This window comes from Crotalus tigris, unplaced genomic scaffold, assembly GCF_016545835.1.
Source record: "Crotalus tigris isolate CLP2741 ecotype Arizona unplaced genomic scaffold, ASM1654583v1 scf7180000018221.231157, whole genome shotgun sequence".
Classification (NCBI taxonomy): domain Eukaryota; kingdom Metazoa; phylum Chordata; class Lepidosauria; order Squamata; family Viperidae; genus Crotalus; species Crotalus tigris.
Window position 1 is genome coordinate 40,179 of NW_024096889.1, and position 133,960 is coordinate 174,138.

General features: G+C 39.5%; 4 protein-coding genes across 6 annotated transcripts; 3 read left to right on the top strand and 1 right to left on the bottom strand.

Moving 5' to 3' along the window:
• Positions 1-1,463: 1,463 nt before the first annotated feature.
• C1QTNF3 (C1q and TNF related 3) lies at positions 1,464-38,553 on the top strand. 3 transcript variants are annotated; one of them, XM_039349039.1, is made up of 7 exons: positions 1,464-1,551; positions 26,660-27,003; positions 29,442-29,550; positions 33,095-33,249; positions 34,698-34,827; positions 36,520-36,619; positions 37,409-38,553. In XM_039349039.1, exons 1-7 carry the CDS (start codon positions 1,539-1,541, stop codon positions 37,566-37,568), a joined length of 1,011 nt encoding a protein of 336 aa, XP_039204973.1. In that variant the 5' UTR covers positions 1,464-1,538; the 3' UTR covers positions 37,569-38,553. The 3 variants fall into 3 exon arrangements, with proteins under 3 accessions (XP_039204973.1, XP_039204974.1, XP_039204976.1); XM_039349040.1 differs by having other exon boundaries at positions 26,660-26,787; positions 37,409-37,568; XM_039349042.1 differs by lacking the exon at positions 1,464-1,551 and having other exon boundaries at positions 26,592-26,787; positions 37,409-37,568.
• A 5,940-nt stretch (positions 38,554-44,493) lies between these two features.
• Positions 44,494-64,734, top strand: AMACR (alpha-methylacyl-CoA racemase). Its single transcript, XM_039349045.1, has 5 exons — positions 44,494-44,814; positions 48,184-48,327; positions 49,448-49,608; positions 51,558-51,744; positions 64,172-64,734. Exons 1-5 carry the CDS (start codon positions 44,565-44,567, stop codon positions 64,579-64,581), a joined length of 1,152 nt encoding a protein of 383 aa, XP_039204979.1. The 5' UTR covers positions 44,494-44,564; the 3' UTR covers positions 64,582-64,734.
• Positions 64,735-69,120: 4,386 nt separating this feature from the next.
• On the top strand, positions 69,121-98,355 carry SLC45A2 (solute carrier family 45 member 2). Its single transcript, XM_039349043.1, has 7 exons — positions 69,121-69,596; positions 79,635-79,811; positions 84,151-84,464; positions 89,755-89,898; positions 93,335-93,458; positions 95,166-95,371; positions 97,859-98,355. Exons 1-7 carry the CDS (start codon positions 69,200-69,202, stop codon positions 98,087-98,089), a joined length of 1,593 nt encoding a protein of 530 aa, XP_039204977.1. The 5' UTR covers positions 69,121-69,199; the 3' UTR covers positions 98,090-98,355.
• Positions 98,356-104,469: 6,114 nt separating this feature from the next.
• RXFP3 (relaxin family peptide receptor 3) lies at positions 104,470-108,255 on the bottom strand. Its single transcript, XM_039349044.1, has one exon. It carries the CDS (start codon positions 107,720-107,722, stop codon positions 106,385-106,387), a length of 1,338 nt encoding a protein of 445 aa, XP_039204978.1. The 5' UTR covers positions 107,723-108,255; the 3' UTR covers positions 104,470-106,384.
• Positions 108,256-133,960: the final 25,705 nt, after the last annotated feature.

The window sequence follows — 133,960 nt, forward strand, 5'->3', positions numbered from 1 at the left end:
TAATACTTCACGTGATCTTGATTCTATCCCTCTGTTAATGCAGTCTAGCACCGTGTTGGCTTTTTTGGCAGCTGCAGCACACTTTTGGCTCATATTTAGGTGATTGTCTACTAGGACTCCGAGGTCCCTCTCACAGTTACTACTATTGAGCAAGGTGCCACCTATGCTATATATCAAGCCATGATTGAGTGATTGGTTATGGTCCTCACATCCATGTGAACTCTTAATAACCATATAGGTAGATATTTTTCCATGACAACCTGACTTGTTTTTTCAGATCTTCTAACAGTGCTTTCTTCTAATGATGCTCTCGCTCTAGATAGAACTTAGTCTGTCCATCTTGTTGCTGATTATCCTTTTCTTCTCTTCTCTTTCCTTTCATTTTTCCCAGCATTAAAGCCTTTTGGGAGAATGTGTGTCCAAAATATGATCATTTGAATCTGGACATTTGTGCCTCAAGTGAAAACTCTGGGTTAATTTGTTCAATGATCCATTTGTTTGTTTTCTTGGCTGGGCATGGTATTCTCAGGAATCTTCTTCAACACCAAGTTCAAAAGTGTCAATGCTTTTCCTATCTTGCTTCTTCAAAGTCAAACTTTGGAAATTGGACTTTGCATGAAGAGTTTCAACGTGCATGAAGAGTTTTCAAACTAATAAGGTTTTGTGAGAAAAAATTCATTTGGATGCAGTCAGGGACATGAACTGAATTTTTTTCTAACATGCAAAGAGACACATATACATTTCCAGAGCCTGAAAATGTTTGAAACCCTCTGCTCTACACTGTTCTAAACAATTCTGGATGAATCTGGAAAGTATTGGAAATATTTGGCTTGAAAAGAGTAGTACTGTAGACATAAACAATCAAGTTCAAAGGGGAGCCAGTTGGCAGCTTACCTTATAAATGGCAACATGGCTCAAGTGGCAAGAAACCTGCAAGGAACCATTTCCGATCATTATAAGAGACTCCACCTTAATGAGTTCACAGTAAATGAAGGTTAGATATTCCTCTTGCAGTTTCCTTGTATTTACCCTTTCCCATGACTAGTGTTAAAAATAACTGAAATCTGTGTAGGTTTTGCTTGCTTGATCTTGCCCTGTTGAGTGTGGCTTGACAATCTCTTACACAGCATGCTATGGCTTGTCAAGTAGAATTCTCTCTTTCCCAACATCCTTTAAGGAAGAATACATTCTCTTAACTGACATTTGGCATTCATTTCCTCTGGCCACCTTGAAGTAAAGGGAGATGGTTGTCCTAAACAAGGTCACACCTTCAGCGATTGCTTAGAATGCGTGTTTGGTCAAGTTAGCCTTACGCCCTAGAAAATTCTCTGGAATGTCACCAACTTTCTTAAGGCAACAATCACGTCCTGGACAGCCCTATCAGATTGAATCTGTCCCAAATGAAACAAAAAGGAAAACTAATTCCTGCCTGGAAAGAGGAGAAAAGATTTCAACTGCTCATAGTCTGATCTAGTTGTGCTTAGACAAATCTTTGCCCATACTGGACATCGTGAACTACTGATGACTCTACACACTGGATGAACTTTAAAGGTTTGAGAGCTAAATTACCATCTCTTGCCTGATACTGCCTGTTTACCCATCACATGACTAAATCGTTTATTTTTGTTTTAGTTTATTGAACAAGCCATAAATTATTGGGTTTAAGGCTGGGTTTAGCTTCATGGCTGGGGGATGAGTTACCTGATAGATTGACTTCTTCCAGCTGTTTCTACTCATCCAATCTGATTCAGCAAGATGGACATGATTGGTGTTCTCCTCTTCTGCATGTAAGCTTCCTATTTAATATTCTTATGAAAAGATTTTTAAAAAGCCATGAGAACAATAAACTTGGTGGGCACCAATGGAATATCTAATGACACTGTGCCCACTATCATCTCAGTCTCTGATAGCTTCTGCACTGAAAGAGATTTAGCAACAACTAGAAGTATCTCCTTTTTTTTTCCTTAAAACACTGAGCACAGCTTCTCATGTAGGTGAAAGAAGCACTTAAATTGTAGGGTTCATGCCCAATCCAAGTCTTACTCAGAATTAATCACAAGATGCAGCTTAGAATCTATCCAAGCACAATCACTCTGAAATAAGAGCAAACATGTCAAAATTCAAGTCTTGTACACTAGCCAATGCTGACAACTCTCGTTAGTTACTTTATTTGGTCTCACCTTGGCGCCAATGCTTTATGTGGAATGACATTTATCAAACCCTGAGAAAGCAACCATATACGGCTGGTCATTGGCTGCCTTTGCTCTTGAGATCACAAGTTGGACGAGCTGGATCTGGAAACAGCTACAGAAGGAAGTTATTTTTTGTATTAGAGGTAGTCCTCAATTTGTGACCACAATTGGGATCAGAATTTCCATTTCTAATCAAGGTGATTGTTAAGTAAGTCGGGCCTAGTTTACATCCTTTTTTGCCCTGGTTGTTAAGCAAATCACTGCAATTGTTAAGTGAATTATATGGTCATTAAGCAAATCCAGCTTCCCTCATTGACTTTGCCTGTTGGAGGTCAGCTGGGAAGATTGCAAATTGCGATCACATAACCTCGGGACATGCAACGAATATAAATACATGCTGGTTGTCAATCACCCAAATTTGGATCATATGACCATGGGGATGCTCTGACAGTAGTTAAGTGTGAGGGCAGATCATAAGTCTTTTTTTTTCAACATTATTGTAATTTTGAACAGTCACTAAACAAATGGTTGTTAAGTCAAGGACTACCTTTATTTGAACTTGAGTTTGAGTTTCATAACATTTGTGAATCTGCCTGCTCTGCTTGTATATTATTGGTTCAATGCAGCCTCTATTTAAACATCCCCAAAGAAGGCAGTTCCTGCACATCAGGAGGCAGTTCATTCCATGACAGCATTGGATACCTCTCACTGTTAGAACTTGTTAGGACCAACCAATATCTCCTTCCTAGTCGTTTAAATCTAATGTTTCTTGTCCTTTCTTCTGGAACAGATTTGAAAATTCTTTGACTAATTAATCAGTGGAACAATTTGCCTCCAGTAGTTGTGGTGCTCCAACACTGGAGGTTTTTAAGAAGAGATTGGACAACCATTTGTCTGAAATGGTAAGGGTTTCCTGCTTGAGCAGGAGGTTGGACTGGAAGACCTCCAAGGTTCCTTCCAGTTCTGTTATTCTGCCCTGTCTTCTACAAGATTGTCCTTCAGAATCCAAAAAGTCATCACACCTCCCCATAGCCTTCTCTTCCCCAGGCTAAATCTTCCCATCGCCTCTAGTCTTTTCACCTATATTTTTCTTTAGCATCTTGCTTTTCTGGACGGGCTCCAATGTGTCAACATCCCTCCCACTGGACTCTTAAGTAGAGTCTAACAAATGCAGAATAAAGAGGAATGATAATACTTGTGACTCTATACTTTTGTTGATGCAACCTAGAATTGTATCTGGTTTTGTTGCAGATCGTTGGCTTGTGTTCAGTATGTGAATATAATTTTTGCATGATTATTGCTTAGTTTAATTCTCCCCCTCCTATATTTGTGGCTTTGATTTGCCCAAACAAATATCGAGTAGAAATTCAAGTTGCAAGCTTCTCAGGATCTTTCTGAATCAACCACCCTTGCATTCTGCTGTAATATACCAATAGAATTTGATGAGTCTATTTTCTAACTGTCCTTGGAATCATTTATATATATTTTGAAGAGGATGGGACCTAGGCAAAAGCACTTCTTTCAAAACGTTCCTTCACCTTCACGTGGAAACATTGACGTATACAGGTGGTCCTTGATTTACAGCCAAACACTTAATGACCATTGAAAGTTACGAGCGATTTCCACAGAGCTACTTGGGATCCATTTTGGAGTTCCAATGGCCGCACATGTACCTGCAGTCATGTCATTGCATATTGTGTGCTTGGCAACCGGCTCAAATTTATAGCCATTTGCAGCATCCTGCAGATCACAATCTGCAACAATTTTTTTTTGCCAGTTTTTGTTCTTTACTTCTGATTTCTGGCAAAAAAAAATATTTCAAACTGTTTACTACTCAGGACATGAAAAATACAGAAAAAAAATCAGTGTCACTTTTATAGATAGAAAGGGTGCAGTGCAATCAACGACACAATTATTTCAATTAGATTTTGTGGAATAATTGAGTTTTGTTTTTTGTTTTGCTTTTTTAATTATTAAATAAATATAAGAAAAACAATTACCAAACATAATTACAGATGTTTATATATCAATAAATTGAGGCCATGATTCATTACCATCATCATTAGTTGATCTATGTTAATCGGTTCTACAAACAGTGGCTTCAAGTATTGGTTTTACTAGTACTTGAGCGGTTATCACAGTGAAGAGGGGGTCAACATATCCTCCAAAGCACCTGAGGGTGGGTCAAGAAGCAATGAGTGAAACCTCATTAAAGAGAGAAGCAACCTAGAACTAAGGAGAAATTTCCTGACAGCAAGAACAATTAATCAGTGGAACAGCTTGACTCCTGGAACTGTGGATGCTCCATTGCTGGAGGCCTTCATGAAAAGATTGGATATCCATTTTTCCAGGATACAATAAGATCTCCTGCCTTGGGCATGGGATTGGACTAGAAGACCTCTGAAGCCCCTTCCAGACTTATGATTATATTAACTTCTGTAAATGCTCACAAACTTCTTAAAATTTTGTCCCAGAATATTTCATGTGACGGAAGGAGGTATATGTCAAATAAAAAATGACATTAAGAATTTAATTTGAATGAAGCAAAATGGAAATGAACTGAAATCAAATGTTTCTCTTGGTATTTGCCCATTAGTTTTGGGAGTGAACTCCATGGTAGACCATCACAAAGCCCCCAAAGTGCCTTCAACCTATAAACTTTGTATACTTCTTAACTATAATTAAGAAGCATATACAGTTTTCCTTTAAATTATAGTTAAGGAGTATATTAAGTTATAGTTAAGGAGTATATGAAGAAGTGTGAATGAGATAGCACTATACATTGAACAAAATGTGGTTTGACTTGGAATAGACTGCTTTCCATGAAGAAGAAATGACTGGATGATTTCCCATGAAAAACTGCTCAGATTTCAGAGAAATGTGCATCACCTATTCCTTAGGATAGATGTTACACATCCCTAAAATGATGGAGGGGGGGGGAGGAAGATCGTCTCCTTCCCCTTTCTTCCTCTCTCCCATTGTCTTAGATCAACATTAGTCCCCAACTCTGTGCCAGTATATAGACACTGAATCATCCCTTGGAAATTCCCCAAATGCACTAGAACAGGGGTGTCAAACTCAATTTCACTGAGGGCCGTATCAGGATTGTGGTTGCCCTCGGTGGGGCCGGGTCGGTGTGGCCAGGGTGAGTGCGGCCTACTGGGTGGGCGTGGATGGAGTGGGTGTGACCTACTGGGAGGGCATGGCCAGCTCTACATCATTCGTGTCAAGGGTGCCTGTGGGGGCCTGGGCAGGAGTGGGACAGATCTGAGGGTCTCTGGCAGAAGGGGGTGGGACCAGGGCAAGTGCCAAGGCATGGTCCATTTCTTCATTCCTCACAAAGGATGACACCTCCCCAGCATGCACCCAGGGGGCAGGGTTGACACAGCAGGGACCGGTCCCTTGCTGTTTCTAGATGGCCTTGTGGAGTTAAGATTGAATGCGTTTCAGCATAGATGGCCACCACAAAATTGTACATTGGCTCCCGGCCAGTCTGGGCCAGGGCCAAGGCAGCGGGGGCCATTCCCTCACTGTTTCCAGGATGGCGTCGCAGGCCACATGAAACCATTTTGCAGGCCGCATCCAGCCCCCGGCCTTGTGTTTGACATGTCTGCACTAGAAAAACCATAATACAAGCTACACTGAATCCATAGAAGTAGGAGAATCTGAAGCAACCACCTTTGGAGTCCAGTGTTTTTCAACTTAAATAAACTTTAAGCAACCCAACTGGGCAATTCTGGGAGTTGAAGTACACACATCTGAAAGTTGCTACGTCTGAAAACCAGTGGGTCATAATCTTAGATCTGGACTGAGAAAAGGACACAGTTAAGACAGTTTCAAGAAGATTCTTCTTCTGTTGTTTTGGAAACAGAGCCTGCATTATTTATGCATGCTTTGCATTACTAATTTGGGGTTTTTCTTGGGATCTCAGGAGACAGCAGTTCCTGGTTGACCTAGTCGAGATTCAAGGGCTAAGCCAGTCTGGTCCTGGTTAGTCTTGGATGGCAGATCACAGCCATAAGTTAGACTCAGAAATGCAACAGTTGTAAGTGTGAAAAATGGTCATAAGTCACTTTTTTCAGTGTCGTTGTAACTTTGAACAGTCACTAAACTGTTGTAAGCTGAGGACTACCTGTACTTTGATATTAAAGAGGGCTCCTCACTTCACAGCAAGCATTCAGGAATCTGTGTCTTAAAAAAACAACAACCACGCTTTACCGGTCACCATAGCTGGGTTCAGCCAATATCAAGCAACCCCCTTTATGGCTTAAATTTAATATGTAAAACTTATCGATCAAGTAACAAGATAGATTTGGATGCGTTTACTCCAGGCTTAAATGAGCAGAGAAGCTGTTTAAGCGCTTGCATGTGAACCAGCTCTCTGCAGGTTGTGATATAGCACAGTCTCCTGGGTTTCTTTTCTCCCGAAAGGTTTTCGATGACTTCTCTCCTAAATGGAGGCCTCCTTTCCACTTTGAGCGACCTTCGATTCGTGACAACATGCTGGTTCCATTAACAGAAAACAAATGGAGTCGAGAAGAAGGACTTGACAAAACTACCTTCCGTGAACTTGGGGCACTTGGGGCTATGAATTACATTCCATTCCCTTTTAGCTAAATACCTCATGATATACAATGTTCTCTCTACGGAGATATAGCTGCTTCAAAGTCCAGATTCCATCTGGAAGCGATCCAAGCTCTTGTTGGCTGGGAAAGAGTAATTTCTGGAGGTGAAATATGTCTGAGGCCTTCCCCCAAGCTCACTTGGCAAAGGAAACTAATTTGAAAACAGATTCCTACATGTAACTGCTCATTGAAAAACTGGGCTGTTTTGCTTTGTTTTTATTACGCTGAAGCCCCCCATGAGCCAGACAAGTTATGCAAACCGCCTGCTTGTAGAAGAGCTTTTTAATTAAGAGTTCCACTAATTATGCCTTTATTACTATAGATCTTTCCTTCCAATATGGCTCTGTGATTCAGTACCTGGGAAAAGTCCTGGATTGAATCATTATGCACACCCGTCTCCTGGTTTCCTTTTTAAAGGATAACTTGATTAGCTTTATTTAGAAGTTTATTGATTTCAGGAGCTGCAGATTTTTTATTTCTTACATAATGCCAGGATATTGGCTTTTGTTTATGTAATGTTTAATACATCCATCTCTGCTATGCAACCTGAAGATCAAAGCAACATTCGTTGGTGTAACTGGAATTTTGGACTGTGTTATTAGCAAATCAAGATGTAGAGGGATTTGTTTTCTTCCCTGGAAATAGTCCAAATAACTGAGGAATAGTACCCACTTACCAAAGGACACACATTTGTCTCTAGTTGTGCATTATGTGCTAGACACTGCAAAAAAAGCCTCTCATTGCCAATAAAAGAGAATATTTATAGCTCAGGCATGAACTGCTAAAACTGATGATGTTACGTAGTTTGGTAATGAAATGTCTACAAGAAAACAATCAAGCTCAGAGAGCATCAAAGATTCCACAGACTTCTCATTAAGGTTATTTTGTAAATATGTTAGTGGAATACAGATAAACTAACTGCTGTAGTTTATTTAGTAAACTCTGGTTAAGCAAACCACAATTTGGTGCAATATGTAAGCCCTGGATCTTATTGCAGCATGCATAACACCAGACCTGCTACTTATGAACCATAGGTTGCTAAACAAGCTACAGTTGTTGGGTTTGTCCAGAAACCATGTCATGCTGAAGATGACCATCCAATCAACCACACTGTGGCTTATTGCTTTATGCAAACCAAATTATTATCTTATCATCAAAGTCACTAAAGTGGCATGACAGTGGGATGGCGACATATAAATCATAACAACAACAACAACAACAACAATAATAGTAATGTTCACCTACTTTGACAAATGGTTCCTGATCTGCTCCTTCATCTCTCTGCCTTGATGAATGACATACTTGTGCGCAGGTCAATTTTTTGCCTGGCAACTTTGGATGCATTTTTGCCATTTCAAAGTTTTTCTTAATCTTGTTTGCACTGTTCTTGCATACTGTTTAAACTGAATTATCTCCATAGTGATAGCCCAAACCATCTGGAGCCCCTTTTCTTATTTTCATAGATTATTTTAGAATTTGAAGAGGCAGTCTATATAAGACTGGGCAAAGGTACCTTAAATAGACTTCAATATTGGATTATTCTTCCCGCTTCTTTTCTCCTTGTCCCTCTTACTGAAGGAAAAATTGTAAAAGAAGAGAGAAAAAGAATCAAGCCCAAGAATAAAAAGATAACTGGAATTTGCATGTCTCTGGTTAGGAAACAGTTTGACACCACTTCAACTCTCTCTTTTCCCACGTAACCCTTTTCCATGGTGTTTTCAAAATTAAGTAGGATTCTCATCCATGACTTAAAAGCCTAAGCAGAGGTCCAATTCCAGCTGTGGCATGAGATGAGCCTCTGTCCTGGGCACTAAATGATTCTGCATCCAGCTGTTGCCATAGATAGAGGTGTGGGTGCTTTATTGGAAAGCAGAAAAATAACTAGCACATCAGCTCAGAAATCTTTTGCTTCAGTATACAGATAGTTCCCAATTTATAATCATAACTGAACTTGCAATTAGAATTTAAATGCTTAATTTAATGACCTTTTTTGTGGTGGTCATTAAGTGAAACACCATGATCATTAAGCGAATGCCATGGTTGTTAAACAAATCCAGTGTCCACAATGGGTGGGATTGATTTTTTTTTTTTGCCAGAAACCAGAATTAAGTGCTGGTGCTGCCAAAAAAGGTGTAAAGTTGTAAATCACAGTCACTGTGAGATGTTAGTGGTAAATGTGTGTGTGTGTGTGTGTGTGTGTGTGTGTGTGTGTGTGTGAAACACCCAAAATGTGATTGTGTGGCTGTGCGAGGGAGGGAGACCGGCTGTCAAACGTTTGAATCCAGGTCATAAATAGCCCTGGGGAGGTCCATCATAACTTCCAACAGCTAAGTGACCAGTCATAAATCAGGGATTACTTATAACCTCTGCTCCAGTGAAAAGGAATCCGTGCACTGCAGCTCTCAGTTCCTCTTCCTATCATGATGGAATGCTTAATTCAATAAATATAGGAAACTTGAGCCAGTTTGGTGTAGTAGTGGTTAAGGTTAAAATGCAGGATACCATGAATTCCAGTCCCATCTTAGGCACAAAGCCTGATGGGTGACTTGGAGCCTGTCACACTTTCTCAGCCCTAAGAAGCAGGCAATGGCAAACATCTTCTGAAATCTTGGCAAGAAAAATTACAGGGACCAGTCCAGCAGTCACCAGTACTCTGCACTCAGTCAAATGCACAAACCAACAAACCTATTAGGCACCTTAATGGGGATTAGAGTGAAAAAAGTAAAAATGACAGACAACCATGCAATAGAAGCCCTACCCTTTTTATATGCATTGCCCATATGATACATTTAAAAATGAGTTGGGGCTTCCATTGTATGAGGCTGCCATATTGATTTTTTTTTTTTTGGGTGGGGGACACACACCTTTTGCAAATGCTACTGGGATGATAGAAACTTAACACTATAGTGAATACAGAAGTAATGTGTAATTTAAAAAAAAATTGAGGAAGTGGAAGGGTTATGTCCAAGAATACGTGCAAAGTGATATATGATTAGGGTGGTGACTGATTGGGCAACAGCCCTGTGGGCTCCATTATTAATACCACTTTACAATGCCTTGATAAGACCACACTTGGAATACTACATCCAGTTTTGGTCACAACGATGTAAAAAAGATGTTGAGACTCGAAGAGCAACAAAGATGATTAGGGGACTGGAAGCTTAAACATATAAGGAATGGTTGCTGGAATTGAGTATGTCTAGTTTAATGAAGAGAAGGACGAGGGGGCACATGATAGCAGTGTTCCAATATCTCAGGGGCTGCCACAAAGGAGAGGGAGTCAAGCTATTCTCCAAGGCACCTGAAGGCAGGACAAGAAGCAATGGATGGAAACTGGTCAAGGAGAGAAGCAATTTAGAACTAAGGAGAAACTTCCTGACAGTGAGAACAATTAATCAGTGGAACAACCTGCCTCCAGAAGCAGTGAATGCTCCAACACTGGAAGTCTTTAAGAAGAGACTGGACAGCCATTTGTCTGAAATGGTGTAGGGTTCCTGCCTGAGCAGGGGGTTGGACTCGATGACCTCCAAGGTCCCTTCCAATTATTATTATTATTATTATTATTATTATTGATCATCGCACAGTCAGCCAGATGTTCAGACTGGATTTGGCATTTTGTCTACCTATCGAGTCCTTACCCAGGACCTGGGATAGGCAGATGTGGATGTTTGATGGTATTACAGATATCGTCGCAGGATGGAAGCAGTTCCTAATAAGGCCGCCTTTTGCAATTGACTAATAGCGAATTTGTCAATGCCAATGGTGTTCAAGTGGTGCTCCAGTTGTTTTGGGATTGCACCCAAGGAGCCTATGACTATTGGTACTACCCTTGCTTGCTTTTGCCACAGTCTTTCTATTTCTATTTGTAGGTCTTTGTATTTTGTTATCTTCTCCAGTTCTTTCTCTTCTATTCTGCTATCTCCAGGCACTGCCACGTCCACTATCCAGACTTTTTTGTCTTTCTTATCGACAATTGTTAAGTCTGGGGTGTTATGTTGCAGGTGCTTGTCTGTTTGAATTCTGAAGTCCCAGAGCAGTTTAATTTTATCATTTTCTATGACTTTCTCTATTTTATGATCCCACCAGTTTTTGCTTACAGGCAAATGATATTTTTTGCAGATCTTCCAATGCACCATTGTTGCTACTTTGTCATGCCGCTGCTTGTAATCAGTCTGTGCAATCTTCTTGCAACAGCTTACCAAGTGGTCCACTGTTTCTTCAGCTTCTTTGCATAGGCGGCACTTACTGTCTGTTGCTGTCTTCTCAATTTTGACTTTGTTTGCATTTGTCCTTAAGGCTTGGTCTTGTGCAGCCAGAATTAGTCCCTCGGTCTCTTTCTTCAATTTTCCTGCTCTTAGCCATTGCCAGGTTTTATTATTATCTGCTTTCCCAGCTATTTTTTTCATGTATTGGCCATGTAGTGCTTTGTCTTCCCATGCCTCTATTCTGTTCTTCATTTGGTCTTTCTTGTAGGCCAGTTTGGTCTCTCCAGTAGTCAGTAAGCCTTCCTGATATACTAATTTCAGTGCATTTTCATCATTGTTCTTCAGATATTCTTCCAAAGCCATTTTTTCTTCTTCAACCATCTGATGTACTTGTAGCATTCCACGCCCACCTATTTGCCTTGGTAGATAAAGTCTATCAATGTCACTGCGTGGATGAAGGGCATGATTCATTGTCATTATTTTTCTGGTCTGCCTATCCATTGCTTTTAGTTCTGCTTGAGTCCAGTCCACTATTCCAGCTGTGTACCTAATGACTGGGATTGCCCAGGTGTTGATTGCCTTTATGGTATTTCCTCCATTGAGTTTGGATTTTAAGATCTTCTTCACTCTCTTGATGTATTCACCTCTAATCTTTTTCTTGACTTCAGTGTGCTTGATGTTGTCAGCTTGAAGGATACCCAAGTATTTGTAGTACTCTTCCTCATCCAGACTCTTAATGTTATTTTCGTGGGGCATCTTGATTCCTTCAGTTTTCACTATTTTTCCTTGTTTGATAGTAAGTGTGGCACATTTGTCCAAGCCAAACTCCATTACAATATCTTGGCTATATATATGGACAGTGTTGAGCAGCGATTCTATTACTATTATTATTATTATTATTATTATTATTATTATTATTATTATTATTGATCATCGCACAGTCAGCCAGATGTTCAGACTGGATTTGGCATTTTGTCTACCTATCGAGTCCTTACCCAGGACCTCGGATAGGCAATGTGGATGTTTGATGGTATTACAGGTATCGTTGCAGGATGGAAGCAGTTCCTAATAAGGCTGCCTTTTGCAATTGACTAATAGCGAATTTGTCAATGCCAATGGTGTTCAAGTGGTGCTCCAGTTGTTTTGGGATTGCACCCAAGGAGCCTATGACTATTGGTACTACCCTTGCTTGCTTTTGCCACAGTCTTTCTATTTCTATTTGTAGGTCTTTGTATTTTGTTATCTTCTCCAGTTCTTTCTCTTCTATTCTGCTATCTCCAGGCACTGCCACGTCCACTATCCAGACTTTTTTGTCTTTCTTATCGACAATTGTTAAGTCTGGGGTGTTATGTTGCAGGTGCTTGTCTGTTTGAATTCTGAAGTCCCAGAGCAGTTTAATTTTATCATTTTTATGACTTTCTCTATTTTATGACCCACTAGTTTTTGCTTATAGGCAAATGATATTTTTTGCAGATCTTCCAATGCACCATTGTTGCTACTTTGTCATGCCGCTGCTTGTAATCAGTCTGTGCAATCTTCTTGCAACAGCTTACCAAGTGGTCCACTGTTGTTGTTGTTATTATTACTATTATTATTATTATGGATCATCGCACAGTCAGCCAGATGTTCAGACTGGATTTGGCATTTTGTCTACCTATCGAGTCCTTACAGAGGACCTGGGATAGGCAGATGTGGATGTTTGATGGTATTACAGATATCGTCGCAGGATGGAAGCAGTTCCTAATAAGGCCGCCTTTTGCAATTGACTAATAGCGAATTTGTCAATGCCAATGGTGTTCAAGTGGTGCTCCAGTTGTTTTGGGATTGCACCCAAGGAGCCTATGACTATTGGTACTACCCTTGCTTGCTTTTGCCACAGTCTTTCTATTTCTATTTGTAGGTCTTTGTATTTTGTTATCTTCTCCAGTTCTTTCTCGTCTATTCTGCTGTCTCCAGGCACTGCCACGTCCACTATCCAGACTTTTTTGTCTTTCTTATCGACAATTGTTAAGTCTGGGGTGTTATGTTGCAGGTGCTTGTCTGTTTGAATTCTGAAGTCCCAGAGCAGTTTAATTTTATCATTTTTATGACTTTCTCTATTTTATGATCCCACCAGTTTTTGCTTACAAGCAAATGATATTTTTTGCAGATCTTCCAATGCACCATTGTTGCTATTTTGTCATGCCGCTGCTTGTAGTCAGTCTGTGCAATCTTCTTGCAGCAGCTTACCAGGTGGTCCACTGTTTCTTCAGCTTCTTTGCATTATTATTATTATTATTATTATTATTATTATTATTATTATTATTATTATTATTAGCCTGAAAGGAGAAGTCCTGAGTGGCTGGTGGTTCTATGTAACCTCCTACCCCACTGTTTCTCAACTTTGGCAACTGGAAGCTGTGTGGATTTCAACTCCCACAATTCCCAAACCACCATGGTGCCTGGGAAATTCTGGGAGTGGAAGTCCAACAGCTTCAAGCTGCCAAAGTTGAGCCACAGAGTCCCAGATTAAACATCATGTGAACGTATCTGCTGTGACTTGAGAGAAATCCCAAAATAGCTAGAACAGTTGAAACACGAATCAAAATGGACCAAGAGGGAATCTGATTGTCCTGAACTTCCTTAAAACCTCCACCTTTACCCTTCATCTTGTTTCTTGGCTTCTAAGACTCATTGCAAGACACTTATTAATTGCTTAATTACAAGCGGCTCCAGCCAGATGTGACTCTGACTGGCACCTAATCCAGTAATCAGGTTAAAGCAGTTAAGTCTAACAAAGCAAAAGAAACTGAAACAAAACCCATACCACCCAAAATAATCATTAATCAAGTGTTCTAATTACCAACATTCCCTGGCACCTTCAGGAGACATTTAAGAACTCGTGCCAAACAGAAGAGCCAGAAATGCCAAGAAGGCTCCCCTGGTGACATTTTGGAATTTAGCCACGTGGATTGGTTGGTGGTTGGAAAGGAGCTCAGGATAGCAAACCTTGATGTGGCGGTGATGGACAGGCTGATAAAGCTGGATTGATTAGAGTTGTTGCCACAGAAGCCTACTGTCCACAGGGCAGGGGCTCAAGGGTGGAAAGAGTGATGAAAACAGCATCAGCCAGTTTAGCGTAGTGGTTAAGGTGCTGGCCTAGAAACCGAGAGGCTCGGAGTTCTAGTCCTGCCTTAGGCATGCAAGCCGACTGGGTGACTTGGGAGCTTGTAACTCTCTCTCAGCCCAAACCACTTCACGGGTTGTGGAGAAAAGAGGAGGAGGAGGAAGGAGTATTAGGTAGCTTTAGCACTTTGAGTTATTTATAAGAATAATAAAGGCAGGATAAAAATCTAATAAATAAAGAAATAAGCCCCACCTCTTTTCTACATGCAACTTGATGGGCTGTTCACAACCTAAAGGGAACAAGGTAGTAGTGGCATGTGCGTTTGTTGTTTGTCGACAACAGTTTGGCATTTAACACAATCATTCCCCAGCATCTAGTGGACAAACTGGACCTTTTAGGCTTAAACACTCCTTCGTGCAACTGGATTCTTCATTTTCTTACCAACAGGCCCCAATATGTGTGAGTTGGAACAAATACCTCTAATACCATTTTCTTGAGCACAGGTTCTCCTCAGGGCTGCGTCTTAAGTCCGCTGCTGTTCACCCTGTTGACCCATGACTGTTGTGCTAGGTTTGCCACCAAACATATTGTGAAGTTTGCAGATGATACAACAGTAGTGGTCTTTATTCAGGATGACAAGGTGGAAGCTTACTGCAAGGAGGTTGAGGGATTGGTGAACTGGTGTAAGGAAAAGAGCCTAGTTTTAAATATCGGAAAGACCAAAGAGATCATTGTCGATTTCAGAAAAGGCAGTTACAGCCACACTTCTCTGTGCATTAATGATTCACCTGTGGAGATGGTTACCAGCATCAAATTCCTGGGTGTGCAGCTAACAAATAGCCTGGCTTGGTTGCTCAACAGCAAGAAACTGGTGAAGCGGGCACAGCAGCGCCTGCATTTCCTGCATCGCATGAGAAAAGCACATCTTCCTTCCCCTGTCCTGACCACTTTCTACAGGGGGACGATCGAGAGCATCCTGTAATACAGCATCACAGTCTGGTTTGGAAGCATCACTGCTTCAGACACGAAGGCGGTGCAGAGAGTGGTGAGAATGGCTGAAAAGATCATTGGCAGTTCCCTCCCTCCCATCCAGGACATAGCACAGAAGTGCTGCTTGAGCAGGGTCTGTAAGATTATCTGGGACACTACACATCCTCTCCATGACCTGTTTTCCTTGTTACCTTCTAGGAGGAGGCTTCGTGGTATCTGTAGCAGAACATCCAGATTCAGCCATAGTTTCATTCCATATAGCATTAACCTTGTGAACTCTCAAGCTTCCTCTTTCCGTTATATATTCAAGATGGACAGTATTTAATATTTATTTGCTATGTATATGTAGGGGTGTGGGTCTATACATATGTTGTACATAGTATGTCTAGGTGTGTGTCATGTATGTGTTTCACTTTGAGAGCGGGCAACTAAATTTCATTTTTGATGTGTGCCATTGTGCCCACAGTAAGAAAATGACAATAAAGGTGATCTTATCTTATCTTATCTTATCTTATCTTATCTTATCTTATCTTATCATCTTATCTAGGCAATGTAATAGTACAGGAGGTGATTGTTTTCCTGATGTATATACACAACAGTCAGGCCAAGGTATCAAGAATGTGAGGTTACTTAAAACTAGTTTCCTTTATTGTTCTTCACCCATAGCCAGAATCTTGCCTGACTAAAGGAATTATTTGCATAACTACAGATGTACTCTAGGAATAGCTAGTGAGGAGCTGTCTTAATCCTCTTTCTGCTGAACAGGCTTTCCAATCTCTGCTGGCTCTTTGCCCTCTGGAAATCAGCCCCTCCCTTCTGGGAATCCAGACTATATTCCCACCACAACCTATTTCATTTGCTTAAGCCTCTGAGCCGTTGTCATTAAAGACACAAACACATTCATAACAAACATAATCTATCCATAATGGGAGCTATAAAAATGTATTTCTCAGTACTCCAGTCTGGATAATCCTCTGCTAATGGCCAGCCCTGGTGTCGCAGTGGTTAGAATGCAGTACTGTAGGCTAACACAGCCCACAGCAGGAGTTCGTTCCTCACCAGCTCAAGGTTGACGTAGCCTTCCATCCTTCTAAGGTCTGTAAAATGAGGACCCAGATTGTTGGGGGTAATATACTGACTCTGTAACCTGCTTAGAGAGGGCTGTAAAGCACTTTGAAGCAATGTATAAATCTAAGAGCTATTGCTATTACTATTAGCAGCAACTCACCACCAAAAAGCAAGATACCCACAGGGTCTTCTTTAATCAGATTTATTGAAAGACAGACAAATCTTGGAGACAATGTATACAGTATACTTGGCTCATGTTCCTTCTTTTCCTCACAACTAGTGATAAAACACAATGCCCAAAGAGATTTTTGCTTGCCAAAGGGACACTACGAAAAATCAGTGAGAGTGCCAAATCTCTGTGGTGATTACAGCATTGCTACATAAATTCACAGGGGTAATTGTCAACCATTGATCAACAGGATTAATCCTAACCCATTTGGCGGGGGCGGGGGGGGGGAATTACAAGACAGCTGAAATAAGCACAGGTGGGCCAAAAAGGAATAAAAACTATTTATTTTAATGCCTTATTTATCTTTAAATGTGTTAGGATGGAGTTAACTGAGGCACCAGGAAGATGATTAACAATTCTTTCTAATGAATGAACAATGTATAGTTTTCTGCAGTTGTAATGTTTTGTAAACCACCATTCTCCTTCAAAGCCCCATCCCGTTGCCCATGGCTCACAGGGGTTGTACACAGTAGTGGGGTTCAGCTGGTTCACACCAGCTCAGCAGAACCAGTAGCTAATTTTTTGTTACCCAGGCCCAGAATGGACTTCCAGAAGTGGCATCCACACAGAGAACCGGTTGTTCACATATTTGAATCCCACCACTGGTTGTACAGCCAGTCCCGCCAATATCAAAGGCAAAGATTTGTGGCTAAGCCTCATTCTCAGCCCTCTGGCATTTCCCTTTTGTGTACGCAAGCTGCTTCAGCTCTCCCAAACTGTCTTGTTGATTGTGGCTGGGCAGGAGACTAGAAACTATATTTCCTTTCCACTCCCTTCCTGCTGCATGCCAGATGCCAGAAATTATACGTGCAGGCAGTTCACTGCAATTTACTTGGATACAAGAATCAGAATATTCAAATAATTTCTCGGAGACAATTAGGAAACAAAACCTACTAAGACAGAGGCTCATGCATGTATAACAAATACAGGAAAGCTGCGTACGTTACACTAAACACATAGAGAGCTAAGCATATTATGTGAGATACTGAAAAAGAAAGCCAACAATGGATGCGTACCCATTGCCCTATTCTTCTTTGTTTTATTTTATTTATTTTGTTTTCTCAACGTGCCTCAGCAAGATGTTTGGCTATAAAAATATTGCAAGGGAAAAAAAGACTACTTACTTGCCCAAATAATGCTAATATTGCTATGATAAATTGGATGTGGTTGCCCTCTAGTGGTCTGTTGGATTTCTCAAACCAGCGGAAAAATATTCTTTGTCATATGTATGAGGAATGCAAAAATGTATATAATTAGGGCTGTGTATAGATGGAAAATGATTCAGAAGAATTGCTTTGGTCTTTCCAAGAGACACCGCCTTTTTTGTTCTTCATTAAAACAGCACAATCTTTAAGATTCCCTTTTGAAAGTCACTGGGAGTGAGGTAGTATCATAATAGGATACTGATATTGCTATTGTTAAAGGGTCCAAAGTGTTACTTTTGAACAATTTTCAGACTTGGCTTAGTCCTCCTGTATATTGTATACAGTAGTCCTCGCTGAATGACTATTTGGTTAGCAACCATTTGAAGATGTGATGGTGCTGAACAAGTGGTAACAAGCAGTTCTCAAAGTTCCAGCTGTCACCATATTCCCAAGATCATGTGATCACATTTCAGGTATATGGCAACCAGTTCACACTTAGTTGTAGCATCCCAAAGTACCTTGCTCAATAGTAGTAACTGTGAGAGGGAACTTCGAGTCCTAGTGGACAATCATTTAAATATGAGCCAGCAGTGTGGTGCAGCTGCCAAGAAAGCCAACACAATGCTAGGCTGCATTAACAAAGGGATAGAATCAAGATCACATGAAGTATTAATACCACTTTATAATGCCTTGGTAAGGCCACACTTGGAATACTGCATCCAGTTTTGGTCACCACTATGTAAAAAGATGTTGAGACTCTAGAAAGAGTACAGAGAAGAGCAACAAAGATGATTAGGGGACTGGAGGCTAAAGCATATAAGGAACGGCTGCTGGAATTGGGTATGTCTAGCCTAATGAAGAGAAGGACGAGGGGGGACATGATAGCAGTGTTCCAATATCGCAGGGGCTGCCACAAAGAAGAGGGAGTCAAGCTATTTTCCAAAGCGCCTGAAGGCAGGACAAGAAGCAACGGGTGGAAACTAATCAAGGAGAGAAGGAACCTAGAACTAAGGAGAAACTTCCTGACAGTTAGAACAATTAACCAATGGAGCAACCTGCCTCCAGAAGCAGTGAATGCTCTAACACTGGAAGTTTTTAAGAAGAGACTGCACAGCCATTTGTCCGAAATGGTATAGGGTTTCCTGCCTGTGCAGGGGGTTGGACTAGATGACCTCTAAGGTCCCTTCCAACATTATTATTATTATTATTTATTAAAGTCATATGATCGCTATTTGAGAGCTTTTCTGTCTGTTTCCCACACACAACGTCAATGCCTCAACCATACTATGGTTTTCTATTTTAATTTGGAGGTTACTTTGTGGAAAGAAAAAGGGCTGCCATGAGGAGCAAATAAATTATGAACCACTATCATTCCTTCACACACTAATATTAATTGCATCCAACTATATTGGCTAAAGAGGGGATCCAGTCACTTTTGTTTTCTAGTGTTTTTTTCCCTATTGTTTCCCTTGAAGATTCAGTACAGAGTTAATGATGTTTTTGGATTTGTTGAATGGAAAAGAATAGAATGGAACAGAGCTGGAAGGGACCTTGGAGGTCTTCTAGTCCAGCCCCCGGCTCAAGCAGGAGAACCTATACCATTTCAGACAAGTTTTACTGAGGCATTGAAACATAGACTTTGATTTTTTCCTGGGCTGACGTTAGAGGTGGATCTTAGTTAACAGAGGAACTGGAGTAGGAGGGAAGTAATGGCTGGCAACCATGAAGGACCTAGATAGGTCTGGCAATGTCAGCCCTTTTAGGTAGCCCAGGCAGAAAACCACAAGAAGTGAAACATCTTCAAGGAAAAACAAAGAAAGAAAGTCCAGTTGCCTTTGGAAAAATCACCTTTGAGACACACATCTGGATAACTCTCAGACTGACAAAAGTTGGGTATCCCTGCCCCAGATAGGCAATGGGCGTTTTTTTCAGGGGCTACTAGATTTACCCGCCATTCCTCAACACTGGGAAGGGTTGATGGAACTGAGTCCTTCCAGTTGGATATATCAGCTAAGGAGAGCTGCAGACAGTGATTTGTTGTGGAGATATGTAAGAGAAAAGGAATACACACAACCAAATATTTTTTTCAGCCTTTTGAAAAGAATTCTGTTTTAAATCAATTCATTTCCTCAGCAAAATGCAACTAAATCATTCTGGAAGCAGATGGCAACCAGGAAAGCTGACACTACCGGGACATTTCCCAGATGCTGTCTTGTTCAGATGTGTGTCAAGTGGCGTTCATAAAAAAGGGATGTCTAATTCCATGAATTGTTTCATGGTGGTGATGCTGCAGGCCAAACAGTTTCTCAGCTCCTGCACTTGAGAAGACACCTTTATCCCCTTTGACAAATTCTGACATGTTTTCTGGCTGCATTCTTGTTTTGCCTTACTCAATTGAAGTAAGATACAAAAAGGCCATTGTGTTAAAAATACAATGAATCCATGGGAAAAAGTTGGCAGCCCTAGGAAAATCATGAGCTCCTTTCTGCCAACATTTTATTCAGCTTTTTTTTTTTTTTGCAAGAGGGCTGATTTGTTAGGGGCTGCTATAATATTCTCAGGCTGGATCTTGAAAGCTAAACATCTCACGTACTTCAGGTTGAGCGTATGAGGCAGCTTTTCCCAAACCAGAGGGGGCCCCCCCTCTATATAACTGAAAATGCAACTCCTGGCTTCCCACTCAGACCAAACTAATTTAGAATACTAAGAACAAATTGCAGAGCTAACATGTCTGGGCAGCGGAGTGCCCAGCTTGGGAAGGCTGGCATATGACAAAGTGGAGAAGTAAATTTATTTTCTGGTGTGTGTTTATATGATGACCAAATAGGACACCTATCCATTCTCTTAATAGTCATGGCATAAACATTTCACAAATGGTCTGAAATTGAGTACAGCTCACTTACTAACAGGCAGATGTTCAGTAGCAACCGTTATTGGCTGAGCTGTATTGACTCAGTTATTCCAAGTGTGTAGCTGCTAAGCCTCATTTCGGGGGGGGGGGGTAGATGAAACTATCCTTATACTAGGATCTGGCTTTTTATAAACTAGTTCTTTGTTTGTTCCTGGGAGACAAATGACACAACTCAATAACACTAAGCTATTTAAAAAATTGAAGTTATCTATTTGCCCATAATCTTACAAATTAACTTTAATAACATATATAAGCCAGCAGTGTGCAGCAGCAGCCACAAAAGCTAATACAATCATGGATTGTATAAACAGGCATGGAATCAAGATCATGTGATTATTAATACTGCTTTATAAAATCCTAGTAAGACCACACCTTGAATACTGCAACCAATTTTGGTCACATAATACAAAAAAGATATTGAGACTTTGGAAAAAAATTCAGAGAAGAGCAACTAAGATGATCAAAGGCTAAAATGTATGAAGAATGGCTGCAGGAATTGGGTTTGGCTAGTCTAAAGAAAAGAAGAAATAGGGGAGATATGACAGCAGTATTCCAGTATTTGAGAGGTTGCCACAAAGAAGAGGGGGTCAAATTATTCTCCAAAGCACCAGAGGGCAGGACAAGAAACAATGATTGTAAACTGATCAAAGAGAGAAGCAACTTGGAATTAGGGAGAACGTTCCTAACAGTGAGGATAATTAACCAGTGGAACAGCTTGCCTCCAGAAATCCTGGGTGTTCCATCACTGGAAATTTTTAAGAAGAGACTAGGATATTGTGAGAATTTAAAATGGGCAACTTAACTCAGCAGATTGTAATAGCAATAGCATTTAGACTTTACTGCTCCATAGTCCTTTATAGCATTCTCTAAGTACAGAGTCAGAGTCAGCATATTGCCCACAGCAATCTTGCTTCTCATTTTACCAACCTCAGAAGCGTGAAAGGCTGAGTCGATCAGGATCGAACTCTTGGCAGTGGGCAGCCTGAAGTATTTTATTCTAACCATTGTGCCACCATGGCTCAGTAATATTGAGTCACAACAGTTTTACTAAGGGAAAACTAAACACAAGCATTACTTTAGGCCTAATTAGGCAATTAGGATCATGTAACTTTCCTCTGTAAATCAAAACACCTGTTTATTCAACAAAATGACCAGCAAATGGATCTGAAGCCAAATAATGAAATAACTATGCAAATAAAACACTTCATTTAGTCATCTTATGTTCCCTTTCCTGTGCCATGGGAAAGAAGACTTGGTTCCAGTAGTTTTTAAAACGTGGTTGTTAGTTCTTATTCAAATATTATAGAACCAAAATGGTTAAATAATTGGAATGATGTTAGTCAAAGAAAGAACCCAGGGGGATTTGCAATTGACAGATATAATTAGAAGGCAAACAAGATCAAAGTTATGCTATAAAACTGTGTTTAGTTCAATTTTTGCTCAAGCAATAAAACCATGAAACCACACCTTCTTTGATTTTTTCCCCTTGTCCTTTCCAATGTATGTCTGAATGGGCATTACTCATCTGGAAACTTTTTGCACTTAATGTCACAGGAAATTGGACAAAATCTCTACCACCAGCTGAAAACATCAGGACTGTCCTAGGATTTGCTGAATCAAACTGTAATGTGCCAAGCAGATTTTTTTTTAAATTGTATCTTTCAAATCCCAGTGTTAACCCGTTTGTCTACTAGAAAAATGTTGCTCCTAACAAGAAAACAAAAATATAGAAACCGGATAGCAATAGTTCCATATGGGTAGATCTAGTGCATTCACAACTGGTTTGCAAAGATCCATATGTCCATTAGATGGCACTAAAGATAGGATCTTGCAAGGTTTAAATAGATCTCGACTTAAGACCATGACTGAGCCCAAGATTTCTATTGCTAAGCCAGACAGTTGTTAAGTGAGTTTTGTCCCATTTTACGACCTTTCATGCCATAGTTGTTAAATGATCCACTGCAGTTGTTAAGTTAGTGACATGGTTGTTAAATGAATCTGGCTTTCCCATAGACTTTGCTTGTCAGAAAGTCGCAAAAGGTGATCAAGTGAACCTGGGACATTGCAACCGTCATAAAGATGAACTAGTTGCCATATTTATGTGACCACAGGGATGCTGCAATAGTTGTAAGTGTGAAAAATGGTCATAAGTCACTTTTTTCAGTGCTGTTGTAACTTTGAATGGTCACTAAATGAACTGTTGTAAGTTGAGGACTACCTGTATCGTAGCTGATCTAGGCAGTCCTCATAAGTTTGAGGACTACTTGTAAGTAACTTTTTTTAGTGCTGTAAGTCAAGGACTATCTGTATTTTCGCAAATGGCAAGCCATATGCTTGAACGGCTGGAAGCTGACTATTATTCCCTTTCCTTTTTATGTAATTTTAGGAATTGGAAGTAAGAGGTTTGTTGCTTCTGGATATATATGTGTATCTGCTATGCTTGAAAGTTGATAGCTTCCTCCTCCATGAAACTGTCTACATTTCCACATCTCATAATTCATTGAAATTCTGATGTAATATGGTGTATTGAATTAATTCACTTATCTGTGATCACAGAATCAACAATTGTTGTTGTTGTTAGTTGCGAAGTCGTGTCTGACCCATCGTGACCCCATGGACAACGTTCCTTCAGGTCTTCCTATCCTCTACCATCTTCTGGAGTCCATTTAAGCTCACGGCTTTGCTTCAGTGACTCTATCCAGCCACCTCATTCTCTGTCGTCCCCTTCTTCTCTTGCCCTCAATCTTTTCCAGCGTTATTAGGCCCTTCGCCAATGAGTCCTTCCTTCTCATTAGGTGGCCAAAGTATTTAAGTTTTAACTTCAGGATCTGGCCTTCTAAAGAGCAGTCGGGGTTGATCTCCTCTAGGACTGTCCGGTTTGAACACCTAGCAGTCCAAGGGACTCACAGGAGTCTTCTCCAGCACCATAGTTCAAGATCACAGAATAGATTGAACTATATACTTCACTGGTTGGGTGGGTTTAATACTTTGATCCAGAAACCAGCCCAAAAAAATCTAAGTTTCTTCTTTGTGTCTGCTGTTTTTAAGAGATCGGGGTCAAATTAGTAGCCATCAGCACATTCCTGTGGTAGTAAATTCTGTAATTTAACTATATCCCTGAATGAAAAACATATCCTGTCATAAACCCTAATTTTTTTCCCTACTCTTCAGTTTCATAACATGATCTCTTAGTTCTAGCATTAGTAAAGGGAAAAAAGTGTCTTTTCCTCCTCTTTTCTCATACTGAATCTTCCTGTTCAAACTATCTCTTGTTACCTTTTTTCTAAACATTGGCAGACTTCACACAATATAGTAAACCTGCTTCTTTTAAATTTATTTATTTAATGTTAATTTTGTATGCTGCCTGACTCCAATGACTCTTGGGGATTAATGTGTAAGAATAATGTAAAGAAAAAGATACAACGAGGAACAAACTAAGGAAGAAAAGATAAAGAATAATTTGTTGGCTAAGCCCCATAATCCATGGTTCATAATGCCTGATATGACAAATCTCACTAAACCAAAACTGATCAAAGCAGATTATGGCTTAATATGATGAATGAAACCAGCCACTGGATTCCCCCCCCCCATATTAGTTACTTCAGCATTTATTTTATTATTCTTATTTTACTGTATAGGATTGCCTGGTATCCGATATATCTTCTTCTTTAAAACCATTAATTGGTATAAAGGTATTGTTTTTCTTTCAGTCTTTTTCTGAGATGATTTTTCACCTGGTCAGTATTTTCGTAGAATTGCAGAGTTGGAAGCAGATTTTTGGGGGGATGAGGAGGTGCATGGGAAGGTCTGAATTTCTGCAAACTATACGTAGATGTTGGTACTTGGGCTACATGATAGGAAGTCAGCAATCATGTGAATAGCTTCTCAAAAGTTAATTGCAATCCTGGAGGATATTTTCTGAACCAGGGCCCAAGAGGGTATTGAGAGTGATATGATTTTTCCTTTATATTTTTGTTTCCCCTCTTCTCTTTCTGACACCTATTGTATTTGGAATCAGCAATATTATTATTGTTCTTATTATATAGTTGGGTTACCCACTTGGAGCAGCATATTAAGATACCTTTTATTAATAATTAATAAATTATTGAGGTGGCGTAGCAGTTAGAGTGCAGTACTGCAGGCCACTTTAGCTGACTGTGTTCAGCAGGTCAGCGGTTCAAATCTCACCGGCTCAAGGTTGACTCAGCCTTCCATCCTTCCGGGGTAGGTAAAATGAGGACCCAGATTGTTGGGGGCAATGGAAATATACATTGCTTACTGGTGTACATCGCTTAGAGAGTGCTTGCACTTAAAGCGGTATATAAATCTCATAAATAAATAAATAAAATAAATAAATCTAGCTTGGGATTTTCTATGCTGATTAACAGAAGCTCTTAGGTTCCAAACTGAGGTCTACCGAGAATTGTGGTATGTTTTATTACAATCCCTTCCAACTTCTCTCTCAACTTCTGTATCTTGGGTTTTCTGTCTCAATTTGGTGAAGGAGACATATCCTGTAAGATTTGCAAGAGCTTATTTTTCAGACAGGTGTTTCTACAGTTGATTAATATTTATGTCCTTTTATTCATGGATAGAAGGTTTATTCTGAAAATGACTGTCAACAGGGTGCCATGTTCAGAACAGAGTTTCAAAATATTTTCTGTTAAGCAAGCTGTTGAATTCCTTAACAGAAAGAGGATGATCAAGGAAGCAAGACCATATGGGCTTTCTTTAATGAGTTACGTTCAGAGGGTTTTCAAAAATCTTGAAAATGAGATAAAAGTCTTCCAGCCCTCCTTTATCGCAGATGTCATTAAGGCAGGATCTCTCTGAAGCTTTTAAATCTTTTTCCCAAGCTGTTTATATGACAGGCTAAGAATTAATTTCTCCCGATATGTCTGGAGTAACTTCTCCCATCTGCTAATCCTTTGTGTCTGGACATCTTCTCCTCCCTTCTGAACCTCAGAGCAATCTCTCACACAACCCATTAGATGTGCTGACTAGGAGGACTCATCATCTGATAGAATTGGAGGGCATCCACTAGGAGAAGTCTATTCTTAAAAGATCTGTGGCTGCATGTTTCTCTTTTGCTCTATTTTATGCATGCATGTATGCATATAAATATAAATGTGGGCCTTTGATAGATTTGGAACAGAAGGTAGTGATTTTCTTGGTTGTTGAGCTTCAAGACAGATGATGTCCTAAAATAGAAGGGTGTAGATGATCGGTAGAACAGAAGCCTGTAGATGTTCAGTGAAATTGCTCTGTTATGATAAATTTCTTAAAGTGGAAATATTTAGAATGTCGTCTCTTGTATTTTTAGTGTCACAGATGTTCATTTGTGGGTAAAAGTTACAAATCAGAAGACCAGGATAATTTTATAGGGCAATATTATTTAAAAGATTCAACCACGATTCTTAAGATCATGGTGAGTTATCTTTATGTGGCAGGGACATTGAATTTGGTTTGGCAATTGCCTTTAGGAAAACATTAGAAATTAGAAGGACGTACGTGAAACCAAGATGGTTGGTTGGGAAAATTAAGTTTTATACTGAGAACTGGGGTTCAGTAAATGCCTAAATCTAACTGTTTTTAGATAGTTTTCTCAATATTTTCTGGTCATTTAAATACAGTAAGAAATCCAGTTGATAAATAAAATTCTCTCCCTCATCCACTCCTTTGTTTCTTAAGCGGCAAATCAAATACACTTGGTTTGCTTGTAGCTAGCAAATAAATGCAGCACTGTTTCTAAACTCCAGATTTTTTTTAATAGTCTGAGTGGCTTACCTCTCTATATCTAATCAAGAAGCCTAAAACAGTTGCTATATGGGCTTCATTTTATCATGCTAAAACAAACAAAAAAAGCCTCCCCCATTTAAACAGAAGGATTAACATTTGTCAGTGCTCCCCAACAGGAACCACAGCTGTCCATTAAATGTGGTGGACATTTCCAGCATGCAAATCAATTTTTCTGGTACTGGGGGATGTGGTGAATAATGACTGGGTTGTTTCAGAAAGCATGACTGATTTGGGATGAAGATTCCTGCCCCTCTGACATTTTCACAGGGTAATTTATTACACGCAGCATATAAAGTGATGGTCATCAAGTCTTGCTGGCAGACTCAGTAGAAGGAACGTTCTCCAAGACTCCATCACACCAACAGCGGAGTTTTTTTTTTTTTTTTTAGCAGAAGACCCTCATTCTAAGGAGCAAGCAATGTTGAGTCATATGCTACTAAAGGACATCCTCAACTGGAGTCTCCTGCTTTTGCTTCTGTTTCTTCATTTTTGCCTGGGCGAAGAAGAAATCATGGAGGTGAGCAGAAGAGATAATAATCCAGTGGCCAAAGTTTTGGAGAGCCACCACCAGACTGGTCATAAAGGTTCCAGCAGCAGGGAAAACTTGAGACAGCGGAGCCAACTGTATAAGTGGACGGTTGAGGCAGTTGATGGTACTAGTCCTTCTACTGACCAAAATGCCTTGAAACCAGAAGTAGATGATGTAGCACAGACTACTTCAGACAGAGTCCAGGTACTCTGAATTAATATTCTAAGATGCTGTTCAGAAAGTATGTGAGCTTTTTATTATATGTCAACATTAGTACTACCTTTCTCAAGAGCAATGGGTTCCTAATGATAGGGTGACCATGCTACGCATGGACGTCTTTCAGGATAGGGCTTTTCTTTTCTATGAACTTAATTGTCCATACAGATGTTTTCCCCCCACTTTATGACATCAACTATCTTTAATCTACCAATAATTCAAAATTATGCATGTTTATTTAGATGTAAGTCCCAGTGTATGGATTTACATCTTAATGGGGCAATCCAATCAATGTTAAGCATTTCAGATCATAGTAAAAATTATGGGACTTGGTTAACTTTCTATAGATTATGCCATAGTGATACATTAGAAAGGTTATGAGAAAAATACCTTGCATTGGAGCAATTTTGTTCAAGATGCACAGGATGCATCAAACAGGCTGTCAGACATGAAGGAAGGACTGCATACTTCAGTGGTATAAGGAAAAACTCTCAGTATTTTTCAATGCATCTTTATGTAAATTGGTGTAAGGTTGTAATTTGCACATTTACTGGAGACAGTTCTTAATTGAAAGTAGAATTTATGTAGAGGATATTGTTCATAAGAATGGCAAAGGAGAACACTTATTTTTAGAGAATATGCTTTATAATTTAAGTGCTTAAATATACTGCCCTATACTCCTTTCTCAGCTCAATTAATGTTAGACACCAGAATTGCTGTGCTTATTGTTGTTGTTATTATATTTTTAAAATCACTTAATTAAAAACAGCTTTACTGTATGGAATTTACTTCAAATAGAAGTAAGTAGTTCAGGCTGTTCTTTAGATGAACAAAACTATTTTATAGAAGAATTTTCAGATAGCAGGTATTAGAGATGGGTCAATGAGTGTAATCATTGCATATACATTAATTGAGATATGAATAAAGAGACAAGCAAAGTGCTTTTTTTGTATTGATTTTGAATTGTATCCATGTTTAAACTAATGCTTTTCTTGGCAGAAAAGGGGTTTCCAATTGAAATGTCATTGCATTTGTGGTGATCAATGTTCAGTTCCTACTGTAGTGCTTGAAGCTCAGTTATTAATAGTGTAGTTAAGCAGTGGCAAACTCCAACTTTAGATGTACATTGGGGCCACTGTTTTGACTTTGTGGACCATACCCTGTAGATCAGTGGTTCTCAACCTTTCTACTGCTGCGACCCCATAATACAGTTCCCCATGTTGTGGTGACCCCCAACCACTTATACATCACCGGGTGCCAGGGGCGTGGCCAAAGAAAAGGGGGAAAAAATGGCAGACAGCCTTATTTGGCAACCCCTGTGAAATGGTCGTTCGACCCCAAATGGGGTCCCGACCCACAGGTTGAGAACCACTGTTGTAGATACTCTGTGAGGTGGCCTAACTGTGAAAGCAATCATGCCAGGCCTGATCTTTAACTAGGGCTACCATATCTGGGCTGCAAAAAGACCAATGACCACATGTACTCTCTTTGCTGCCATTTAGAGATTGTCTATATTTTTGCAGCCCAAACATGGTAGCTCTATATTGTTGATGGTTGGAGAATGGATTTTGCTTGGAAATTTAGTCAACTGTCCCCTGGAATTTCCTCCTAAGAAGGAATAAGTTACAGTCAATTGCATGTGCGTACTGTTCTCTGAAGCATTCTGCTCTTGGCTGGAGCTGTTTATTACTAAGTGCCTTTATTAAAATGGGACCACTGATTTAATATGTTATTTGTTTGATCCAATCTTTGCCATGCCTCATTTTTCAGGTGCAATGCACAGGCATTTCTCTCTATAAGTGATTAAGAGACATGTGATTTGCTATTGATGGCCCTGAAAGAAAGGCTTTTATTTATCACCAGATAACAAGCTTACAGAAGAATGAGGCTCTACAGAGGTGGAATGGTCTCTTTATGCGGCAATGAAGGAATGGGGTCTGTTGCTGCAGATAATCTGTTACAGGTAGTCCTTGACTTACAACCATTTGGTTTAGTAACCATTCAAAGTTACAAAAGTGCTGAAAAAAAAATGACTTACATACATTTCCTTGAACTTACAACCATCATAGCATCCCTGTAGACACATGATCAAAATTTGGCAACCAGCAGGGATTTATGATGATTGCAAAGTCCCAGGATCACGTGATCACCATTTACAACCTTCCCAGCTGACTTCTGACAAGCAAAGTCAATGAGGGAACTAGGATTCACTTAATGATCACATGCTTCGCTTAACAACTGCAGTGATTTGCTTAATGTTCATGGCAAAAAAAGGTTGCAAAATCAAGCATGAGTCTCTTAACAACCACCTGGCTTAGCAATGAAAATTCTGGTCCCAACTGTAGTTGTAAGTCGAGGACTACCTATATTGATATATGTCATAATTGTGATATCCTATAAATTGTTTTTGAACGATGTGTTTACAGACAATACAGAGTGGACCTCAAAGCCCACCAGAATGTGGTTGCCGGGGAGATTTTGGATTTCGAGGTTATCAAGGCCCACCTGGACTTCCAGGACCTGCTGGAATCCCAGGTAAATAATTAGAAAACAATTGTACAATGATGAACACTTAAAGGGGTTGCTTGGTTTCTGTGGCAGTTTGCATAGCAGAAAAGATGTATTGAGCTTCTTGCTGCATCAAGTCTCAGTGTTCTTGCGCTATTACTCTAAATGGTGCACCACCTGGAACATCTGGAATACTGTAGTGGCATTCCTTACCCTGCTCCTTTCCTACTGTATTCTCTTGGCTTATTCCTTCAGTCTCTTAAATCAAATTCATAGTAGCAGAATTCTAGATTCAGAAGCAGCCATTTAGGCCAGTGCTTCTCAACCTCAACAACTTAAAGATGTGTAGACTTCAACCCCCAGAATTCCCCTGCCAGCATGCTGGCTGGAGAATTCTGGGTGTTGAAGTCCACACATTTTAAAGTTGTTGAGGTTGAGAAGCACTGAAACACTGATTTAGACCATTGATTTTTCCCATAAATGGCTGTTCAGATTCTGCCCAAAGACATAAAGTAAATGATAGACCTTCACCTCGGTTTGGAATCTGCTAGCTAGGCAGTCTCCCTGTGTACCTTGCCACTAGCTGAGCTTCCTGGTCCTGTCAACATTTGGCCTTTTAAAAATTAAATTTTAAAACATTGTGAAACTGATGTGCTTCAGTGCAAAATACCAAATAATGGTTGACTCTGTCATTTTGCCCACCAGTACCCGAAAGGACATGGGAGATAAAGTGGTGGCAACAACCATGCTGGTAAAATACTGCCTTGTAATTGCTTAAATTGTCCATGTCAGTAAACAGTGAATTCCCCATCATTTTGCAACTTTCCCATCATTTTGTAAACTCCCCATCATTTTGGAGGAGAGCCCACAGTTTGTTCTCAGAACCCCAAAGGGCCTACCATCCACCTAAAAGTTTAGGGATCCATGTTGTAATGTAACACCAATAACATGGTGGGAAAGGGATCAGAATGTTCTCCTAAGCAATATTTTAATGCTAATATAGGTAGTTATGACAGCTTTGCCTTTGCAATACCCTGTTTGTGTAAGAACCAGGTGCACACTCAAAGTTGCAAAGAAGTCTTTGGATTGTGCCAGTTTTTTCTCCTACTCTTTTTTTTTAATTTGATTAATCACAGCAGCAGCAGTTTTCATTCTTGCCATGCAGATTTTTTTTTAGTTCATTGTAGCCCTTTTAATAATTCTTTTATTACTGAGCTGAATAAAATGTTTTTATAACCAGCTTTGGAGGGCAACAGGTTCAAATAACATGACTATTTTGATATGTAACCAGAGTGAAGACAATTGATTACGGTATATAGCTAAACTGCAAGCCTTAACCAAAATGCAATATTAGATTTCATTGATATCAACAGCAATGCCCAAAAATTCTATGAATTTCTTGTTTCATATCACGTATCTATAAACGACTGAAGACATGAGAAAAAAAATGTAATGTAATAAAATGATGTAGTGTATTAAGTTAAAAACATGAAAATGTTCTTCAGAAGATACTGATATAATTCATCAAGTAATTAATTAGGTACTTTAATGAGAGGCAAATGAAGAAAACAATTCTATTACTATGGTTCAACTTTAATTATGTTGCAACATACTTACACATATGTAAGTTACAACAGCACTGAAAAAAGTTATTTATGATTGCTCCTCATACTTATGACTGTCGCAGCATTCCCACAGTCACATTATCAAAATTTGGGCACTAGATAATCAGCAAGCATTTTTAATAGTTGGAGTATCCCAGATTTGCCTGATTGCCATTTGTGACCTTCAGGTATGAAAAATGGGAACCACAATTAAATTCCAGTTATGATGATTTTTTGCTCATGCCTGTACACAAGAATTGGTCAACTAACGGTCAGCACTAAATTGGTGCTAGAGAAGAGCCAGCGGAATTCAAGAGGAGCTGGACTTAGATTGTTTAGATGTTAGATGATTCTAGGCTGATTACTTGTTTGACTCTGCCCTAAGGCTCTGCCTGCTCCTCTCCTATCTCTTCTCAGCTGGCTTACAATAGGCAAAGTCAATGGGGGAACTGAATTCACTTAATGACCATGTGATTCACTTAAAACTGCAGTGATTCATTTGACAATCATGGTAAAAAAGGGCATGGGGCGCAATTCACTTAACTATTGCCTTGCTTAGCAATGAAATTCTGATCCCAGTTGTGCTTGTAAGTCGAGGACTGCCTATACCGTGTGCATAAGTGTGAGCATTTTTTTGTAGACTATGTTCTAATTGGGTAATGAGAAGACAGTAGCTCGTGCTTCTGAATGGTGCTGTAGAGGTTTAGCAATTCCACACTCAGAGATTTTGTAACAATCCCAAAGAGTGAGGAAAGGAGCATGGACCGTAACCCTTGCTCTGGATCAAATCTCGGAATGCTTCTACCTCTGGAGAACAATTTTCATTTCTTTCCCTTCTATCCCGCAGCTCGTGCCTGCCTGGTCAAGGAGGATGAGGCTGGTGTTACCATGATGCCTTGTCAATATTTTCCTGGCACCAGAACCCTCCAAAGGGCTGAGTTCCTTAACTGCCAACTGCCTATTTTTGACTTGATTTGAATGCTTTTATACCTTCTGTGTTGATGCCCTGGGAAATCATCAGTTAGTTAGCACTTGATTGTAACCTGTTACCATAGTCTTCAACTTATGACCAGAATTGAGCCCAAAATTTCTGTTGCTAAAGAGGACAGTTGTTAAGTGAGTTTTGCCCCATTTTATGGCTTTTCTTGTCACAGTTGCTAAGTGAATCAGTGCAGTTGTTAAGTTAGCAACATGGTTGTTAAGTGAATCTGGCTTTCCCGTTGATTTTGCTTGTCAGAAGGAAGCAAAAGATGATCACATGACTCTGGTACACTGCAACCGTCATAAATGGGAGTCAGTTGCCAAATCTCTGAATTTCAATCACAGGACAATGAGAATGCTGCAATGGTCATAAGTGTGAAAAACAGTTATAAGTCACTTTTTTCAGGGTCATTGTAACTTCAAACGGTCACTAAATGAATGGTTGTAAGTTGAGGACTATCTATATAAGATTTTGTCCTGAAAATGTACAAAAAAAAAAAAAAAAATCCTAGGACAGAAATGAAGGAAATTCACCTATTGTCCAAGAAAGCCACTGTTATTATTGGTTCATCAGTACAGTTTTCCTTCTCAACATACCCTTATTTTTTTTAGGCCAGTGCTTTTCAACATTAGTGATATTAAACTGTGTGAACCTTGACTCCCAGAATTCCCCAGCCACCATGTTTAAATATTCAGTTCCTATCAAGTTTCTTCTTATCTACCCCTGCCCTTTTTTCTACTATTTTAGAAAGGCTATCTGGTCCTCAGTACTTACGAGTGCTCTAGATATATTGAACCATAATTTCCATCATCCCCGGGCATTGGTGGTTAGGGAAGATGGCTGCTGTAGTACTAGAATATATATCTAGAGGATACCAGAATGAGAAAAAATAAATCTAATTTAGTCCAAAGGATGAAAACAAACTTGCATGAAGCCTTGTAAAGCTTGTATTTCACTGAACAATCTATTGATTGACTGCCCAAAGGAAACCATGGGAACAATGGAAATAATGGATTACCTGGCACAGAAGGATCGAAAGGTGACAAAGGAGACAAGGGGGACTTGGGACTCAGAGGTGAGCGAGGCCATCAAGGACATAAAGGAGAAAAAGGTTATCCTGGCATCCCGCCAGAGCTGCAGGTAATTTTCCTTTAATTTTCATGACAGCATGATTTTTCCAAAAGTGACTGCCCATTGCATAAATTTATGGATGGGTTTGTTTGTTTACCTGACTATGATCCCGAATATTTGTGGGTGGGCTGTGTCAATACTTTGAAGCAGTCCAAACAAGAAGCGCCAACTAAGAGTACACAGGTAGTCCTCAATTTACAAGGGCAGTTGTAACACGACATTAATGGTGAGGTTACAATATTAAAGGAATGTTGCAAGTCTGAAAGTACATCTCTCCTGCCTCACCTTTACAACCCGGCAATCACGTGACTGGGATTCAGATGCTTGGCAACTGACTTGCACTTATGATGGTTGCAGTGTCTCGCAGTCACGTGATCACTATTTGCAACCTTCCCTGCCAGCTTCCCACCAGCAAAAGCTGGCAGGGAAGATGAGAAATCGCTCCCATAAATTGCTCCCACTGTTTTTTCTCCTGAGGACCCCGCGATAGATGATGAGATTGAGGGATCTCATGCAACAGAGCACCTACCTGCTTACGGCACCCTCACCTGCACTCTGTAGTGCCGATAGGCTCTTGCATGGCACTGCAACAGTCCTTCCCACATCTGGCCAACCTTATGCCATGCTACACTCCTCTGCCCAGCGGCACTCCATAACACTCATCATAAAGGGTAACACTGAATTACCCAGCCAGTGGGTAATAGTCAAGGACTATTTGTACATTCTGGACACCCCTGCTATCACTATTGGTGCACAGTTTACATTTTTGTTTGTTTGTTAAAGCCAAAGTAAAACTGTCAAGACTTCTTTATTCTCTCCATGCTGGAGCCGATCTGACAAATCCCCTAAAATGTAATGCTTCTTGTGGCTGAGATGGCACGAAGGGATCTCCACAGACTCAGCTGCTATGTTAAAGTGTACAGTAATCTTAAACGGAGTTGTTTGTGTTTTAGACATCCATCTAGATGTTTTTCTTTCTGCGTATGAGTGTTTCTCTGTTCGTACATAAATCAATGGCAGTGTTGTTAGTCAGGTTGTGCACTGGCCCAGATCCTAGTGATACATTTAGAAAATTAAAGTTTCTCTCTCTTTCTCTCTCCCCTCTCCTCCCTCATCAGCTAAACTGGGAAAGAAGTTGATACAGAATTGACTGCTTTCAACCATTTATTTATTTATTTATTTATTTATGAGACTTATATACTGCTTTAAGTGCAAGCACTCTCTAAGCGATGTACACCAGTAAGCAATGTATATATATATATTACATTGCCCCCAACAATCTGGGTCCTCATTTTACCTACCTCAGAAGGATGGAAGGCTGAGTCAACCTTGAGCCGGTGAGATTTGAACCACTGACCTGCTGAACACAGTCAGCTAAAGTGGCCTGCAGTACTGCACTCTAATGTCTTCCAATCTGCCTTTCTCCTGTTCTTTAAATGCTAACTCTATTTGCATAGGTTGCATTTATGGCTTCAATGGCAACCCACTTTAGTAATCAGAACAGCGGAATAATCTTCAGTAGCGTGGAAACCAACATTGGCAATTTCTTTGATGTAATGACTGGACGATTTGGCGCTCCAGTGAATGGTGAGTACAGTGCATTCTGTATGAATTTTGTGCAAAAGAAACAATAATTTCCCTTGAACATTCTTTATTTAATCAAGCAGAACTTTTCCCCGTTGAAGCTTCCAACTGATGTTTTTTACTTTGGATCGAACACAAAGGCAAACATTGTGATTTTTTCTAAACATATCTTCTTGATAGATTGAAATATGACGTCCATGGCTTATTATTATTTTTGCAGAATCTAAATATAACATTTTGTGATTGCTTGTTCAGAAAGGGTGAATTCTGACAGATTCTATAAAAAATAACAAGAACTTCTGTTTGGACCCTTTTTAAAAAAAATAGGAAGTTTTTTTCCCTTTATTGCTCTTGCGTAGGCAATTTGCATGAATGTAACTTACAACTAAGAAATGTCCTTGTGTTAATTGCCTATAAAATTTCAACAGGAAATAATGGAAGGTACAGTACAGGGAATAAAAAAGCCAATATATGATTTTTGCAAACTTATTTATATCTGTCCCTTATATACTGCTGTACTCTGTATGGATTCCCAGCAATTTACAATAAAGCAGTAAAACAATATTGAATTAGGACAATACCATGGTAATACAGTAGAGTAGAATAATACAGATGGCATGCATTCATAATTTCTTGAGTACATTTTATGGATTTCTTAGAATTAACTCAGATTTGCTGTACATACTCAGTAATCTGATTCTCCAGATTAGGTTATTGATCAGGTTCTTTGCATGTTGACAAAGTCTCATTGGGATGCGGGCAAAATATCTTTTAGAAAAACCTGATCAATACAAGAACCCAACTACTAAATATATAAAGTTTTTTATTAGCTTCTAATAAGTAATAACATTTCTTAGGCTCGAGACAATATCAAAACAGAAACTGTAAAAAGTCCAAAAATTAGATTTTGGAAACCCAGAAAATAACATTATTCTCCCTAAAACTTTTTAAAGGCAACGTAGTTAAGCAACTATCGCTTTTACCACACTGTAATAAATTAAACAGTGTGCATTTATTAATCATTGCTTTTTCTATATGCCCACATTCACTGGTAAAGATAATACTAGACTGGAAATGAGATCTGTCAGTCACAAAAATATATCCATCTTTTTATACCTCTCTTTCTCCACTTCTTCAATTTATGGAAAATTTGTGGAGCTTAAAAAATGTACCAAATTGGCATTAAAAAAGAAATGAAAACCTTTAAGGTTCCAAAATAGTTTCTAAGCTTCAGGACCAGGTTACCTCATATTGGATTGTTTCAGAGATGAAACAAAATATTTTGCAAGTGTGGATATTCATCTTAGACAAGAAGATGAATGAATTCTTAACAATTGTGGCTAAATGTGTGTACTCTTAAGTGGGAAGGGATTCTTATTGTATTTGGTAAGTATTAGTTCTGAATATATGTACAGGTAGTCCACGACTTACATAGTTCATTTAGTGACTGTTTGAAATTACAATGGCACTGAAAAAGTAATTTATGACCGTTTTTCACACTTATGACTCTCGCAGCATCCCCATGGTCATGTGATAAAAATTCAGATGCTTGGCAACTGACTCATATTTATGATGGTTGCACTGTCCCAAGGTCACATTATGAGGTTGTTGAAGCAGCTGTGAAGGAACATTTATCTTGTATCTGTGCCATTCAATTATTCAATTGTACAACATATTTTCTCTCTTTCCTTCTAGGGGTTTATTTCTTCATCTTTAATATGATGAAGCATGAAGATGTCGAAGACGTCTCTGTGTACTTGATGCATAATGGCAACACAGTATTCAGTTTATACAGGTGTGTACGGTGCATTTGAGGCTTACAAATATGTGAAATAAATTTGGAAGAGGAACTAAAATTCAGGGTAGAGCACGTGAGCTGCCTTCTAAGGTTCTCAGCTTCAGTCCCTAAAACAGGGGTCCCCAACCCCCAAGCCGTAGCCCATTACTGGGCTGTGTCTTGTTTGAAACTGGGCCACAGTGCATGCAAAGCTCCACTTATGCGAGCGGAGGGTGCTCGTGCATGATGCTCCATTTGCACAAGTATCATGCGCAAGCACAAGCACCCTCTGCTCACATGTGAACCTTAATTTGCCTGAGTGTAAGGTGTGCGCACCCACTACTCACACCAGTGGAGCTATGCACACGCATGTGCGCCTGCCACTCACACGCTCCCCTATCCCTGGCTGGGGCACCAAGGTGGAAAGGTTGGGGATCGCTGCCCTAAAACCTCCAATTTTAAAAAGAAATGGGTTATGGGTAAGGGGACAAACCACTAGAGTAGGGGTGACAAACTGCCAGCCCATGGGCCGGATGCATTTGTAGCTGTTTGCAGCATCCTATGGTCATGTGACCATGATTTATATATTTTTTCCCCCAGTATATGTTTACTTCCAGTTTCTGGCACAAAATGCCCATTATAGACAATGGGTCCATTTAATGGTTGCAGACTTCCTTTTTTAACATTATCGTAACAGCAAACAGTCGCTAAATAAGGCAGTTACTAAATGAGGACCACCTCTAGGATTGCAACAATGCTTAAAATGTGAAGAACAAACCAGTTTACCTTTTGCATCTCTGTTCTTAGCTACGAATCCAAGGGAAAATCTGACTCGTCAAGCAATAGCGCAGTGCTTAAACTTGCCAAAGGAGACGAAGTGTGGTTGCGGATGGGCAACGGGGCACTGCATGGAGATCATCAACGCTTTTCCACTTTTGCTGGGTTCCTTCTTTTCGAAACCAAATAGGTTTACTCACTGGAAATGAAGTACAATATTGCTATTCGGTTTCCCTGCTCTTTGGATTAGCATGGGAACATAGTAAAATCCCAGGGTCTGTCTTGACACCAATATGCTGTGAACTATGAAACATGGTAAGAAGAGGTTAGGCCTGAATTTATATATGCCCTTTTATGACATTTTGCCTCCCACTGCACATTCTTACCTTCTTGCTAATGGATACTGAATAGTTACCAAATGCCTAGTCCTAGTAATTTAATAGAGTGATGATTATAGCCTCTTCTTTTTCCATTTTCAACCAGCAATTTTTATATGATCTTGTGCTCTAATGGATATTGCATGTACAAACATTCAGATGGGATATCATTGTATCAACAAGTCATATGTGTTTGGAAGCTTCTGTATTTTTAAATGCAAAAATATAAATTCAGGTAGTCTTTGACTTACAACCATTCTTTTAGCGGCCGTTTGAAGTTACAACGGCAATGAAAAAAATGACATATAACCAGTCCTTGCACTTACAAGCGTGGCATCACCCTCACAATTACATGATCAAAATTTGGGCACTAGGCAACCGTATATATTTATGACAATTTGAGTGTCCTGGGGTCACATAACCACCATTTGCAACCTTCCCAGTCAGCTTCTGACAAGCAAAGTCAATGAGTAGAAGCTGGATTTGCTTAACAACCACATGATTTAACAACCATTGCAAAACAAGTAATAAATTTGGGCACGACTCATTTAACAACCACCTTGCTCAGCAACAGAAATTCTGATCCCAATTATGGTTGTAAGTTGAGGATTACCTGTACATACCCGTCTCCATTCTGCAATCATATTATAACACGGGGATATACTTACACTATATATGCATAAATATATCAAAAAACAGGGAAATAACATTTAGAAGGAGACCAGCTGCATTTTTTCAGACAGCTTTATGAAAAAAAGCAAACGCTTTCCAGATGAATCCAGTGAATCTTGACTATTGTTAGCAAGTAACTCTTAAAATACCACATAAACAACTGTGAGATTTTTCCTCTTGGTTTAAATAATTGATTGAATCCTGCATTTAATGTTTTGAATGGGTTTAACATAGGTAAAATTGAATTGGTTGGCTTCAAACAGATAAGTGCAACAATCTCAAAATGTGCATTTTTGTATGTTTGTGTGTCTATATTCTGTGGTCAATGAAGTGTATCCTGCTTATTTCTGTCACTTTGACTGAAGATTTGCTATAGATCTTCTAATTTCCACTTCTTCTCAGTCTTTGAAAAATAAATATATCAGTTTTAGGTCTGATTTTTATTTTCATCCTTTGTGAAAGCATTTTAAGAACAAGCTGATTAGATTCTGGTAAATTATTCATTGGCAGAGCAACAAAGGATAGTCTTTTTGAAGCTGGTAGGCTATATACAGTATTACTGCGAGACTTAAGTCTTTTAAATAATGTTTTTAAGTATACATTAGCACATTGAATATTTTAGACTTAGTAGGAATTGCAATCTGTAGTAGATGTTCTTTAAAAAATGTAGCCTTCTTTAGAATGCATCAAAGAAGAATGTAACCTTTTTAAAATATATTAGCAAGATGATGGCATGCTTTCAAAACATAGTTTCACTCTCTTATTCGTTTACTAATAATAGTATTCTGATCCCTGTTCTTAGTATGGATGTCTTCTGAATTTGTTTTTATGTGTTTCAAGTATTTGTTTATTTTTGTACAGAACACTTACTAAATAAAGATCATTTTGAATAAGTATTTTGTGCACTTATGATTGTAATTCCAGGCACAATCATAATGGTCTGATCCCATATTAGGTAGCCTCATATCAAAGACAATTAGTAACTTGGCTTTCAAACAAATTATACTTAGGGTGCTTAGAACATATAATTATACGTTCAAACCCCTATTCCAAATGCAGGTAGCCCTCGACTTACAATCAAAATTGAGTCCAAAATTTCTGTTGCTAATCGAGACAGTTGTTAAGTGGGTTTTGCCCCATTTTACCTTTCGTGCCACAGTTGTTAAGTGAATCCCTGCAGTTGTTAAGTTAGTAACATGGTTGTTAAGTGAATCTGGCTTCTCCTTGACTTTACTTGTCAGAAGGTCACAAAAGGTGACCACATGACCTTGGGACACTGCAACCCTCATAAATGAGTCAGTTGCCAAGCTGTCTGAATTTTGATCACCTAAGTATAGGGAAGCTGCAACGGTTGTGTGAAATAAGTCACTTTTTTCCAATACTGTGTAACTTCAAACGGTCACTAAACAAACTGTTGTAAGTTGAAGACTGCCCGTACATAGAATCTGTCATCCTTCACTTCCTGAACAATGGGTGGGATGAAATTTCTTCTAGGGCTAATAGACGAGGCTCAGCCATTCTCACCTAAATGCAATATTCTTCCCAAGCAGCTATGTACCGTTTCCCTTCTCCTCCTGCAATGCAGTTTTCTCAGGAAAACTACATCTGCCTATAGTTCACTTCCTGTAAGGTAAAAGATAAAGGAGATCCTGTGGATTTTAGTCAGCTAGTCATTGCCAACTATAGGGAGTGGTGCTCATCTCTGTTTCAAGGCCATTGAGCCAGTGTTGTTTGAAGACATTTCCCATTATGTGGCCCGCATGATATCATATAGCGCTGCCACTTTCCATCAAAGTGGTACCTCTTTATCTACTTGCATCTGCATGCTTTTTAACTGCTAGGTTAGCAGAAGCCGGGGTGAGGATGGGCTGCCAGCTTTCCAGCCAACAAGCCCAGCGTCTTAACCACTGAACCACTGCACCACCTTATCACCTCCTATAGCCAAAATATTTTGGTAGTGCTGCAGAATCAGGACCTTTCACTCAGGTCTCTGCGATCTTTGAGAAGAGGATTCAGCTTTAATCAAGAAACAAAATGAAACTGACTGAGCTAACTCTGAACTGCAACCTTCAAGGACTAAAAAGACAACCTAAACAGAAACAGAGAGAACAGAATTTATCTAAGAGGATGTGGGAAGTCAGCCACCCCAAAGAAGGAAATATTAAAAGAGCAGAATATTATATTTCCTCAAAGGAACTTAAAGAGTGAGAAAAGCATGCCCAGTTTTTCTTAATAGACCAAAGTCTCCCTCTCCCAAGCAGAAACCAGCTCTGTAGAAATGCAGATGTAAATAATCCATTCAGGAAGGTTGAAGCTAGAAGATTAAGAAGACACCTAAAATCTATATACCCCACCCAAACTCTAAGACGACATAATAGAATTCACCCACAGATGCCAAAGTGGCACACTCAGACTTAGGTCAAAATGTATGACACAGGAAATACAAAGCCTTAAACAGGAACAAGAAACAAACTCAAGAGTCCCAGAAGGTATAAAACCCACTCCCTATATGTGCTTCCTCTCTTTTCTTCCAGAGCCATATTTCTGTCTGGCTCTCCTCTTCAATAAATTGCAACCTTCTTTCTAAAGCAGTCGCCATGTTGTTTATTCCCACCTTGGAGTGGACCCTGATGAAGACTATGGAAAGATTCACCCAGAATCCTCTGAAAGGGCAATAATAAAATCAAATCATTCAATCTCTTTATGAAGTATAACAGTAGTCCACAACCTGTGGGCCGTGGCTACTTGGCCACCGGGCTGCATGAAGGGATGGCCAGTGCATGCCCCCCACACTCACACTAGCAGTGAGCATCTCGCTGGCACTAGTGCCACCCTGCCCCTGAGCGGGGCAGTACATGAAACCACGCCCCCTCTGGTCTGCAGAAAAAAACACTCTCCACGGAACCGGTCCCTGGTGCTCAAAAAGTTGGTGTGTAGGCAATGCATGATGCGGTTCACGCATTGCCCACACACCAAAAGAACCGGATAGTGAGCAATACAGCTGTGAAGAAATTTCTAAAAATGAAGCATTCAATTCTCCAGCCTCAATGTTTGATTGCTATTAGCAAAAGTACATATCTTTTCGGTGAAATGCCAGTACTTCCAGATAAAGTGGAAAACTGATTCTCTGGACCATCAGAATAAAAGATCTGTCTCATTTATATTATAAAATTTGAGAAAGAAAAAATGCCTTATATTTTGTGCCAGCTCCGTTTTACTTAAAATCAAGACAAGAAATAATTATTTAGCATATGCATATCATACATGAACTAACAATATATATTAATATTTCATCTAGATTAATAGAATCAAATAAAATATAAATGTTAAAAGATCTATGTTCAAATACCGGTGTCTAGGCCACAGCAACCCATGGCTCCGGAGCTGCATGCGGCTCTTTGAGCCTTCCCCTGCAGCTCCCAGCCTCCTCTGCCATTTGCAGAGAGAGACAGAGACAGAGAGAGGAACTTGCACTTCCCTACTTCTCTGTCTGTCTCTGTTTCTCTCTCTGTGTGTTTGTGTTTGTGTGTGTGTGTGTGTGTGTATAAAAGAGAGTAGACTCACGGTGTTCTCTGAAGAGCTGAAAAGCTTTTGGGGCGGGGCTCCTCCCTTTGCTGCATCTCTGCAGGAAGCAGGAAGGGCAGGAGAGAGCTAGCTAGCCCAGCCATGCTGACTCAGGAATTCTGGGAGTTGAAGTCCATGAGTCGTAAAAGAGCAGAGGTTGCCCATCCTGAGCTTGTTGGAGAACAGCTTGAAGCCAGCTTGCCAGGTGAGCAGAAGATTGGAGAGAGGGAGGAGGGAGAGAAAAAGAGAAAGAGAGAGAGAGGGAGGGAGGGAGGGAGGGAGGGAGAGACACAGAGAGAGACCCTTTTGATATCTAAAATGAAGGTAACACTGCATATATCCTTTTTTACCTTTATGAGTAAAAAACATGCTCCTAGATTGGAGCGAAATGCAGAACAGACTGATTTGCAGCTCCCAGTGTTTTGTTTTCGGTGGGAAACGGGTCCAAGTGGCTCTTTGAGTGTTTTGGGTTGCCTACCCGTGGTCTAGGCCATCTAACCATTGGATCAAAATATACATGACAACGAAAATAAAGCTGCTTTCTGCCACCTAGAGGGCACATATAAAGGCACATAAATATTCATATAGCTACACCACACTTTATAAAAACAAATTTTGCATGGGTTAAATCATGTTACTGGCAAGTACTATATTTTACAGCAAGTAATGCTGGTCCAAAATATTTATCTACCTGAGGACACACAGCAAATATAAGCTGCAAATCCAGGCTACCCAACTTATTTTTTACATCTAGAATCTCCTTCTGAAAATAAAAATACCATAATTATAAATAAGATGGTGAATATATTCTAGGGACATGAGGAATTGGCTTGACTGAATGAAAGGGCCAGTTTTATAAAGTGGCTGGCATTGATTGAAGCCAGTGTTTCTTAAATTGTTTTTCCTCTCAGGACCCCTTCACACTTTTAAAAATTAGGAGAACTCCAAAAGAGCTTTTCTCCATGTAGGATATTTTTTATCAATACAGGTAATCCTCAACTTACAACAGTTCATTTAGTGAACATTCAAAGTTATAACCGCACTGAAAAAAGTGAGTTATGACTGTTTTTCACACTTATGGCTGTTACAGCATTTCCATGGTCATATGATCAAAATTCAGACACTTGGCAAATGATTCGTATTTATAATGGTGAGTGTCCCGGGATCACGTGATCACCTTTTGAGAGCTTTTCACAAAATCAGTGGAGAAGCCAGATTCACTTAACAACCGTGTCACTAATTTAACAACTGCACTGATTCACTTAACAACTGTGGCAGGAAAGGTTGTAAAATGGGGCAAAATTCACTTAACAAATTATCACTTAGCAACAAAAAATTGGGACGCTATCATGGTCGTACGTTGAGGATTACTGTATTTACTGTATTAAAAACTGCAATTGACACATTTGACATGATTGTTTGATGAGATTTTAATATTGTATTGTTTTTCAATATAGGCTAAGCTGATAATTTTGATTTTGCAGATCCCTGAAAAGAGTCTTGAGGGACCATGCATTGAAAAACACTCATTAAAGCATGGTGGTTAATTACAACACCTATTTTCAAGATGAAAGAATGAAACCGTGGCATGGAGTAGATGTATTTCTTTATCAAAATGTCATTCCAAGCATGAGATGCCTTCCGAGTACCAACTTTCTGTTTTAATATATAAGATCTTTGGACAAACTAACACAAGCTATTCAGTTTGTCCCCTTTTGAAACAAAAATGTTATGGTAAATATGATGAAACTTGCTGAAATGTCCGAATCAACAATCTTGATGAGAGAAAAGACTTTATCTACATTTCATGGTGACTGGAAACCCCTTATAGACATTTTGAACGAAAGAGAAAACAATGAAATTATGTTATATAGTTTGATGATTAGAAAAAAATAAGATTGTATGAAAATGTAAGTTATGCTATAACTATAAAATAAGAGGCTAATTTATACTTATAATGGCTGAAATAAAATCAGAAGCTATTTCTTTATATTTTCCTTTTTTCTGCACTTTTGGCTTTGTTTTTTCTCTTCTTTTTCTTTATTCTAAATATTTTTCTTTTATTTAAATCCCTCTTTTTTTTACATCCCACTTTTATTTCTTTATGGGTGACACCAGGTAGAGAACATACATACTGCTCCTTCCTCTTCCTACTTAAAATATTTAAACTGTAAAATTTAAATATGATTTAAAATTAAAAAAAAATAAAAATACATAAATTCTAAATTTTAGTTTCTGCATTAAAAATCTTTTTTAAAAGTTTTTAATAAAGTTATTACAACTTTATTAAAAAAACTTTGTCAGAAGAAAAAAAGTGCTCAAATTAAATAGTTCAAGGGAAAACAAATTTCAATGAGTTGCAACGTCAGGAGGACTTGCAGAGGAAGAAAGGTCGGGGCCAAATGCGCAAAGATGCGGGCTCCAGAGCTGTGCATCTGCCCGGATCTCTGGAAGCCGAGCGCTCGCCAGGAGGCGGAGCCCGGCCAGGAGGCGGCAGCAGCGCTAGCCCTCGGTTTCCTCCCAGCCGGCCCGGCCTTATCTCCGCCCGGCGCCGCTTCTACGCTCAGTCCGCGATGGCGCTGCAGGGCGTGCGGGTGCTGGAGATGGCCGGTTTGGCGCCGGCGCCTCTCTGCGGCCTGATTCTGGCTGACTTCGGGGCGCGGGTGGTGCGGGTGGACCGCTCGCCCAGCACGCTCCTCAGCCCGGACACTGTAGGCCGCGGCAAGCGCTCCATCGCGCTGAACCTGAAGCAACCCCAGGGCGCCGCCACGCTGCGCAGGATGGCCCAGCGATCGGACGTCCTGGTAGATCCCTTCCGACCAGGTGCTTCTTCGGCAGGCGGGAGAGTCGGGGAAGTAATAATAATTGTTCTAACTGTCTAGTTTAACAAAGAGAAGGACGAGAGGGGACATGATAGCAGTATTCCAAGTGTGGCCTTACCAAGGCATTGTAAAGTGGTATTAATACTTCACGTGATCTTGATTCTGTTCCTCTGTTAATGCAGCCTAGCACTGTGTTGGCTTTTTTGGCAGCTGCAACACACTGCTGGCTCATATTTAAATGATTGTCCACTAGGACTCCGAGATCCCTCTTATAGTTACTACTATTGAGCAAGGTACCCCCTATACTATACCTGTACATTTGATTTTTCTTGCCTAAATGTAGAACCTTGCTTTTTTCACTATTGAATTTCATTTTGCTAGATAGTGCCCAGTGTTCAAGTCTGTTTATATCCTGCCTTTATTATTTTTACAAATCCAGGTAGCTGGATTTACTCCTCCACCAGCAAAATCAGCCAGAAGGTTGATAGGAGCATGAGGATTTTCATTTTTTCTGCCAAGATTAGACAGCACACCTATATACAAGAAATATTCCTCTTTAAAAAGTTACCAGGCAGTTTAGTATCTTTTTCTCTATCCTTTTAAAATGTAAATGGTACTTCCAAGTCTTGCATGAACTCTGCTCTTTCAATCAAAATGGAGCTGGAAGGGACCTTAAAGGTCTTCTAGTCCAACACCCAGCTCAAGCAGGAGACCCTAAACCATTTGAGACAAGTAGCTGTCCAGTCTCTTCTTAAAAACCTCCATTGTTGGAGCACCCACAACTTCTGAAGGCAAGTTCTACTGGTTAATTGTTCTCACTGTCAAGAAGTTTCTCCTTATTTCTAGATTGCTTCTCTTCTTGATTAGTTTCCATCCATTTCTTCTTGTCCTTCCTTCATGTGATTTGGAAAATAGGTTGATACCCTCCTCTTTGTGCCAGCCTCTTCAAATACTGGAATACTGTTATCATGTCTCCCCAGTCCTTCTTTTCTCTAGACTAGTCATAGACTTAGTTCCTGCAATTATTCTGCATATGTTTTAGTCTCCAGGCCTTTAATCATCGTAGTTGCTCTTCTCTGCACTTTTTCCAAAGTCTCAATATATTTTTTGTAATGTGACCACAACTGGATGCTGTATTCCAGGTGTGGTCTTACTAAGATTTTATAAAGCATTACTAATACTTCATGTGATTTTGATTCTATGCTTTTGTTTATACAACTCAGGATTGAATAAACAACCTTCCAGTTTCTGTTCTCACGGCAGTAAGATTACAGTGCTAAGTACAGACATACTGAGGGCTGATTCTTGCTGCTCTCGGGACTTGCTTGTTTTCTTGTAGCTGTTTCATCATCCGGCGCAGTGCGAGGGAGAAGGAGATTTGCTGGCTGTGTAATCATAGTTTCTCCTGCCAGCCTTGGTGTAGGTATAGCTTCTTTGTGCCCTGCCTCAAGACTGTCAGGGCAGGCTACTAGATATAGAGCTGCAAAGCTCACTCTCCCTGCAAGTATGATGTTTTTACCTAGCTGATAATGAAACAGCATGAAAACAACCAAGCTCGGACACCAAGAAACCATCACTTCAATCCCCAGCTACAGATACTGTTTTCTACAAATTACAGGTAGTCCTCAACTTACGATCACCACCGAGCCCAAAATTGTTAAGTGAGACACTTGTTAACTGAGTTTTGCCCCATTTTTACAACCTTTCATGCCACAGTTTTTAACTGAATCACTGCAGTTGATAAGTTAGTAATCTAGTTGTTAAGTGAATCTGGTTTCCCCATTGACTTGGTTTGTCAGTAGGTCACAAAAGGTGATCACATGACCTTTGGACACAGCAACAGTCATAAATATGAACCAGTTGCCAAATATCTGAATTTTGATCACATGATCATGGGGATGCTGCAAAGGTCGTAATTGAAAAACGGTCATAAGTCACATTTTTCAGTGCCATTGTAACTTTGAATGGTTACTAAATGAACTACTATAAGTCAAGGACTACCTGCACTTTGGGTATGAACTACTGATGGCAGATAACCAGTTTGGTCTGGTGGCTAAAGCTCTAAGCTAGAAACCAGGAGAGTGTGAGTTCTAGTCCTGCCCTAGGCTTGAAAGCTGGCTTGGTGACCCTTAGTCCATGATGCAGGCTTGGGCGACAAGCTGGTCTGTCGATTCCTGTTAACAACCAGTGGATCAACTTTCAGTTGATCTGAAAAAAGTGGACCCAGCACCTGCAGAAAAATGCTAGGGGGAAAAAAAAACACCTTCTGAAGATAGCTCCATACCCTACATTTCAATTGGATTTTCCTTATTTCTTTCCTCCCAACTCACTTTCTGGTTGTATTTTAATTTTCTTCCCTGACAAAAGTAAAGTGTTTTGGGGTGTTTGTCTCTCTCTTGAAAAGGCCATCCTATCGCAAGAAAAAGGTCTTGAATTCAAACTTGCCTCCTGATGACTATGGTGGTCTACACGTGCCATTTTCTTGTCAACATTGTGAAAGTAGTTAGCCATTGCTTTCTTCAAGGATGTTTTTTTAAACTTCCTAGCATAGCCAATAGCTGTGGGGTTTCCTGGTGGTCTCCCATCCAGATACCAACCAGAAATTAGCCACGGTCATCTGTTTTAGGCAATGGTGATAAAGGCAAAGCTAACTTAGGGGCTGCAAATTTGCAGCCGTTGCAGCATGCCTGTGGTCAGGTGGCCACAGCTTGGGTGCTCAGGCACCTGGCTCCTGATTATGAATCACAGCAAGCCACAGTCACATGATTGCTATTTGTGACCTTCCTTGCTGGCTTCCCCTAAACGAAGTCAATGGAGAAACAGACAGGGAAGATCTCAAGGTCCTTCCAAAAGTTATTCCCATCACTTCCCCCCCCCCCAAAAAAAACTACACTACGGTGTACGAGAATCCAGAAATCTCATACTGTACAACATCCCATGTCTGCCCAAGCTTTGAATTGACCTGTGTTGGACTGCCTGAGCTAATTAGTACCAGTCTGTGTCACCCACTTGCCTTCCCACATTCAGGAGTGCCTGCCTGTGGTCCTTGCCAACTTACCCATGGTACTCCTCCACCCACTTGCAGTTCTCTCTTGCCAGCTTGCTTGCCTAGGACTCCACTCATGTGAGGTCCTCACTTACAGACCCATGCAGTCTCTGGGTTACAACAGCAAGAGATCACATTTTATGACTGAATTGCTTAGCAATGGAAAGTCTGATTCCAACTGCTGTCGTAATCTGAGGACCACCTCAAGTGGCAATTCTGCCTTCACGTTTAGCAACATTCCATGTGTGTAATATGTGTACAATATATTTGTCAATCTAATTTTTTAGTTTTCACAGAAGTTGGATATTTTATTTTCCTTTTCAGGTGCCATGGAAAAGCTTGGTCTTGGTCCAGATATCCTCCTTCGAGATAATCCCAGACTCATCTATGCCAGGTTGACAGGATTTGGCCAATCAGGAAAATATGTCAGACTGGCAGGCCATGATATCAACTATTTGGCAGTGTCGGGTATGTGATTGTATAACCTCCGTTAAAGAAAATTTCTAAGTTAAATATCTAAACCATACAGAGTTACAGTTAACATAGTTAAAAATACAGTGAAGGCTTTGTTTTTATTTTTATATGTTTTTAAGCCAGTGAATAATTGAAACTCATGAATATGTGCATGATTGCTATTCATTATTTTAAACTTGTTAATTTGAAGATGAGAGGCCTGCAATTTTCAGAATTCTCCAGCCAGCATGCTAGATTACACCATCCAGAGTATATTTAGGTAGATTAATAAATATTTCATTCGCTGTTGCAAAACAGTGAGCTATGGAGTAAAACTAAAACAATTTGTTTATTCACTACAGTTATATCCCATCTTTCTTTCAAGAGTTCATGGCTGTTTACATGGGAATCTCCAAAATATCTCTACAAGAGCACCCCATGAATTAGGCTGGGCTAAAAGAAATAGGAGTAATTTCCCCAAAGTTACCCAGAAATTTTCCAAAACTGAAAATGGTCTTGTACCCAGGCTCTGTCCAACCCCTTAATCACTATTACAGGATGACATCAGAATTTCTGGAATTGGCTTACATTTTGTCCTTGGCTAAATCAATGTTTTTCAAACTTGGCAACTTTAAGATGAGTGGACTTCAGCCTCAGCATTCCCTAGCCAACATGATTACACTGTCCCAGAGACTGAAAAAGCATAAAAAAATAATTGCAAATCTCCTTTATTTTGTTTAGTACAGTGTTTCTCAACCTTGACAATTTTAAGGCATGTGGACTTCAACTCCCAGAATTCCACAGCCAGCAATGCTGGCTGTGGAATCCTGGGAGTTGAAGTCCACATGCCTTAAAATTGTCAAGGTTGAGAAACACTGGTTTAGTATAAGGTGGGACAAAGATAAAGTTCCTCAGTCTTTCAAGATTCTGTTATTATACCCTACAGCAATAAATAGCATTATTGGAATCCTGTCAGTGTGCTATTATCTGTGAACACATATCTAAATTTAAAAGACAGTAGGTTGGATTGCAACAGATTTCATACTTGGAAGTACCATTTACATTTTAAAAGGATAGAGAAAAAGATACTAAACTGCCTGGTAACTTTTTAAAGAGGAATATTTCTTGTATATAGGTGTGCTGTCTAAACTTGGCAGAAAAAATGAAAATCCTCATGCTCCTATCAACCTTCTGGCTGATTTTGCTGGTGGAGGAGTCATGTGTGCAATGGGTATCATCATGGCCTTGTATGAACGTACAAAATCTGGAAAAGGGCAAGTCATTGACGTTAGCATGGTAATTATTTATTTATTTATAGAAGAACCAAGAAACTGTCTTAGGAAGCCAACCTCCTTGGCCCTAAAGACTTTTTCTTGGTCCAGATTCCATTTGAGCTTTATTTTGTGTGTTTTTTATTTATTTGTTTAATAATAATAATAATAATAATAATAATAATAATAATAATAATAATAATAATGTTGGAAGGGACCTTGGAGGTCATCAAGTCCAACCCCCTGCTCAGGCAGATAACCATTTCGGACAAATGGCTGTCCAGTCTCTTCTTAAAAACCTCAGTGTTGGAGCATTCACCACCTTTGGAGGCAGGTTGTTCCACTGGTTAATTGTTCTAACTGTCAGAAAGTTTCTCCTTAGTTCTAGGTTGCTTCTCTCTTTGATTAGTTTCCATCCGTTGCTTCTTGTCCTGCCTTCAGGTGCTTTGGAGAATAGCTTGACTCCCTCTTCTTTGTGGCAGCCCCTGAGATATTGGAACACTGCTATTATGTCCCCCCTCGTCCTTCTCTTTGTTAAACTAGACATACTCAATTCCAGCAACCATTCCTTATATGTTTTAGCCTCCAGTCCCCTAATCCTCTTTGTTGCTCTTCTCTGTACTCTTTCTAGAGTCTCAACATCTTTTTTACATCATGGTGACCAAAACTGGGTGCAGTATTCCAAGTGCGGCCTTACCAAGGCATTGTAAAGTGGTATTAATACTTCACGTGATCTTGATTCTGTTCCTCCATTAATGCAGCCTAGCACTGTGTTGGCTTTTTTGGCAGCTGCAACACATTGCTGGCTCATATTTAAATGATTGTCCACTAGGACTCCGAGATCCCTCTTATAGTTACTACTATTGAGCAAGGTACCCCCTATACTATAACTGTGCATTTGATTTTTCTTGCCTAAATGTAGAACCTTGCTTTTTTCACTATTGAATTTCATTTTGCTAGATAGTGCCCAGTGTTCAAGTCTGTTTATATCCTGCCTTTATTATTTTTACAAATCCAGGTAGCTGGCATATCTAATCTTCCTCTTTCTAGTTCTCTCTTGAATTCCTGGTGAGCTGTTGCGAGCTATAGTTAATGAAAATGGAAGTATGACTTCCCCTAGCAAAGGGTGAAGTTGTCCTATGTGTGTCTATGATATTGAAATAATACTGAGCATGTTTTCTTGAAAAATTGATGTATTAATATGTGCTAGTACAGGATCAGTATCTGTCCCGAGAATCTACACTTCAGTTACAGAGTTTTCTAACTGTTATAGCAGTGGTTCTCAACCTTTCTAATGCCGTGACCCCATAATACAGTTCCCCATGTTGTGGTGACCCCCAAGTGGGGTGTGGCCACCAATAAGAGGGATCTCGGAGTCCTAGTGGACAATCATTTAAATAAGAGGGAGTAGGACAGCTAGGGAAAAGGGAACAAAATGGTGGACAGCATGGTTTGGGGTCCCGACCCACAGGTTGAGAACCACTGTGTTATAGAGATGTTTTAATGAGACTTTGTAGCGTTCCTTTAGCAATAAAGTTTGTATACAGTTTGTTCTTAGCTTTTGCTGATCCATAGACAATTACTTTCGGAATAAAGGTAATAAAAAATCAAGGACAGGATATTGCCTACGGAGGGAGACGAAGAGAGCTAAAGAATAGAAAGGCAGTAATTGGAAAAAAAAAACCCACTGGAGATGTGAAAAAGAATATACGCCAGAATTACAAACTTTGCTGTTAGAATTTCAGGAAAACATTGAGGGAACAGGATGTCAAAAAATTCAAGATGGCAGCCATGCCATCATGATCATCATCTTAATGTTTTTGACCTTCCTCCATGTTGAGAAAATGAGAGGAATGATGAGGGCATTTACTTCACCCACAAGAAAGAATATTTATTTGAACAGTGCTATATATTCCTGTTGGCATCATCTTTGCATAGGATGTTACCCAGTTGTTTCTGTGTTGTCTCTTTAAGGTAGAAGGTGTAGCATACCTAAGTTCCTTTCTGTGGAAATCTCAAAAAGTGGGCCTCTGGAAGAGGCCACGTGGGGAGAACCTGTTGGACAGTGGAGCCCCATTTTATGAAACATACGAGACCTTGGATGGGAAATTCATGGCAGTTGGTGCACTGGAACCACATTTTTATGAGCAGTTCATCAGAGGTAAGTTAATCTGTACCAGTTAATCCTTTTAAGAACTGCAAAAGACTTTGGACTGATGCCATGAGTGTCCTGGTTCCGAAAGATGAAACTCTTCAAAGAACTTTGAGGCATTGTTTTCCTTAAAGAATCTTTAATTGAGCAGCATAGCTTCGGCAGGTACATAAGCGAAGCCAGAATCTGACTTCCCCTCCCTTCAGCACATAGATCAAAGAGCAATTCCCTCCCACAACTAACAGTCATAAATCACACTCTCCAATTAGTTTGAAGTGCTGGCTTTCCACCCAGATCTTTCTCCCGCCATCCCTTATCAGTTCTTATTACAATATTGTAGTCTAACTCCCATCGCATTCCTCCCCCTCCCCCAATATCATCTAATTCTAAGAGTAACGTATAAGAAAAAAAAGGTTACATTTCCATATGTTATCAAAGCAAGAACATCCAATGTTAGCAGAATTGACATCGTGTTTCTAAAACATTTTAATAATCTTTGTACAGTTATCAGCATGTCTGCATAGTTGGGTGTAGAGCAAATGTCTCATTTCATCAGTGGAGAAACTTAAAATTAAGAATCAGTGAGCTTATTGTTGCTATATTGTTGCTTCTGGTGGGAGTTTTAGAAATTGTTTTATCTGCTGAACTGAGTTACTGTAGGTTTTCCCAATAACTGATATTTTTCTGTGTATCTTTTTAATAAACACACCATATTTATGTTTCCAATTGCATTGTTAAAAAATAAACTTTGTGCCACCTTTAGAAAACAGATCCACAGATAAATGATGGATAACTGTATTAAAAGCAGTGCAACATGAAATATTGGATATTTTTTTTCTTATAAATGGAAATTCTTTTAGAAAAATATAAACATGCTAAATGAACTCAGAACCTTATTACATACACTAGGTTTTTTTTGTGGTTTAGTAACTTTCATGTTATTCTGTATCTGTATGGGAAATAATCTGCTTTTAAATGCATTGCTCCCTTTAGAAATTGCCTGGCTAATTAAAAAGCAATTTGCCAATGGGCATGTACATGCATTTATTTACTGTGCTTTAGGCAGCTAGGCTTCAGAACAACAAAAGCTGATATTTTTTGATTTTCCTTCAAATCCTAACATGCTGAGACCTTTTTCTCCCGTTTCGTTTTTCAAAATAAAGAGTTCAGCAAATTAGTTTTAAAGAACAAAGCTATGTAGTACGTATTAATTTGTTTTCTGGGAATGCAGAGGTGCCAGAGGCATATTAATGCTGGAGCAGCACTCATTGTGTCTCTTCTTTCATTTCTACAGTCAGGGGGTTGTCTGTTGTTCAGGAGGGCCCCAGAGAATCCATTCTGGGATCTCGTAGATTTTGTGAAAGCATTTAAAAAAGGAAATTTGATTCAAATTTGACTGCCGGTGATTTCTTGGTACCTTAATGCAGTTTTCTTGGCCTGGTAGGGAAGCGGTTTTTCAACTTCAGCTTCCAGGTTTGATGGGCTCCCATCCAACGTCTAACCAGGGCAAAGCTACTTAGCTTCCAAGCCAAAGCAGCCTAATTATTGCCACTAGCTGAGGTGGAAGCATTTTAGAGCAGAAGAATTGACTCTTATTGCCATACGGTGGTGTCTGTTTGACAAGGAGCTATTGGGTTGTGGGCTACTCTTGGTCCAGCTATCAGTGGGGAATGATTTTTATTGTACAGGTAGTCCTTGACTTACAACAGCTCATTTAGTGACCATTCAAAGTTATAACAGCACTGAAAAAAGTGACTTTATGACCAATTTTCACAGTTATGACCATTGTAGCATCCTTATGGTCATGTGATCAGAACTCAGACATTTGGCAAGTGACTCATACTTATGACAGTTACAGTGTCCCGGGTCACATGATATCACTTTGACAAGCGCTTTTTACAAACAAAAGTTTCAAATTGCTGATCAAGATGTGATAATTTTAAAAGAGATACCTCCAAAAATTTTAAGAGCCAGAAAAGATTTTACTTTTTTGTCTGATGAGCTAAAACATCGTCAGATTCAGTTCAGATGGGAGATTCCAAGAGGAATAATAGTAAATTATGAAGGGATACGTCACAGATTAACTACTGTTTCTAAGGCAAGAGATTTTTATCAGTCTATCTTAAAAGCAAGATTGTCATCACCCCACAAATAAGGATAACGGAAGAGTCTCTTATGGCAGGAGCTTCATCAATGATGGTTATGGAACAAGCTGCACAGAATTTTGACATAAAAGAGCAAAGGATGACACGAGCCGCCCATAAACGTAAAGAAAAAGAGCAGTTGCAGAAGAGTGGTGATAAAGTTGAAAGTATGGTTGCTACAGAGCCTGTGGGAGGGACAAGACCAAAAAGATCTTCGACAGCTGATCTGCAGGCCATGCTCCAGGCCAGTGGAGATGGTCAGGTTCCTGACCTGGAATGTTAATGGCTTAAATGTGCCACAGAAACGAAGAAAGATTTTTCATTACTTGAAACAACATAATAATGATTTGATATATTTGCAGAAGACTCATATAACTTTAAAGGATTCTAAATTTTTGATGAATTCCCGTCTGGGCTCACATTTTACTGCTCTGGCTCCAGGGAAAAAAGGGGGAGTGGTAATTTATGTGAAGAAAACTTTTTCAGCTAAACTAATTGAGGCTGATTCTGAAGGAAGATATCTTTTTGTGGAATTATTATTATAAGGCCGAAAAGTTCTTATTGTTGGACTATATGCTCCCAATCAACAACAGAAACAATTTTATAAGTTGCTGCATGGTAAGATATCTCAGTTGGATTATAAATCGGCAATTTTGATGGGTGACTGGAATGGGGTGTTAGACTCAACTATAGACAAAAGAAGTTCCTCTAAAACTTTTATTCAAACTAAACTACCTATGACTTTTTTTGATTTGAAAGAAGAATTGGAGCTTATCGATATTTGGCGAGAAAGGAACATAAGTGATAGAGACTTTACTTTTTATTCTGATAGACATCAGTCATTCTCAAGGATTGATTTTTTTCTGATTACTAGTGACTTCCTCTCTAGAGTGAGGAAGGTGAAAATTTTTCCTAGAACATTGTCAGATCATAGTCCTGTGTGGATGGAGTTATATTCGGAGGATGGGAATAGAAGATCTTGGAGACTGAATGAGAACTTGTTTAATCAGGAGGAGTTTGTACAAAAGTGTAAAGAACATTTAAAGGATTTTTTTTGCTATAAACATGAATAAGGGGACATCGATGTCTATGGTTTGGGATGCCAGTAAGGCATATATGAGGGGAATTTTGATTCAATTGAATAAAGTTTTTAGGGAAAAGGGGTTACAAAGACGTAGAGAAATAGAAGAAGAGATTAAATTAAAAGAACAAGAGTTGGTTCTTAACCCAACTGATAATAATTTAAAGGTATCCATAAAGATGCTTAAGGAACAATTTAACATGTTGATGGCAGATCAGGTGGCTACCAATCTGTCGTATATGAAACATAATACTTTTTGTAATGCGAATAAGCCTGGGAGGTGGTTGGCTTATCAGTTACGAAAGAAACAGAAAGCTAGAATTATAGAGAAAGTAAAGTATAAAGGTACTGAAGTTTTTCAGCAAGACTTGATTAGAAAAAGCTTTTTGGATTTTTATACAAAATTATATTCAAGTGATAATATAAAGGGTTTTGACATAGATAAATATTTACAATCAGTACATTTTCCTAAACTCTCAGAGGAACAACAAAATGGGATGAATAGCTTAATTACTGTGGAGGAAATTGGTTTAGCTATTAAGCAGTTAAAGGTTGGAAAGTCTCCTGGAACAGATGGATTGACTTCGAGGTATTATAAGATTTTATCTGAAGAAATGATAGGGCCATTAAAGGAACTCTTTAACAGTATTTTGTTGGGTATGCAAGTTCCTCCTTCTTGGAAAAGAGCTTTTATATCATTGATTCCGAAGGAAGATCAGGATCTTACAGAGCCTAAGAATTATAGGCCAATTTCATTATTAAATGTTGATTATAAGATTTTTACAAAAATTCTGGCAAATAGACTAATGCAGGTTATGAAAGATTTGATTCATAGTGATCAAGCAGGATTTATAACAGGGAGATATATGAAACATAATGTTAGACAAATTATTAATTTAATTGAGTACTTTAGATGACAAAATTCAAGACGTGGAAAGGAAGGTGGACTCCTCACAAGAAGATATTTTGATGTTTCAATATAGACAAATGGAGTATGCTCTGAGGATTAGAGGCCTCAAGGAAGATATGAATCAAGATTTGATGGAGGTGGTTCTTAGTGATCTGGCGCTGGCTTTGGATATGGATAAAGGAGAATTACAGAGAGAAGTAGAAAAAATTTATAGACTCAACTCCTGGATTGCTAAGCAGAAGAATTTGCCCAGAGATGTGGTGATTTACTTTACAAAGAAGTCCCTGCGGAATGAGATTATACAAGCTTTTTACAACAAAAGATTTCAGATTGCCGCCCAAGATGTCATCATTCTAAAGGAAATCCCATCTAAAATTTTAAGAAGTAGGAAAGACTTTGCTTTTTTAACCAATGAGCTTAAAGCTAGATCGATGCCATTCAGATGGGAAATTCCGATGGGTATCGTTTTGAGCCATGCTGGGACACGTTACAGATTGAACACAGTTGACAAAGCTAGAGATTTCTATACTTCGGTCCTGAGTGCAGGCTCAACTTCATCTGGTCGGAAATCTTTGAGTGCTAAGGAACCTGAGCAGCAATCTGAGGCACTAGATTTGGTTTCCGCAGGGATGATAGAAGTGGCAAAGCAACGCCAAACGGAGGCTAAAGAGCAGAGGATGACTCGTGCAGCTTATAAGCGTAAAGAGAAAGAGCAACGTAAAAAAGAGCCCAAAGAGAATTCTCCTGGAAGTGCATCACCGCCGGTGGGAGGAGCAAGACCCAAGAGTTATGCAACACACGCAGCTCTGTCAGAGTTTGATGGTGTCTTCTCCAGGCTGCGTGCCAAGGGAGATGGCAAAGTTTTTGACCTGGAATGTTAATGGATTGAATTCTCCTCAGAAACGGAAAAAAATCTTTTATTATTTGAAACAACATACCAATGATGTTATTTGTTTACAGGAAACTCATATTCTACTTAAAGATCAGAAATATTTAGTTAATGCTCGTTTGGGATCTCATTTTATATCTCCTGCACCTGGGAAGAAAGGGGGAGTTGTTATATATGTCAAACAAAACCTGCCAGCTTGTCTGGTAGAATCAGATCCCCAGGGGAGATATGTGATGATTGAACTTGGTATTTATGGTAAGAAAGTACTTATAGTTGGACTTTATGCTCCAAATCAACAACAGGAACAATTTTATAAACAGTTACACCAAAAAATAACTTTGCTTGATTATAGATCGGTGGTATTAATGGGTGATTGGAATGGTGTCTTAGATACACAAAGGGATAAGAAAGGTTCCTCTCCTTTTCTTAAACAAGCAAGGCTACCTAAAGCCTTTTTTGATATGAAAGAAGACTGGGAATTAAGGGACTATTGGCGGGAACGTAATCAAGAGGAGAGAGACTTTACTTTTTTTTCTGACAGACACCAATCTTTTTCAAGAATTGACTTTTTCTTGATTACCACGGATTTGTATAATAAAGTAAAGAATGTAAAGATTTTTCCTAGATCACTGACGGATCATAGTCCAGTTTGGATGGAGTTGATTCAAGAGAAAGAGGAAAGAAGATCCTGGAGAGTTAATGAAAATTTGTTTAGACAAGAGAAGAATGTTCAAAAACTAAAGGAGTGTTTAAAGGACTATTTTGCTTTGAATATGTATAAGGGGACTTCAATGTCAATGGTATGGGATGCAGGTAAAGCATTTATGCGCGGTGTTTTGATAAAAATGAATAATTTTTATAAGCGAAATCAGACTCAGAAACGTAGAGAACTTGAAGATGAAATTAAACTAAAAGAAAGGGCTTTGATTCTAAATCCTTCTGATGAAAGTACTAAAGAATCTGTAAAGTTATTAAGGTCACAATTTAATATGTTGATAGCAGATCAAGCTGCAACCAATTTATTATTTATGAAACAAAATACATTTTGTAATGCTAATAAGCCGGGGAGATGGTTGGCTTATCAATTAAGAAAGAAACAGAGACTGAGAATAATAGAGAAAATAAATTATAAGGGTAAACTAGTTTCTCAGAAGGAATTAATTAAAAAATCTTTTTTGGATTATTATCAAAACCTATACAAATCTACTAATGTACAACTGTTAGATATAAATAAATATTTAGCTGAGGCAAGTTTTCCTAAACTGACTGAGGATCAGAAATATGAAATTAATGGTTTAATTACTAAGGAGGAAATCGCCTCAGCAATTCAACAATTGAAATTAGGGAAAGCACCGGGTACGGATGGGTTAACAGCTGTTTATTATAAAGCTTTAATGGAGGAGATGATTCAACCATTAAATGATCTTTTTAATGGTATCTTACAGGGTTTAGAGATTCCTCCTTCATGGCGTAGTGCTTTTATATCATTGATTCCAAAGGAGGATCAAGATCTTACTTTACCAAAAAACTATAGGCCTATATCTCTTTTAAACGTGGATTATAAGATATTTGTAAAAATTTTGGTAAATAGGCTTATGAGGGTGGTGCATCATCTTGTGCATAAAGATCAATCAGGGTTTATAACAGGAAGGTATATGAAAAACAATGTTAGACAAATTATTAATTTATTAGAATACTTAGATAAGAACAACCAAGTTCCTGCAGGGCTCATATTTTTAGATGCTGAAAAAGCATTTGACCAACTGAATTGGCATTTTATGCTAAGAGTAATGGAAGAAATGAATTTTGGTGAAAACATATTACAAGCCCTTAAGGTAATATATCAAAAACAAACAGCACAACTTATTGTTAATGGAGGTTTGTCGGAGGTTTTCACAATAGAGAAAGGTACTAGACAGGGGTGTCCTTTATCGCCATTGTTGTTTGTTTTAACATTGGAAATATTATTGATTAAAATTCGAGAGTCTCAGGAAATTAAAGGAATATATGTTAATAAAAAAGAATATAAGTTGAGAGCTTTTGCGGATGACTTGGTTGTTACTTTGTCGCAACCTGATTATTCTGTAGTAAACTTATTACAGTTGATTCACCATTATGGTTTGGTCTCGGGTTTTAAGATTAATGTAAATAAGACTAAAATTTTACCTAAAAATTTGTCGAGTCAGGAGAAGCAGATTTTGGTTAACTCGACGGGTTTTGAGATTGTTAATAAGGTAAAATATTTGGGGGTGATGCTGTCTGTTTCTAATGCAAAACTATTTAAAAATAATTATGAAAGGTTGTGGGTCGGGGTACAGAAAGACTTGAAGAATTGGGAAAAGCTGCAATTATCCCTCATGGGAAGAATTGCAGTGATAAAAATGAATATTCTACCCAAGTTTCTTTTTTTGTTTCAAATGTTACCAATTTTGAAAAATGAGATTAATTTAAATGAGTGGCAGAAGGGTCTCAATAAATTTATTTGGGCAGGGAAAAAACCAAGGGTTAAGTTCAAAATTATGCAAGACTTCCGTGAGAGGGGCGGACTCAAGGTACCAAATTTGAAATTATATTATGATGCGGTGGTTTTAACATTAATTAGTGACTGGGTAAATTTGACAAATTCTGAGATACTTTATCTAGAGGGATGGGATTTACTTTATGGGTGGCATGCCTATTTAATATTTAATAAAAAAATAGATTGGGCTTTTAAATCTCATATTTTAAGAATTTCTTTACTTAGGATTTGGAGAAAATATTATAAAAGTGATTTTAAAGTACCATTATGGGCTATACCTTGGCATGCGATAGAAGGAATAAAAAGAGGGGTTAAAATGGATATGGTGTCTTATAGACAGTTACTTAAATGGGATGGACAAAACTGGCAATTAAAATCACGGGAAGAATTAGCACAAGAAAATTTTACTTATTCTTGGTTCCAATATAGGCAACTACTAGATAGATGGAAGATGGATTGTAAGGTGGGTTTTCTTAGAGAAGATGAAAATCTTATTAAGCAACTGAAGGATCAAAGACAAACCCACATTAAGAGAATTTATGGGGTTTTAGTTGAATTGGACTCAGAAACGGAACTAATTAAAGATTGTATGATTAGATGGGCGCAGAACTTTGGTGAGCCAGTTTCATTGGACACCTGGGAAACTATTTGGGTGAGAAATGTCAAATTTACTCAAGCACAGAATCTAAGGGAGAATTTTTATAAAATGTTTTATAGATGGCACCTTGATCCACAAAAAATGTCTTACATGTACCCTGACGTGCAACCTAAATGTTGGAGATGTGGTTATAAGGAGGCTTCCTATTATCATATTTGGTGGTCATGTAGAGAGATAAAAGCATTTTGGATCAAAATATGGTGGAATATCCAGAGAATTTTTAGAAGGAGGGTAAAATTTACTCCGCAATTATTTTTGTTAGGTATTGTTACAGATTGTGATACAAAGGAGGTTGTATTGATGTTAAACTTGATCACAGCCGCGAGGCTGTTAATTGGACAATATTGGAAGAAGGAATCTTTGCCTACATTGCAGGAATGGTTTTTTAAAGTAGCTTATCTGGCAGAAATGGCAAAGATTTCGGCTTTCTTAAAGCAACAAACGCAAGAGAAGTTTTTTGCTATCTGGGACAAATGGATAAAATTTATACAATTTAGATTGGGTATACAAAAATATTATATAGCTTTTTCATAAGTTTTATTTTTATATATATTATAGATATTTTTTTTATATATATAAATATAAAGTTTTTAATTTAATTTTTATTTTTATTTTTATTTTTTTTTTTTTTATTATTATTTCTTAAGCCTATATTCTGCTCTGGGAAGCTCAGGGGGGGGGAAGGGAGGGTTTTTGGGAGGGGTGTGGGGTGGGGGGTTTTTTTTATATGTATTGTTTAAATTTTTTTTTTCTTTTGTATATGTTGTTTTTTGTTCTGTATTGTTCTTGTTTTTTTTTGTAAAATTTATAAAACTTTTAATAAAAAAAAAAAAAAAAAAAATATAAAGGGTTTTGACATAGATAAATATTTACAATCAGTACATTTTCCTAAACTCTCAGAGGAACAACAAAATGGGATGAATAGCTTAATTACTGTGGAGGAAATTGGTTTAGCTATTAAGCAGTTAAAGGTTGGAAAGTCTCCTGGAACAGATGGACTGACTTCGAGGTATTATAAGATTTTATCTGAAGAAATGATAGGGCCATTAAAGGAACTCTTTAACAGTATTTTGTTGGGTATGCAAGTTCCTCCTTCTTGGAAAAGAGCTTTTATATCATTGATTCCGAAGGAAGATCAGGATCTTACAGAGCCTAAGAATTATAGGCCAATTTCATTATTAAATGTTGATTATAAGATTTTTACAAAAATTCTGGCAAATAGACTAATGCAGGTTATGAAAGATTTGATTCATAGTGATCAAGCAGGATTTATAACAGGGAGATATATGAAACATAATGTTAGACAAATTATTAATTTAATTGAGTACTTGGATAAGAATAATCAGATTCCTGTGGCTTTTAACTTTTTGGATGCTGAAAAAGCTTTTGATCAATTAGATTGGCAATTTTTATTTTTATTGGTAGAGAAAATGAATTTTGGGGATAATTTTTTACATGCACTTAAAGCTATATATCAGCAGCAATCTGCACAAATTGTTGTAAATGGGGGACTGACTGAGAATTTTAATATTCAAAAAGAGACAAGACAAGGATGTCCATTATCCCCATTGTTATTTGTTTTAACATTGGAAATTTTATTGATTCAGATTCGGGAATCAAAGTTAATCAAGGGTGTAAAGATAAGGAAGAATGAGTATAAATTGGCGGGCATTCGCGGATGATTTGGTTTTAATTTTGGAACAACCGAATCAGGCGATTGATGGTTTATTAGAACTTATAACACAGTATGGGAATGTTTCTGGTTTTAAAGTTAATAATTATAAGACTAAGATATTATCTAAGAATATGTCAGTTAAGGGCAGGGAAAGTTTGATTAAAGCCACAGGTTTTCAGATGGTAAAAAAGGTTAAATATTTGGGAGTATATCTAACTGCTTCAAATGGAAAATTGTATAAGAATAATTATGAACCATTATGGGCAAAAGTTCAAAAGGACTTAAGAGATTGGAAAAAAAATGCAATTGTCATTATTGGGGAGAATTTCAGCTATAAAAATGAATGTTCTACCAAAGTTTCTTTTTTTGTTTCAGATGATACCTATTCTTAAAAAAGAGGCAAATTTGGAGGAATGGCAAAAGGGTATCAATAATTTTATATGGGCCGGGAAGAAACCAAGGGTTAAGTTTAAGATATTACAGGATGCTCAAGAAAGAGGGGGACTTAAAGCACCTAATTTGAAATTATATTATGATGCAGCCGCCCTAACTTGGTTAAGTGATTGGCTTAACTTAACAAATATGGATATTCTTTTTTTGGAAGGTTGGGATTTAATATATGGTTGGCACGCATATTTAATTTTTAATAAGAAAGTCGATTGGACTTTTAAATCACATATTTTGAGGAATGCCTTACTTCGTGTTTGGAAAAAGTATTATTATAGATTAAATTATAAAATACCTATCTGGGGGATTCCCAGACATGCAATTGAGGGAACTTCTAAGGGGACAAATTTTGATAAAATCTCGTATAAAGAATTGTTAATTTGCTCTGGTTTGAATTGGCATTTGAAATCCCTAGATGTATTAAGGCAGGAAAATATTCTACAGTCATGGTTTCAATATTTACAAATAGTGGACAGATGGACTGTAGATAAGAAAGAGGGAATAACATTAGAAGATAGACAATTGGTTACTCAGATTAAAAATCAAAGTCCGGCTCATATAAAAAGAATATACAATGTTTTATTAGAGTTAGACTCGGAAACAGAATTGGTTAAAGATTGTATGATTAAATGGGCTCAGAATATACAGGAACCGATCTCATTGGATTTATGGGAGACAATTTGGACAAGAAATGTTAAATTTACACAAGCTCAAAATTTGAGAGAAAATTTTTATAAAATGTATTATAGATGGCATTTAGATCCTAAAAAATTATCTTGTATGTATTCCAATATACAGCCCAAATGTTGGAGATGTGGCAATAATGATGCGACATACTTTCATATTTGGTGGAATTGTAAAAAAGTAAAGGCTTTTTGGATTATGATTTGGTGGAACATTCAAAAGATTTTTAGAAAAAAGATAAAGTTTACTCCTCAACTATTTTTACTTGGTATTTTTGTTGACTTAAATGAAAAAGAAACTACTTTGATGTTGAATTTATTAACTGCAGCAAGGTTACTAGTAGGTTTATATTGGAAGAAAGATTCCTTGCCTACTTTAGAAGAATGGATATTTAAAGTATTTAGTTTTGCAGAAATGGCAAAAATTTCTGCTTATTTAAAGGATCATACACAAGAAAGATATATTATTGTATGGGGAAGGTGGATAGATTATATTCAGAAAAAGTATGGAATTAAAAAGTTTCATTTATTTTATGAATGAATATTAAATATTATAGAGAATTGTTTTATAGGTTATGGAGTTAAAGGTTAATTATGATAATTTTTTTTCTCTTTTCTTTTTTCTTTTCTTTTTTTCTTTTTTTTAAATTATTATATTATTAACCCTGTATTCTGCTCTGGAAAGTGAAGGGAGGGGGGTTGGGGGTGGGAGGGAGGGTAAGGGGGGTTTTCTTACTTTAAAATTTTATTGTATTTTTATAAATGTTTGTATGTTAAAAAATAAAAAAATTTCAATAAAAAAAAAAGATATCACTTTGACAAGCAAAGTCAATGGGAAAGCCAGGTTCACTTAACAAACATGTTACTAACTCAACAACTGCGTGATTCACTTAACAACGGTGTCAAGAAAGGTCATAAAATGGGGAAAAACTCACTTTAACAACTGTCTCACTTAGCAGCAAAAATTTGGGGCTCAATTGTGGTCGTACGTCAAAGACTACATATATTGCTATCCCTGCTTTGAATAGCAATAAAAAAGAGCTTTGGGTTGCAATTGTATGGTTACAAAAAGGGCCTTGTAGGTATGTCCACATTTTTCCAGAGAAGCACAGCAAATTTGTGTTTGAGTCAAGTTAATTAATATGTATCACTGAAATAATTTTGAATATTGAAGTAATGTTTTTGTTAAGCCAACAGTCTTGTGTCAGATTAATAACATCTGCACCATGACCATGTAGGCGGATTTTGTGTATTAGCAGGCATTAACATTTTGTAACTTTCCCCCCTCCCCCCATATTCCTAGTCTACCTTTTTAATTGTCTTCCCTTATATTTCTTGTTGCTCCCAATACATATTATTTGCTCAGTACAGCTTGCTGGCAAACACTCATTTTATTAAATTGGACTGTATATTTATTTTTAAAATCTCCAGGTTTGGGACTGGATCTTCAGAAACTTCCCCCACAGATGAGTTCCTCAGATTGGGCTGAAATGAAGAAGATATTTGCGGATGTTTTCAGAAAGAAATCCCAAGCGGAATGGTGTGAGATTTTTGATGGTGTTGATGCTTGTGTGACCCCAGTGCTGACTTTTGACGAAGTTGCCTCTCATCCCCATAATGAACAGCGAGGTTCTTTTCTTAAAAATGATCAGGAAGAGATAAGTCCAAGACCGTCTCCCCTTTTATCCAGAACTCCAGCTACACCTTCATTCAAGAGAGATCCTTTGATAGGAGAACATACTGAAGAAGTTCTCCTGGAGTATGGTTTTTCCAGAAAAGAGATTTCACAACTTCATTCGCTCCAAGTAATTGAATTAAATAACCTTAAAGCAAACTTGTAATATGAAATTCTGCAAATCAAGAGTTTGTCTTGGGCAAATCATATTTTTTACTGTAGCAGGATATGTCCAATTTTATCGAAATCTTCTGAATTTGCATTCATAGTTTGTTATGCATTCTAAACAACTCTTTTAAAAATAAATTTCTACAAATAATTTGTGGTTTTGTTCTGTAATTACTGAAAGATAGTGCTAATAAAATGCCTATTGTGGTAGCAAAAACTCACCATGAACAATAAGTCAAAGTGATAACATAAGATCAAACTGGCCAGCAGGGATCAGGGGCTTTCTAACTAGCAAGAGCTGAGAATTTTGAAAGTGATTGAAACAAGTCTTATATAGGTTTCCTTGAGGAAATAGTCCTTGGAAGGACAGGAAGTTTGTAAATCAAAGCCAGTCACTGCTCAGGAAGTTTATTTCAAACAGAGATTTGCTCCCAGTTTAATTTACTTTAACTCTTCTTGGGGGTTAAACAAGAATAGACTTGGTGGGGATTGTGTTTGCACAAAATTGGAAAGCACTGAAAGCCCCCCCAGAGGGAGAGGTGATTGGGGAAATACTGGAATGTGCAGAAATGAACAAACTAACAATGACAATTAAAGATAAGACAGAGTCAGACTACTATGAAATCTGGGGAACTTTTTATGATTGGCTGAAAAGAGAATACGGTTAAAAGATAGTTAACATCAATTTAGATGGAAGAAGAAGGAGCAGATAAGGAGGGAGACCCAAGTGACACAGTATCGAATGACTGGAGGTTGTATAAATATTTATAGAAGTATATACCGAGAAGGTTAGAAATATCACGGTATATGTATGGGGAGAGTTGGAAAAATAAAAAAAAAATTAAAAAAAAGAATCTTACATCAAATGGAGATAAGAGTTAAATCATTCAGAGTTTCAACTTATACAAGTGACTGAAATAATGCAAAGAAATGTAAAACTATAACACTTACATAAACTAAATTGTTACATAAAACGTTCAACTTTGCCCCTAGGATCCCCCATTTTTTTAATTTGTCCAAAGAGAAATGTAATGTATACTGCGAAGCAGTATTGCAATAATATGGTACCCATCGGCCTGCCTTGTCAAGTTGTGGCAGGCAAGAGATGTTGGCATTTCAGCAGGTAGAGCCCTCCTTGAGAAAAACATATATTAGCAATGGGCTAGAAAGAGTTGAGAATGAAAATTGGGACTTTTTTGCCCCATCAATAACCAGTGTTTGAATCAGAGAGATATTATGCGGCCTTTTGATGGCTTATTTATTGTTGGTTTTGCTCTTACAAGGAGTCCTTGACTTATGACCAATCCAATGTACAACAGACTCTCCTACCAAAGAAAAAAAACAACAACATGGTTTCAAAGTTTCCAATGTTCCCCTCTTCTTCTCCCTGCATTCACATGACTGCATTTTGGGCACATGGCAACTGCCTTGATTTTATGGCTGTTTGTAGTACCCTATAGTCACATAATTGCAATTTATTTTTTGCTGGTTTCCACCCAAAAAAAAAAAAAAATGATCCACAGCGAAAAATGGGTTTGCTTAAAACACTAACACTTTCACTGAACCATTACCATGAAAAAGATTGCAAAAGAGGGTCCGATCACATGACCTACTTTGTGACTTATTGGCTTACGACTGTCAATTATGGCCATAGCTCGAGGACTAGCTGTATTGCATTTATTTACCCACCTGTACAGGAGGAGTTCACTTGTTCACAAACACTCCTTGTGAGGCCAGCAAATAGTCCAAGGCGGATCTGTTGTCCCTCCCTGTGTGTCCAATTGTTCCTGCCACCTTCTGCATGGCAACATCAGTAGCACACATCAACTTTTCTAGCTCTGCTGAGATATTTACTACGGCCTGCTCAAGTCCAGTTTTCCTCAGCAGGGGAAGAGAGCCTCCAATCCTGAAGGCACAGAGGCCCCTCTAAGATCTAATAGGTTCTTAAGCATGCTGTCTGCACTCCAGGGATGGATTCAGGAACAGTTGTGATGGACTAGGTGAGGGACAGATTGTGATGGAGAAATGCGTATCTGAGTGGTTACTAAAAGTTGACATCACTTGATGGCACACAATCAAGTTTTAAAATCTGGAGAGAACATTTATGTTTCAAAGTCCTAGTTTGGTCCTGGGTCATGTCTTGAGGCTAAGTGACATATCCAAAGAAATGAAATTAAAGAATGTCAGGCTTATAGATGGTGTGGTGGGTTAAGACTAGAATGCAAATTGGTTCCAGAGAAAAAGAAGAGCTGAAAGAAACATTCAGAGATTTATCACAGAGTTACGTGGGATTCTTGGTGCTCTCTGAGCTTACTTGTTTTCTTGCAGATGTTTCATTACCCAAATTAGGTAATATCAGTGCATCAGTTTGCAACTGCACTTCTTACTAGCATTGATGATGTTACCTAGTATGGGTAATGAAACGTCTGCAAGAAAACAAGCAAGCTCAAGAGAGCACCAGGGACCCCTCGTGTCAACCCTGAGTTACAAATATTCTCCTTTACAGTATTAGTACAGAGTTATGTAGGTGGGAGAGCAAGATTGTGCATACACATACTGGCTGTCTTCTCATAATGTGTCTGAAATTGATTTTCATGCTGTTTCCACTCACTACTTGGCTGAGTCGCTTTTTTTTCTTTTTCAAAGTCTATCATTCTGCTCCAGTTATTTGCTAGATGTAATTTAGTATTTTGAAAAGGGAAAAGGTGCTTCAGAGTAAACATCAGCATTCCCATCAGATTGGTGCAGTCCATGAATATTGTTAGTAAATAAGCTGCATGATCCCAAGAGTAGGTATGTTTAATTTAAGGAGGTGCCAGCAGATACTATATGTGTCCTCCTTTGGATCCAAAGTATTGCAGAGTCCTGTGATGTTACACCTTAAAAATATGTCCCTAGATATCTGTTTGTTTACAATGAAGTTTTGTTTTGATTGGCAACCGGAAATTAAAAAGCACATAATTAAAAAGGAAAAACAAATGTTCAAACCTGCATCGGCCAGTGCGTTTTCATTGTGGCTGCCACACAAGTGAACCTTTCATATCTGAGACATACCACATAATTATCACTGCTTCCTGGAAATTAATGCAAATATAACCAGTGCAGATATGACTATTCTGAATAGCAACACAACACAGTCAAACTTTTCCTTTCTCCCTAGATCTACATGGCTTGGAATATTTACCCTGTAAAAGTACAGGGGGAAGGGTGTTGTGGCTGGCCCAGAAAAATGTCATTTTCATCCTAGGAAAGAAAAGAATATTTAAATATTTCTGCAGGCTTCCAAATGTTCTTTGAAAACCCCAAGTTCTATTGCTCTGTGACAAGCTATTAATTTCACCTTGATGCTCACTATTGTTTAATCTTTGAGAAAATGTTTGTTTGAACTGCTCACATCCCAGAGTTATTAAAACGCATCTATCATCTTGCTTTTCTTCTGCTGCAGCTTTCCAGTTTGAAAAATAATTGTCTACAAAAACTAAAATCCGCATGGAAACCCCCCCCCCCCCCGAGACAACAGCCAACCGTCAGCCTCCCAGGCTGCATCTGAGTTGTGGGCAACCCTGTCTCTAATTTGAGAAGGCATTTTGTTTCAAATTCTGCAGGACATTCTCCCAAGTAATTGGGCACAGAACTGAGATCTTAAATCTGCAAAGCATCTTGCAGCCCTTGTACTGATACAGCCTTCATAGAATAACTTGATACTCAGTTGAGAAGCTGAGGTTTCAGATGAGACACTGAGATTCAAGAACAGAGATTTGGCCCATGCCCATGGTAAATAATTGGTAGATCATTCAGATTCATGTTCAATCCTAACTCAAGTCTTGGATCGTGGTCTTTTTCCTATTTTAAATAAAGTTTCTAGCTAGAGCTCCTGTTGCTTCTATGATTTGTACACCACTTATTTTCAAATCTTTGTGATGGTTAAACAAGAACAAACCGCGTAGACTTGGATTATCATCGGTCCAAACAGATTAATACAACTGTAAACTGAATGAAGCTTTCTCTTCCTTTCCATCCAGGTAAAGAACCTCAAACATTCATAGACCGTGGCACACAAGGAAGGAAAACCTGAGCATTAAAACATGGGATCATTTGCCCACTGGAAGACTAGTAGATCTCATGTTATGGTTTTTCTCCAGGAAGGTTGCTTGACACCTTGTATGCTATCTGAAATAAGAGAAGAGATTCATTCTTTTTTCTGCTGACAGCATTGACAGATACATTAACACCCTGACTGCCTGCAGTGTAAGAAGAAGCAACTTATTAAACTATTCCATGCCATAAATATACACATGCCTTCAAAATAACTTTGAAGTCTGCCCTATGTAGACATGTGATACACTTGGATATAATCTTCCAGTGATAAAAGAGCTGGGCATTTTCTAGCCAGGAGCTCTAACTGTGCTAATCTTCTTTCAGAGACACAGACGCATTTCCCCTTCCACTCCCCCCTCTCTGTAACTTGTGATTCCAGAGCTATGGGAAATATGCATGGCCCCTCCGGGCCTTTTCTTTGCTACGCCCTGACCCAGGATTTATGCCTGGTGGATCAGCCTCCTAGATACCAGCCCAATGACTCTAACCCAGCAGGATAATAGCCGAGCTCCTGCAGAATGGGCATTGCCAGAATGGGATCCCTCAGTAGAAAAGAAGAAACTGTGTTTAAGTCCTTAACTGGGAAAGATCCTTTTAAGCCAGTGAAGCCCTCCAAGAAGAGAACAGGCCAGTTGATTATGCACAGCACGATTATGTTTGGTCGCGAGTTCTGCTACGCAGTCGAAGCTGCCTTTGTCACCCCTGTGTTGCTCACCGTGGGGCTCCCCAAAAGCCTTTATAGCTTTGTATGGCTTATCAGCCCCATCCTAGGATTTCTGCTGCAGCCGGTGGTAGGTTCAGTCAGTGACCGCTGCACTTCTAGGTGGGGCAAGCGAAGACCTTTTATCTTGATCCTTGGCCTTCTGATGCTCCTGGGGATGGCTTTTTACCTCAATGGAGATGCAGTCATCTCAGGTGAGTACACAACCTGTTCCTGAGTCAGGAAAACCAAACTGAGTGTTAAGGAGAGAGATTGGAGATTGTGAACATTCTTGGTTGACTATGTTAGTTGTGCATCTGCAATAAATCAGTTGGCAGGGCTTAACAGCATAGACTTCGTATATGAAACCAAGAAAGAAATCTAGTTGAATCTCAGGCTGGAAAGGACAGATTTAAATCTGAAGTTAGCTTGGCAAGAATACTGTTAGCATTCTGAATGTATTTTTAATATTTGTGTAGATAAATATGACTGACATTTTGTTTGAGAACAAAGAAAAGGGGCTAAAATCTAAAGGGTTAGGATTCATCTCAATCCTATTGTTTAATTCAAGCCTCCAATGTGTATTATATAAATGTTCTGATCTATATAAATTGGTTTAATGAATAACAATTATGCAATTATTACTTAATGGCTTCTCATGCAGAGGCCTGGTATTAGCAGAAAAAAAAAGAAAAGAAAACACAACAGCCAGATTGTTTCATTACTTAAGGGCACAGAGTGTTGCAAGTTTGTTAAATAATATGCAATATCCTGGTAAATTGGATCAGTTTAGGAATTACAACAGGGAAGGCAGGTACAATAGAAACTTATTGGCTATATTGCTGACCATTACCTTTCAAACTGATCCATTGGAGTACTGCATATTTAAGCTGTGAAGGCAAAATACAAGTATATTAATCATGGCTGAACTCTCTCAAGATTGCTCATTCTGGCATTTGGGCCCAAGATTTTGTGAGATGGCGGTGATTTGCCATTTAAAATCTTTTCATGTTTTTCTTTAGATTTTCCTTTAATTTAACATGGGAGATTTAGTGTCATGACCTATGACTTACATAGTGGTCCCCCAAAATGAATTTGGTTTGGATAAACGACAAGTGCAAGAACCAACACTTGTTTTATATTATCCAGATAAAGAGCCTCCCCTTCAAAGTATGTCATTTTCGGTTTTCAAATGATAATGACAACCTTGTGAAATTCAGCATATGTTGTTGTTGTTGTTGCTATTATTATTACTATTACTACATAACAATATAAAGTCATAGCTGCCAGTTTTCAACTGGTACTTGGTCTTCATATGCATCATGTTCTTCCTAAGAATCAAAGATATAATAATGTATTGATGTAGTACAGACAGTCCTCAACTTACGACCACAATTGAGCCCAAAATTTCTGTTGCTAAATGAGACATTTGTTAGGTGAGTTTTGCTCTATTTTATGACTTTTCTTGGCATATTTGTTAAATGAATCACTGCAGATGTTAAGTTAGTAACACATCTGTTAAGTGAATCTGGCTTCCCCATTGGCTCTGCTTGCAGCTCACAAAAAGGGGTCACACGTCCATGCTGCAATGGTCATAAATATGAAAACTGGTCATAAACCACTTTTTTCTGTGCTATTGTAACTTGAACGGTCACTAAATTAACTGTTGTAAGTCAAGGATTATCTGTATATGTATGAATCCAAGCCATGTAGCCTTTTGCAATTGACTGATGCCATTTCAGTTCCATTACTTTTCGTGACTTTCCCATGATGCATTACTACTGTGACACATTTCCCTAGGCTAAATTCCATTGCTAGATCTGCGCTAAAAATTCTTGCATATTTGTCAATGACTGGGTTTTGATTTTTGAATTTCCATAAAGCTTCAAATCATATAAAACAAATGTGAGATCTTTATGTGTAGCATTTTTTGCTGTTTAGTATCCAATCTCTGAAATTGCATCATAGCAATGACAAATAATAAGAGGGATAATGAATTGTCCTAGAACAGTGATGGCGAACCTATGACACGTGTGTCAGTGCTGACATGCATGTCAGTGCTGACACACGTAGCCATTTGGGGTGACACGCGCAGGATTTCATGCGATTTTATGCAATTCATCCTCGGCTCCTGCACGCCGAGGATGAAAGAAATTTTTTTTTGTTTTCGCCACGGAAGAGAAATCCCCACAGATACCTGGCGGGTCACCAGGTTATGTGGGACTCGAACCAACTAAAACTCTCCCATTATGACTACCTCCCCCCTAGAGCAACCGTACCACTACGGCCTTGGATCCAGGAAGGATGAAAGAAATACGCTGTGTGCTGGAGGAACTGGGGGCGGGACGTGTGATCTCCCCCACCCACACTCACTCATTCACTGTGTCCCCGCCGCAAACTTCAGCCTGCGCCGCCGACGACTGACAGGCAAGCACAGGCACAGCCCCTTTATCAGCGCAGGGGCTGCTGGTAAGGCGTGCGTGCCGTGCGCACACACTTCATCAGCACGGCTGAGAGTACATTAGGGAGGACCCCCAGGAGAGGAGCGCAGGAACAGTGCGCGCCTTTCTCCAGTCAGGCCGCAATTAGTGAGTGCCACACAGTAAGGGGGACCTGTGAGCGCCATTAGCAGCAACTATTGGGGTGCCATGGACTTGTAATTGCCCACAATAACTGAGATAAGTGAGGGGGAGGCTGTGTTAGGCTAGTTAACCCCTAATTGGCTAACAAGCTATCTATAATTCTATCTGCTGTCACTGGCCCACTGATGGAGCACCCAAAAAATAAAAAACAAAGGTTAAGTAAAGGGAGTGGTAGTAGCAGTGGCCGACCCTTTCAAGAGACATGGAGCGAGATGTATGGTATTATAGAAAAAAATGGCAGATCATTTTGCGTTCTATGTACTGAAACGGTAGTAAGCAGAACGTGGAATATAAATAGACATTTTGAAACTAATCATTCCCAGCTCTTGGAAAAAAGTGAGGATGAAAGGAAGGAATACATTTCCAGGAAGCTACACCTTTATAAGAGCCAATCTAACTCCATCCTTAAATTTATAAAAGGCTGTACAAATTTAACATCTGCAAGTTTGAGCATTGCTCACTCCATAGCTCAGCATGCAAAAGCACTTAATGAGGGAGAATTTATTAAAGAAACTCTCCTAAGATGTGTGCCACTTCTATTTCACGATATGCAGAATAAAGATGCAATTATTAAGAGAATATCTGAGTTACCACTCAGTAGAAATATCATAAAAGACCGAATAATGAGACTGAACACAAACGTACAACATCAATTAAAGAGAGACATAAGGAATTGTAAATATTTTTCCATCTGTCTTGATGAAACTACTGATGTCATGTCACATGCTCAGTTGGCCATTATTGGTCGATATTCTGATAGTCACACAATGAGAGAAGAGTTGATAAAGTTAGTATCAGTTCCAACAAGTACATCAGGAAGCGAAATATGTAAGGTTGTTATGCAAACATTCTGCAACCTAAGCATTGATATCTCTAAAGTTGTGTCAGTGACGACAGATGGTGCCCCAAACATGGTGGGGAAAAAAGTTGGATTTGTGAAATTGTTTACAGAAGCTATTGGACATCCGATTGTGCCTTTTCATTGTATTATCCATCAGGAGGCTTTATGTGCCAAGGCAGGATTCACTGACTTAAATGACTTAATGTCAGTTGTTACAAAAATAGTTAATTTAATAGCTGCTCGCCCCCTTCACAAGCGAGAATTTTCAGCACTTTTACTGGAGGTTGATTCCACCTACAGTGGACTGCTGATGTACAATAATGTAAGATGGCTGAGCCGAGGCAAGGTTCTTGAGCGCTTTGTGGAGTGCTTTGAAGAAATTAAGGTATTTCTTGAAGATAAGGATCTGGGAAACTTTCCTCAGCTCAATGATGATAAGTGGGTCAACACCCTGATGTTTTTTACAGATCTCTCTGTTCATGTTAATGAACTGAACTTAAAGTTACAAGGTTTTGGCAAAAGTATTGATGTTATGTTTGGATACATAAAAGCTTTTGAAAGTAAAGTAAAAATTTTCAAGCGAGATGTAGAAACTAAAACGTATAAGTATTTTCCTCGAGTACAAAAGCATTTTGAGAAGGCCAGTGCAGCTGTACGAAATGAAGTGGAACTCTTGCATATGAAGTGCCAGCATGTTTTAGACTCGTTACTTGACCAGTTTACTGATAGATTTAGTCAATTTAGAAGCCTAGAACAGACCATGAGAATAATTAAGTATCCTGATGTAGTAGTCTACAATAGTTTGGAATTAAATGGTTTCCAATGGACGCAAATAGATGATTTGGAGATGCAGCTTGCAGAATTTCAAGACAGCATCTGGGCTCAGGTGTTTGTCGACTTGAGGTCAAAGCTTGAGAATCTGGAAAGGGGCCACTTGGAGAATCAAGATGAGTGCCACTACGAACAGGAAATTTGGAGTGCCTGGAACAGACTACCAGACACTTTTAGCACCCTGAAAAATATAGCAACAGCTTTACTCACAATTTTTCCTTCTACGTACTTTTGTGAGACCTTATTCTCAGCATTAAATAATATCAAAACCAACAAAAGAAACAGATTGACAGATGAGGTTAGTAGCGCTTGCTTGGGCCTGAAGTGTACAAAATACCAACCTTCAATTGAAGATTTAGCCAATGAAATTCAGCAACAAAAAAGTCACTAATATGCAGGTTAGTTAAAGAATTCGCCCTCCCCCTCACTTATCTCAGTTCACGGCACCCCAAACAAGTTCAATAATATCAAGGGCAACATACGAAATCGACAGATTGATGAACAAAGAAGTTACTAAGCAGGTATGTTAAATAATTTGTTTTTGGTTTATTAAATACAATTATATATTGCAATTATACATTTTTGTAGTTTAAACTATAAATTGCGCAAAATTGTGTTTTTTTGACAGAGTGACACACCACGCGAGTTATGCTCGATTTTTTGCCGAATTTTGACACACCACGCCGAAAAGGTTGCCCATCACTGTCCTAGAAGATGCCTCTCCTAATGTTAACAAGCTCATATTTTTCATTTCTAACCACTAATTGTCTTTCACTGCTTCATTTTTTTTCTATTAACATTTTAATAACATATTGTTACTTACACCAGTTGTTTCCAAACATTATTACTATTCCTGCTCAGGCAGGAAACCCTACATCATTTCAGACAAATGGCTGTCCAGTCTCTTCTTAAAAACTTCCAGTGTTGGAGCATTTACTGTTTCTGGAGGCAGGCTGTTCCACTGATTAATTGTTCTCACTGTCAGGAAGTTTTTTCTTAGTTCTAGGTTGCTTCTCTCCTTGATTAGTTTCCACCCGTTGCTTCTTGTCCTGCCTTCAGGTGCTTTGGAAAATAGCTTGATTCCCTCTTCTTTATGGCAGCCCCTGAGATATTGGAATACTGCTATCATGTCCCCCCTTGTCCTTCTCTTCGTTAAACTAGACATACCCAATTCTAGCAACCGTTCCTTATATGTTTTAGCCTCCAGTCCCCTAATCATCTTTGTTGCTCTTCTCTGTACTCTTTCTAGAGTCTCAACATCTTTTTTACATCGTGGTGACCAAAACTGGATGCAGTATTCCAAGTGTGGCCTTACCAAGGCATTGTAGAGTGGTATTAATAGTAATAGTAATAGTAGTAAAGTTGGAAGGGACCTTGGAGGTCATCTAGTCCAACCCCCTGCTCGGGCAGGAAACCCTACACCATTTCGGACAAATGGCTGTCCAGTCTCTTCTTAAAAACTTCCAGTGTTGGAGCATTTACTGCTTCTGGAGGCAAGCTGTTCCACTGATTAATTGTTCTCACTGTCAGGAAGTTTCTCCTTAGTTCTAGGTTGCTTCTCTCCTTGATTAGTTTCCACCCGTTGCTTCTTGTCCTGCCTTCAGGTGCTTTGGAAAATAGCTTAATTCCCTCTTCTTTATGGCAGCCCCTGAGATATTGGAATACTGCTATCATGTCCCCCCTTGTCCTTCTCTTCGTTAAACTAGACATACCCAATTCTCGCAACCGTTCCTTATATGTTTTAGCCTCCAGTCCCCTAATCATCTTTGTTGCTCTTCTCTGTACTCTTTCTAGAGTCTCAACATCTTTTTTACATCGTGGTGACCAAAACTGGATGCAGTATTCCAAGTGTGGCCTTACCAAGGCATTGAAGAGTGGTATTAATACTTCACGTGATCTTGATTCTATCCCTCTGTTAATGCAGCCTAGCACTGTGTTGGCCTTTTTGGCAGCTGCAGCACACTGCTGGCTCATATTTAAGTGATTGTCTACTAGGACTCCGAGGTCCCTCTCACAGTTACTACTATTGAGCATGGTGCCACCTATGCTGTACTTGTGCATTTGGTTTTTCTTGCCTAAATGTAGAACCTTGCTTTTTTCACCATTGAATTTCATTTTGTTAGTTAGTGCCCAGTGTTCAAGTCTGTCCAGATCCTTCTGTATCTGAAGCCTGTCTTCTGGAGTGTTGGCTATTCCTGCCAGCTTGGTGTCGTCTGCAAATTTGATGAGTTCCCCATCTATCCCTTCATCCAAATCGTTGATGAAGATGTTGAAGAGTACTGGGCCCAGAACAGAGCCCTGGGGCACCCCACTACACACTTCCCTCCATATAGATGCAGTTCCATTGAGGACCACTCGCTGAGTACGGCCGGTCAGCCAGCTACGGATCCATCTGGTGGTGATTCTGTCTACCCCACATTTTTCTATCTTATCAAGTAGTAGGTTGTGATCTACTTTATCAAATGCCTTACTGAAGTCCAAGTAAATTATGTCCACAGCATTCCTCTGATCCACTAATTTTGTCACTTGGTCAAAGAATGCAATAAGATTTGTCTGGCATGATCTATTTTTGACAAACCCATGTTGGCTTTTAGTAATGACTTTGTTTGCCTCTAGGTGTTCATTGATTCGTTGTTTGATTATCTTTTCCAGGATCTTCCCAGGTATTGAGGTCAGGCTGATAGGTCTGTAATTTCCTGGATCCATTTTTTTTCCTTTTTTGAGGATGGGAACTACATCAGCTCTTTTCCAGTCCTCTGGTAGTTCCCCTGTGTTCCAGGATCTTTGAAAAATATAGTTCAGTGGCTCCGATATTACATCTGCCAGTTCCTTGAGAACTCTGGGGTGTAATCCATCTGGTCCTGGCGATTTGAACTCATCTAGGCTGGACAGGTGCTCCCTAACCATTTTCTTGCCTATCTTAACTTGTGTTTCTGTTTTGTTTTTTATGGCACTATTTTTGATAGGTTGGTCTGTTTTTTCCCTTTGTGTAAAGACAGATGCAAAAAACGAGTTAAATAGTTCTGCTTTTTCCCTGTTGCTTGTCACCTTCTTGAATCCAGACCATATATAAATTGGGTTTTCGCCTTTTGCAATTCTCCAAAACTATTTTATCAATCAGAAATTTATCTTTTGAACTTCTCTTTCTCTTTTATTGTACTGGAAAGATATTGTTTTCTTCTAAATAATCTTGGGTATTGTCCACTATTGTATTTCCAAAACTGGAGTGTATCCTTTTTGTTTGGTTTTCGTCTCTGGTCTGATTGAAATAGCTGATTTTGATTAACTTGGATGATTGTACCTCATAGCGTTTAATTTTATTTATGATTTCTAAAACTTCTTCAGTTTTTCTGATATTAAGTACTTTTCTGGTACTTAGGCTTGTCTTGAACCTTACATTCTTCAGTTTTTGCTCTTTCATTTTCTTTAAATTACTCACATCTGATTTTAATTTCTTTGTCTTGACTTCCAGTGTGATCCCCCATTTTTGAGATTGAATATGATCTTGCTTTTATTTTTCTAATTTTGATGTCCAATTCTTATGTAACCACCATTGCTGTATCCTAAGCAGATTGGCTAGTGTGTTTGATAGATGTTATTTTAATCTTTGCAAGCATCTTATTCACATTCCTCATTAAAGGTGCCAGATCTTTAGGGGGCACTCCTTTCAATGTTGGCAGTTTTTTCTTTCTAACTGGTAATTCTGCATATGTTATAATTTTCTCTTTTAATTCTTCTTGACAGGGAATCAATTCATAGGTTGTTTCAGTGCTGGCTTGTACTGGCTGTGTGGTTATTACTTCCTCTAAGTTAGCAGTCCCCAACCTTTGTGGCTTGGTAGCCTGACTGGGTGGGGGAGAGGGAAACTGGGCCATGTGAGTGGCAGGCTGATACACATGTGTGCACGTGCAGCCCTTGTGCAAGTCGTGGGCTGGCAGGCACTCAGTGTGTGTGCACAGGCCTGCTGCTTATGCAAATCAAGCTGTGCATGTGCGTGCCAGCCCCCACTCACACAGCCCAATTCTGAATAGGCCACAACCCAGTAGTGGGCCACGCCCCAGGGGTTGGGGACCCCTGTTCTAAATTATCATTTCTATAGAATCCAATCTGGGTCAGTCATTGGGACCAGAGGTTTAGTCTTTCAAGCTTTTAAGAACTTATCTGTAACAGAGTATGTGCTGTGGGCTATTCTGTGTGTAGGATTTATATGGTGCCTGTTATGTGTGGCTTTTTAGTTGTTGATTGAGGTGTTGATGGCTGGCTTTTATGTTGTTGGCTGTTGTTTCCTTGTGCTGCCAAGCCCTCGTTTCCTAAGTACTTGATAAGCTGGTGATAAATCAGCATTCCTATTGACTGAAGAGGGACCTTTTCCTAGGCTTCAATCACTTCCCTGGCAGTTTTTGTACCTTCTCGTCCAACAATCTTAGTAGCTGCAAAATTGAATGTATGTCCTTATTCATTCCAATGTGAGGCTACCAATGAGTTCTGGTCATCTGACTACTCGTGTTCTTGCAATCTGGTCGTTGTCTGTCCTACATAATCACAGGGGCAATCCATGCAGGGGATCCACTATCATTTCTATAGTTCACATCCTTTTTTTCCTTTATATTTCCAGTTGCTGTTATCTGAGTTTCTTCTACTATTCTGCTATTATTGTGAGATCTTTCATTTTCACATTTTTTCTAAATATTTTCTAATTTTGCTAATATTTTATTTCTGGTGCTAAATCTCCTTTGGTCTCTTAATTGTTGAGTTTTGCTGAAGCTAGCAGCATAAAAAAACCCCTAAAGTATGCGAGAGTGTAGAGTTCAATACTCTGATTTTGTTTGTTATATTCATAATTACAGAGTCTTTTCCCTGTAGGTATTTATTCATTAATAATTGCATTAATTATTTATCTTTATACCTTTCTTCTTTGTTCCCATCTGGATTTATCATCTCTGCCATCTTTGTTCTTTTTTGTTTTGTGTTGTTTTCTTCCATTAATGCTTTAGAACAATTTATAAAAGACTCAGAGATCCTGTGAGTTGGGTGGCATATAGATAAATTATGATTGTTAATAATAATATCTCATCTTTTCTCTAGAAACCATAGGCAGTGTTTATGATGATCTCCCCTAATTTTATCCTTGCTATCATTCTGTGAAAAAAGCTGGGCTGAACAAGTGTGATTGGTCCAGACTCCAGAGGCTCCTTGTGAACAATTGGCTGAATGAGGACTTGAACCACAATCCCCTTGATCCAGGTTCAACTCTTTAACCACTACACGAATTTTTGAATGATAGCTCAGTCAAGTCTGCTTCTGTAATCAATACATAGTTTAATCAGCAAGAATACAGGGAGTTCTCAACTTACAATCATTCCTTTAGCAACTGTTAGAAGTTACAACAGCACGGGAAAAAATAACTTATGACCGTCAGTCACACAATTGTTGCAGCATTGCTACAGTCACATGATCAAAATTTGGGTGCTTGGCCACCGATATGTATTTATGATAGCTGCAGCATCTGAGGTCAAGTGATTGCCATTTGCAATCTTCCCAGCTGACTCTCAAAAAGCAAAATCAATGGGGGAAGCCAGATTCATTTTGATAGTGTGATTTGCTTAACAACTTTAGCAAAAAGGGTCATAAAATTGGGCACAACTCACTTAATAAACAACTTGTTTAGCAACAGAAATTCTGATCCCAATTGTGGTTGAAAGTCGAGGACTATCGATAACGCTGTTAGTGTTCAAACAGAAACCAGTAATGTCATGCATGATTTAATCCAGTAATGGTACACTTTATTAAACATTAGTGCACAAGTTGAGTTACATGCATTTAAATGTGTTTTTATGTTGCAAAAGTACTTCCCTCACTGGGTCAATTGGACCTGAGCAAGTTGGAGAAGGTTGGCATAAAAAATAACTGTCAACAAAGCCAGGTGTTTTCTCTTACAGTTCTGGTTGTTGATCAAGGCACTTGGAAGAAGTGGGCTATAATTATTACCATGCTGGGAGTTGTGCTGTTTGATTTTGCTGCCGATTTTATTGATGGACCCATCAAGGCGTATTTATTTGATGTCTGCACTCACCAGGACAAGCAGAAGGGGCTCCATTATCATGCACTCCTGACAGGTAAATCCAAGATAATAATTCCTCTTCTTTACTCCTCTGGAAATGCAGAAATGAGTCAGTACATTTTCCTTCCCACCCTTAAAATCTGGGTTGCGCTGATCAGCTGATTCAGAGCATCATTGCAAGCCTTGTTTAGAAAATTAATCTTGTGATTGCTGGAGCTGGTGGAAGGGAAGAAAACCTCTTCCAAAATGAACACTGATCACCAATCTCATAACTCTGAAATAGTCTAGGGATAGTGGGTCTGTTTAAAATAATTTGGAGGGTCTTTTTTCTCTTGGCTTACTATAACAGTTAGAAAAGATTCAACAGTGAAGATTTTTAATTTGTTTTTAAAATCAAAGTTATAGTCCTAGAGCAGTGGTGGCGAAGCTATGGCATGGGTGTCAGAGGCGGCACTTGGAGCCCTCTCTGTGGGCACACGTGTCGTTGCCCCAGCCTTGCCTCCCCCCGCAACCCCCTCCCCCCTGAAGGAGAGTCGCCCTCGAGCATGGCCCACACGGAGCAGCGCAGCCAAGGACATGGCAGCCAGGCAGCGTAGACAAGACTCTGCCCTCACACCCCATCATGCAGTTGATGTTGCAGGGCATGGGCAGAGGATGTGGCCGCCATAGTGCTGCTGGGCTGCCTGGGCGATCTGCGGCGGGCCCAGGAGGCAGTGAGTGGTCCTGTGGGCAGATGGGGCGGGGGATCGGGGGCATAGCAGGAGCAGGGCAGGGGGATGGAGTGGAGGCGGGACTTGGTCTCTAAAAGATTCGCCATCACTGTCCTAGAGCAATCAACTTCACAAAATCCAATTGGAGTCAAGGAGAAGAGGATTGTGTTATGTATTTAGCCTCACTAAAAGTAAAGACTCCAGTAAACCAGGTTCAATTGCTGAGGGCCCAATAGACAAAAATCATTGTTTTCTTGAAAAAAACCCCCAAATAGTTTGCTATAGCTTTTTCTATACATTTCCCTTTTATTTTCTTACGAGATAGAAAAGAGCATTCCTGTATATAATCTTAAAAGGATCCAAATTCATCACCCTGAAGCAAAGAACAAATTAGGCCATACTGTTGCCCCAGTGGCAAGCCAATAATCAAGAATTGTTTTCGTATCACATTACATGAATTTGACCTTTAGGCAGTGATGGGATTCAAATATATGAACAACCAGTTCTCTGTGTGGATGCCCCTTCCGGAAGTCCATTTAGGGCCTGGGCAACAAAAAAGTAGTTACCGGTTCTGCTGAAATGGCGTGAACCAGCTGAATCCCACCACTGCCTTTAGAGCAAATTACAAAATGTGTGCATGCATTGCTCACTCCGACAAAAATACAATGATAGCAAATGTTATATTTACAACTTTGGATGAAAGAAGCTTGAGTCATGTGATGTTAATGATGGTGGTTTCATTCCTTGAATGGTACTTGCATAACTGCAAGTATGTTGTAGTTCTTGTTTCCTTAAGTTTCCTGCCTATGGAGATATAAGAATATATTTTCATTCTTATTTTAGGCAAAGCTAGGGAGATTCACTTTTCAGTCCCAGAGAAAATGTTATCCTACCTACCTGCCACCACTCCAGGTTTCAAACTAACCCACTGCAGCTCAGATTAATTTTGATTTGAAGTTACATTTGCAGCAGAAGCTGGATTTTGCTCATCAGTGTGTTACCAAATTTGGTTTCTTGAAACTACCAGTTGTTCTTATCACACTGGTGTTACTTTTACTACCTTGGTACTGCAAATGACATTCGTCCTGGGTCAAGACCCACCAGTTAAGATTTTTGTCCATTAGCAGTTATCAATCATGGCAGGGAGTCAAATCAGGTTTGGGGGCTAAGCCTCTGTAATGCAGTGTTTAGAATGCTGGACTAGGACTACAGAGATACAGGTTCAAAAATCCACCCTCAGCCGTAAACTTGGTACCAGTTGCTGTCTATTAGCCTGACTTTATATATCATAAAAGCATAAGAGCCAATATGGTATCATGGTTAAGAACAAAGAATTCTAGTTCTGCCTTGAGGACAAAGCCAGTTCCTCCCTCAGCCCTAGGAGGGGGATCGTGGCAAACAGCTTCTGAAAAGATTTTGCCAAGAAAACTGGACTTTCCAGGCAGTCACTGGAAGTCAGTGCTGACTCAAAGGCAGATGCACACAAACATACCTTACAATATTGTCACTACTATTAATGTTTCCGTGGTTATTTATTTCATGCATATATCATAAAAAAACAATAATATAGTAACATACAATGATAAGCATGTAGTATTTATCATTTGGAATATCTGGATCTCTTTCAGTCAGGATTCAAGACAGGTATGGGACAGAAATGGCATTAGCCAGATTTTTGGATGATCTCCGGCAAGAATGGGATAGGGGTTGTGCAATCATCCTTGCTCTGCTTGAGCTCTCAGTGGCTTTTTTTTTTTTTTAAGTTTTATTGAATAACAAAAAAGAAAAGAAAAAGAAAAAAAATTAAAAACATTGAATGTGGTAAATCAGCATTTGACAAAAATCTCAGTTCATATTGACATTAATTACAAATAAAACTCTTTACAATAACATCTTTCTAATTTCAATCTTGATTTATCTCATTACAATAACTTCCCTATTTTTGTTTTTTTCCCCCACCATCTATAGAATTTATTCCATATTTGGTAAAAAAACCTGTTTCATCCTGATCTTTTAGTCTTTTAGTTAACCTGTCTAATTCTGCGCAATACATAATTTTCTGAATTAAAATTTCCCCACTAGGTACAACCGTAGCTTTCCAGTTTTGAGCGGATAAAATCTTTGCCGCCGTAACCACATGAATAAATAAATACGTATCCTCTTTACTAACATTTTTTTTAAGGATTCCTAACAACAATGTCTCAGGTTTGTACTGGATGTTTTGCATAATCATTTCTGTCACCCATTCCCAAACCATGTGCCAGTACACCTGTGCTTCCTTACATGTCCACCAAATATGAAAAAGGTGCCCCTTTCTTTTTTACATTTCCAACATAAAGATGAGTATTCTTTATACATTTTGGCTAATCTAGCTGGAGGGAGATGCCATCTGTACACCATCTTATACAGATTTGTATGGTGAGAGCTCTCAGTGGCTTTTAATACTTTGTATGGTGAGAGCTCTCAGTGGCTTTTAATACTATCGGCTATGCTATTCTTCTTCTTGATCAACTCCAGAGATTGGGAGTAGGTGGCACTGTATTGTGCTGGTTCACCTCCTGTCTCCAAGGTTGATAGTAGTTGGTGGTGACTGTGTGTGTGTGGAGGGAGAGAAATCCCACCCTCAGCTCCTATTATGCAGGGTGCCACAGAATTGTATGCTCTCTCTGCTCCTATTCAACATCTACATGGTGCTGTTGGATAAGCTCATCGGTTGCCATGGAGTGAGGTATCATCTGTACACCAATGATACCCAATTAGACATCTCTATCCTTGCAGAATTAAGCAATATATGGATGTCTTAATCCAATTTTTGGAGGCTATGAGGATCTGGATAGGGAACAACAGGCTTCAACTGATCCTTGGCATGACTGAGTGGCTCTGGGTTTGGGATCCTACAGGTTCTGAGATTATGCCATTTTTGGTGCTGGATGGGATTGTATTGCTATAAACAGATCTGGGGCGCATCTTGGAAATTGTTCTAAATGATCACATATTTCAGTTTATCTGCCCACAAGAACTAAAGTTTTGTTAGATGCATGTTTTAATTTTTTTAATTGTTATTATTATTATTATAGTTTGTCATAGAGAAAATCTATTTATGTGGTTGCTAACTATAATAAGGTTTGAATACTATATGATGAAATAAAAAACAATACTGTCAATGCTGCTAACATTGGATGTTCTCGCTTTGACAATATATGAAGATGCAGCCTTTTTCTTTCTTATGCTTTACTGTGGGAGGAGGCAGAATGTGGTGGGAGTTAGACAATATTGTACTGGTGTGTGAATTCAGAGCTTGAAATAAGAGATGATAAGAATTGGTGTTAGAGAACAGGAGGGAAAGCCTGCAATTCAAACTAATTGGAGAATGTGATTTATGACGGTTAATTGGAGGAGGAAATTGTGCTTTGATACTATGTGCTCAGGGGAGGGGAATTCAGATTTCGGCTTTGACCATGTACAGTACCTGCCGATGCCATGCAACTTGAATAAAGATTCTTTAAGGTAAACAATGCCTCGAAGTTCTTTGAAGAGTTTCATCTGTCGGAACCATGATAAATACACTCAATACAAAACTTGCAAAACAGATGTGACTGTGGCAATAATCTGACAATTTAGCATTAAGAATAATTTTACTGTCTACATTAAAGTGAACAGCATTTTTCTTTCCTTTTTCTTTAGGTCTTGGAGGGGCTCTGGGATACCTGACAGGGGCCATTGATTGGGGAGCAACCATTCTGGGAAAGTATTTGGGGTCAGAATTCCATGTGATGTTCTTTTTTGGTGCCCTTGTGTTCCTGCTTTGCCTTATGGTGCATCTGTGTAGCATCCCTGAAGCCCCTCTTGTCCACACCGATGCCGAGACTAAAGTCCTGGTGAAAAACTCTAAGCCTGATCAATATGGGGCTATAGAAACTGTGAAGAACAACAGTGAATACAGCAAAGTACAGATTTCACCCCAGCAGCAGAAACTTACCACAAAAGCAGACATTCAGGTAACAGTTATTTTTAAGTTTACATTTTATTTTATTTTAATTATTGAAATGCTGTCTCTCATCTCATGAAAAGTTCATTGGGACTGTCATGTGATCCTCCCCCCCCCCAAAAAAAATTAAATCTGGAATGAAATCTTTGGAAATGGGTGGTATACAAATAAATCCAATATATAAATGATCAATTGCCATGAATTATTCTTTTTCTAAACTTTGTGCACAATTCAGAAAATGTCATTGGAGGTAGTCCTCGAGTTACAATCTTTCATTTAGTCATCATTACAACAGCACTAAAAAAAGTGATTTATGACCATTTTTCACACTTACAACCACTGCAGCATCCCCATGGTCATGTGATCAAAATTCAGATGCTTGGCAACTGACTGGTATTTATGACGGTTGCTATGAACCGGAGTCATGCGGTTGCTATGAACCTTATGCGACCTTCTGGCAAGCAAACCAATCGGAATGCCAGATTCATTTATCAGCCGTGTTACTAATTTAATAAATGGGGCAGGAAAAGTCGTAAAATAGGCAAAATTCACTTAACAACTGTCTTGCTTAGCAACATACATTTTTGGCACAATTGTAGTTGTAAGTTGAGGACTACTTGTATAAAAAATAACCGGGATGAGATTTAATCCATTTTTCTGAATGGAATGTATCTGCAGCTTGGTGATAACTTTGATGACAGCTTCATCTCTTCAAGCTTAGGCTATTAGTCTTTGTAGGCTTGTTGCTGTTATTGATTTTGCTTGACCCTTCCCTATATTCTCCAAGATATCAGTATCTTGTATACATGAATGCTTGCCACCTGATTGTGAAAACATGAGAAATATTTGTCTCTCTCTTTCTTTGTATGTGTCTAATTGACAGAACTATTTTAGACCAAAGATTGATCTGGTGTCCTCCAGATGTTTTGGAGTGCCACTCTGATATTTGTTGTCACTAATAACATAAAAATGTAAAAATGTATTTGTCATTAGCTGTATGGGCTAAACCAAGTGGCAGTTGCCATATCAATATATCTAGAGAATATCAAATTATGGTAAGCTGATTTATACAGTAGAAATCCTTAGGAATTACATTCCTAATTCATAAGAAATAGAAAGTTGGTCATGTAACATAATAGTAATAATAAAAATAACTATCCCAAGTCCTTGAGAAGGACTCAGTAGTGGATATTATGTTGAATCCAATCTAAATACCTGGTTGACTATGCAACCAATCATAATAATTTATTAAACTTGTGTGCTTAACTTAAAAAAGTAAGGTAAAAGATGCAAGAGTCATCCAGTGAGGGGTCCTACTCTCTCTTGCTGAAGGCCTGAGTGAAGAGTCAGATCTTCATGGCTCTTCTAGGACCCAGATAAAGGGAAAGAAAAACCAGCGTTGCAGAGGTTACTTCAAACCACACAATCTATTCATAAGTTGGTGTTATAAGAAACAAAACACAACTAAGTCTGAAATCAAAAGCCACCAATCTTTGGTAATGGGTGAATTTCCTTGTTTCCAGTCTTAAACTCTTCTGGATTACATTCCACAGATCACTAAACTTTAGATATCATATATTCCTAGAAAAAAATCAAGATGGTGACTGTGCTGACACCCCTTTTTATGAACACTGCACCTGCAACACACACATAAAGCAGGACAAACCTTCAGTTGAATAAACACAACCATTGTCTTGACTTTTTTAAAAATCATTTTGGAATGCCCCTGAGGGGTTATTGGCTTTGACGGATGCAGTAGGCCTCAGCAAGAATAAAGTGAAGTATACTAAAGAAAAAAGGTCTTTCTGGATTTTATTTCAAATCTTAGCTCCCTCAAAATCTGTAAACTCAAAAGTCATCTGCTAAATTTTTTTATTGGTTTTTGCTGTATAGCAGGTGTGAAGTGTTGGCATCAATAACATCGGCTGGGTGTCAGTTTGCTTATTTCTGTTTTAAACCTATTATGTCAATATCTGCTAATCCTACATTAGTGCAGCTATGAAGATAGAGACTCTGTTCAATACAATTTTCCATTTTTAATTTTTGAAGATAAAACATTGGCATTAATTCCAGAAAAGCAATATGTGTGCCTGGCTACATTCATTCACTTGAATAATTTTGATTTGATTTGATGCTTTGCAGTTGTGGAAAGAATGAATTTTGCAAATTTGTACTATATCATTCAATGAAAACATTTAGTGAAAAAAATCAAATTATGCATGACATATTTTTTACTCTACTTTAAATATTGGATATTCCTGATCTATAAAAAGTTCAAACCAAATTACATTAAGAATCTGGTACTTGAACCATGTTTAAATCCTCAAAACATTTTGAAAAAAAAAAAACCCAAAATGCACTTCAGGAAATAGAGAAACACAAAGAAGGTCTATGGTACATTTTGATTTCATATGAGTTTACAGTAAGTTTTAATCCTAGAAAGAAATGGATAACATTGTACAGTAGATGGAGTCTAGGAAAATGAAATGTTAATATGCACTTTGTTTCTGAAAGATAGATGAAGATGTTTTTCAGATCACTTTGCATCCAAATCTGCCTATGCCAATATCTGGATATTTGGCCTAAGTGTTTTCAACAGTTCCACCTTCTCGGTTTCTCTGCATGAATATTTGGCTTTAAGCTAGTGGGCCTCACTTCATCTTGTTTTAATCAAAGCTGAGCTGTCCAACCAAGGAAGAAGACTACACAAACAATGTTCTGCAGTCAATAGCAACTTTAACTTTGGGGAACCAGCATTAAAAAACTGAACAGAAGATATTAACTATGCAAATATGCCCAAAGAGAAATTCTGTAACTCAAATATTTCTCTGTCCAAATGGGCTACATTTGTTTTGGATGAAGTGAAACCTGACATAAGTGGGCAGACACAGTTGGGTGTTTAGAATGGAGAATTGATTTTTAAAACTTAATTTGGCACTCCTTGTATCATGGTGCCTTTGGGCAATGCTCAGCTTGCACATCTACTTGCCATGACCCTGAAGGGCTTCCATGGTTGATTACCAAAAAGGCTTCCAAGATGGCTGATGGACATTAACTGGTAATCGTCATGGGTTAAGGATCATTCATTAATTTCCAGTCCAAACCAAGACACAAAAATCCCTTGCTTCTGAAATTGGCTAGATAGTCTTCCCCAAGGCAGTTCTGTATTGCATTCCATCATCTGCATTTGAAAAAGGAAATAGCATAGTCTTTTGCTATCTGTTTAGAACAGTTATATCCTATCTTTCTTTCATTAGGAAACTCAAGAAAGCATAGATTCAGTAGGGAACCAATCTCTTGTATAGCCTTAATTGTTTTATTTTGTTTGCTTTTTGGGTGTGTTTGAATCAGTCTTGATTCCTGGCACCTGCCTGAACACTTTTTCTTGGCAAGTTTTCTTGGCAAAAATTTTGGAGATAGTTTGCCATTGTCTCTTTCCAAAGGCTGAGAGAAAATGACTGGCCCAAGGCCGCCCACCTGGCTTTGTGACTAAGTGGGACCAGAAATCATTTCTAGCCTAGCCACTACACCAAACTGGCTCTCTCATAGCCTTAAAACTCTGAGTAAATTTACAAAGAAGGATGGAATAACACTTTTGGTTTCTAGGAGCTGCAGAGGACTGTTCTGGAGATGTCAATATATCATCTGAGTGAGCAGGACCAATATTTAGAGCACTTTAGAGCAGTTCCCCAATCTTTCTGGCTTTGCGGACCGGCGGGAGGGGAGAGAGAGGGGGTGGTTTCATGTGGCAAGTGGTGCACGAGTGGTGCACGAGTGTGTGGTGGCAAGTGGTGCATGAGTGCGCAGCTCCATTTGTGCGAGCAGTGTGCATGCACACCCATTGCTTATGCGAATGGAGCATGTGCACACCTGCTCACCAGTACTCGTGCAAGTGGGGATGCATGTGCATGCACACGCTCCTCCGCCATTTCTGCTTCCTGGTTGCAAACAGCTCATGGTCCACTCATGAGCTGTGGCTGAGGTTGGGGACCTCTGCTTTAGAGGAGTAGAGGGCACTTTTGGAGGTTACTGTTGTTTTGGGAGAGAATGGGTACCTTACATCTTGCAGAAGCATAAAGCACCAATCATGCTACAGGATATTTCCCTAAACAGAGAACATTAGCCCATTTGGATAGAGAAATATTTGGGCTTTTTCAAGAAATGAAAAAAAAATACCCATTTTGTTCCTTAACTCTTTAAAAAAACCTGACTATTTCACCCTGTCTATTCGACAGAAGGTTTGGTTGCCAGAAAAATCAGGGGATTACATGTGAGTTTTGATCCATCAACTATACGAGAGGTTCCCACTCTTTTGGGCACCAAGGACCGGTTCCGTGGAGAGAGGCTTTTTCTGCAGACCAGAGGGTGTATGGTTTTGTGTGCTGCCTGCATCCCTCAGATGGGGCTTTGCTTGTTTGTGCAGACCAGTTGCTGTCATGCCGCGGCCCGGTACTGGTTCCCGGACCGGGGGTTAGGGACCCCTGAGCTATACAACCCAGATACAGTTTATGTAGCTAGAATTTTAATGCACTCTTATATCATTCATTCATTCATTCATTCATAGATTTAACATATTTGTATACTATTTCCTATGTCAAAACACCTTGATTTACTGTAAAAAAAGAAATAAAATACTTAAAGCAATACATTAAAACACTAGAAAGCAACATTAATTAAAGCATTGGAGCAAGAAATGACTGGATGAAAAGATAAGTTTAGGAGCTTTTCAAATTTCAGGAGACCAACTACCCAACTACTTTGGGTAGTTGCTCCATAGTCACAACAATGGAGATTGGACTGGCACACTGGAGCAGTGGGGGTTGGATTGGCATTTGAAACCAGGCATTTATTTTAGTTACCCGTATTTTCCGGTGTATAAGACGACTTTCTAGAGCCTGAAAATCTTCTCAAAAGTCAGGGGTCGTCTTATACACAGGAATATACGGTAGCTGTTCTCTGAATTTAAATCCAATCTGCCCCCTAGTGGCCAGCCCTATTTTTTTTACAGAAATAAGCACTGACAGGACAAAGCTTTCTAGCAGCAAAGGAGCTCCTATTGTGCTCATCTATAAACAGAAATTCAATATTGTACTGTATTTTCTGGCATATAAGGTGACTTTCTAAAGCCTGAAAATCTTCTCAAAAGTTGGGGGTCGTCTTATACGCCCAGTCGCCTTATACGCCGGAATATACGGTACTTCAGCAGACATAAAATAAGGTAACAGATCTTTCACTGGAGGATCTTTGACCATCTACTATCTGGATGTTTACAAAGCTTGTTCATTTTTTTCCTTTTCCAGGTTGAAAGGCAGATCACCATTATGTCTCTCCTGGAAGCCCTTTTAAACATGCCACCTCACTACCGCAGCTTATGTCTGAGTCACTTGATGGGATGGACAGCTTTCCTTTCCAACATGCTTTTCTTCACTGATTTCATGGGACAGGTAAAGAAATTAAAAAATTGTGGAACTAGATAGTCCACTAATCCAGTCTTGGTATCAGTTTTGCCATTTTCGGCTTCACACCTCATCGGCATCCTGCCATCAATAGTTGGCGGGGGGGAGGGGGAGGAACGGGGAACAAATGGGCAATAAACATGTATTAGAATAGTGCTGGAAAATAGGGAGAGTGGAATGACGGTTGAGGAAGACCAGGGATGCTTTGAACCAGTTTGTGCCAGTCTTCAAGGTCACTGAGACCTGGAGAGGCTGGGAATGGAACATCGATTTTTCAAAACACCAAACGTTCTCAAAACACTTAGATATCCAACCATTGGATGGCATTGGACTGGTTGGGAGTGGGGGAGGGGGGGAAGGATTGACAGGAAAAGGCTGTATGCTTTCACATGGGAAATTTAGTTTCAGCCTGACTATACTGCAAGCAACATATTTTAGTAAAAGAACCTATCACCTCATCCTGATAGTTAGAACAATTAACCAGTGGAACAACCTGCCTCCAGAAGCGGTGAATGCTCCAACACTGGAAGTTTTTAAGAAGAGACTGGACAGCCATTTGTCTGAAATGGTTTCCTGCCTGAGCAGGGGTTGGACTAGATGACCTCCAAGGTCCCTTCCAACTTTATTGTTAGTGTTGTTACTATTATTATTATTATTATTATTATTATTGTTGTTGTTGTTGTTGTTATTATTATTATTATTATTATTATTATTATTCAAATGGGGTTGAGGGTCTTGGGCTCAGTGCAAATATCCAGTTAAAGTATCTGCAGTATAGCACATGTCTCTTCGGCTTCTGATTTTCTGCTCTTCATTTGCAGAAAATAGTTCTACTTTTTTTGACAACATGCAGAATTATTCATTAACAGCTCAGATATCCCAGGGAAGTAAATGTCTTTAGACTTTCTATATAGATTTGGGCAGGTTGGGTTGTTTGGGATTTCATTTGCATTTTATTATTTGAAAATCTTTGCTTTTTTATCTTCCATATTCTCCAAAATATGAAATGGCAGTATTTAAAATGATGATTCCCTGGAGCTCACAAACACATGCTGTTCCACTTAAAAGTTTAGACTAAAGCTGAGAGATGGACTGAAAATGGGCCCTGTTCTCTGCTTTTCATCAGCAGAGATATCATCTCCTTTGAATCAAACTCAGCTGAAGACCTCATGGAGATATTCATGTGATTTGCTTGGGGAAAATATGGAAGTAGTTCTCAACTGTTTTCTGGGAAGTTTATTCAACTTTCTAGTCTAGCTTACAGTTCTAGAATTTTCCTAGGGATCTTCATTCTAAGTAGGAACTAGTCAATCCTGTTTAGCTTGTTGTGATCAACCAAGGTTGATTGGAGGCTCTCATCTAGCCGACAGTACACACTTAGTAAGCAGTCCTGCTTTAGAAAAAAACTAAACAAACTAAACTAAAACAAACTAAAACTAGTATGAACAAATAAACAAATATATGATGTAGCCCTATGCATGCTTACTCAGAAGAATATTATGCTGATTTCAATAGAATTCATTCCAGGTCTGCACAAGACCTCTCTCTTAGTTTTTGTCTTACAGTAAGAAACTCTAAGATATATAAATAACCTTTTAATATTTCCTAAAAGCTAATCAGGCTGGGTCATTGTGGGTTTCTTTGGAAGACTTCCAGTTTCCATAAACTCAGATGACTACATTTCTTTTAATCAAAATGAGAAATTCCCTGGTCAACTATAAAAAGTTTTTCTGGGAGTAAGCTATCCTGCTTTAGAAAAAACTGTCAAGATTTGGAGTTGACGGAGTGTTCAACCCATTTGGATTACTGAAAGACTTTTTGGTGAACATGGCAGCATTGCAATGAAGGCAATTGATCAACTCATGCAGGCAGTGATTCCATTTATTCCATACTGATGCACACTCGTGACATACACTCTGCACTGAGCAATTAGTTACTTGGGGACTGACCACGTGGTATGGTAACCCAAAGCTAGATGAGGCCAAGAGAAAACCATTGCAGATATATTGTGATATTTTCAATGCTTTGTATTCCCAATAGTCAGTTTTCTAGGTCAGTGCAAGTGGTTCTCAACTTAAAACCATTAATTTAATGACTGTTTGAATTTATATTGGCTTCCAAAATAATCACTTATGACTTAAATTTGACTGTTGCTAATCATTGCACCCGGCAATCTTAATTAAGATTGCCGGGAGAAATATCAACAACCTAAGATATGCAGATGATACCACTCTAATGGCAGAAAGTGAAGAGGAACTAAAGAGCCTCTTGATACGTGTGAAGAAGGAGAGTGCAAAAGTTGGCTTGAAACTCAACATTAAGAAAACCAAAATCATGGCATCCGGCCCTCTCAATTCCTGGCAAATAGATGGGGAAGAAATGGAGGTAGTGACAGATTTTATTTTTCTGGGCTCCAAGATCACCTCAGATGGGGACTGCAGCCAAGAAATTAAAAGACGCTTGCTCCTGGGGAGGAAAGCTATGGCAAATCTAGACAGCATACTAAAACGCAGAGACATCACCCTGCCAACAAAAGTGCGTATAGTCCAGGCCATGGTTTTCCCAGTTGCAATGTATGGCTGTGAAAGTTGGACCATAAGAAAGGCTGAGCGCAAAAAAATTGAGGCCTTTGAACTATGGTGCTGGAGAAGACTCCTGCGAGTCCCTTGGACTGCAAGGCGTTCAAACCGGTCAGTCCTAGACGAGATCAACCCCGACTGCTCTTTAGAAGGCCAGATCCTGAAGTTGAAACTCAAATACTTTGGCCACCTAATGAGAAGGAAGGACTCACTGGAGAAGGGCCTAATGCTGGGAAAGATTGAGGCAATAGAAGAAGGGGACAACAGAGAAGGAGATGGCTGGATGGAGTCACTGAAGCAGTAGGTGTGAACTTAAATGGACTCCAGAAGATGGTAGAGGACAGGAAGACCTGGAGGAACGTTGTCCATGGGGTCGCGATGGGTCGGACACGACTTCGCAATTAACAACAACAACAAATCATTGCACCATTTCCCATGGGCATGTGATTGCAGTTTGGGTACTTGGCAACCAGCTCACATTTATGACTGATTGAAGTGTTCTGTAGTCACATGATTGTGATTTTTTTTGCTGGCTTTCGGCAAAAAACCCTCCACCATCGGGAAAGCTCAATTCTCTTAACAATCATGTGATTCATTTAACAAGCACAGTGACTTGACTTATGACCTTGGTGAAAATGGCAATAAAATTGGGTCTGGTGATGTGATGATTTATGACCACAACCACATATGATGGAAATTCTGATCCCAATTGTGGTCGTAAATTGAGGACTGCCTATACTGTATATTACATTCTGGCCTTTGGGATTTCTCCTTTCTTTAACAAAGAGATGTGTAGGTTCCATGTCACAACCCATTCTAAATCCTGTTCTTTTGATGCACTATAGATTGTGTTCGAAGGTGATCCTTATGCTCCTCACAATTCCACTGCTTATCTGACCTATAAAAGAGGTGTAGAGATCGGATGTTGGGGTTTATGCATCAATGCCATTTCTTCTTCAGTCTATTCTTGTGAGTACCATTTCAACTTGACTGAAATTCCTATCACCACCACAATTGCCTAAGGGGCCACATTTCCCACTAGATATAGTTCTCCTGTTGTTGCTATCCACCATGGAGCAATAACTGGATTCATTAGATTAACCCCCCCCCACCTCTCCAGAATATTAAAGGTAATCCTCGACTTACAATAGTGACTGCTCAAATTTACAATGGCACTGAAAAATGTGATTTATGAGCATTTCAACCTTTGCTGCATCCCCATAATCATGTGATCAAAATTCAGATTTTTGGCAACTGGTTCATATAGATGACCGTTGCTGTGTCCCAAGGTCACGTGATCACATTTTGCAGCCTTCTGACAAGCAAAGTCAATAGGCAAGCCAGATTCACTTAACAACTGGGTTACTAACTTATCAACTGTAGTGATTTACTTAATAATTATGGCAAGAAAGGTAAAATGTAAAATGGGCAAAACTCACTTAACAAATGTCTCACTTAACAACAGAAATTTTGGGCTCAATTGTGGTCGTAAGATGAGGACTACTTGTACTTTTCTGCTATAGATAACACTTGTGTTCTCTGTGGCAACCTTCCTAACAATACCGTATTCTGAGGACGACACACTGTGAGATATCGGTGGCAAGATTATCTGGGCCTGGCTGCCAAAATAATTCCAGAGTTCTGGAAACAAAGCTCTCCCTGCCTGCAGCTTAAAACAAAGCTTCAAAAACTAGAAAATATATGTACTCTTAGCAACATCTCACAGAGGTAGAAAATTCAATAAGATGTGCCTTGCATCATTAAACTTTTCTGAAGCTGAAACTTTTTTCCATGCTGTTTTGCCACTTTTTGTTAAGCAAAAATCCTTCATTTTTGTATATATTTCATCTTATAAAGATTTTTGGGCTTATGTAATGTATATGCCACCCAAAGTTGTTCAGTCTACAAAAGTGATTAATACATGAAATAAATAATTACATTCCAATGTATGAATAGATCCCTAGTTTCAGAAGTGGAATTTCCTATGGACCTTCAGGGTTTCTTTAGTTCTTACTATTGATATAAATACAAAAAAGAAACTGACTTCTACTAGGGCAAAGGACTGTCTGGTCTAGTCCTCTATGCTGATTACAGCAAAAGTCCCCAAATCCCAAAGACCACATGGAAAAATTTCCCGGGGGTAGAATAAATAATCTGGTTCCTTTTTAAAGGGGCCAACTTAGATTGCACACCCTCAATAAATAATGAAATACAGGTAGTTCTTGACGTATGCCCATAATTAAGCCCAGAATTATAGTCAAAAGTCATGCTGATTGTTAAGTGGGTCACCATCTCCTATTTTACAACTTGTTTTGCAATGGTCGTTAAGCAAATCCCTTATCTGCAATGGGTGTTTTCTGCCAGAAACCAGAAATAAACCCCAGTTTCCAGCAGAATATATTGTAAATTGCAGTCATGTGACCATGGGACACTGCAAATGGTCATAAATGCAGGCCGGTTGCTGAGCATTCGCATGCAATCATGTGACCGCAAAGGAGATCCGGCTCTCAGAACTTTGAATCCAAGCCATAAATAGTACTGGGGACGTCCATTGTAACTTCGAACAGTCGCTATTATTATCAAAAAAGGGGAGCAATAAAGCTTTTCATTAATATTCAACCGAGATAAAAATGGCTGCCATTTTAATTTGTCTTCCCATTCTTTTTCTTCCACCAGACGTTCAAAGAGCTCTGCTACCTTTCCTCGGATTAAAAGGACTCTATTTTGTTGGTTATCTCCTTTTTGGACTGGGCACTGGATTTATTGGGCTGTTTCCCAAAGTCTATTCTACTCTGACTCTGTGCTCCCTGTTTGGTGTCATGTCCAGCACACTGTACACAATACCATTCAACCTTGTTGCTAATTACCACAAGGAGGAATTGGTGAGTTGAAATGGAGGGCTGTTGTCTTAACCTTGGCTGTGGAATCCTTCATATAGCTCCCCTTCAAGTGGAGGGAAGTGGGCGAGTGATAGTGAAGTAAAGGAAGGACTCCAACAAATTTTCTTTACTGCTAATATCTTAGGGACCATCTGACTGCTCTTGAATACAGCAGATACTGCTTAGATTCCTAGGCCAAGGATCAATGTGTTTGGTTTTGCCTGATCCTCACCTGATTAGGAGGTACCAATAACCCCTCCACTATCTTTGCTTCCACTTTGCACATGGATACAGGTAGCCCTTGACTTACAACTGTAATAGTGTGCCAAATGCTCAGCAGGCTCCATTAGTTCTGGGGTGTCCCGGCCATCAGAGCTTCAGAACCAGGTCATAAGTACCCCCAGGAAGGCTCATCATAAATTTGAATGGTTGCAAGTGAAGAACTACCTTTATTTTGATCAAATTAAGTAGTGATACCTCTCATAAATGATATTTGCTTTGAATTTAAAATAATCCATGAAGCAAAATATCACAGTCTCTGCAATGTCTTCCCCACATTTATGTCATACCCTATGTTTTGTAACCTGTTATCTACTTCTGTGTCATTACTGCAAGATAAGACGCAGAATGGGATGGAAAGTATATTCAGATGGATGCTTAATTTCATTTACATCTCATTAACATTCTTGAATAAAGCAGCTTTGATCTTCAGATGTTTTGAAAGCGAGTCAGGATAACTACACTACAGAATGCCACATCTTTATAGATTTTTGGGCTGGACAGGTTCTCAACCTCTCTGATGTGAACAGAATAAAGCTGAGGACGAACTGAAAAATAGCATCTGCCCCAAAGTCATGCAATGACCTTCCATGGTTCAGGGTGAACTTGGCTATTGTGTTGTGTTGAACATACAAATTGGGCAAGACCAGAATCAATAATCATTTCATGTGTGTGTGTGTTTGTGTGTGTGTGTGTGTGTGTGTTTTGGAGGAATCGAGTGGAGATTTTCTCTTTTTAAATATGTTAAGCCTAACTTTTAAATTGTGTCACATCTCAGCATGACAATCAGAGAGATTTTACCCATTTAATCCATTTCAAATAAGAACTGTAACTTGAAAGAATTTTTAGTTCAGTGCTACTTAAAACTTTCATCCAGTGAGGAAAATAGAGTTTAAGAGTTTAAATGATTCGTTATGGGGATTCTGAGAAACAAAAAACAATCATATAGATTAATGCCAATTACCATCAAATTTAATAAGCTGTTAGAAAGAATACTTGAAACAAGACTTTCTCATAAAAACCTTTTGAGAATGCTTCTAACCATATTTAATTACTATGTACTGATATTTTAAAGTAAATTAGTTTTTACTAAAACTATTTTCTCACATATACGTTTTCATTAAGAAAAGGGTGTCCATCCTTGGCAACTTTAAGACCTGTGGACTTCAATTCCCAGAATTCCCATGACTGGCTGGGGAATTCTTGGAGTTGAAGTCCACAGGTTTTAAAGTTTCCAAGGTTGGACACTGCTTATTTAAATCAATGGGAGTATTTCTCCTGGAATAACGTTTCTCCAAATCCTTTAATGTATATATCACTCAGTATATGATATGGAGCCAAATGCTATCCTGTCAACATGTCAACATGTTTCTTCAAGCCCGACCCATCCTTGAGGTAAATCTTAAACAGAAATTTCATCTTACAAAATTTTTCTTGGGCTATGATCCAACGAATAGAGTGAAAATTCTGAGCAAAAATTGCAAGGAATGTTACAGTTTTACCCATACTGAATAAAGTTCACTCAAAACCAGCCAGATTTCCAGTGAATGTGCACAAGACTATAATCAAGAGCTTTCGTAATTTTGAAAGCCTTTCTAACAATTTACGTGAGAAAGACTGATTTCAACTGTTCTTTCTAAACTATCCCCAAAATAAAACAATTTAGAGGAAAACAGATCTTTTCATCCAGAAACATTTCCACATTATCTCTAATATTTATAAGCTTCTAAATGAATTTTTATATGATATCAAATTAAGAAGACTCAGCACTTTTTAACAATGGAGATATTTTTGTTATTACAATTATTTGCTTTTTCAGCATTGTAAAACAGTTTAATCTAGATTTTTTGTAAACAAAACTAAATTTTTAATCTTACATCAAGAAAAAAGTTTCTTCTCTTGATTTCCAATATTAACACTCTCACAAAATTCCTAAATAGAATAAAATCATGGTAATAGTATGTGGGAATTTTTACTTAATGACAGTGAATTGCTATCATGTTTTCCATATTCTTTTACTATTTCTTTCTTTTATATTTATACTCCATCTTTCTATGTACACATTGCTAAAGTTTATGCAATACTTGGTTCCCAGCTGTCTTAATATTGATGCGCTTTGACTGTGTGGCACCAGTGAATAGACAATGATTGGATGATCTGAATGGTAATTTTGATTCAGTTGGCTTCATCCCCTTCTCTGTTTGCTTCCAGAATCAGAAACACAATGAAGCTGCAGACTCCAGCCGAGGAAAGGGTATTGACTGTGCTGCTCTGACGTGTATGGTCCAACTGGCCCAAATCATCGTTGGGTTGGGCCTGGGTCTCCTGGTCAATGCTGCTGGCAGTGTGGTGGTGGTGGTGATCTCTGCCTCTGCTGTTGCCTTGCTGGGTTGCTGCTTTGTAGCCTTGTTTGTTCGGTACATTGATGAAAGCAATAAATAGTTGATTTGTAGCAGTCATTGCTCCTTTTCTTTAAAAAAAAAGGGACAATGGTGTATTTTGGCTGTCTTAACAAAGTAATGTTAACATCTTTGAATCAATTATTAACAATTTCAAAATAATGTGCCTTTCTTTAGTTCTTCCTTTCTATAAATCCCAGAAACCATGGGCTTCAACTTTAAAAAATTAAAGAGTACACACACTAGTTAGGCTCTCTTAATCAGGAAAGGACACAGGACATGTATTGGCTCTTTGAGATAGTCCAGACAAGAAGCACCAAGTTTGAATATAACACTACCTGTATTGCAAGGTTATATAACAATCTTGCAAGTGTTAAAATACATCTCGACCTTTCATTCCAAGAAAGAAAAGAGAGTCACTGAGATGTTTGCCATCCTCCATTCCTTCTGTGGACTTAGTTGACCTAGTCTGCTACTGCTGCTGTTCCTTCGGTCTCTCAAGGTCATTCTCACAGTACACCATGTAATCTTATCATTAGAGTAATCTTATCATCTTCTATCATAGTTCACTTGATACTCATTGCATAATCTACAATGCAAAATTCAACTATGGCTATCTTGCCAAATGTCTGTCCAAATCTCAAAATAATTTGTTCTACAGTCATATTGCTCATAATACAACTTTAATCTCCCCAAATTTGACAGATATTAGGATATTGAATTTAGTAGCTGGAACAGTAAAGTGTACAATAGGCCAGAATATACAGTTGTAGTTGATTAGTTAGAGAGTGCTGATTCATGCACTCTCTGCGCTATGATTGGTTGCTGCAGGTATAAAGGGGGAGTTTCCCTTTTTTCCCTCCTTTTTCTTCTGTGTGTTCTGCATACTGTTTAATTTACCTCATGATGTTCCAGTGTTCCTGACTATTTTGAGTTAGTATCTCCGTCTTCATCTGGACAGCTGCTGTGCAATTCTGTGGCAATGGCACCCAAATAATTGGTCTAAACTCCCAGAAATTCAAGTCATCAGTGGCCCCTTGGAATTTTGGAAACAACACATCTAGATAAGTGAGATTATAAAAGGTAACTCAAAAGATTTAAGCACAATCTGATTCCCTGAACTCTCTACCAACTGGCTGTGATCCGCCTTCTAGGGTGAAAGGAAACAAGTTATCCCATGTTCTTCATGACTTGCTTTCAGGTATTTTAAAACTGCACAATACTGTCTCTTCACTTCTATTCCCAGCCCTTTCAACGACTACAAATAAGACTTTGTTTAGGATTTGTGTGTTAAATGGACCTGGTTGATGCTTTTGTTTAACAATATAAGAAATAGCTTCTGGAATCAATCCACGATGCACAAATCTTTTGGCATCAGTAGACATTAAATTGTTCATTGAATGGATGGATTGTGATACCCAGATTAAGGTATCAGCATATGCTATACATGCATTTATAAGATGTTATGCATCATGAAGCTCTTAAAGAGGAAATTGATTTGGGAAATTGGGTAGTATAATACATTGTTATGATCATTTGTGTATATATAAAAATACATGCTTTCTTCTATATGTTGCTAATTCAGCACAGGGAAGCCATATATGAAGAAGGAAAACAAATGTGTTATGCTTGGCTGGAGTTCTTTTAAAATTTCTTCAGTAGTGCTAGAATTTTGAGTTTAATATTTCCAGAATTGATTTTCTGTCCACAAATATGGTAGATCAGGATGAAATTCTAGAAATACTTGCTAAGGTGGCTCCCATCCATGCTATGAAAAATATTTCATATTCATAAATGCTTGATGAAAATATGCAGCTGACATTAATGTTTCCTGGTAAATGTTGCAAATTGATCAATACATATCAGTATAATTTTATTGGCAAAACTCAGCATTAGTAAGTTTTTCAAAAACAATCTGACACACAAAAAGTGAGATGACTTATGTGAAAGAAAGGCATCACCAGAATTTTGCCCGCAAACTCCTCTGAATAGGGGAATGGGAAAATAAATTTATTTATTTATTTATTTATTTATTTATTTATTTATTTATTTATTTATTTATTTATTTTCCTGCCCTTATGGTAGAGAACATATCCAACACATCTTCCTTCTTCTATTTTCCCCATAACAACAACTCTGTGAAGTGGGTTGGACTGAGAAAGTGAGTGACTGGCCCCAAATCAGCCAGCTGGCTTTCATGGCTAAGGCAGGAGTTGAACTTGCAGTCTCCCACTTTCTAGTCTGGTGCCTAAACCACTAGACCAGGGGTAAGCAACCTTGGCTCTTATGACTTGTGGACTTCAACTCCCAGAATTCCTGAGCCAGCCATGCTGAGGGGAAAGGGAGAGTTTCCAAGCTGAGGCATGCTGGCTCAGGAATTCTGGTAGTTAAAATCCACGAGTCATAAAAGAGCCAAGCTTGCCTACCCCTGCATTAGACCAAACTGGCTCTGAAAATGCATCAAACTGGATACATTGACAACACACAGAAATCAATTTTTATTCACTGTATCATTGTACCAGCATGACAGCATCATACATTCTTTGAAGCAGAGGCAGGACTTTTTGATCAAGATGAATCCTCATACAATGTGAAGGCTGATCACACCACAAACCAGAAGCAAGAGCATATTTCAGCAACAGTTCCACTTTGTTTACTCAACTCCTGTTTGCAAACCATTAGCTGGTGTTGAGAATCATGCATTTGTTTCAGAATTTTCTCTTTCAAAATATCCTTGATTAAGAATCTAGCCAAGAACAAACCATCTTCTGTTCTAATATTAAGAATCTGAAATGTAAACATACTGGGTAATTTTTTTTTAATTAGAATTATTTTGAAAATAACCATGCACAGCAGAGATCCTGTATCCAATGTTTTCTCCTTTACTTTTTGAAAAATGCTTGCAAGTTTCCTCTATCTTAGATAAACTGTATTCAACAGAGCTGGAATGTGTTTAATGGTATATGGAAATGACCTTGGAGACAGAAGGAAGAGCCACAGACTAAGCAACTATTCTGCAAAAGGTATCTTGGTTCACAGAAGAGAAAAAAAAACATGGGAAACATTTCAGAAGAAACCCTAACCCTAACCCGAGCCTCCCTAGTTTTCTGTAGAGTAAAAGGAAGGGAGGAATATTTTCAGACTTGCAAGGTTCTATTAATGTAACTCTACAATAAAGACAAAGTTAATATTCTTTGATGTGCCTCTTGTCTGCACTATCTTGAATGGCTAACACCAGGGTAATTCACTCACTGGAGGAATGTCCATCACTCTACACAGCTTTTGTCTTAATAATATCTACTTTGACTTACACTTCAGGTTCCTAATGCAGTAGCAACTGAAGATACTTTTCAAGTAGATTGATGGTCCTACAGTTGAAGGTAAACAGTTAAGAGAAGTAGAAACCGAAGGAAAGGGGTAATAGGTAAGACAAGGGTTGGGGCAAGTGAGATGGGGCAACAACAGGAAATAGAATTGCAGGAACTGGGCAGGAAAGGAGCTGAGAAGAAACATTCCAGGGAGATGAGGAGAGATACCAAAATATCTGATCCTGAGAAGAGTCAAAAGAGCAAAATAGTTGCATTCTATCTGTTGCTACTGAATTTTTGCTTTTAATGTGGCTTCAGGAAAAATTACTGGGAGGAATCCTATTATTTATCTTTAATTTTAATTAACTAAATACAATTAAAGTATTTTTTTCTTGTACTGACCTCTCCTTGTTTTTGGAATGAGAGCACTGGCAGACTACTCAAGGGCCAATGTAGCTTGCAGCCCCATAATTTTGTGCACCTGTCCTAGATAGCAGCAAAGTGCTGGAGAGGATATTGCGGCAAAGGGGGATCCTTCTGGCCATCTAATTAATGTATTTTGGGTAGGAGTGGGCAAACTACCTTTATGATCTGTGGACTTCAACTCCCAGAATTCCTGAGCCAGTTCTGACAGTTGAAATTTACAGGTCGTAAAGGGGCCACAATTGCCCATTCTTGCTTTTGGGCACAATCAGGTTAAATGTACTTATATGCTATTTGGTTGCTGTATCTTTAGTATTTGCGTTAACTAACAAAGCATCTCTACTAAGAGTTGGGCAAAACACTGGGCTATGCTATAATGAGGCTCAGGCAGAGGATTTTTTTTAGCTCTTCTTCCTTGCTCTCACTTATATCTGACACTCAATTTGCTGAGCACATGCATCTTGCTCTCTTATTCACTTCACTGAACTATTTTTAAATATAAGCTTTCCCCCTGAATTTTGATCACGTGACAATAGGGATGCCGCAATGGTCATAAATGTGAAAAACGGTCATAAATCACTTTTATGAGTGCCATTGTAACTTCAAATGAATTGTTGTAAGTTGAGGATTACCTGTACTTTCCCTTCTTCCCTTTCAGTGTTTCTGTTTCAGTTTCAATCCCACCAGTACTCACCATTTTGATGCTGTGTGCAAGGCTTCTTCAAGTCAAACCCAATTGCTGGTAGCTTCATGGATGTTCCATATAATTTTCTTGGCAGTGATACAGAACTGATTTAACTTCTGGGACAAGTCCATGGCCTTGGCATTTCCTGATGGTTTCCCCTCCTAGTGCTAATGAGGCTTGACACAGTTTAGAGTTCCAAGGTCAGCTAATGCTGGCCTGTTGCTGCCAGCTACTTGTTCTCAAAGTGATGCTCTAAAATGCTATCAGCTAATGTTCAACTCTAGACTTAATTATCTTAAGACCTCTATTGCTTTAAAAGGTGCTAAACAGGAATGCTGCCAGTTTTGCTTTTGCTAATTCAACTTATAAAGGTTCTTGCATCTTGCCCCAAAGTCCTGCCTAATAGAAGACAGAGATGGCTGGAAAACAAGGCACCCCAGAAGACATTCAGGAAAGGGCAAAAGGAGCCAATATAAGTGCCGCCAAGAGAGATTTCTGTACTAAGGCAGCCCTGCTTACAGCTTAATTTAAGACCAGCAGAAGCTTCTGCATATTTTTCCTGGATAAAATAGGCAGGGCTGCATCTTTGGTTGTGAAACAACTGAGAATTTTTCTCCTGGATTGGTGTTTAGGTTCTGCAATTTTATTTAAAACCCCAACAAAGGGAGATCCTCTTCAGAATCTAACTGAAAGGCTAAGGCTAAGGAAGTGTTTCTCAATCTTTAAAGTTTAAAATGTATGGACTTCAATTCCCAGAATTTCCCAGCCAGTATGCTGATTGGGAATTCTGGGAGTTGAAGTCCACACATCTTAAAGCTCACAAGGCTGAGATACGTTGTGCTAAGGAGTCTATGGTTCACCTCCTGGGTAAAATGCTTGCCTGTGCTTCTCAATTGCCCTTCCATGTCAAAATAAATCAGAGCTGGAGATTGCATGATGGAAACACCATGCAATCACACACCCCTCTCCTCATTTCCCTGAGTAGCAGGGCAGGAGTAGAAACTGATTCCTTAAGAGGATCTTTGAAATGGAATGTCAGGTGCAGATGTACCCTCTAAAGGCAAATTATCCAGGGCATCTGCTCAAGCACTCCATGAGGTAGGCAGGGTTGAGAGAGATTAGCTCAAATTCACCCAGTGAATTTCTTAGGTTGCGAGGGACTTGAACTTAGACCTTTATGGTTCTAGCCCAACACCTGAATCTGTACTGGTTCTCTTAATGTTGTAACTTTCTATTGTTCATATTATGAATTCATCATGCAATTATCTGTCTCACCCATTGAGACAGCGTCTTCTTGATGTTTTCCCATCATTTTCCCCAATCGTTCCAGAAACTAGGGATGACATTCACAGGAAAGCAGCACAATGCCTCTAGATTGGTGACATAGAAACGGTCTGTTCAGTAAAACCCCAGGACTTTCTGTATTCCCCTGAATGGGTTTCTTATCCCATGACCAAAAACTGAAATGTCCACAGTGTTTGCTTTAACCTTGAAATGTGGGGTGCCATTTGCAGATGGCTGAGAAACTTCTTCAGATTACTTTTTTAGTGTAAAATTAGAGCAATTCAGATTCAATAAGACTGCAGTGGACAAAGGGAAATTACCCTTCCTCCTGATTAAGACTGTGTGTTGCAAAATGCATGAAAAATTACAGGGTAGAGTAGGAGCCACCATTTTCTGTGTTTTCCCTTCTTTACTTGTGCACTCCTGGGAGGAAGAAAAGGGTTGCATTCTTGCATTCATTATCAGAATAACTAAATTTTCCCTTTCTAGTTCAGCTTTATATGATTGGCATCCCTATTCATAGTAATGACAAAAACACTTGAAATTACTAGCTATATACAGAACTAAAAAATAGTTCTTAGCTTCTTTCCAGTAAGTTACATAAGTGCTTCTTTCCATGACCAAACTTTTCCAGCTGCAAGCCACCTTGTTTTGTAAAGACATGACAATGCTTGATATGGATACAGATATTTAATAGTTCACATGTAATGAAACAGTGTTGATACAGAAAATATACTATAAAGCCTTCTTCTTTCTTCAGTCAAGTATGATCCATCCTTAATTATTAGGCCAGCCCTTCAATTTACAGGAGTTATTTGCTAAAAGGTACAAATATTGCCAGCTGCAGGGGAAGTTGATGTCACCACGATTGATGCTAAATGGGGAATGGAGCTCTAAAGATCATTATCTGGAATTGAAGCTTAAGGACCATCTTTCTAGATCAGGCATGTCAAACTCGTGACGTCACATGACGTCGCGCAACATATCGGAGCTTTTTCCTCCATTGCCGGTAATGGGGTGGGTGTGGTTTTGGGATGACACATCCGGCCTGTGGGCCGGCAGTTTGACACCCCTGTTCTAGGTGGATAAATTATGGCATATTCTGCCAATACTCAGAATAATAGCAACTATATAGCATTTCCATCTTCCAAGGAGCTATATTAGCAAATGCTGGGATCAAACAAAAGTGTCATCTACCTAAACAGAATAGACACCAGCCTGAAGTAGCAAGAGGGTCCTTGATTGGCTTAAATCCATGCTTGCCAGCTACAGTTTGTTAATACCAGTTCTTGGGATTTTTCTTCAAAGCCTCTTTCATAATCTGCCTTTGACTTTTATCGGTCTTTTGAAGTCCTATCTGTTTCCCCACAGTTTTACAAATGAAATCATTTCAAAGAAAATGATAGACACATGGCCCAGTGGCAGAGCAATAGCTTTCTGAAGTTACAAGGACAATTTCTCCTGTTTTCAATCTTAGATTCAAGAGTGGAACAATTTAGCAGAGCTGCTTTCTCCCTCTTTTGTTCGCTCACTCCTCCAGCCCTCCCTCTCTTCTTCTATAGTTTGAAGAAACTAAAAAGAGCTTAGTCCTAATACATGATTTCCAAACATGGTTCATCTTAAAATCCCGGGTTCCATCCTATGAAGATGGAATTATTTTAATGAGGATCAACAATAAACATGCTTTGTTTTTCTATTTACGGATCATCCCCTCTAACTAGGATGAATGCATTCCACATCATTCAACTTAGCCTTTCACTTTTCTTACTAGGAAAGGAAACAGAGTTAAGTGGAGAAGTCTTTCTTAATTCCAATGAACAGAGAGTACACCATAATTGGAAATGCAGATATTATTTTATTTGGACTAATCTTAAAAAAAACTTCCTTAAAACACTCACACCCTACTATTATAGAAATTATAGTCTCATAAACCCATAAAAGTAGCCTGTCTGCTGGATTGGATCAAAAATTCATCTAATTCAACATTCAGTTACTCTAATGGCAAACCAGATGCCCATGGAAAGCTCATAAGCAGGATATGACAGCAAGGGCTTTTCTTGCTGTTGTTTCTGGGCGGTTTGTATTCAGAAACATGGCTTTTGAAGATATGTGGACTCATCATGCCTAGCTTTATTCTTCACAAATAAAATTGTTCAAAGTCATGGCCATCACAGTGTCAATGTCACTATCTAGATTTTTTTTATCTTCCACAATCCTTTGTCATTGTCTAGAATCCTGATTTTCTCTGTCTACTTCTTCCCTTCCATGCCTAATTCCACATCCCTCCCCTAATACAAGCTTTCCCCTTGTTGAAGTTACTTCAGACTTTGATCACTCTTGTCTCCACTTTCCCCACTTTTACCTTTATTAAGGTGCAGCAGTTGGCATTCCAAGTGAAGTCATTTCATAAATTTCCCCATGCTCCCACATTTCTTCCCTGAGTACTAGAATACACTGTCCTCATTTTCTTCCATGTTGATAAACACCCAACCATCCAAGAAGTACGGCTCTTCAGACACTGACCAACTCCCCCATCCCACAATAAGGCAGTTCCAGGAATGCTTCAACACAGGAACCACATCTACTGATTCAGGGGACAGAATGGATTTCTTTCTTCATTGGTGTCAGTCTCTCAGACTCAACAATACAGCTCAATGGAAGTGATGGAAGGAACAATATTAGAGCAGCTACTGTACATCACCATCCCAGGGGGATAACAGATGGCATCAGGAACATCTGCTCTAGCAGGAGGAAGAAGAGGAGGAGCAGAACTGCTTGCAGGCTGAATGGTCATTAGGTTCTTCAGTACCTGCTCTTCCTGCTCAGGCTTGCTGGTACCCGTGAATGGGCGCATGGTGGTGGTGGAGGGTGAAGCAATCCTCCACAACAGCTTCTTGAGGGCTTTACGGAAGTCCCTGCGCATGAGGCAGTAGAAGATGGGATTGAGGCAGCTGTTGGAATGTGCCAGGCAGACTGTGATGGGGAAGAGGTATGCCTGAGAGAGAAAGTAAGCATGGCTGAAGTGCAGAAGGTTCAGTTTGATGAGGACACCCCAGGTAGTGAGTGCCTGGTTGGGCAGCCAGCAAAGGAAGAAGGACAGTACCACAATAGTCACTGATTTGGTCACCTTGGATCGGCGCTTAGTACTTGGCCCACAGGAACCGGCACCCACATGTCTGTCACTAATGAAGCGCACCAGCAAAAGGTAGCAAAGGGTGATGATGGTCAAAGGCAACAGAAAGCCCAGCAGGACCTTTTGGGCATGGTAGAGCCCCAACCAGAATGGAGTATTGTTGCCTTGGCTATCAGGTATCTTGACCAGACAGAACTCCTCACCAAAGATAGTGGAGGTGGTGGAGAAGATGCCATTGGGCAGAGAAGCTAGAATGGCTAGGATCCATATGAGTGCACACAACCATTTAGCTGAAGAGCAGCCATCTAAGAGCCCTCCTCGTTTCCTGCTTTTCAGGGCAGAGGCCACTGCATGGTAGCGGGCAACGCTCATGGCAGTGAGAAAGAAAACACTGGCATACATGTTCATGGCTGTCACATAGGAAAGCATCTTACACATGATTTTGCCAAAGAGCCAGGTGAAATCCAGAGCATTCTCCACTGCCCAGAAGGGCAGAGTCAGGACAAACTGGAAATCAGTCATTGCCAAACAGATCACAAAGAGATTGATGGAAGACTTTTTCCATTTGCTTTTCATCAGGTAGAGCACCAGCACGTTGCCAATTAGACCGAGGGCGCACACCACAGAGTAGATGATGGAGATGAAGATCCGGAGGACGATAGAACTGCCTCCCTGTAGTCCATCTGCTCTCTCCAGCTTGAGGAAGCTTCTCCAGAACTCCTGCAGGGACTCGTTGGTGCCATTGCTTAACAGCCTCTCTTCTAGCAGGCTGGGGAAAGCGTTGAGTTCTCCTCCTGCTTCTGCTTCTTTTATGCTATCAGTAGCTGCAAGCGAGCATCCCATGGCAGAAGGGAAATTTGTGTGTCTTCTCAGCTCCACATAACAAGCTGCCACTCAAGAAAAAAAAAAGGTCTCTCTTTTCAGAAGTCGCCAGTTAAAGGAAGGATTCCATTCAGCCGGCAAGCGGGAGAGAGTCTACCTAGGCTGCGAGATCTTTGGCAGGGAATTTGGGAAGAAAAGGTACGGAGCAGTGGCAGCTGGAGGAAGCTCACAGCTGATCTTCTTGGGAACTGAGGCGAGAGGACATCCAAGCTGCCGGACGCCCGAACCAGATCCAAAGACAGGAGACCACAGACTTCGGGGGAGCTCCAAGGAAAGTCACTCACTGTTGGGGTAGATCTGGCAGCGGAGCCTTCCAGAAGTCGCTGCCGGCTACTGAGCGTGCAGCTAACTAAGCCCGATTGAAGTTGAACGCGGGTCTTCCGGCCATCTCCCAAACAGCAGCATTTCTTAACACTTTTGTCCAATCTGCAACTATCGCTCAATGCAAGTTCTGCCTCCCGCTCCGTTGCAGATGGTTCTACTGCGTATCAGACTCCGCGGGCTGCTTTTAACGTGCGCGCGCAACAACGCGCGCCTGGTGCTCTCCAAGGTCCTGCAACGCCCTCCCGCCCCCGCCTCTCCTTTTACAATCAAATTGGCTGCTGCCGAGATAGAAATCTGTTTTAATCTATACCAGCGGCTTCAGAAAGGACTCACGGTACCTTAAATGGTCAAAACTCTTTTGAATTGTTTCATATGATCTTTGCACATCTCTCCATTTAATCCCACAACTACTATCCCCATTTCATATGTATGTAATATCTGCTTTCTATTTATAAATTCATCACAAAGTTCCCCACAAGTTATTTTCAATAAAACTTGGTGAACAGCGGTAGTGATTAGATTTTTTTTTAATGGATAGTGGGAGTGATGATGATAGGACTTTTTTTAATGTGCCAAGTAGAGAAAAAAAAAGAATTTAGATAAATAAGCAGTTTTTGATTTCAGTTATAATAATGTTTTATTTATTTGTGGAACTCAGCTTTCTGCTATTATATTTCCTTTTAAAAGGAAAGTGGAAAAATAAATGCAAAAGACATTGATGAATAAAATATTTATTAGGACCAATCAAAATGCAACAAAACGTGCAAACTTCAAATACTTTAGGTGATACAAAATCAGAGATGAAGAAAATACAACTACATAGTCTACATCTACCCATTTGGGTAACCAACATAATTCAGAGCAAGTTATTCTGTTCAATGACTTGCAATGTAATTTTATATAAGTTAGTTCAAAAGGAAGCCCCACTCAATTCAGTAGGATATATTTCAGAAGTCAGTGGAATCATAACGTGCATTTTTAGAAGCTAAAAATGGCTATAGACCTATGGATGGAATGCAATCAGCATGTAAATATATATGCAGTGTGATGCTAAAAAGAATTTAAACTGGATTTGTAAGTGGGCTCAAGAGCACATATAAAATTATTTTTTCATTGCCTTGCTACAAAATGACTATGGTCAGCTGTCCTGATTCTTTGCTATGTAAAGGGTCTCAGAGACTTGATATAACTGTCTGATATATTTTAAAAGAGATTAAAATCTTTCCTTCACAATGCATTTTACTTACCTGCATAAAGTCAGACATAATGTTTGTAGTGAGAATGAAAACACAAAATTAACACCTTTAATTGATTAAAGTGAAACAGTTTGATCATAAGAAAGATATTGTTCAGCTATAGATTTTGCTTTAAGACTTTAGCATTCATTAACAGATATTTAAGCTCTGATTGGAGATCTTTAACTTCTTGCAAATTTTCTCATACTTGTATAAACACCCATTTAGCTACTGTTTATTCAGTAAACACCACTGATGAGTTCCATGTTAGTTTAAACTCAGTTTTTAAATCCTAGTTTCGGGTTAATGCAACAGATTCAGTCCAAACTAACCATACCACATTCTGGCTTTGCAGGACATGTAAACTCAACCCAATTATCAGAATTAGCCCATTTCTAATTCCTAAAATAGCTAGCCAATCCAAAGTGAATCAGATAGATTCATACATGTACTCAATCATTATGTAATTTGTTTAGTTTTGGCTTAACTTATTGTGCGCTGTAATGTGTAAATGGAGGTATATGGCTTAGATTTGTGTGAAAATCAGGAAACTATGGCAAAGCCAGCTATGTAACTGCATTTGGAACTCATTTCTGCCACATTTTTGTACTCTAGTCTAGATCAGACAGGTCAAACTCGCGACATCATGTGACATCGCGCAACGTATTGGGACGGTTTTGCCATTGCTGGCAATGGGGTGGGCGTGGCTTTTCCCTGTGACACATCCGGCCCATGGGCCAGCAGTTTGACACCCCTGCTCTAGATTATTCCACACCCTAGGTAGCACCAAAAAAAAAAAAAAAGGACATGCACTAACAATTAGCATTCTTATACCATACGCTGCTGGAATACAATGAAGGTTTTATTATGAAAGCTGCTCTAAGAAAGTTTTAAAATTTGTTGATCTAGAAGGTTAACAGATATGCACTAGTTCCCAGATGCAAGTCAGTACTGATAGCTACAGGTCTACATATCCTGGGCCACAATATCTGAAGGATCACCTACTGGTATTTCTATATCAGCTTTTCTATTCTGTTAGAATCTAAGGCAGAGACTGACAAAAGAATTAAAGCAAAAGGTATTAAAGACAAGAACTTTTTTGTGATAGCCCTGTACTTCTATAATGTTTTTCTAAGTATGATTTGCCTGGGACCATCATTGTTTTAACAATGATCTGCCCATGTCTTTTTGCAAATTTCCTCAAACTTATATAAATAATGTACCTTAATAAAAATACATTTCAAATTTTTTTCTAGTAGTAATACAATTTAAAGACCCACCCCCTCAATCTCTCTCTCACTCTCTCCTCCTCCGTCTCTTCATGTATGTAATTTTGATATGATTATTCTTTGCTTTGGATGTTTAGATAGTTTTATTGAGATTACTGTTTTTAGCTTTAGTATTTGTTCGATATTGGTTTTTTATTGAAGTTGAATAGCTCTAAACTATCTTGGACAATTATTATATGAAGATACATTAGAAATATTTTCATTGTTTAGTGCTAAAGGCATCATAGAGTATATTTTAGAATGTTCTCCAATAACCTCCTGTGAAACTGGAACAAATAGAAGTGAGAAAATAGACAATTCTTTGCATTTCTGGATTTACTTCCTCCATTTCTTCCTCTGATTACCAGAATTAAAAATAATTTAATGGTTTATTAATGATGGTTGGAATAAATATTCCTTTAGCAGGGATTACTTAAAGGACCCAGGAGGTGTTGGAATTGAAATCTTTTGGATCCAGAACTATCCTGTCTCAGTTCCACTCATGTTGATACAAAAACTGGGGACTGAGTGGCTCTTTAAGGGGTAGAAGTGATGAATATCAATAAGTCCTATGGCCCTTAGGATGTTGATCAAAATGGCATACAAATATACCCTAATTAGCAACAGGTGAATAAATTAAGCCAACTTCTTAAATTGGTTCCCTATGTATAACACTGGAACTTTTTAAGAAGAGACTGGACAGCCATTTGTCTGAAATGGTATCGGGTTTCCTGCCTGAGCAGGGGTTGGACTAGATCAGGGCTTTTCAACCAGTGGTACGGGTACCACCTGTGGTACATTGGTACCTGGCAGGTGGTATGCGACCATCCTAGAAAAGTGGTAGTGGGGGAGGGGAATGAGCTGAACCGGCGCAGCACTGCATAAGTCTGAGTGAGAAATGGCTGTAGCTGCAGGGCTGTCAGGGCTCAATGGAAGAGCCAGGATCAGCGCCAGGCTCCAGCTGGAGCTCGGCGCTGATCCTGGTGCTTCTGCTGAGCCCAGAAGAAGCACCAATCAGCTGGAATATTGCAGTATCAGGTCTTGTGATTTACATTCAGATGCTTGGCAACTGATTCATATTTATGACGGTCACAGTGTCCCAGGGTCATGTAAAGTGACCAAAACCTGATGCAACCACCCAGCAGACGGGGGGGGGGGAATAAAAACCAAACACCCCCACCCCCGCTACCTATCCTCAACAGAAATGCTGACAACAATGAAAACCTCGGACAGGAGGAAGAGCGTTCCCAGGTGGGCAGGCAGGTGTCTTGCTCGGCTGTGGCGTGGGGGGCACTTTTTTCAGTGCCATTGTAACTTTGAACAGTCATTAAGTGAACTGTAGTAAGTTGAGGACTACCTGTACTTTATCACTTTTTTCCTTTTTTTTTTGATCATCAAGTTTTTGACACCTTGCTAGGTGACTGGTGATACTTGGATGTTGCCATATCCTAAAAGTGGTACAATGGGTGAAAAGGTTGAAAAGCCCTGGACTAGATGACCTCCAAGGTCCCTTTCAACTTTATTATTATTATTATAAATATACTCAGAATTAATATGAATGAAATAAATATTGATTGGTTCAATGAAGCTAAAATTTCTCTTGAGTTAAGATAAAATACCCACTGGACAAACACACCCATGTTATTTTCTTGACAAGACAGAAGTGGGTTTGCTATTGCCTTTTATGTTGCTTGTTTATCTTCTTGATCTACCTACTGACCTGGGATGTTCTGGTTTCCCAGTGGTCTTCTAAAATTCATCAACTATTGATGGATTTCTAAAAATTCTCAGGTTCTCTCTCTCCCCCCCCCCAACTATTCAGAATATGATTTCTTTTTAACACTGCTGCTAGAGAACAAGTGATAATTATAGCCTATTTAAATAACTGAATGTGGAATAGTCAAAGCTCTTGGAAACAGAAATGTAGAAAACTGACCGTTGAAAAAGTAGTCGATTTAAGCTTTTGTTTCTTTGTTTTTGTTTTTGTATTCTTTGTAATTTATTAATTTTATTTATTTATTACTTATTTTATTTTTGTTTATTTTTAAATTTTGTCAAGTGATAGACATGCATTTATTCCTTGTTTGATGATTCTGTTTATAAACATATTACTAAAATTCTAAAATAATAAGTATCAGTAGAGTAATATTCTTCAGTGTTCAGAAATTACAGATCTCATAGAGAACATCGAGGGAGTTAAAGGGGTGAATGCTAAAATTACTGGGCTGAAAGTCTTTTCATGAGGTAGATTTTGGAATTCAATCTTCATTTGGACATTCTGGGTATTGTTCTAGCTCTGGCCTCTAGAGGTCACAGAAGTTACAGAGGAACTGAGGAAAACAATAATATATAAATTATAAGAATAAATATCCTTATCTCAACCTGCTGTTGCATTTGTTATAATATTATCACAGATTATCACAGTTCTGGAAAGAAAAATATTAAAATGTTGTACTGTAGTAGCAATTCACTGTTACAGGCTTGAAAGTATGAAGAAAGCTTTGCTTAACATTACTTAAACTTTCAAAAATCCTTATCGGGTTCTTTCCAGAAAATATGCTATACTAAATTATAGCCTGGAAGCAAGATAACATCTTTCAAGGCAAATTTTAAGGTTTTTTTTCCCATGATCTAGCAGGCATGGTTTTGTCACTTGACAAATGATCATCCATTGAAGTTAAATCCTGAAAGAATCAGAGTGGATAGATGATTCACTTCTTTAGAGGATACAAGGAATTTAACTATCATAGGAGACAGAGAGAGACCCAAATATGGACTGTATATTCAGACTATCTACCCATTGTTTGTCAGATCTTCTTAACAATCCTAGAGATAATTGTAACTCGCTTTCTCCATGCTTAGCAAAGCTTGCATATCCAAAGAAGTCTGATAAAATTTGCGGACTAGAGTAAAAAATGGGATAAGAAGGCAAAATGTGACTATAGATGACTTACGCACCAGCTTTCTCCAAAACTTCTCTGTTTTCTGCATGATGTTAAGATACTAGTGCAAGACCAGACCTAACATTGGCTGTATTTGCGTAATAGAAATGATATTAAGTTTAAACATATAAAGAACGGTTGCTAGAATTGGGTATGTCTAATTTAATGAAAAGAAAGACTAGGGGAGACATGCTAGCAGTGTTCCAATATTGTCTGAAATGATATAGGGTTTCCTGACTGAGCAGGGGGTTGGATCAGAACTTCAAGGTCTCTTCCAACTCTGTTATTCTGATACAATTTCCCCTTTCTCAAATGAACTAACTTACATTAGTACAACAGTAGAATGTAATTCTGTATAGCTGAATTTTTTACATGGTGGCCATTGATTAAATCCGCCCAGTTTGAGGAATGTCTTTCCCCCCACTCTTTGCCTTTAAAACAAAGAAATAAACAATAGCAGTATAATTGGGGTCTGCATGACCCCAGAGAAATTTGGGGACTTATAGGTCCCTGGTCTCTTGGACTTTCCTTTTTTCACTCCCTATAGTCATGGAGATGAAAACTATAAAGAGAACTACCCTGAGAGTTTCTGGAAAGTATTCCTAAAAATGCAGTTTCTCTAGGACAGTGGTGGCGAACCTATGGCACACATGCCAGAGGCAGCAATCAGAGCCCTCTCTGTGGGCACGCGCGCCATGCCTCAGAGATGGCAACTGTCCCTCTTCAACCAGCTGCCCGCTAACTTGCCAAGGTCCCACATGGCCCGATGCATCCCAGCACTCATGCGCTTGCTGACCTCTGTGTGCAGGGGCCGATGGTGTCAGGCAGCAACTGCCCCAGCCCCTGCCTCAACTTGCCCTGTGACAATGGAACCCCAGTCCTGCCTCGCCTTGCCTCACCTCACCTTGCAGGACGAGCCTCCTTCCCATTGCCCCACCTGCCAGAGACCCCCTGGATCTCCCCCAACCCTGCCTGGCCCCCACAAGCGTCCCTCCCCACGAGCAACATTGAGGTGATTATGCCCATCTTGGCAACACCCACTCAATCTGCCATGACCACCACAGCCACGCCCATTCAGTGGGCCACATCCACCTGGCACCTGGCGATAAATAAGTGGGTTTTTGGGTTGCAGTTTGGGAACTCAGTCTCTAAAAGGTTCGCCATCACTGCTTTAGAGCAGTGATTCTTAATCTTGGTCAGTTTAACATGTTTAGACTCAACTCTCAAAATTCTCCATTTCTGGGAATTGACGTCCACACATCTTCAAATTGACAAGGTGAGAAACATTGTCCTAGAGCAGTGATGGCGAACCTTTTAGAGCCCGAGTGCCCAAACTGCAACCCTAAACCCACTTATTTATCGCCGGGTGCCGGGTGGGCATGGCCCACTGGATGGGCATGGCTATGGTCATGGCAGACTGGTGGGTGTGGCCAAGGTGGGCATGGTCACTTTGATGTTGCTCGTCGGGAGGGACACCTGTGGGGGCCGGGCAGGGTTAGGTGACATCCAGGGGGTCTCTGGCAGGTGGGGTAGTGGGCAGGAAGCTCGTCCTGTGGGGTGAGGCGAGGCAAGGCGAGGCAGGGTGGGGAGCCATTGCCATGGGGCAAAGCGAGGCAGGGGCCGGGGCAGCTGCTGCCTGACACCATTGGCCCCCGCACACAGAGGCCAGCGAGCACATGGGGGCCGACAGTGTCTGTCAGCAGCCACAGCCTGCCAGTCCCTCAACCGGTGCATTCTGGGGCTCCGCAGCCCACCACCAGCAGTTCAGAGAAGCTGCCTCTGAGCTAGACTGCCAGCCAACAGCTGAGGAGGCGATACAGTGGGTCGTGCCCAGGAAAAGGAGAGCATACGAGGCCAGGAGGGATGGGATGGGAGGAGGGAAACCAGCCATGCTGGGCTGCATCCGGCCACGTGGGAGCTTGACGAGTTAGCGGGTGGCTGGTTGAAGAGGGACGGTTGCATGTGCCCACAGGGAGGGCTCTGAGTGCCGCCTCTGGCATGCGTGCCATAGGTTCGCCACCACTGCCCTAGATGAACTCCTGCAATTTTCTTGGCAAGATGTCAGAATTGTTTTGCCATTGTCTTCTTCCTAGAGAGAGAGAGTGACTGGCCTATAATCACGCAGCTGGCTTTGTATCTATGATGGGTCTATAATTCACTTTCTCCTCCATTCTAGCCTGATGCCTTAACCACTACATCAAACTGGCTCTTAAGTTTATGTGATATTACATTATTCTTAATTGTCTCCCCTTCTTTCCTGCACTGTAAACAATCCCATAGAGGCTCACAGTATTTGAATGTTGTCTAGACATTACTGAAGATGGCTACGTATTCAAGATGGACAGTGATCAATATTTATGTTATTTATATGTAAAGGTGTAGGTTTATGCATATGTTGTATATAGCATGTTTAAATGTGTGTTATGTAAGTGTACACTTTTGAGAGCAAGCAACAAAATTTCATTTTTAATGTGTGCCAATGTGCCCACAGTTAAAAAATGACAACAAAGGTTATCTATCTAAAGAAAGTAAAAGGAAACTATACATGGAGCTATCTTTTCCAATAGCAGTCATGTATACTATTATTTATTGAAAATCCTAAATATGGCAGTACAGACATTTGCTAAATAAACTCCTTTTCATCCATTCTTTTCATCCTATCTTTCTTCCAAGCAGCTCCTGGCAATACAGATAAGTTCCTCTCTAGCTAACCTCTTAACTGTTTCATGACTTGCTGTAAGTTATTCAGCCCTAGGAAAGGTCAGGGCAAGCCACTTCTGAAATCTTGTCAAGAAAACTGTAGGGACTAGTTGAGCCAGTTGCCAGGAATCAACACTGACTTGAAATGCATGTGTATACACACGCACGTGCACATGCACACACGCGCGCGCGCGCACGCACACACACACAGAGGCAAAAATAATTCTATTTATAGTAGTTCCACTGAACTCAGTTGGATTTAAGGGAATCCTGGTTGACAGTGACTTGCTTACAAATAGAACTGTGGACTGGGTTTTGCCATTGAATAGAATGTTTAACACCTTACCAACTTATTCCTCTCTCTCCAATTTCTTTTGCTTTGGAAAAACAGAATGGGTGTGAGAAACTGTTGGCTCAGCACCAGGAAGCATATGGTCTTTGAGAGTAGAGGTAGTCCTCAAGTTATGGCCATAAAGGAACCCAGAAGTTCCATAATACATGATTATGGTCATAAATCCAGGCACCCAGGTGACCAACCTGATTTTACCACCTTTTTTGAGGCAACCATTAACTGAATATCATGATAGTTAAGCGAATCCATTCATTCCTATGGGCATTTTTGCTGGAAACTGATCAAAAAGGCTGGAAAGCAGCAAAAAAAAAAAAAAAAAAAAAAAAAAGTTGTAAATTGCAATCATGTGACCATGGAAGGTTGCAACTGGGGATAAAGGTGAGCTGATTGCCAAGCACCTGAAATTCAGTCATGTGACTGTAGGGGAGTTTCCACTGTTGGAACCCCAGAACTGGGTCACATTTTGGGGGGGGGTCTGTTGTAACTTTGGGCAGCACAATGGCTCAGTGATTAATGCCTTGTCGGCTGGAAAGCCAGCAGCCCAGATTTGACACCCGACTGCCATGTGAGGAGGTGACCTCCCATCCTCGCCCCAGCTCCTGCCCCCCCCCCCAGCAGTTCGAAAGCATGCAAATGTGAGTAGATAAATAGATATCACTTTGGTGGGAAGACGACAGCACTCCGTGACGTCATGCTGCCCACACGGCCCCAGAAATGTCTTTGGACAGAGCTAGCTCAATGGCCTTGAAATGGAGACGAGCACCGACATATAAGGAACGGTTGCTAGAATTGGGCACGTCTAGTTTAATGAAGAGAAGGACAAGGGGGGACATGATAGCAGTATTCCCATATCTCAGGGGCTGCCACAAAGAAGAGGGAGTCAAGCTATTTTCCAAAGCACCTGAAGGCAGGACAAGAAGCAACGGGTGGAAACTAATCAAGGAGAGAAGCAACCTAGAACTAAGGAGAAACTTCCTGACAGTGAGAACATTTAATCAGTGGAACAGCTTGCCTCCAGAAGCAGTAAATGCTCCAACACTGGAAGTTTTTAAGAAGAGACTGGACAGCCATTTGTCCGAAATGGTGTAGGGTTTCCTGCCTGAGCAGGGGGTTGGACTAGATGACCTCTAAGGTCCCTTCCAACTTTACTACTATTACTACATTATTACTATTACTATAGTGAGCAATGACTAGCAGTCATTTTTTATTGTAACTTCAAATGGTCACTGTGTGACTGGTCATTAAGCAAAGACTATCTGGATGCAGTTGTTCTAGCATGACAGAAATTAAAGTATCATCTTCTTCCTATTTCTCACAATCATGGATGCCAAATGTATCTACTCACATTCTTATCATTTTGTTAATTACAAGGAAACTATTTTGGGTACATGCAATTAGAAAAGTTCCAAAGTATTTTGAGATCCTCCAGGTGACATGATTATAGAGATGACTAATTGGTTTGGAAATTAAAATGAAATGAATGCATGTGCAACTGATTTTTGAGTACTATTCCTACAGGGATCTCACTTCACTATTCACACATTTTTGGGGAAGCAATATTTAGAATACTGGCAATCTTTGATTTATGACTGAACAATGGGCTTGCTTGATGATCTGAGTGTTCACTTAACCACTGTGGTGTTTGCTGAATTAATGCAGTATTTGCTTTATGATCACCGTTTATGTAATGGCCACCACATTTGCTTTATGACTGCCATGGTTGCTTAAGGACTGCTGCAAAAAAGATAATAAAAATGGGTCTGATCACATGGTGATCTGCTTTACAGCTGTTGTAACTTATGACCATAATTGCCAGGATCATCAGATATGCTGCCATCTGGAGATCACCTAGAGCAGACATGTCAAACTTGCAACGTCACATGACGTCATGCCATGTCACGTAGCTTTTTCCCCATTGCTGGCAATGGGGTGGGCGTGGTTTCGTCATGATGCGTCCGGCCTGTGGGCCAGCAGTTTGACACCCCTGACCTAGAGGTTTGCACATTATACTGTACTATAAATGTGCTCATGTTTGGGTTTACAGCAATTGAATCCTATCTGTTTCTTTAGGATGACTACATTGATTGCAATCCTAATTAATGAATGGTTATTTATTGCAAAGTTATTTCGATGTGATGTTTGGTAATTACAGGCCATTATGGGTTCTCAGCTAGTAAAATATCTACATCCTATTTCTGGCCAAATACTTGTAAAATGCAAAGAACTATAAAAGAAATTTAAATTCTTATAAAAGAAAATTTCATCATATGTGCTTTACTCTCCAATGGTAGCCTTGCTGGAATTTTTTTTCAATTGCCTCTTCACAATTATGAAAAACAATGGTAACCTTGATGGCATCAAGTCTATGCAGAATAATAATATTTAAAAAGGTCTCCCACTCATTGTTCAGGTGCAACATCATACCCAAATGTCCTTACAAGATTGCCATTTCACTATAAATACCTGAACATTGAAGAAAGCCATCAGGCCATTTTTGCTTTAAAATGATTTTTTATTTTTGGACCTTTAAGTCAGTACTGACTTCTGATTTCAAATTTCCCTGCAGTTTTCTTGGCAAGGTTTTTCAGAAGTCACTTGCCATTGCCTCTTTCCCAGGGCTGAGAGTGACTAGCCCAAGGTCATCCAGCTGGCTTTACGCCTAAGCTGGGACTAGAACTACCATTTCCAGTTTCTAGCCTGATGTCTTAACCATTATACCAAAATGTCTCTGGTAAGTCATGCTACATCAAAATAAATAGGGAATAATGCTAATTTCTTTTTAATAAGATTAGGTTGTACTAAATTTAAGTGTTAATTTAAGCTCATGCTTGTACTGTTCAGTATGTCTTTCAAACCTATAATGCAGAGCTGATTACATTGTCCTGCTTGAAAGGAAGAATTGGCCTCTTATTATGTAGATTAGCTTGGTTCTCCTTTAGAGATTATTTATTTATAAGTTATTTATTATAACTCTTAGTGAATTATTTACAAATTACAAAAACAAGCTATTTCTTCTGCATATTGGAATATTCCTGTTGCTAGATTTGACTTTCCCTTTGCTTACAATTTGTTTCTTCGACATTATGAATGTTCAGCCCTTCACAATTTTCTGCAATTGTAATGTTTCCCACTCATTTGCTATTTCCCTTTGAAGCATGCTTACATTGCAGTCCACGTCTTAATGCATTTTATAGTGTGTAGTACAACTAATCAGTGCCCAGGTGGTTAATTAATACAGTTCTTGTGGTAATACTGATCCTGTGATTACAGGAATTAATCCAAATGTTGCATGAATGCTAAAGGAACGAGGTCCCACTCGTCATCTTCAGGCTGGGGTCTTCAGCTTCATGCTTGTGCGAGCAAAGCATGATCGGAGCTGCCATCTATCTATATATATTGGTGGGGGTGTGTGGAGTGCTGGCTTAATTGCTGTAGGTGGATTGGTTGGCTGTGTAGGAGCTATTGTTTGTGGATTGTTTGGCTGTTTTGTAACATCCTGAGTAGTTGAGGTGCTGGCTGTGTGCCCATTAGTCTTTTGTGTTATAACGACCTGGGTAATGGGTTGTGTGATGACCTCCTGAGATCTAGTTAGTGATATCCTGAGTTCTGTGTTGCACCATCCTGGGTGGTTGGCTGTGTTGTAACATCCTGAGCTTTGGCGTTGTAGCCTCCTGAGTTCTGTGATGTGATGTCCAGGGCTGAAGGCTGTGAAGTAACATACCGGGCTTTGGTTTGGCTCCGAGTTTGCGGTCTAGCTCTGTGTTCATGGCGTGTGTCCATTTGTTTTGTGTGGGGGTTGGAGGGAGGTGCAGCAGCTGGTGATGTTGTCGTGGTTTGGCTTCTGGATGGTGGTTGCATTTCATCTGAGGGATGGGTTTGGGCTTGGTTTGGGTCTGGTGAAGGTGAATGGTGGTGGCGTACTGTGTTGTTCTGGGTCCGGTGTCAGTTTTCGTGGCTAGGACTCGTTTATTGATTAGGGCTAGTTTCCAGATGTTGTCACGTTTATTCATGTTGCGGGGGTGTTTTTCTATTTCGATGGCTTCCATAATTACTCTCTTGTTGTGGTGTCCAGTTTTGGAGATTAGTTTGGTTCCTTCAAAATCAATTTCATGTCCTGTAGCTTTAAGGTGCTGGAAGAGGGAGGACGTTTTTTCTTCTTTTCTGACTACGTTCTTGTGTTCTGGATGCGTGCAGTTATTCTCCTATTAGTTTGTCCAATGTATGTGGCTGGGCAGATTTTGCATGGTATTTCACCCCCCAAGGACCGAGACATAGAACAGTACAACGACATCGCCCTCCTCCCCTACATCAAAAGCACCACAGATAAAATCAGCAAAATTCTCCACAAACACAATATCAAGACAGCCTTCGGCACTGACCAAAAAATAGCCAACATCTTAAGAAATCCCACCCAGCCCCTATATATATATATATATATATATATATATATATATATATATATATATATATACATATATGTAGTCTTTGGTTGTTCGGGTTTTCTCCCGCGTAAAATTGGAAGTGTCTTGGCGACGTTTCGACGAAGTCCCATTCGTCATCTTCAGGCTGGTGTTTTCAGCTTCGTGCTTCGAGCAGCAATGTGTGGTCTTAGCTGTTTCTTCCTTTTAACTGCCAGTGGGGGTATGAACTGATTGGGTGGGAGCTTGGCTGTGTTCTGATTGGGTGGAGGTGTGTTCTGAATGGTTAGGGGCTTGGCTGTGCTCTGATTGGCTGGGGGAGTGTTCTGTTTGGTTGTGCTCAGGTTAGTCTGAGTTGCAGAGGGGTTTAAGATTTTGGGCTGCCTTGCTATTTTTTGGCTTCACGTTCGTGGTCGTGCCTCCTCTTCATGGAGGATGTCAGTTTGCTTCATGTATGGATTGGAGGGGTTTAAAGTGGCTAATGATGCAGCTGTGGTCTGGCTTCTGGTTTGTGGTCGTGCCTCATCATCGGTGTGGCTTTGGGTTTGCTTTTTGCGTGGATGTGTGGTGGTGACATCCTGTGTGGTTTTTGTGAGTGTGGGTCTGGTATCATTTTTTGTGTTAGGGAGTCGTTTGTCAATAAGGGCGGGTTTCCAAATGGCTGGTAGGTGGGAGGTATCATCTTGCTTGTTCATGCTGTGTGGGCGTTTTTCTATCTCGATGGCTTCTCTGATTATTCTGTTATTAAAATGTTCACTTTTGGCAATGGTTCTGGTATTTTTAAAGTCAATTTCATGTCCTGTGGCTTTAAGGTGTTGGACCAGGGAAGATGTTGGTTCCTCTTTTTTGACTGAGTTCTTATGTTCTTCAATGCGTGCACTTATTCTTCTGTTGGTTTGTCCGATGTATGTGGTGGGACAAGTGGTGCATGGGATTTCGTATACTCCTTGATTTTCTAATTCAATTTTATCTTTGGGGTTTCTAAGGATGGTGGATATTTTTCTGTTTGTGCAGAATGCTGTTTTGATGTTGTGTTTATGGAGGATCTTACTGATTCTGTCTGTGGTGCCTTTTATGTATGGGAGGAGGGCTTTGCCGTTTTCTTGTTCTTTGTCTTGGATTTTAGTGGGGGTTTCTTTTTGGATTAGGTTTGTAATCTTATTTCTATGGAATCCATTGGATGTTAGTACATTGGTGAGAGTGTGTAGTTCGGGTTTTAGGTGTTGTTCGTCAGCTAAGCGTTTTGTTCTGGAGATGAGTGTCTTGGCTACAGAGTTGATCTGTGCTGGGTGGTGGTGTGAGAGAGCGTGCAGATAGCGGTTTGTGTGTGTTTTCTTCTGGTAGATGGTGTGTCCTAGGGAGCCATTGGATTTCTTGTAGACTAAGACATCCAGGAAGGGAAGTTGGTTGTTAGCTTCTGTTTCCATGGTGAACTGTATTTTGGGGTGTAGGCTGTTGAGGTGTGTGAGGAAGTTGTCCAGTTTTTCTTTCCCATGTGGCCAGATTATGAAGATGTCGTCTACGTATCTGAGCCAGAGTTTGGGTTTGTGATCCGATTTTTCTAGAGCTTGGGTTTCAAAGTGTTCCATGTAGAGGTTGGCAATGACAGGTGAGAGGGGTGATCCCATGGGTGCTCCTTCTGTTTGTTTGTATTTTTGTCCATTATAGATGAAGTATGTGTTGGATAGGCAGTGGTTGGTCAGATCTAAGATGTGTTTGGGGGGGTTATATTTGTTTTGAATAGCTGTCAAGGCTTCTTTGATAGGCACTTGGGTGAAGAGGGATATGACATCGAAGCTCACTAGTAGGTCGCTGGGCTGTAAGTTTTGTTTCTTTATGATCTCTATAAACTGGAATGAGTTTTTTACGTGTGAGGTGATGGATTCTGCATAGGGCTGTAGTTGTTTGGCGAGAAATTTGGCTAGGTTTTGTAGAGGTGAGCCTATGGAGCTGACTATAGGTCTGAGTGGGGTTCCTTCTTTGTGTATCTTGGGGAGACCATAGAGTTTGGGCATCTGGATGATTTCTCTCTGGGAATGATTCTTTGCTGGATCTCTTCGCTAATGGGGGAGGCTTTTATTTGGATCTGGTGGTTTTTTCCAGGTAGGTGGTGGGATCTGTATTTAGGGGTTTGTATGTGGAGTCTTGGAGTAGGTTGGTTAATTTGGTTTGGTAGTCAGATGTGTTCATAACCACCGTGGCGTTGCCCTTGTCTGCTGGTAGGATTATTATGCTGGTGTCTTCTTTCAGGTTACGTAGTGCTGTCTGTTCCTCTTTGGGTAAGTTGCTTTTGGGTGGCTTGCTGGTGCAGAGGATGTTGGTGATTTCGAGTCTGATTCTGTTAGCGTCGTCGGGGTTGATTTTGGTCAGGCTGGTTTCAACTCCACATATAATGGTTTCAGTGGGGATGTGTTTGGGAGCGACTGCAAAGTTGAATCCTTTGGAAAGGACATTGGTTTCGGCTTTGGTGAGGATCCTATCTGAGATGTTATGCACTGTTTGTTTCATGTGTGGCTGTGAGGGAGGAGGGGTTTGTTTTTTGCGTTCTTGTAGTCTTCGGAGTTTGTTGGTGTGTGTATCTGTCTTGAGGGTGGTCTGTGTTATATGTTTTATATGTTTTCTGAGGTTTTCGCGGGTGTTTGTATGTAGGTCTTTGGTTGTTCGGGTTTTCTCCCGCGTAAAATTGGAAGTGTCTTGGCGACGTTTCGATGAAGTCCCATTCGTCATCTTCAGGCTGGTGTTTTAGCTTCGTGCTTCGAGCAGCAATGTGTGGTCTTAGCTGTTTCTTCCTTTTAACTGCCAGTGGGGGTATGAACTGATTGGGTGGGAGCTTGGCTGTGTTCTGATTGGGTGGAGGTGTGTTCTGATTGGTTAGGGGCTTGGCAGTGCTCTGATTGGCTGGGGGGTTGGCTGTGCTCTGATTGGCTGGGGGGTTGGCTGTGCTCTGATTGGCTGGGGGAGTGTTCTGTTTGGTTGTGCTCAGGTTAGTCTGAGTTGCAGGGGGGTTTAAAATTTTGGGCTGCCTTGCTATTTTTTGGCTTCGCGTTCGTGGTCGTGCCTCATCTTCATGGAGGGTGTCAGTTTGCTTCATTAAAGTGGCTAATGATGCAGCTGTGGTCTGGCTTCTGGTTTGTGGTCATGCCTCGTCATCGGTGTGGATTTGGGTTTGCTTTTTGCGTGGATGTGTGGTGGTGACATCCTGTGTGGTTTTTGTGAGTGTGGGTCTGGTATCATTTTTTGTGTTAGGGAGTCATTTGTCAATAAGGGAGGGTTTCCAAATGGCTGGTAGGCGGGAGGTATCATCTCGCTTGTTCATGCTGTGTGGGCGTTTTTCTATCTCGATGGCTTCTCTGATTATTCTGTTATTAAAATGTTCACTTTTGGCAATGGTTCTGGTATTTTTAAAGTCAATTTCATGTCCTGTAGCTTTAAGGTGTTGGACCAGGGAAGATGTTGGTTCCTCTTTTTTGACTGAGTTCTTATGTTCTTCAATGCGTGCACTTATTCTTCTGTTGGTTTGTCCGATGTATGTGGTGGGACAAGTGGTGCATGGGATTTCGTATACTCCTTGATTTTCTAATTCAATTTTATCTTTGGGGTTTCTAAGGATGGTGGTTAGTCTGAGTTGCAGAGGGGTTTAAGATTTTGGGCTGCCTTGCTATTTTTTGGCTTCACGTTCGTGGTTGTGCCTCCTCTTCATGGAGGGTGTCAGTTTGCTTCATGTATGGATTGGAGGTGTTTAAAGTGGCTAATGATGCAGCTGTGGTCTGGCTTCTGGTTTGTGGTCGTGCCTCGTCATCGGTGTGGATTTGGGTTTGCTTTTTGCGTGGATGTGTGGTGGTGACATCCTGGTGTGGTTTTTGTGAGTGTGGGTCTGGTATCATTTTTTGTGTTAGGGAGTCGTTTGTCAATAAGGGCGGGTTTCCAAATGGCTGGTAGGCGGGAGGTATCATCTCGCTTGTTCATGCTGTGTGGGCGTTTTTCTATCTCGATGGCTTCTCTGATTATTCTGTTATTAAAATGTTCACTTTTGGCAATGGTTCTGGTATTTTTAAAGTCAAATATATATATTTTTGTTTTCTGAGGTTTTCGTGGGTGTTTGTATGTAGGTCTTTGGTTATTCGGGTTTTCTCCTGTGTAAAATTGGAAGTGTCTTGGCGGCGTTTCGACGAAGTCCCATTCATCATCTTCAGGCTGGTGTTTTCAGCTTCGTGTTTCTTTTATTCTTTTAAAAGGCTTTATTTGAAGAGGCAGCATAAACAACATAATCAGGCAGATCTCTTCTTTTTCCAAAGTATTTGAACAGAAAAATTTCATTCTGAACACCATTATGGTAATAATAAAAATGAAAACCAGCTTTCATCATTTAAGAGGCTTTAAAAGGAAATAAGAAGTAACGGGAATGAATAATACACATTTATTGAAGGCATTTTGGGAAAAAGAACCATGTGGGAGGATAGAGAGAGAAGACAAAAGCTTTTCATTTCTTGTGTAGATTAGCAGATAATGGCTCAGCATAGATGTGAACAGTATGCTTTCAAAAACCTGTTTCAGATCATAGAGAACCAACTTGAGTAGCAAAAATCAGGGGGAAGCTGGTAGCACCTTTCTCCACTAACAAATTTTTATTAAAGGCATAACATACCAAAATGGCTTTTGTGTGCTGCCAGTCCCACATGGCCAGATGCATCCCAGCACTGCTGGTTTCCCTCCCCCATCCCATCCCTCCTGGCCTCACATGCTCTCCTTTTCCCGGGCACAACCCACTGCATCGCCTCCTCAGCTGTCGGCTGTCTGTCCAGCTCAGAGGTGGCTTCTCTGAACTTCTGGTGGCGGGTTGCGGAGCCCCAGAGTGCACCAGTTGGGGGGCCCCTGCCTCACCTTGCGCTGTGATAATGGTACCCTAGCCTTGCCTCGCCTTGCCTCACCCCGCAGGATAAGCCTCCTGCCCACTGCCCCACCTGCCAGAGACCCCCTGGATCTCCCTGAACCCTGCCTGGCCCCCACAGGCATCCCTCCCCATGAGCAACATCAAGGTGACCATGCCCACCCAGTGGGCCATGCCCACCTGGCACCCGGTGATAAATAAGTGGGTTATGGGTTGCAGTTTGGGCACTCGGTCTCTAAAAGGTTCGCCATCACTGACAGAGACTATCCATAGATGCAACAGTTGTCAGAGGTCACTGGAGGCTGTTTTCAATATTTGTAATGATTTACAATTATAAAGGTTACAGAAGGCAGAATGTGTGCTTACCCTTAGTTTAAGAAGGTCAGATAAAGATCTAATAATGGATTTGTACAATAGGCATTTATAGAGTGGCTCCTAGACTGCTGTTTATATTTTATATTGTGTTATATTGTTTTTAAATGTTGTAAGCTGCCCAGAGTTATTATTGTGAGATGGGTGGCTACATCAATCAAAACAAATCAAATCAATGAAAAATAGCTATGTTTTGTATGATATGTGGTGGAGGTATGATAAGTTAAACATGTTTCTCTAGCGAGCAGAAATGGCAGCTTCAGCAAAGACTGAAGAACTAGTGAATAGTCCAGTTCTTTGGAACCCCTCCAGTCAACATGTGCTCCAGATGGCTGCTCCTTACAAGGAGACTGCAGGATATGGTTCCCATAGGTTTGAGTGTCAGGAGATAAAGGGATCAGACTTCAAGATCACAACTGCAGTGGAGCCTTTTAAAGGATACTAAATTTGCTAACCTCTCTTCTAATCATTTTAGAAAATTGCCTCTTTAATTATCTTAAGGCTATTAGAAATCTTCGGAATGACAAATTTGAAAAATTATTTATAGAGTCAATTTTCATTTCTGAACAAAAGAACAATTATCTGTAAGTTTAAGAACTTAAAAAAGTTGAAGTAAATAGCAAAAACTACTTAAGATTTTGAACCAAGAAAGTTATAAACAAATTAAGGTTCCAGAGAAATCAGAATACTGAAACTTTTACTGAAAGTTTTTGGAATTAAGTATATAAAATAAAGCAGAATTATTTTGTCTAGTGTAAGTCATAATAGAGATTAGAGACTTTGTATTTTAAACTATATACTAGAGGGACTAAAGATTCCAGGCAAAAAGAAAACAAAATTGCCTTTGGTTTTGATTTGGATTTGGATTTACAAAACACTGTAGCATTTGAAATATTAAAGGAGATCTTAGAAAAATGAAGCCAGAAATTAGTAGCCAAAATATCAACAATATTAGTAATGATATCTGCTTCTATGGATAGTCTATGTTTAAAGGATATTAATGAAAAAAGGACAGATATTAAACAAATCTTGCTTGATGCACAAATAGTGGAATCAGTAATGCTAGATTTTAAAAGTGTGGATTTCAAGGTAGAGAAAGAATTTAAAGTGAAAATACAAGTGACAGGCCAAGAAAACGACCCTGATAAGGACTATTGGATATACAATAGAAGCTGCTTTAACTTTTGAACATTAAAGGGGAAATATAAATGATAAATCAAGAAAATGACCTGGATAATGTTTGTTATGGATTTACAAAGCAGGTTTATTAAAATTTTGAAGAAGCCTTTGTGATGGGACAAAGAATTGAGGAGATCAAATCCTATCACAATATTTGAATGTAAAGTTTTTAGAGGTAAACGAAATGAACATAAAGTGGTTTATTTGATCACAGTTAAATGTTTTTATGAAATTCTGGCCATGTTTCATGGATTTTTTGCTGACTCCAGGACCGAGTTGATCTCTTAGGGATTAGCTTATAGATGAAGGATACATTATGGCAGTGATGGCGAACCGTTTAGAGACTGAGTGCCCAAAAAATGCCCCCGTCCCCGCTCCGCCTCCTGCCCTGCCTGCTCCGCCCCCACCTGCCCCATCCACCCGCAGGGCCACACATCACCTCCATGGCCCACAGCAGATCGCCCAGGCAGCCCTGCAGCGCCATGACAGCCATGCCCTCCTCCCACACCCCGCAGCATCATCTGCATGCTATGGGGCATGAGGGTGGAGTCTTGTCCCTGCTGCCCAGCTATGTCCTTGGCTGTGCTGCTCTGTGCAGGCTACACCCGGGAGTGACTCTCCTCCAGGGGGACTGCTGGCGAGGGGGCTGTGGGGGAAGGTGGGGCTGGGGCGACAGCACACATGCCCACAGAGAGAGCTCCGAGTGCCACCTCTAGCACTCGTGCCATAGGTTCGGCACCACTGCATTATGGGAAGCAAAAATTTCTGTTTGTAACCTTATAGGAGGTGAAAATATCCACTTACATACACTATACTGTTGTTCTTTAAATTCAGATAGCTGGACAAATATTTCCTTTATTTTGAAGTCAGAGTAGGTCTTTGATTTCTTCCCTAATAAATCATACTTGTAAAGAATCTGGAGGCTCCAGTGGGGGATGTTTTGACCACTAGAGAAACTGGTGAAAATCAAGAAGGGGAACAGTCTTCCCTGTGTCTGATTCCCACTATGCTTCTAAATAAATCTCTCTGTTTAGGAGCCTGGGATACTTCCCTTCTCCTTCTGGTCTGAAAAACGTGCTTTAGACAAAAAAAAAAAAAGAAAAGGCCTTTTGTTAAGTCCTCGAGTTAATGGCGAAAGAAGAGCATGCATTCTGTAGCCAACAACTGTTTATTCTTCTGCTGCTTACTCCAATACAACTCAGAGGCTTGCAGGCCTCTCTCACATTAAATAGAATTCCCGGGCAAAAAGGATACAACAGAAAATGGCGCGCTTTCATGCCTTGCGCATGCGTGCAGGCTGGCGCCGCTTAGTCTGGTCCCGGGCAGCTTGTAACAGCCCGGGACCATAGCAACGTCCCGAGCCTGCTTTTGCAGGCTCAGGACACAACACCTTTCTTTTCCTATGAATTTCTTAATCTACTTTTTATCTCAAGTATAATGAATGTCTGTTAGCAAGCAAGCACACATAGCTGGGCTAAACCTGAACTCTGCATCCAAGAGAACTACATTAGGAACATTTTTCTTTTTGAATGGCATATTTTGCCACTCCAGTTTCTTTCAGCGCTCTGTATATGCTCTGGAGCCCTTTTCCTAACAAGGCTTCTCCAGTATAAATCTCCAGCACTTTCTCTAATGCCTTGCAGATATATCATCCCCACACAGCTTGTCAGTTGTGTGTTTCCTCATGTGGAAGGAAAGACTGCCTTAATAACACCAGTCTGTCTTTCATTACATAGTACGGCCCCAAAGCAATTGTTTAAGCAGCATCTTTGAACATGTTTCAAATCATGATAATGTGCACGGAGAGAAGCCCTTTGGGTTGGAAGGGTTTCAAAGGAAAAGCACCCCAGTTTTCTTTTATCTCTTCCTGCACAATGAGGAGCAACAGCTTGCTCAGATCATGTGAAAAGCAGCTTTTGCTGAAATCTGGAGCTATTAAAAGGGGATGCAGAAAAAAAATCTGGTTCTTCCTTGATGCATTTGGAAAGGAAAATTGGTTTTCTGAAGTTTCAGATCTGCAAAACAGTCAATTATGGAAAGACTTCTTTTCAAAGTTATAGTAGTTTTAAAAAATCACTTTAGCACTCCCTTCCTGATCTTGAATGCCCACATTCATTTGAATTATGGCCCCCATGCATATCAAGCCGATATGATTAAGAATTGTGAAGGAAAGAGTATTATAACTGCTGCTTTTTTATTACAGTAAAGCCACTCCACTTTCTGAAATATTATCCCTCCCCATTCACAATCCTTTCCCACTGGCTAGGCTGACTGTGGCTCCTGGGTGTTGTAGTAAAGCTAGCATCTGGACGACCACATTAACTTCTGCTATAGTGTAAAGTAAGAGCAAGTTTAACTCATAATTAGATTTTGTCTCAGCCATGATTCCCACTGGCTTTTGACTTCAAAAACTGTCTCACTATATCAGCAGAACAAAGCCTTTCTAATACCAAATAAGGCAGTATTTAATAAGCTAGGATTATATAACCAGCTTCTAGGACCTACTTTGCTTTTTATTCCAAGTGTGAAATCAAAATGCAGGATCTAAAGCAAGTAATCAAGGTCCACTGCAGTGATTTATTAGGTAGTACTATTGGAGAGATCTCCTCCAAACGAATAGTAGGAGACACACCCCTGAAAAAAAGAGATGCACTCATATTTATACATTTCAGAAAGGAAGGGGAAATAGTGCATGCATACATATTCATAAGTAATAAAGTAATAGATCTCAGGTTAATTCCTGCCTTTCTGTTATCCACAGAGAACACGGGTCATAGGAAAAAATGCATCTTGGGATTTAGGGGTTGCTATGGGAATATTCTGATAAAATTTGCAACAGGTTGCTGTGAGCTACAACGACACATTCCTTATGTCTTAATTTGTCTATAAAACAGTCCCATTGATGCCTGTATAGATTTTGACTTTGAGGGATGCAATATCCAGTTCAGTTGCTCTGTGCGTAGACTTTTAGACACTATTAAGACAGGACATTGTCTATATGTATAAATTTGCTGATGCTTTTTTAAACTTATATTTGTGTATCAGTGATTGCATGATCTCTTAGATGCCATATACTAAATAAATAAATAAAAACAACCCCGTTCTTCTGAAAACTGATTTTCCCTACACCAGTACACCCAGCTCCAAATCGGTCATTTGGAATATGATAACAGTAGGCTCCACTCAAGCCAACATGGTCAGTAGTGGGAGATGCTGGAATAGCAATTTGGCCAGTGGTTCTCCATGCCGATCTCAGAATTAGGAAAATGAGCAGATAGAAGCAAATGCTAGTCTAGAATTCTTGTCAATGTGAGAAGTGCCACCTCAGCACTTCCATCTCCACATGAAAGGCCTGGACTTCCCAGTCCTTTTATTTAAAAATGTCCCAATTTTCACTGTAAGCTTGCTTTTATCTCAGCCTAATTAAGAATTGGCACAGCAGAAGGAAGACATTTCTGTTATTATAAAGTCAGCAGTCAGTGAAAATAGGAAAAGATATAAAAAGCAAAGAGTTTAGTTTTGTAGGCAAGGTCCCAAGCTGCTTATTAATGATTCTGAGAGAAATTCAACAAGACTGGGCAAAGGGCTTTTATTGGCCCATGGGAATTGCTATCAACCTGTTTTAATCCCAATAGTCAATTCTTAGTTTGAGTCCTTAAATGTCTATGAAAACAATAGGGGCTTATTAGATAGTATGAATGATTTATAGCAGGACATTCAGCTTGGTTTTGTGCTCCTTTTTTTCTCTTGCCATGAACAGTGTTGTAGAAGGCCATCTTTGGTGTGTGTGTTTATAGACACTTTCACAGATATACTGTACTAATGGAAAGCTATATAATAAATATCTTTAGAGTTTCCTCAAAGGGACATAAGTTGACTAGCAAGCATGGTTTCTCATTATGAATTTTATGGACAAAGCATACTGGCAAAGCTTGGTCTGGTGAACCCTGAGTTCATATTCAGAGGTGTTGAGGGCTGCACTGAACATAACCTAAAAGTGTTGGCAAGGCCAGCATAGAAATGAAGCATCACAAAGCTGAGACCTGAGAAAATGACATCTAGAGCAGCATTTTAAAGGCTGTCATTATCAGAGAACTCAACACTCCACTATTTTCCATATATGGAAGTGAAGATGCGCCCTGGTGTATCCTTGGTAACAATCCCAGAAGGACCAGAAAAGTAATAAAAGCTTGTGAAGTTTGAAAGTTTTCCAAGCACTTCAAGACCCTTTAATTCAATTGCTTCTTCAATGATTGAATTCAATTGCTTCTTCAATGATTCTTCAATGGTTGGTGAAATCAAAGTTTCATTGAATTGCAGCACACTTTTAAACTTTTTGCATTACTCAGATCTATTTGTGTTAAGATTATATAGCCCATTCACATATAGGGGCTCTAGGTAACTTATAACTTCCTAAAATTTAATGAAATGTTTAGTCTATCCTTTAAAATCCATGAAAATTCATATGTCCTAAATTTCCTCAAATGTAAATGGAAGAGGGCAAGTTTTACCTTTGATTATTCCACTGTTTAGGGACCACCATACTTAATTATTGATGATAAACATATCTGTGGTAAAATCTGCAAAATATCTCCCACTGAGAAACTAAGAGTGATGGATAGAGATTTGTCAGGTGCAAAGAACCAGAACAACACAGTGAGCTGATCAGAATTGCTTCTTTATTGTTGCTTACCTATTTACAAGAATCTACCAGACTGACTAAATTCTCTCTGGAGCAGGCAGATAAAGGCTTCAGGAAGTAGGTGTGTGTGTGTGTGTGTGTGTGTGTGTGTGTGTGTGTGTGTGTAACCTCTGTCACTTCCTTCCCTGCAAAGACTTCAAGATCATCAGACTTTTCACTCTTGTTCCCACTCAAGGTGGAGATTCCACAACACTACTCTCTATTGAATTAGAACGAACACAAGTTTACCAGTGGGTTTCAACAGGAAGTTTAAGGAGTAATCCTTAACATGAACTCCCTCTAAGACAAGAGTTTTAATTTAGCTAGTCTGAAGAGGGAATAGGAAGAAATAAAAATGTTCAACTAGTGAGGCCTTAAGAAACAGAAGTAAAAAGAATGGGCAGAAGTCACTAGTCATGATCTGCACTATCTGCGGCATATTCATGTTCCTGCCTGAAAACAGTCTGGTACAGGTAGTCCTTGATTTACAACCACTCATTTAGCAATCATTTGAAGTTACAATGGCACTAAAAAAAAGTGACTAACAATCAGTCCTTGCACTTACAACTATTGCAACATCTCCACAATCATGTGATCAAAATTTGAGCACTTGGCAGCTGGCATATATCACGCTGGCTCTGTTTAGTCCTGAGAAAAGAAACCAAGAGGTGTCATATTAAAATTAAGTGCCCTGAGAGTATGACGGTAAGAAAACAGAGTAAACAACCAAATAAAATTAAGCCCATGACTTCAATAGAAGAGAATATTTATAGTTCAGGATTGAATTGTGGAATGTTTGGTGCTTTCTAAGAGGGTTTGTTTGAATGATAAAAACAACTTAATATCTCAACACATGGCTAAACTCACCAGGATTTCAATTGCAAAACTATTAGTATCTTAGACCAAGCCAAATCCCAAAATATTAGAGAATTCCAGATAGCTTGGCATTCAGATAAGTTACCCATCAACAGACACATAATCACATGTACACACCATTCAAAAAAGGCAAAACAAAACTAGGAAGGAAACAAAAAGACTATAATACAGCAGCTCACATTCCAATAAGCAGGGATCAGACAAATAATCAGGCAGAAAATAATACAGTAATTAAGAAACCAAGAAGGAAACTATTCCCCTCCAAACTCTGGCAGGGTAACCTATTGCATATCAATTGGCACTGATACTGCCTAGTTAAGTAATGAAATCAGCCATCTTGGTCTAGTTGTTAAGGTGAGTTCTAGTCCTGTCTTAGGCATGAAAACTGGCAGGGTGACTTTGGGCCAATCACCAGGAGACTAAGAGTTCTAGTCCTGGGCTATGAGAGTCCGCTAGGTGACTTTGGGCCGTCACTCTCTCTATTGGCAGCCCAACCCACTTCACAGGGCTGTTGTTGTGGGGGGAAAATAAAATGAAGGACTCTTAGATTTTTTTGCCCCCTTGAGTCATTTATAAAAAATAATAATTAAGTGGGATAAAAGTAAAATAAATACAAGCAAGCAAACATCCAAGCTCTGGAAGCATCCAGAATTCCAATACCCATGACTTTTTCTGAGTACAAGGCATAGAATAAATAAGTTTACAGTGTTTCTCAACCTTGACAATTTTAAGGCATGTGGACTTCAGCTCCCAGAATTCCACAGCCAGCATTGCTGGCTGTGGAATTCTGGGAGCTGAAGTCCACATGCCTTAAAATTGTCAAGGTTGAGAAACACTGAGTTAAAGGAAGGAACATTATGGTTAAAGGTTAGGAAAAGTATCCTAGCAGGCACAGCAATTTGGCAATGAAATCAGCCATCCTTTGTGGGGGCTGGCTTGATATTCATTCTGGATACTTTAAGCT

Bases quoted from the DNA above. Each gene is read 5' to 3' on its own strand.
- SLC45A2 (XM_039349043.1), top strand. From the start codon at position 69,200: ATGGGCATTGCCAGAATGGGATCCCTCAGTAGAAAAGAAGAAACTGTG. The intron at 93,459-95,165 runs GTGAGTACCATT...TTCTTCCACCAG, and splicing joins TTCTTCTTCAGTCTATTCTT to ACGTTCAAAGAGCTCTGCTA. The intron at 95,372-97,858 runs GTGAGTTGAAAT...GTTTGCTTCCAG, and splicing joins ATTACCACAAGGAGGAATTG to AATCAGAAACACAATGAAGC.
- C1QTNF3 (XM_039349039.1), top strand. The intron at 34,828-36,519 runs GTGAGTACAGTG...CTTTCCTTCTAG, and splicing joins ATTTGGCGCTCCAGTGAATG to GGGTTTATTTCTTCATCTTT. The intron at 36,620-37,408 runs GTGTGTACGGTG...CTCTGTTCTTAG, and splicing joins ACAGTATTCAGTTTATACAG to CTACGAATCCAAGGGAAAAT.
- RXFP3 (XM_039349044.1), bottom strand. From the start codon at position 107,722: ATGGGATGCTCGCTTGCAGCTACTGATAGCATAAAAGAAGCAGAAGCA.
- AMACR (XM_039349045.1), top strand. From the start codon at position 44,565: ATGGCGCTGCAGGGCGTGCGGGTGCTGGAGATGGCCGGTTTGGCGCCG. The intron at 49,609-51,557 runs GTAATTATTTAT...TGTCTCTTTAAG, and splicing joins AAGTCATTGACGTTAGCATG to GTAGAAGGTGTAGCATACCT. The intron at 51,745-64,171 runs GTAAGTTAATCT...TAAAATCTCCAG, and splicing joins TTATGAGCAGTTCATCAGAG to GTTTGGGACTGGATCTTCAG.